Here is a 144,179-nt window from a genome sequence, read left to right on the forward strand (position 1 = left end):
TTATGTCAAAATCAGGTTGTGATCCCGGTCCCCCGGGAGCAACAAGGGGAAGGTTTTTATTCAAGCCTATTTGTAGTGCCAAAGCCGGATGGCTTGGTACGACCAATCCTCAACCTAAAATCTCTAAATTTTTTCCTGAAGAAATTCAAATTCAAGATGGAGTCTCTCCGAGCGGTGATCTCCAGCCTGGAGGAGGGGGAATTCATGGTGTCTTTGGACATAAAGGATGCCTACCTTCATGTTCCTATTTATACCCCTCATCAGAGTTATCTCAGGTTTGCAATCCAGGATACCCATTACCAATTTCAGACGTTGCCGTTTGGCCTGTCCACGGCTCCGAGGATTTTCACAAAAGTCATGGTAGAAATGATGGTTCTCCTCAGAAAAAGAGGAGTTACAATTATCCCGTACTTGGACGATCTCCTGATAAAGGCGAGGTCCAAGGAAAAACTGGTACAGGACATTACACTGTCTCTGTCGCTTCTACAACAGCACGGCTGGCTCTTAAACCTGCTGAAATCACAATTAGTTCCAACAACCCAGTTGGCATTTTTGGGTATGTTTCTGGACACGGTCCAGCTGAGAGTGTTCCTCCCTCCGGAGAAAGCACTGGAAATTCAGAGTTTGGTAAAACTCATTCTGAAACCACCAACAGTCTCCATTCATCAATGCATTCGGTTGCTAGGGAAAATGGTGGTGACATACGAGGCCCTCCAATTCGGGTGGTTCCATGCCAGAGTATTTCAGTGGGACCTGTTGGACAAATGGTCCAGATCCCACCTCCATATGCACCGGAGGATAGTTCTATCCCCCAACACCAGGATCTCACTCATGTGGTGGCTCCACAGCTCTCACCTCTTAGAAGGACGCAGATTTGCGATCCAAGACTGGATCCTAGTGACCACGGATGCAAGTCTCCGAGGTTGGGGAGCAGTCACGCAAGGGGTGACCTTCCAAGGAAGATGGTCAAGTCAGGAAACTCTTCTTCACATAAACGTGCTGGAGTTGAGGGCCATTTACAATGGCCTTCTACAAGCGGAACATCATCTTCAAAACCGGCCTGTCCTGATCCAATCGGACAATGTGACAGCAGTAGCGTACATAAACCGCCAAGGTGGCACAAAGAGCAGAACAGCAATGGCAGAAGCCACAAGGATTCTTCACTGGGCAGAGACTCGGGTAAGCGCTCTGTCAGCAATATTCCTTCCGGGAGTGGACAACTGGGAAGTAGACTTCCTCAGCAGACACGATCTACATCCAGGGGAATGGGGCCTCCATCAGGAGGTCTTCACTCTAATCACCAATCTTTGGGGGATTCCCCACATAGACATGATGGCGTCCCGCCACAACAAAAAACTACTAATGTATTGTTCCCGGTCCAGGGACCCTCAGGCAGCGGCAGTGGATGCACTGACGTCACCTTGGGTGTATCCGTCGGTGTACGTTTTCCCTCCGCTTCCTCTCATTCCAAAGGTTCTGAGAATCCTAAGAAAATCACAGATTCCAGCGCTCCTTGTAGTTCCAGACTGGCCAAGGAAGATTTGGTAATTGGATCTTCAGGAGTTGTTAGTCGAAGATCCATGGCCTCTTCCTCTTCGTGAGGATCTGCTGCGGCAGGGGCCGTTCGTCTATCAAGACTTACAGCGGCTACGTTTGACGGCATGGCGGTTGAATGCCAGATTTTAGCCCGTAAGGGTATTCCCGATGAAGTAATTCCCACTCTTATTCTTGCTAGGAAGGGTGTGACGTCGAAACACTATCACCGTATTTGGAGGAAATATATTTCCTGGTGCGAGTCCAAGAAAGCTCCAGTGGAGAAGTTTGACCTTGGACGTTTTCTCCATTTTCTACAAAATGGAGTGGAGGCGGGCCTTAAATTAGGCTCCATAAAAGTGCAGATTTCTGCTTTGTCAATTTTCTTTCAGAAACAATTGGCCTTACTTCCTGAGGTGCAGACCTTTGTAAAAGGGGTCCTGCACATCCAACCTCCTTTTGTGCCACCTGTGGCACCTTGGGATCTTAATGTGGTTTTAACATTCCTAAAATCACATTGGTTTGAACCTTTAAGGAAAGTGGAGTTGAAATTCCTCACTTGGAAGGTTGTCATTTTGTTAGCATTGGCATCCGCAAGGCGGGTGTCTGAATTGGCGGCCTTGTCTCACAAGAGCCCTTATTTGATCTTCCATGAGGATAGGGCAGAATTGAGAACTCAGCAACAATTTCTGCCAAAGGTGGTTTCCTCTTTTCATATTAACCAACCTATTGTGGTGCCAGTGGCTACTGGCACTTTGGCTGAGGAAAAGTCTCTGAGGAAAATTTACGTTGCCAGAACGGCTCCAGTTAGAAAAACAGAGTCTCTGTTTGTGCTATATGCTCCCCATAAACTTGGGTATCCTGCTTCCAAGCAGACCATTGCCCGCTGGATATGTCACACAATTCAGCAGGCTCATTCCACGGCACCTAAATTGGTAAAAGCCCATTCCACTAGAAAGGTGGGCTCGCCCTGGGCGGCTGCCCGGGGTGTCTCGGCATTACAACTTTGCTGAGCAGCTACTTGGTCGGGGTCAAACACGTTTGCTAAGTTTTACAAGTTTGATACCTTGGCCGATGAAGACCTAAAGTTTGGTCAATCGGTGCTGCAGAGTCGTCCGCACTCTCCCGCCCATTATAGAGCTTTGGTATGATCCCATGGTTCTTTTGGTATCCCCAACATCCTCAAGGACGTAATAGAAAACAGGATTTTAATACCTACTGGTAAATCCTTAGAGGATGCTGGGCGCCCGTCCCAGTGCGTACTGTATCTGCAGTTTTGTTCTGGTTACACACATATTGTGTTATGGTTTCTTCAGCTTGTTGTTGAATTTTGTTCATGTCCGTTGGCATGTGTTCAGTTGAATGCCATGTTATTCGGCATGTTTATGGCGTGAGCTGGTATGATGCTCACCTTGTTTGTTAAGTCCTTTCCTCAAAATGTCCATCTCTCCGGGCACAGTTCCAAACTGAGTCTGGGGAGGGATATAGAGTGAGGAGCCAGGTCACGCCCCTTTGAAAGTCTTAAAGTGCCCATGTCTCCTGCGGATTCGTCTATATCCCATGGTTCTTTTGTTGTCCCCAACATCCTCTACGGACTTATAGAAAAGGATTTACCGGTAGGTATTAAAATCCTGTTTTCCTCTTACCCTGCTCCTCATTCTGCCACCCATTTCTTCTTTCACTTGTCCCTTCTTCGCTCCTTACCTTTCTCCTTTTCTACTGAAGGTGATGGTCCTGCTGGCAAATGATAAGAAGTGATGAGGAGAAACCGGAGCACAGCAGGTAAGCACAATCTTCTCCTTTATATTTTATTCTTTATAATGCTGCTGTCACTGACGAAAACACTGGTGGCAGAAAAATATGCCAGTTTTTGCCAATGAAGCTTCCCCATATGAACAGCACAGGTATTATGGCAGTACTTGTATCGCACCAAAATCTGTTCTTTCAGCAGATTAAAATAATTTAAAATATCCTTAATTCCTTCCAGAATATTTTTAGTTTATGTAGAATTTTTATTTTTACCTTGTAGGGACGTGGGGGGTTCCCAAGACCAGTAACTTTCCTAGAGCCCCATGAAGTTTAAATCTAGCTCTGGTCATATTGCATCCTAGGACTCACTTCGGATTAGTAATGCATACAGAAGGCATGATGCCTCCATATTAGTGCAATCGCTGCTGCTTTTATGAAAGCATCAGTGATAGCTACTCCAACCACATCTGAATAGGGGCCTATATGGCAGTCACTGCGTCACTCTGCATTATTTGGTGGACACTGCATTATATGGCTGGCATTGTAACACTCTCCATTTTATGGTGGGCACTACAATGCTCAGCATTATATGGTGGGCACTGATTGTCTGTGTATTATATAGCGGTCACAAAAATGCTCTCCATATTGTCTGGCCATCACAAAAAAGCTTTAAGTGGTGGATGGCAGTCACTAAAATGCTATCATTGTTGTTTGGTGGGCATTAAAATTGCTCTAAGTATTGTCTGGTGGTCACACAATTGCTCTCAGTATTGTCTGGCACTCACAAAATAGCTGTCAATATTGTCTGGTGGCGACTGAATTGTTCTTTAATGGTCACTGAAATTCCCTCTATATTGTCTGGCGATCACAAAAATTGCAGATGGAATCAGTGATTGTTCCGCTACTGTGCATTTCGTGATTGGCTGAGACTTCACTCTGCGCATGTATCAAATTAGCAGTCCAAAGTCGTATGGATCTGCATCCATGGGCAAATGTGAGCCATAACAGGTTAGCATGGGGATCTATCTTGCCTCCGGTCAACTAGGATGAAGTTACACCACTGCAGAATAGTGCCCCCTGCCTCGTGGTGGCACATGTTGCACCAGCCTAGTTATGGCACTGTCTGGATTTCTTTAAAACTGATCAAAAAAAGCTAAAGGGGAAGATTAGAGATAGCTGCAGTAGCACAGCCATCCCATCAGATATATCTTATGGTACATGTGAATGCATTGCGATTTATCGCAATGCATTTCCATGTACCATAAGATATATTTGATGGGATGGATGATGGGCTGCATTAGGGTGCTAGGGGGGCTGGCCCAAATAGGCATATAAATAGCAGCAGCCATTTTAGCCATGTGCACACTGCTGCTCTGTGATTAGTGAGGCTGGTTTATACCTTCCGAGCGTTTCACATTGCTAGTGTGCTTTGCTTTGTTTGGTTTTTCTGAACAAAGTGCTCTTTATCCTGTTCTGTGATGGATTCCTACAGGTATCAACTTCTGTTAGCCTATGGCTATCTGAAGCTGAGACGTGACAGGGATCTGAAACGGAAGAGGCTGAGGTCTCCTTGGAGCAAGGAGTGGCTGATGAAGAGGGGGACTCTCTCTCACATGTAGCTCCTGACCGAGATTAGGGATAATAACCCTGAAGATTATCGCAACTACCTTCGAATGGATGACGATACCTGCCAGGAGTTGCTTGGTCTTGTGACTCCCTACACCGAGAGGCAGGACACCAAGATGCGGAGGGCCATCCCTGCTGAGGAGAGGCTGACTGCTACTCTGAGGTTCAGAGTACAGGGCGGTCGTTGGAGGACCTGAAGTTCGGGACCCTCATCTCCCCCCAGGCTTTGGGTCGGATCATCCCTGACACCTGCAAGGCCATTGTGAAGGTGCTGCAGAACCAGCATTTAAAGGTAAATAAAATACACACCACACCTGTTTAGTTACTTTTAAACTGTTTATAGAAAAAAAGTTTTTTCTTTTTTAATTTTCTTTTAAACAACTGTGCAAATTTATGAAATTATTTGCCAACATGGCACATAGAAATGTAAAAAACATCATATCACAATTTAGACATTTAGATAGATAGATAAATAGATAGATAGATAATGAAATAATTAAAAGGATTAAATAACAGTAATTCCCAATAAATATGGGGCGGTACTTTCCCTCCTAAAAGATGGAGGGCTATATGGCGTTTTGGGCACAGATTTGATTGGGAGAATACACACATGCTGTAAAGTGCAGAATGAATGGTCCCGGCCCCATTATTATGCACCTACAGCATGCGTGTGTCCTACCCCAAAACTCTGGCCCCAAAACACCATATAGCCTATACCGCACCATATTTATTGGGAATTACTAACTTTAAAACAAGGCCATTAACAATGTTCTAATTCCCAATAAATATGGTGCGGTACTTTAAGATGGAGGGCTATATGGTGTTTTGGGCACTGATTTGATTGGGAGAATACACACATGCTGTAAAGTGCAGAATGATTAGGGCCCGGACCCATTATTATGCACCTACAGCATCCTCCCCAAAAAATCTGCCCCCAAAACACCATATAGCCTATACCGCAAATATTTATTGGGAATTATAAGATGCCTACAAATTTTCAAACTGGGTCATGTCCTCCTCTGCCTCCAGCATAGCAGAGTATATGGCTGAGGAGCAGGTGGGTGAGGAGTAGGCTGTGGTTGGGTTGGTGGAATGAGATGGGGTTGGGTGGGGTGGAATAGGATGGGACTGGGTGAGAGGAAGAGTGAGAGGGCGGTGGTCGAATAGTATGACATCATCATGGAGTTTGGATTTTTGTGCTTTGTTCAGCATCTTTGAATTGAGACGCTGAATCTGCTCCACTTGACCCGGGGGTAGGTTACCCCTTGCAGAGGCTGTAAATTCCCCAAATTTTGAGTAGTGGGAGGGAAGGGGGGAAGGGGGGGGGGGGGCTGGGCAAGTCTTGCCTTGATCTCTTGAAATATAATGTCTTCACCCTCCTGGTCGGTGTGTTTTTTTTGTGTGTGTTCTCTTCCGGGGGTGCGCCGGAGGAACTGGTGATACAGAGGTATCAGAGGTAGCTGGTGTTTCAGAGGTAGGAACTTGGGGCTGGGATTCTTCCGTATCCTGGATGATGCTGAGGTCTGGGGTGGCGGGAATCTCCACACTTCCACTCTGTAGTAGATTCAAAAAAATACACTGTTTAAATACATATTTTAATTTTTTATTTCTATTTTTTTATAGCTCCCTGCAAGTACATCAGAATGGCAAGCTGTGGCAGAGGAGTTTGCCACCACCTGGCATTTCCCTAACTGTGGGGGAGCAATAGATGGCAAGCATGTCCTTATCAACCCTCCTGCAAACAGCGGATCCCTTTATTATAATTTTAAAGGGTATTTCAGCATCATGCTGATGGCAGTGGTGAATGCCAACTATGAATTCATCTTCATTGACGTTGGCAAAAATGGGCGTGCTTCAGACGGTGGGTCGCTGAAGAATACCACCTTCTAGGAGCGGCTCACCACAAAGACCCTGAACTTGCCATCTAGAGTGCAAACCAAGCATGGCCTCAAATTTGTTTTTGTGGCTGATGAGGCATTCGCACTCCATGAGAACATTATGAAGGCGTACCCCCAAAGGCACCTGACAAGGGAAAAGCGCATCTACAATTATAGGCTATCCCGGGCACGACGAATTGTAGAGAACACTTTTGGCATCCTGTCTAGCCGCTTCCGCATATTCCTAACGGCTATCAATTTGCAGGTGGAGAAGACAGATTGGATGGTGACTGAATGCTGTATCCTACATAACTATTTGCGCAGCAAAACCACCCAGCTTAGGATACTGCCCAGAGCAGCGCCAGGAGACCCAGACCCAGAACACCCAGAGGAGACTTAACCATTTCCCTCTGTGGAACCACCTCCCATTCTAGGGCGAATCTACGGGCAAAACAGGTCAGGGACGAGTACCTGGCCTATTTTAACGGGGTGGGTGCAGTTGATTGTGAGAAAGACAGCATTATGCTAGAATAGTCTTCAGCCATTTTGTATAACAGCAGCGATATGTTTGAATATAAAGAAACGCTTTTGCTTTAAGGTTATAAGTAATGCTGACATTTTTAGTTAGAAATAAGTTCCTCTGAGAATAGTGATGTTTTGGAGAACAGTAATTGTTTTGGGAACAGTGTCTATAGACAAACTCTCAAGGATTGTAATGTCTCATAATTTCTGTGTGTGTGAGAAATGACGCTTATGCTTATGTTTTGTGACGTGTAATAAATTCCTGTATATGCCTATAAGAACCCCAAGACAATAAACTGCTGCAGACTCATCTTGTGGAACATACTTCTTGTCATGTCTACTTGGTGAGCTCCCAATCGATTGGTCCAAGGTAATTTAAACAGACAACCGAAGGAACTTGATAAGGGAGAAAGTTTTTATTTCCAACAATTGGCAGGAGGCCCATATTTAAGTGTACTGTGTTGGACTGATGGTGGAACTTGCAAAAACGTAAAAAACGTATAAAAAAAAAATATACTTACAGATGCAAAGATAGGTCACCGTCTTCAGGCTCTGGTGTGGCAGTCCGAGGGAGGGAGGTGAAACCTTCCGGGTAGGCTCCTGGTCCAGGACAAACTCCAGCATGGGGTAGTACCAGAGCGAGGTCTTGTAAACCTGGGAAGAACCTGCTCCAGACCTTTTGGACTGTTGCATTTTCTTGTGTTCTTTCAGGAACACAGTATGCAGGTTCTGTATCTTTTTAATGACCCATTCATTGTTAGCACCGGACACAAAGGGCCTGCAGTACTCCACTAGCTCCTCCAAGGCCGCATTCCATTGCACTTTATCGAAATACCCCTTAACTTTGACCTTCCATAGACATGTCTAGTAAGCCGGTGATGAAGGCTATGTCTTGATCCAGAGACATATCTGTAATGAAAAAAAAGTGGTGCACAAACTGTTATATTTTGTGTTTTACAAACGGTTTTACTTAAGGTATATGGTTAAATAGTTATATGGTTAAATGGTTATATGGTTAGATGGTTAAATGTTTATATGGTTAAATGTTTTTTTGGTTAAATGGTGTTTAAATTTGTATAATATATGTTTTTAAAATAAAGTTTTTTTTGTAAATACTTTCCTCATTACACAAACATCAATGGTACAGCATGGGCGTACAGTGGCGGTGAAAAACATGGCCATTTTGGGGTTAAATTACTTTGGGTACACAGAAACACAAGGTGCAGCATGGGGGTACAGTGGCGGTGAAAACACATGGCCATTTGGGGGTTAAAATGACTTTGGGCACACAGAAACACAAGGTGTAGCATGGGGGTACAGTGGCGGTGAAACCAATGTTTTGGCGCCACACAAGCCCCTTTGTCAAGGGTTTACCTTGACAAAGGGGCTTGTGTGGCCCTGAAACGGTTTACAGGTTTATATGTCTGTTTGAATACCTTATCTGACATCACAAGTCCTGCTGAGTGCTGCTGGTTTTGTTCTGCTACATCTTCTTATATCTGGAGGGCACCGGAGGCAGTTGTTTTATTCAGTGGAGTGCTGAATCGTCTACATCTATCTATCTATCTATCTAGATATATATATATATATATATATATATATACACAGTATATATCGGAGTCTTAATCAAACACGTGTATTTACAGCAATTCCAACATTTCGGGGCTGAGCCTCCCCTTTGTCAAGGTGAATTAACGGTTAATTAACCTTGACAAAGGGACGGCTCAGCGCAGAAATGTTGGAATTTTGGGAGCACCCTTACAAATCTGATTAACATTCAGCCTTAGTGCAATATATATTTTTTAAAAAGGGTAGTCGTATATTCAAGAACACAGTGCTTTGCAACAACCTCTCACTCATGTATAACTGGTGGAGGTATAGTTGGTATGGGGGTTCCAATACTAACTGGGTGAAAATATGAGGAGAGTGGTTCTAAGAGTTAGTGGTCCTGAATACCAGTAACCACAGGCTAAATGATACATAAGTATTTTTTCTATAGTAAGAAAATTATTGAAAAAATATTCTAATACCATTCATAAGGGTTCCCTACCGCGGGTTAATTTTAGGAGAGAGATGACAGTATGTGTGTCCCAGAAACTTCTTTGGTTTATTTATTACTTTTAATTTGATAAAGTTCTTCTGTTACAGTAAGTATCTGCCAGTGATGGTAATTATATCATATTGGGCAAATTTAGCTGAAGGAATAGATAATGCAGGACAACAAAACTTTATCACATTAAAAATAATAAATAAACCAATTAAGTCTTTGGGACACACATACATCTCTCACCTAAAATCAACCTATCGCAGAGAACCCTCATAATAGATAGATAGATAGATAGATAGATAGATAGATAGATAGATAGATAGATAGATAGATAGATAGATAGATTTATATATATGTGTGTGTGTATATATGGAGAGAGAGAAAGAGAGAGAGAGACAGGTGTGATCCGGCTCTCCCAATAGTAATGCTGTGTGCGCTGGGTGCCTGCATATATTTGTGAAGATACAGGAGCCGGTGGTGCGGTACCTGCAGAATTTGAGGAGTAGGTGAGGGAGCAGCAGTTCTCACGCTCCTCTGTGCAGAGAGTAAGACTGAGCTCTGCCGATGAGAGGTCCCTGTAGCACAGCGGTTGCGATCGCGGTCATGGTTTGTATTGAGACAGAGACACAACTGTCTCTGAAAAAAATAATTTTGCTGATGTACTCGGAAACCCTGCCTACGTGTGCCACTGGCAGTGCTCCGTGGCCTCAGAGTCAGCATACCTGTAGATAAAAGTGATCACTGACACACTGATCACCGGCAGCAGGGTAGCACATTTATAGGCGCAGTGTATGGGGAGCCAAGAGCAGCAAGTACTTTATAGAGTGAGGGGGAGCCAGCAGCAGCCTGAGTGCACAAAAAATATTCTCTCTGCCTAAGGATGTACATACTTACTCAGAAAGGGGCTTGTATGGTGCTCTGGTGGCAGGGAGCAGGTTGTCCAGCTCTTTCTTCTCTTGTGTGCTCCTTTATCCGCTCCCGTTACCCACTCCTGCCTGCCCCTGAAGCACCTTCTCTTTCCGGAAGGTGGAAAAGGATCTGTCTCCTCCTAGAGGCAATTCGGGGTTTTTGAATACCTCAGTGTCCGGAACAGAGTCTACGCCAAACACATGTAGGCTGCTGAGGTAACCTGCTGCATGGCCACTGTCAAGTGATGCTGCTCGCAGAGCTGCAATAGAGTGACAGAGGAGGCATTTTGAATGCAGCACTAGCTGCGATTGGCTCACAGCTAGTACTGCATTCAAAATGCCGCCTCTGTCACTCTACTGCAGGTCCGCGAGCAGTACCGCTTAACACGAAGACAAATCCTCACCCCTGCTCCTCAGCACAATGCTGTGACCCACCACTACAGCCCAATCCTCCTCACTGTAGCTCTCTATTCAGCGCATACCCGGCTTAACGATTGAGCTGGCCCTGCTTTTGCTCTACAGCATCACTTCTCCAGGGCATTCTCAGCGGGTCACCCCTTCAGATCACCCGCCCATAGGCAGCTGCCTAAAGCTGCCTAATGGAAGCGCCGGTCCTGGTGGCGTGTCATGTTGACCCCCCCATTTTCAATGACCACGCCCTTTGTGGAATGTGGACAAACCCATTTTTTGGCAAGTGCCTTTGGCGCACACACACAGTACCACTAAGAAGTTTTTTCTACTTCCACCACTGAAGAGAAGAGAAAACTGAGTGAAAGGGTTGACTTCATAGCTGAAATGCTGGAAAAAGAAATTTTCATGCATAGGCGTGCGCAGCTAATTTTAATTAGGGGGTGCACTGCAGGAGGGGCATGTCTAGCACCTTTTGGGTGTGTCTAGCACCAGCTTTTGGGCGTGTCTAGCAATGCCCAGGATCATATCTAGCACTATTTTACATTCAGTAAAATCGCATGGCTTAATCTAATTTCTTCCTAGTTACTAATAATAAAGTAGATTTAATACACCCCAAAGAAATAAAATGAAACATAATGGTGCAACCACTGGCCGGTACTCACTGGCCCTCATTCCGAGTTGTTCGCTCGCTAGCTGCTTTTAGCAGCATTGCACACGCTAAGCCGCCGCCCTCTGGGAGTGTATCTTAGCTTAGCAAAATTGCGAACGAAAGATTCTCTATATTGCGAATAGAAATTTCTTTGCAGTTTCTGAGTAGCTCGATACTTACTCTGCCACTGCGATCAGTTCAGTCAGTTTCGTTCCTGGTTTGACGTCACAAACACACCCAGCGTTCGCCCAGACACTCCCCCGTTTCTCCAGCCACTCCCGCGTTTTTCCCAGAAATGGCAGCGTTTTTTCACACACACCCATAAAACGGCCAGTTTCCGCCCAGAAACACCCACTTCCTGTCAATCACACTCCGATCACCAGAACGAAGAAAAATCCTCGTAATGCCATGAGTAAAATACCAAACTTCTTAGCAAATTTACTTGGCGCAGTCGCAGTGCGAACATTGCGCATGCGCAATTAGCGGAAAATTGCTGCGATGCGAAGAAAATTACAGAGCGAACAACTCGGAATGAGGGCCACTGTCCGCTGCGGTATAACCCTGCATCCTAGCTGCCGCTGCACCCTACCGCTGCCTACACTGCCCCAACCTGTTCCGGCCCAGTGGCGGAACTGGAAAGTGATGGGCCTTGGTGCATATACATTCCCCTCCACCACCACCCCCACTACCCCAACACTTGCACCCCCCATCACCTACACCCTGATTTTGAGTGGGCCACTCTGCAAAGTATGGGAGATATAGGTAGCCGAACATTTCAATTTTAATATAACACAAGTAAAGTTTAAAATTTACACATGTGCCATCAGAGCCACATCTGCCTCTTTCTGTGCCATGAGACCCCTACTCCGCAGGTCACGAACATTTGTCACACGTGGCCTCATGCCCCTTATTCACATTACACCACACAGTATGAGCCAAAATTCACGTTACGCCACACGGTATGAGCCAAAATTCACGTTACGTCACACAGTATGAGCCACAATTCACGTTACGCCACACAGTATGAGCTGAAATTCACATTATGCCACACAGTATGAGCAAAATTCACATTTACACCACACAGTATGGGCCAAAATATACATTACGCCACACAGTATGAGCCAAAATCCACATTATGCCACACTATATCAGCCGAAATTGACATTATGCCACACGATATGACCAAATTCACACAATGCATTACGCCACACAGTATAAGCCAAAATTTACATTATGCCACATAGTATGAGCCAAAATTCACATTACGCCACACAGTGTGAGCCAAAATTTGCATTATGCCACACGGTATTAGACAAAATTTACATTATGCCACACGGTATGAGCCAAATTCATGTTACGCTACACAGTATGATCCAAATTCTCATTACGCCACACAGTATTCCCACAGCAGTGCCAGATACACATGAAACCTCTACTAAGGAAACTACTGAATGCTTGACTCAGCTAATATATTTATGTAAAACCTCATAGAGTAGCATGTCTTAGGGGGTCCCTTCTGCTTCCATGCAGGGCCTCACACAGTGTAAGCACAAGCAGCAGCGTTCCTTCCCTCCTCTCCTAGCAGAAACAAGGCCAAAGTTGTGCATCCATTCCTGGGTATATCGCACCAAACTCTTATGGTATACAGGGAGGGTGCTGAGCTATCGCTATTAGAAGAGGCCAGCAGCCAGGTACTGGAACCTCACTGTGAGACCGGCACTGGGAACAGCAGCCACAGGTGGGAGAAGCAATACAACCCGAGTTACTAAACTAAACTCCTCCTCCACTTCCTGCATACAGAGTGAGGAATGGACGCTGGGCAGCATAGAGACTGTGCTCTGCTGCTGCTCCCCGGAGCATAGAAGTGACTGCTCTCCCTGCTGCCACCTGTGCCAGACGATACTGAGCCATTATACCTTAGCATCCCGTGACTGCATGCACTCGTCGGCGCAGCGGCATGTACAGAGTGCACTGGTTGGGGCAATGTTTGAAGCAATGTAGGGGCCCACAATGTGTGGGGCCCCTGCACAACCACCCCTTTCGCCCCACCTATAATCCGGCCTTGAAGGTCACATATTAGATCATTTATTGTAGTATGGAGGACACTACAATAAATGATCTAACATGTGACTGAATATAAATGATATTACAGCCTCCATGCTCTAATATGTAGTATGGTCCTCATCCTCTAATAAATAGCACAGATTCAACACCAACCTCTCCACCCCTAACCTTTCTCTTGCTACTTACTGCTCTCTTCTTCTCCTGCTTTCACTCTGAGCTGCTTCTCACAGGCTGGCTGTGGGTGTCTTGCTTGCTGGCTCAGGCTGCTGTTCTTTCTGAGTGACACCTGCAGGAGGAGCAGTGGTGCAAGCGGGTGGGTACGGCGCACCCGTAAGAATTTAGCCGTGGGTACGCCGTACCCACACCGACGGGCCGCCGCTCCTCTTCCCTCCCTCTGCTGCTCCACGCCGTCCCCGCATCGCCGCACCGCCGCTGATGTGAGGGGAGGAGAGCGCGATGTGAGCGGAGGAGAGCGCAGCCTGCGCCTCTCCTTCCCCTCAGTCTCCGGCGGGTGTCATAGTTTAATTCAGCGCCGATCCGTGAGCCAATCAGAGCTCGCACTGCGAGCTCTGATTGGCTCACGGATCGGCGCTGAATTAAACTGTGAGACACCCGCCGGAGACTGAGGGGAAGGAGAGGCGCAGGCTGCGCTCTGCTTCCCTCACATGACAGACAGGACGGCAGCGACCAGCGGCAGCGGTGAGCAGGGAAGGGGGGGGGCATGTTATACCTGGCACTGGGGGATATCTGGCACTGGGGGGGGGGCATTTCTATCTGGCACTGGGGGATATCTGGCACTGGGGGCATATCTGGCACAGGGGGGCATATATACCTGGCACTGGGGGATATCTGGCACAGGGGGGGCATGTATACCGGGCACTGGGGGATATCTGGCACTGGGGGGGCATGTATACCTGGCACCGGGGGATATCTGGCACTGGGGGCATATCTGGCACAGGGGGGCATATATACCTGGCACTGGGGGATATCTGGCACAGGGGGGCATGTATACATGGCACTGGGGGGGCATGTATACCTGGCACTGGGGGATATCTGGCACAGGGGGGCATATATATACCTGGCACTGGGGGATATCTGGCACAGGGGGGCATGTATACCTGGCACTGGGGGATATCTGGCACTGGGGGGGCATGTATACCTGGCACTGGGGGATATCTGGCACTGGGGGCATATCTGGCACTGTAGGGGCATTTCTGTATCTGGCACGGGGGGCAATGTATATCTGACACAGTGGGGGCATTTGTGTATTTGGCACTGTGGGGCAATGTGTATCTGACACTGTGAGGCAATGTATATCTGGCACTCTGGGGGCATTTCTGTATCTGGCACTGTGGGGCAATGTGTATCTGGCACTGTGAGGCAATGTGTAGCTGGCACTGTGGGGCAATGTGTATCTGGCACTGTGGGGCAATGTATATCTGGCACTGTGGGGCAACGTGTATCTGGCACTATTGGGGTCATACGTGTATCTGCCCCTCCCCCCATATGTGTATCACGCCCCCATTTTCATTGGCCTTGGCCCATGTGGCATCTGGCCCCACCCATTTTTTTGCACGCGCGCCTTCGGCGCGCGCACACAGTACCCGTAAGACATTTTTTCTACTTGCACCACTGAGGAGGAGGGGACTCAGGCTGGGGAGTAATGGTAAAAGATGGTACATACGGCGAGATCCGTGCTTAAATTCTAAGCAATCTGACTAGATTGCTTAGAAGTTAAGCACGGATCTCTCCATGTGTATGCCCACAGCAATAGCGATGCGTGGCCCTGCGTGTCACTATCGCTGACTCTAGATTTGGCATGCAAGCAAGCATGTGAAGTGAGCGGTCCCCCGTCCCCACCCCACATCGCGCTGTGTGCTGAGCAGGGGGATAGATGTGTGCTGAGCGGTCTGTGCTAGATCGCTCAGCACACATCTCTCTCGTGTGTATGGGGCTTAAGCCTGTCATCTTCGGCTGTGGGGCACCCACACTTCTCCACACGATCGCAGCCCGCTAAGCTATGCCCCCTCACATAAAGGGGCGTGGCTTTAAAGCAGCAGTGCCCACCTTGGAATGAATTAGCTCCGGGCTAACCCCTTCCTGCTTAATACCTGCCACGGCTGTAAACTCTGGAAGGGAAAGAGTTGTTCTCTCAGTGGTGGCTGCAACTGCAAGCTCCAGACCCTACCTGCTTTAACTTGTAAGGGCGCAGCAGCACTTCCCAGCTCTGCAGTCTGAGGCTCTCAGTCTAACTTGGAGAGCAGATGTACGCGTTCATGTGCTGCTTGAGGACAGGGACCATCTTCAAAGCGCTTCCTGCGCTCACTCAGCAGGGATGGTGAGCGGGTAGCGTCGGCCCTGAGTAAAGTATATACAGCCAGTGCCAGCACATTGTCCTGACCGGGCGCAAGTGCATCTGGGGAAGGCACAGTGACAGGAATGAGCAGCAGGTGGCGACGTCCGATCACACACCCGCGGGCTGCAGCGATCATCACTGTGCGTGGCATTTGGGGGTGATGGACATTAGGGGGTGCCTGTGTGCACCAGGTACCCCCCATGCGAATGCTTATGTTTTTATGTTTACGTAACAGAACCTTTAGGGGGAATTAATTTGGCAATGACAACCTGTTTTCGAACGAAAAACAGGCTGTTATCACAACTTGTGAAAATAATATGTGAAAAATTACCAGCGAAAATATCTCCATAGGATTATCGCAAAGATAAAAATGTCGGGGCTTGGTTCAGAACCACTGGGGTACCCCCGTTGATGACTAATTAGGTACTTATAAGTTTTTAATTATTTTTCTTTGGCCAATAATGACCAAATTTTTTGGGTGAAAAAATGCAAAATGCACAAAATTGGGGTACAAGGTATGGGGCAGGTGTACGGGGGTGCTTTATGAGTGGGACAACTGTTTTTAGGCATTCAGGTGGGAATTATTGGGGGGGGGAGTCAACTTTTTTTTTAAAGGGCTCAAAAATGAGTCAAATATATACTATAGGTTCAAACTGCTGCTAATCGGGATTAGGGGGTCGGGAAGACGTGCGTGCTTTTCAGGTTCTCAGAGGATGCCTTCAACTCCACCTTCATATCCACTATAGTATTATCAAGTGACAAGGGGAAAGGAGTAAAAGGAAGCGGACAGTTAGAAAAGATACCTTTATGTGGAAGACGACTCACAAGATATAGTGAGTCGGGTATGCTGGATATCAGTTTATCTTCCTAAATTTTGGTGAACAGATACCTTTAGAAGATTTATACAGTTTTATTCATAGTAAGTAAGGTACGGTTTGATACCATACCTACACACCTCTCACTGTGGTGGACCTTTAAAAGAAGATATATACCCTTCTGAGAAATAAGGTGACGGACCCACCCTTTTTGACTTATTAAGGGGTTGGAGAAAGAAAGGGGGAAGGAAAATCTCCATCTTCAGACCTTACTATAATTCCTGTTCCCCTCTCTCTATTTTGCAATCCATTTGATATTCTGATATCCTCATTGATCGAGACTGGAATAACCACCAGGTGATAGAGGGGGAGAAGTTGAGCACAGAGAGGAAGAGGGTTGATATAAAGATACCTTTATGTGAAAGACTACTCCTGGAAAATAGTAAGTCGGGTACGCCTGATACTATCCCATCTCCCCAAATATTCAGTGAAAAGATACCTTTATAGGATTTATAGAGTTTCATTTGTAGTAAGTAAGGTACGGTCTTGTACCATACCTACTAATCCTTCACTGTGGTGGACCCCTAAAGGAGAGATACACCCTTTTTGAAGAAAGTTTAAGAACTATCAGAATACTCCAATCTCCTGCTCTAAGGAGAATAGGGTGACGGATCTACCCTGTTTGATTTACCACGGGGGCGGAGAAAGGGGGAAAGAAATTTTCATCTTTAGATCTCACTGCAATCTCGTTCCCCTCTGTCTGTTTTTGCCTTGAATTTGAGAAATCAAGTCACGTGGGACTGAGAAGAAATCGATCATATCCTGTCAGCCAGAACAGTGAGGAACATCTAAGGACTGTTTCCCAGTATATGAGCACTGACTCCTATGTATGGTCACATTTATGTTTTGTAAAATATCTGAAGTAAGCGCTGTTTAAGGTTGTTTCCAATTTTGATTGTAAAAGTTTCCATATACTAGTACCCATTTTTATGTAACCATAATTAAGGCAGAGCATTTATTTTGCAGAAAAACACTTGCTTTCTATCATTTTTACACAGTTTTAGAATAATGCATATAATAGCCATTTGACACATTTTAAGAACCCAAAATATTGTTTTATGGCCAATAATAGACTTCTGTACTGTTTTCCTATATTAGTTTCTCTTTTTTGGGGGGTACAGGCACATTTTCCCATTTTCACCTATACTTTGCTGCAGTGGCTCCTGCCTGGATGGAGGAGGGTGCTGCCGCTGGCCGTGCTGCCTGGTCCCTGCTGCCTTGTCCCAGGGCCATCTTAACAGCAGTGTAGGCCCCTGGGCAAAGCAATGCACTGGGGCCACTACTCATCCTCCAGCGGTAGAGGTGGGGGTACTATCAGCTGCAGCTTTGATGTCCCGTGGGCAGTAGGGGGTGTTCTATCTTCCGCTCAGCATGTAGGACATGGAGCAGTCATTTCTGCTAATTACTTCTTTACTGCACAGATGGTGAGAGATGAGGTGGGAGGGAGAACAATAAACTGTAGAAGGGGGCATTGGGCTGAATGAAGTGGCCCCAATACATGACTTACAGGGTGGTAGGGGGTGTTTAATACAGGGTGGCTAGGGGAGTGGGCTTAATATTCATCATTTTCCAATGGGAGGGAAACTTGCTTTACTGCAGATATCTCCAGTTATTGGAAATAGAGAGTCCCACCTTTCAGGAGGTACTGGGGACTTGGGGATCAGAGTTCAAGAACCAGAGCAATCCACCGACGAAAATATAAAACTGCATTCCAGGCGTGTGCAGCTGGAGCAGGGACCAGCTGCTGGAAGGCTGATATCTCTGGTTCTGGACATAGTAGAGACAAGCTGCCAGTGTCCACTGAAAGGGGAGAGTTCCGACTTTTGGAATATGCGATGACAAAAACTCTTTGTCAGACAGAACCCGAGATATCTGGCTGGGAAGAGCAATTAACAGGCTTGGATGGGGACCACTGCTTTGAAGTCAAATATCTCCAGTTCCCCAGGGCCGATTTTCAAAAATCTGGTACTCCTAAAAAAGTGGAACCCTCTGCTATCAGTGTAGGGCCCTTATACTCCCGGGGGCCCTTGGACAACTGCCCTTTGAGCCCATATGAAAAGACGGCCCTGCCTTGTCCCCGCCGCCTTCCCCCATCACTGGCCGGATCCAAGCACCTGTAAAATATAGCTGACAGGTGCCAGGACCGGTTCATGCGCAGTAGCCGCGGCGGTACTGCACATGATACTCACGGACTGCATCTGGCTCACTGAGCTGAGGTGGCAGATTTCACTGGGGGTGCTGCAGTCCTGTAGTCCATAGGTAAAGTTTGCCACTGCACATCAGTAAGAATTATCGGGCTAATACCTTTTTTGCAAAAGGCAAAAAAAGAACTGGAACCAGGCGCTAATATATCACCAACAAAACCTCGTGATTATATACAATTAGTTTAGGTAATTACAATAAGCTGCAGGAGAGTTCTTGACTTGGGGTCAACAAGTCAAAAACAAGCACTGGAATTCCCAAGTGCCAATATCCAAAAGACTCTAACAAATACCCTCTTGCGCTGTCACAAATATGATATGGCTGAAAGTCCAATAAACCAAACTTATTATCCTATAAATTTTATACATTTTATTACATAGAAGAAATATACTTCATGAATAGAAAACTAGACCGGTCTAAAATAACTAACAATAGATACTCATATGTAATATTATAAACATCCTAAGGAGGTGATTCCAAGCATACTCTGTGCACAGAAGAATGCAATAATATAAACAGATAAAACTCAGTCCATATATTCAAATCAATCAAAAATCAATAGCAGCTGTGGTTAGAACCCATAGAGCAAATATAACTCTTTGAAAGTTATTTTGTATCAAAGTTCCTCAATAGATTGCCGCTCAACAAATTAAAAAGTTGTTATATGAAACCGCTCCACGCTAGAGCCTTACGTGTGGCTTCCGCCAGTGATATCAGCACAGGAGAGACCCAGTAACAAGTGAGATGGTCTCGGGCTGCGGGATCCGGCACCTACATTGGTGCCTGCTGTTGGAAATAGTACCCGACCTCAAGGCTCTGTGAGTCCTCACCTCTATGTGCTGCATGCAGGCACCAATGTCGCGGTCTCTCTCCTCCCGATTTTTGTCTGGCTGATGACAGTGGCAGACGGCGGCAATAAATTATGGGTTCAATAATGATGCAGGGGTCCAATACTTCTACCTCTGATGCGTTCCACTCCTCTCACAGGGGCTTTATCAAAGAATGCCTTTTTTGCAGTTTTCTAATTGGGTTGCATGATAAATACAGACTCAAAGCAGACTTTTTGGGTGATACAGTAGGTGCAATAAGTTTTCCAGTGACAACGGTTTGTATTTTTGCAGGCAATTGAATTCTCCCCTTAATGTGCATATGGACATGTGCAAACCATTTTGATGCATGTATACAAAGTAGGGAAATGCTTTTTTAGCTGTAATAAAACATATGTGCGTGTAACTTTCCACCAGGCCTATAAAGAGAAACATTTTAACGAATGTGGGCATCTGAAATGTAAGCGCTTAAAATATATAGCAGAAATGCCAGGCTAAAGTACACATAATAATCTACAAATAAGATATAAATTCTCAACATCTTTAGCAAATCTACATATCTCACAAACTTGCTGCTTCTGAATCAGGTTACTGAAGCGAGATGATGACCGTGTTTTCATTTATCTTTTCTTTCTCTTTTATTAAATACGCCTGTTTATGGTGATAGTGTGACAGCAGTGCTGTCTTCCATATGTTCCACGTATACTGTGTGTAATCTAAATGTATTATGTTTGTGCAGTAAATAGGGTGTATACTGTACTGTATAAGGCAGGCTTTTCAGTGTTACTGATAATTATACATCATTGAACTTCGACTCTGTTAATGTTACATCCTAGAACCTGCTATTCCTCATGTAATACTATAATCTCCAAAAGCTTGCTGCAATTATCATGCATTCATGGTGAGCAGTGTATTATAAATCTATAGTAGGAAAGATGTAGATGAGTCAAATCACTAGTTTTCATATTTATGCCATTGCCAATAGGGATTTTTGTGTCTAAAACTGCTTAGTAACCAAGGGGTCTATTTACTAAGCCTTGGATGGAGATAAAGTGGATGGAAAGTACCAGCCAATCAGCTCCTAACTGTCATTTTTCAAACCCAGTCTGTGACATGGCAGTTAGGAGCTGATTGGCTGGTACTTTATCTCCGTCCACTTTATTTCCATCCAAGGCTTAGTAAATAGTCCGTTAAGTTTTGTAATTTCACAATAATTTGCATGGTGACATCACATCCGTTTGTGGAGAAATAGAACAAATTTAGACTTACTCATAATGTAAAAAACAATGCTAAAATGGCAGTAGTTTTCTATTTACTGTACATTGTAATCAGGGGCATAGTTGGAAACTAGTGTGCCCCATAGCAACATTTTTAAAGGGAACCCCCAGCTTCTAGAAAAACACCTCTCTCCGCAGCACTCCACCAAAATGGGCATGCCTAGTGATGCCCAGGTTGTGCTGGTACAAATGTATATGAGCCCCTTGTGATGTCGGTAATGTAATATATACTGGGAGACAGCTCCCTCTGATATTCCGTGTCAGTCTTTTTGAATATTATAAGTGTGCATTATATTAGGCAGGGTGCACTGTGGTCATGTTGCTACATGGTCAGTGACTGGCTTTGAGCTGTGAATTGTTATCACATGTGCAGTATCTATCAGAGGTCTGATTCAAGGGCAACTCTTTACCACTTCACTAGCCATGTTAACTTACTACACATTTTAGTGCTGAGTGTAAGAAAGAGCACTTATGTGTGTGTGTTCCCCCTACTACATGTATACATATTGATTTTCTGTCAATTTCTCCCCTCCACCAAACCTCTATTTTTATTCATATACTTTGTGACATTTTTTTCCACCCCGCCCCCCTAATAAATGTATATATAATACACATTTAATCCTACATAATAAATGGCTAACACTGCTCCTCACCTCTATGGTGTGCCGGCAGCCACTAGATGGCGCCCAATGCAGCAATTCAAGTGTTGCTCTGTTCAGGCGCGTGCACACACACCCCTACACTTACGCATACACACACTATAGGAACAAGGGTGCAGGTGCACCATACACCATTACAATTATAACAACCATAATATTTGAGGTTCTTGGCATATATTGGCCAGTATATGAGCCCGCCCACCTACTTCACAGTGACCTCATCGGACAGGTCCCTAACACTATAGGGGTTCGCCTCTGGGGCGCATAGTACCCCCAAACCACCCCAGCCCCACCACCCCAGGGCATCACACAGAAAAAGGATAGGAGTGAAAGATCAATTTAAGCAAATGAAAGAGGCTGCTGAGTGTTAAAGAAAAAAGTGGACAGCAGTAAGGTGTCAAAGTGTTAGAAAGTGAGGTTTAGCTGAGCAGTGTTACAAGTGTAAAAGATATGTGAAAAATTCTACATAAATATCAAATAAACACAAGGTGATATAAGTGTTAGAAATAAATGTAAGGTGGCGATGCCCCAAAGTGGCCCAGCCAGAGCAATCCAGCGAGCCCCATGCCCCAAAAGTTCACCCCCAAACTGACTTTGTTTATAATTGAAAGGATCTTACCTATGTCTTTTGTGCAGTCAGCATGTGCTGGTTGTTATTATTATTATTATAATTATCCTTTATTTATATGGCGCCACAAGGGTTCCGCAGCACCCAATTACAGAGTACATGTGCACATAATCAAAACAGGAAAACAGTGACTTACAGTTGAAGACAATAAAGGACAAGTACAGGGTAACTAAGCATAACTACACCAGTAAACGACGTAGAGATAAGTTCCACGGTGGCCAAAAAACTGCGGGATTTGGGCAGTTGAGGATTATTAAAGTAAGAAAAGTATAAGCACATGAGGGAAGAGGGCCCTACTCGTGAGAGCTTACATTCTAAGGGGAGGGGTAGACAGACAGGGGTGACACATATGGGGTACATAGAGAGCATGGAACAGAGGGTTAGGATGAGATTTGGCTGGGTTTGGTAAAGAAGTGGGTCTTAAGAGCCTGTTTGAAGTTTTGTACAGAGGTGGAGAGTCTGAGGGGGAGAGGTAAAGAATTCCAGAGAAAGGGAGCAGCACATGAAAAATCTTGGAGATAGGAGTGGGAGGAAGTAATCAGAAGACAGGAGAGTCGGCGTGCATTAGCAGAGCGAAGAGGACGGGTGGGAGAGTAAAGGGAGACAAGGTCAGAGATGTAAATGGGAGAGGAGTGGGTGAGTGCTTTGTAAGTGAGTGTGAGAAGTTTGAATTGGATTCTGAAAGGGAAGGGAAGCCAGCAAAGGGCTTGTAGGAGAGGGGAGGTGGACAAAGTGCATTTGGTGAGGAAGATGAGCTGGGCTGCAGCATTGAGGATAGATTGGAGTGGAGAGAGGTAATTGTCAGGGAGGCCAGTTAGGAGGAGATTACAGTAGTCCAGTCTGAAAATAATCAGTGAGTGAATAATGATCTTAGTGGCATCCTGGGTGAGAAAAGGTCTGATCCTGGAAATGTTTTTGAGATGAAAATGACAGGTTTGTGAGAGGTGCTGAATGTGTGGTTTGAAGGAGAGGGAGGAGTCAAGGATTGCGCCAAGACAGCGTACTTGGAGGCTAGAGGAGATAGTCGTGCCATCAATGGATAATGAGATTGTGGGAGGTGAGGCTCTGCGGGAGGGTGGGAAGATGATCAGCTCAGTCTTAGACATGTTGAGTTTAAGAAAGCGCTGGGACAACCAGGAAGAGATAGCAGAAAGACAGTTGGAGGTACGAGTGAGGAGAGCCGTGGAGAGATCAGGGGAGGAGAGGTAGATTTGAGTGTCATCAGCATAGAGGTGATACTGGAAATTAAAAGAACTAATGAGTTCACCTAAAGAGGACGTATAGAGAGAAAAGGAGAGGACCAAGAACAGAGCCTTTGGGGACACCAACAGTTAGTGGAAGCGGGGGGAAGGTAGAATCATGAGAGGAGACAGAGAAGGAACGATCAGAGAGGTAGGAGGACAGCCAGGAGAGGGCAGTATCATGCAGACCAAGGGAGTGAAGGATTTGCAGAAGGAGAGGGTGGTCCAAGGTGTCAAAAGCAGCAGAGAGGTCAAGAAGAATAAGCAGAGAGTAGTGGCCCTTAGATTTGGCTGCATGGAGGTCATTGCAGACTTTTGCGAGGGCAGTTTCAGTGGAGTGGAGAGAACGGAAACCAGACTGGAATGGGTCAAGCAGTGAGTGAGAGGAAAGAAAGGCAGTGAGGTGATTATAGACAATACGCTCAAGAAGTTTGGAGGTAAAAGGGAGGCGAGAGATGGGTCGATAGTTGGAGAGAGTGTTTGGATCAAGGGTAGGTTTTTTAAGAATAGGGGAGACAAGAGCATGCTTGAAGGCAGAGGGGACAGTGCCTTATGAGAGGGAGAGATTGAGAAGGTGGGCAAGATGGGAACAGGCAAAGGAGAGAGGTACTGTAGCGGAGGAGGTGGGAGGGGATAGGGTCAAGTGGGGAGGTTTGTATGGGGGGGGAAAGAACGGATGAGGGCCATGACTTCCTCACCAGATACATGGGAGAAAGATGTCAGAGTTGGTGAGATTGAAGGGGAGGGGTGGCAAGGGATGGGTGGTGGCTGGTCTGGTGGGATGTGATGTCCTGACGTATGGAGTCAATCTTGGATGTGAAATAAGTGGCAAAGTCAAGCACAGACAATGAGGAAGGGAGAGGAGGTGGGGGTTGGCAGAGGAGGGAGTTAACAGTGGCAAAGAGGCGCCAGGGGTTGGAAGACTGGGTAGAGATGATGATTCTGAAGTATGATTGTTTAGCGAGGTAAAGGGCAGTACTGAAGGATGAGCGCATAAATTTGAAATGGAGGAAGTCTGCTTTAGAGCGTGATTTCATCCACTGTCGCTCGGCAGTACGTGAGCATTTTTGAAGATATCTGGTGCATTTGGTGTGCCAGGGTTGAGGTGTTGATCTGCGAGGGGGAATAGTGGTTGGCAGAGCAACAGAGTCAAGGGCAGAAGTAAGAGATGCATTGTATAGGGATGTGGCTTGTTCAGGGCATGTGTGAGAGAGAAGAGGAGAGAGAAGTGAGTCAGGGAGGATAGGGATGAGGTGTCAATAGCCTCAATGTTATGCTTAGCGATGGAAGCCTTAGGAGGGAGAGATGGGGAAGCAGAGATAGATAAGTTGAAAGAAAGCAGGTGGTGGTCAGAGAGGGGAAAAAGGGAATTGGAGAAATCAGAAATATCACAGCGGTGAGTGAAAACCAGATCCAGTGAGCTCCCGTTTACATGGGAGGGTGAGGTGGTCCACTGGGAGAGATCAAGAGAAGAGGTGAGGATAAGGAGTTTAGACTTTAGAGGCAGGTGATTTTGTGGGGTTATCGATAGGGATGTTGAAATCACCTAGAATAATGGAGGGAATGTCAGAAGAGAGGAAGTGAGGTAGCCAGGAAGCAAAGTTGTCGAGGAATTTGGAGGAAATGCCAGGTAGACGGTAAATGACAGCAACTCGAAGATTAGTAGGTTCGTAGAGGCGTATTGCATGGACCTCAAATGTTGAGAATGTAAAGGATGGTTCTGGAGGTATAAGTTGGTATGCGTAGCTTGTGGGTAAAAGGATCCCAACACCACCCCCATGGCAACCCCCGGTTCGGGGTGTGTGTGAGAATGTGAGGCCCCCAGCAGAGAGAGCAGCAGGAGAAGTTCCCTGTTTAAAAGCCTGAGAGGCAGTGGGTGGGGTGCTAATCCAGAGATGAGGGCGTCCCAAGCCCTCAGGTATGTATATGTGGAGATGTGTCCGGTACTCCGGGACACATCCCATCAGCAGCACGCAGGGGATCTGTGTCCCCTGCGGGAGTGTGTGTGTGGCAGCGCTGGGGCAGCTTGTCTGCCCCCAGCGCTTGTCTGTGGGCAGGAGCGGCGGGTGTCTGGTGCAGGGATTACCCTTGTCCCTGCACCGGACCAGAGGCTGCGGAGGACTTTGAATGTTGGCGCCCTCCGGGAGCCAATCGCGGCTCCCGGAGCGGCAGCCAATCAGAGAGGGACGCGGCGAGCCAATCGGCGCTCGCCGCGTCATAGGCCCCGCCCCCGGCGTCTGACGTCAGACGCCGGGCGGGAGCCTGAAGAAAAGACCGCGCGCGGAGGCGCGAAGGCAGAAGAGGACGCCGGGCGGGAAGAGCAGAGAGAAGACGCCGGGAGAAGACGCCGCGCCGAAGAGCGGTGAAGAGGTCCTGAGGCCGCGGAAGAGGCCAGGAGACGCCAGGCCCCTTGAAGAAGATGTCCAGCGGCGGCTGGATGCGGAGAAGAGACGGAGGCGCCGCTGGCCAGGACGGGCCAGCGGCAGAAGAGGGTGCCGGAGACCCCTGGATCAGGTGAGGCCTCAGTGAGGCTAACTTCACCCCCTCCCCTTTTCCTCCCTCGACCACCAGGGACGGGCATTAGGCCCGAGGGCACAATTCAGGCACTAGGCCTGGGCGCAGATAGGAGATTGGGGGCCATTATTTGATTAGGTGGTTTGGGCATTAGGCCCAAGCCACCCTCTCCCTGTGGCACCAGTTAGGCGGGCACTAGGCCCGGGGGCATATCAGGCAATAGGCCTGTGGGCATTAGAGGGCATTAGGCCCTAGGGTATTTTGGCCAGCTAGGGATATCTAAAGGTGACGCTGGGTACTAGGCCCAGGTCACCCCGCGTGTGACAGGTTAGGCGGGCGCTAGGCCCGTGGGTGAAATCAGGCCTCCGGCCTGTGTGCAGCTAGGGGGCGCTAGGCCCAGTGAATAAGACCCCCGAGGTGAGTACAGGTGGCACTGGGCGCTAGGCCCAGGCCACCCTGAGGTATTTAGGTAGGCAGGCCTGGGGCCCACATAAGGGAAGGTACAGGAGGTGGGTAGGCCGTGCGGCGCCCACCCCCTTTCCAGCGGGAGATATTTAAAGGGACAGCACCGTGTGATCTTGTATTCCGATATTGTGATGTAGGTTGTTACCGTGCAGGGCAAAGTGTATGCGTTGTTTAAGTTGTGCTTAGTTGTGTTGCACCACCCACACGAGCTAGTTTGAGGGCTCTGTTTATGTAGCTAGTGTAGCGGACGCACACTAGGGTAGTTCTTGGCCCTGCACGGCTGTTTCTCTTTGCCTCCTTACAGGGACCTGTAAGTGGAGAAGATCGGAGTGCAAGACTTGTGACGGTGAGTAGCATCCGTGTACGTTTGTCCCTTGTCTGTCCCCGAGCGCCGGAGTCGGGATTGCTCACGGACGTGAGAATCCTTTTCATCACACTACGTGCGAGAGCGCGAGTGTGTGAAAGCTGGGTGGCTGAGGCTTTGTGCCAGTGATGACCTTTCACCCAACCGGTGAAGGTCGCGGTCACCCCTGGGGTATCCCCTTTTCCAGTGGAAGAAGGGTCGATACCCCCTTTAAGGTAAACTATTCTCTCCTCAGCTCGGTCGTCGGGCAGCTCCGAGAGGGAATTGCCGTGTCCGGATCCGATTGAAGATTGCCAGGTCCGTTGAAGGTTCCGGTACCTGAAGGTGAGAGAGAGCGGCGCCTGGTGAGTACCGAAAATACACCTGCACGGCAGCAGGCACCACCACACGCGCAGCCGCACCTCTCACACTTGGCGTAGTCGGCAGGATAAGAGAGACCGGATCACGGACACGATGTGGAACGCCACCAAGAAGACCTCCCTGCGGATGGCACCGGAACAGACTCACCCACGGACGCGTGCGGACCAGAGCGACTGGGTGACGGTGTCCGGGGCAGACCTCCTGAAGATGGTGCAGCGGTCGGTCCAGCGTGGAAAGGAAGAGCGCCGGGAGAAGGGGCGCAAGAAGGCCGCGGTGACGCCCTGCAAGAAATGTCGGCAAACAGGGCACTTTGCTGACAAGTGTACGTGGCGAGAGACGTCCCCAAAGAAGGTGGTCCAGGAAGCGGACCGAAGACGTCAGCAGGGCCAAGTGAAGAAGGAGTCCTGGTGTTTGCTCTGCGGAAACTACGGGCATGAGCATAACAGTTGTCCCTGGGACGAAGAGTTGAGCGAAGACGAGGTTGATTCCTGGTGTGAAAGCTGTGGAGATCCCCGACATCGGCTCCTGGAATGTCCATGGACTGAAGACAGGACGGACTACGAGGCCACGGTGAAGCAGCTGACGGAATCTCGTCAGCAGCTTTGGGACTGGGTGGCTGCAGAGCCTGTGTGTGCGCTCTGCGAGGCGAGAGGACATGCGCTTCCCGATTGTCCGTGGAATGAAGACCGGATGATTGCAGATGGTCGCGCCCAGAGATGGGAGGAGGAAACCAGGGAAATGGAGCGGAAGACCCTGCTTGAAGTTAGTTCGCAGGTGCCCATTTCCTCTGAGCCGGAACCAACGGGTGGAGATTCCTCAGCGAAGAAGGTGGACCAGGAACCCGTCTTGGAGAAGGTGGCAGTGGCCCTCCCTTGTTGGAAGTGTCGGCGACCAGGACATGCGGCCAGTGAGTGCCCCTGGGAAGATGCCGCGGACCTACTCTGTCCCAAGAAAGTGACCCCAGTAAGGCAGAATCCTTTCCCGCATAAGGCGGAGGTGGACGACTGGGAGGTGAAGAGACCACGCTGCGAAGAAAAGCGTGAAGACCCAGTGACGGAGACGTCCGGAATCTCCCCGCGATGGAACCGTCCACGACCAGGACGCGCGGAACAGATGTGTCCTGGGTACCGAGAGATGCCAGCGGAAGCGAAGGAGTACGCCGAGGGAGCAGACGTACCAGCGGAAGAGACTAAGTACGCTGAGGAGGAAAATGATACCCCAGTCCAGATATCGGAGGAGGACTCGGACTACGGTGAGCTGTCCGCCGACGAATCCCTCCAAGAACAGATGGAGGACGACTCTGGCATCGGAAGCGCCGACGAGAGTGACTGGCAGGATCGGGTGGAGTCATGCTCCCAGTTGAATGCCCTCCGGGAAGAGGAGGAGATAGTCCTGGAGCAAGAGTACCTGCCGGGAGTGCCAAAATGGACGGACGTACGGGGAGAGGATCGTGATGCCGTGGGAGGACCCGTTCCAGAGGAAGACATGGGACCTTTGGAGATGCCCCACGAGGAGATGCGACAGATGGTGGTTGTTGCCCGGGAGGAAACGGATGCCCCGGAGGATTCCGCTGTTGGGTGGTGGTCGGTACCACCCCCTGAAGACAGGGACGATGCCACTGACGATCTGAAAGGCCAGGAGTGGGTGACTGTTGTCCCCGTGGAGGAAGAGTCCCCTTGGTGGCCAACGTCGAGTGACCGTGAGGAGATGCCACTCCCCCAGAGGATCCGCCGATGGAGGTCGGGAGGTAAGAAGAGGAACCCGGAGCTGGAGGTGGAAGGAGGTGGGGTCACAGCCCGTCCGGGCTGGGCCCTCGAACACAACCTCGCCGGAGGGACCTCGGAATCCCCTGACCCGCGGACAAGGGACATCGTGAGGAACTTTGTAGGGACAACAAAGGAAAAAGGGGGGGGAAATGTGGAGATGTGTCCGGTACTCCGGGACACATCCCATCAGCAGCACGCAGGGGATCTGTGTCCCCTGCGGGAGTGTGTGTGTGGCAGCGCTGGGGCAGCTTGTCTGCCCCCAGCGCTTGTCTGTGGGCAGGAGCGGCGGGTGTCTGGTGCAGGGATTACCCTTGTCCCTGCACCGGACCAGAGGCTGCGGAGGACTTTGAATGTTGGCGCCCTCCGGGAGCCAATCGCGGCTCCCGGAGCGGCAGCCAATCAGAGAGGGACGCGGCGAGCCAATTGGCGCTCGCCGCGTCATAGGCCCCGCCCCCGGCGTCTGACGTCAGACGCCGGGCGGGAGCCTGAAGAAAAGACCGCGCGCGGGGGCGCGAAGGCAGAAGAGGACGCCGGGCGGGAAGAGCAGAGAGAAGACGCCGGGAGAAGACGCCGCGCCGAAGAGCGGTGAAGAGGTCCTGAGGCCGCGGAAGAGGCCAGGAGACGCCAGGCCCCTTGAAGAAGATGTCCAGCGGCGGCTGGATGCGGAGAAGAGACGGAGGCGCCGCTGGCCAGGACGGGCCAGCGGCAGAAGAGGGTGCCGGAGACCCCTGGATCAGGTGAGGCCTCAGTGAGGCTAACTTCACCCCCTCCCCTTTTCCTCCCTCGACCACCAGGGACGGGCATTAGGCCCGAGGGCACAATTCAGGCACTAGGCCTGGGCGCAGATAGGAGATTGGGGGCCATTATTTGATTAGGTGGTTTGGGCATTAGGCCCAAGCCACCCTCTCCCTGTGGCACCAGTTAGGCGGGCACTAGGCCCGGGGGCATATCAGGCAATAGGCCTGTGGGCATTAGAGGGCATTAGGCCCTAGGGTATTTTGGCCAGCTAGGGATATCTAAAGGTGACGCTGGGTACTAGGCCCAGGTCACCCCGCGTGTGACAGGTTAGGCGGGCGCTAGGCCCGTGGGTGAAATCAGGCCTCCGGCCTGTGTGCAGCTAGGGGTCGCTAGGCCCAGTGAATAAGACCCCCGAGGTGAGTACAGGTGGCACTGGGCGCTAGGCCCAGGCCACCCTGAGGTATTTAGGTAGGCAGGCCTGGGGCCCACATAAGGGAAGGTACAGGAGGTGGGTAGGCCGTGCGGCGCCCACCCCCTTTCCAGCGGGAGGGATTTAAAGGGACAGCACCGTGTGATCTTGTATTCCGATATTGTGATGTAGGTTGTTACCGTGCAGGGCAAAGTGTATGCGTTGTTTAAGTTGTGCTTAGTTGTGTTGCACCACCCACACGAGCTAGTTTGAGGGCTCTGTTTATGTAGCTAGTGTAGCGGACGCACACTAGGGTAGTTCTTGGCCCTGCACGGCTGTTTCTCTTTGCCTCCTTACAGGGACCTGTAAGTGGAGAAGATCGGAGTGCAAGACTTGTGACGGTGAGTAGCATCCGTGTACGTTTGTCCCTTGTCTGTCCCCGAGCGCCGGAGTCGGGATTGCTCACGGACGTGAGAATCCTTTTCATCACACTACGTGCGAGAGCGCGAGTGTGTGGAAGCTGGGTGGCTGAGGCTTTGTGCCAGTGATGACCTTTCACCCAACCGGTGAAGGTCGCGGTCACCCCTGGGGTATCCCCTTTTCCAGTGGAAGAAGGGTCGATACCCCCTTTAAGGTAAACTATTCTCTCCTCAGCTCGGTCGTCGGTCAGCTCCGAGAGGGAATAGCCGTGTCCGGATCCGATTGAAGATTGCCAGGTCTGTTGAAGGTTCCGGTACCTGAAGGTGAGAGAGAGCGGCGCCTGGTGAGTACCGAAAATACACCTGCACGGCAGCAGGCACCACCACACGCGCAGCCGCACCTCTCACATATACACACACAATATAGACTATATAGAGAGGGGGCCTGGACTGCACACCCTAGCTTCTTATAATGGGATGTGCTACCTTGCTGGTACTTAGTACTACAATATAGGAACAAGGGTGCCATACTTCATACACAATGCAGCAATTCAAGTGTTGCTCTGTTCATGCGCGTGCACACTAGAGATGTGCACTTGAAATTTTTCAGGTTTTGTGTTTTGGTTTTGGGTTCGGTTCCGCGGCCGTGTTTTGGGTTCGACCGCGTTTTGGCAAAACCTCACCGAATTTTTTTTGTCGGATTCGGGTGTTTTTTTCAAAAAACACTAAAAAACAGCTTAAATCATAGAATTTGGGGGTCATTTTGATCCCAAAGTATTATTAACCTCAAAAACCATAATTTCCACTCATTTTCAGTCTATTCTGAATACCTCACACCTCACAATATTATTTTTAGTCCTAAAATTTGCACCGAGGTCGCTGGATGACTAAGCTAAGCGACCCTAGTGGCCGACACAAACACCGGGCCCATCTAGGAGTGGCACTGCAGTGTCACGCAGGATGGCCCTTCCAAAAAACACTCCCCAAACAGCACATGACGCAAAGAAAAAAAGAGGCGCAATGAGGTAGCTGTGTGAGTAAGATAAGCAACCCTAGTGGCCGACACAAACACCGGGCCCATCTAGGAGTGGCACTGCAGTGTCACGCAGGATGGCCCTTCCAAAAAACACTCCCCAAACAGCACATGACGCAAAAAAAAAAAAGAGGCGCAATGAGGTAGCTGTGTGAGTAAGCTAAGCGACCCTAGTGGCCGACACAAACATTTGGCCCATCTAGGAGTGGCACTGCAGTGTCACGCAGGATGGCCCTTCCAAAAAACACTCCCCAAACAGCACATGACGCAAAGAAAAAAAGAGGCGCAATGAGGTAGCTGTGTGAGTAAGATAAGCGACCCTAGTGGCCGACACAAACACCGGGCCCATCTAGGAGTGGCACTGCAGTGTCACGCAGGATGGCCCCTCCAAAAAACACTCCCCAAACAGCACATGACGCAAAGAAAAAAAGAGGCGCAATGAGGTAGCTGTGTGAGTAAGATAAGCGACCCTAGTGGCCGACACAAACACCGGGCCCATCTAGGAGTGGCACTGCAGTGTCACGCAGGATGGCCCTTCCAAAAAACACTCCCCAAACAGCACATGACGCAAAGAAAAAAAGAGGCGCAATGAGGTAGCTGTGTGAGTAAGATAAGCGACCCTGTGGCCGACACAAACACCTGGCCCATCTAGGAGTGGCACTGCAGTGTCACGCAGGATGGCCCTTCCAAAAAACACTCCCCAAACAGCACATGACGCAAAGAAAAATTAAAGAAAAAAGAGGTGCAAGATGGAATTGTCCTTGGGCCCTCCCACCCACCCTTATGTTGTATAAACAGGACATGCACACTTTAACCAACCCATCATTTCAGTGACAGGGTCTGCCACACGACTGTGACTGAAATGACGGGTTGGTTTGGACCCCCACCAAAAAAGAAGCAATTAATCTCTCCTTGCACAAACTGGCTCTACAGAGGCAAGATGTCCACCTCATCATCATCCTCCGATATATCACCGTGTACATCCCCCTCCTCACAGATTATCAATTCGTCCCCACTGGAATCCACCATCTCAGCTCCCTGTGTACTTTGTGGAGGCAATTGCTGCTGGTCAATGTCTCCACGGAGGAATTGATTATAATTCATTTTAATGAACATCATCTTCTCCACATTTTCTGGAAGTAACCTCGTACGCCGATTGCTGACAAGGTGAGCGGCGGCACTAAACACTCTTTCGGAGTACACACTTGTGGGAGGGCAACTTAGGTAGAATAAAGCCAGTTTGTGCAAGGGCCTCCAAATTGCCTCTTTTTCCTGCCAGTATAAGTACGGACTGTGTGACGTGCCTACTTGGATGCGGTCACTCATATAATCCTCCACCATTCTTTCAATGGGGAGAGAATCATATGCAGTGACAGTAGACGACATGTCCGTAATCGTTGTCAGGTCCTTCAGTCCGGACCAGATGTCAGCATCAGCAGTCGCTCCAGACTGCCCTGCATCACCGCCAGCGGGTGGGCTCGGAATTCTGAGCCTTTTCCTCGCACCCCCAGTTGCGGGAGAATGTGAAGGAGGAGATGTTGACAGGTCGCGTTCCGCTTGACTTGACAATTTTCTCACCAGCAGGTCTTTGAACCCCAGCAGACTTGTGTCTGCCGGAAAGAGAGATCCAAGGTAGGTTTTAAATCTAGGATCGAGCACGGTGGCCAAAATGTAGTGCTCTGATTTCAACAGATTGACCACCCGTGAATCCTTGTTAAGCGAATTAAGGGCTCCATCCACAAGTCCCACATGCCTAGCGGAATCGCTCCGTGTTAGCTCCTCCTTCAATGTCTCCAGCTTCTTCTGCAAAAGCCTGATGAGGGGAATGACCTTACTCAGGCTGGCAGTGTCTGAACTGACTTCACGTGTGGCAAGTTCAAAGGGCAGCAGAACCTTGCACAACGTTGAAATCATTCTCCACTGCGCTTGAGACAGGTGCATTCCATCTCCTATATCGTGCTGAATTGTATAGGCTTGAATGGCCTTTTGCTGCTCCTCCAACCTCTGAAGCATATATAGGGTTGAATTCCACCTCGTTACCACTTCTTGCTTCAGATGATGGCAGGGCAGGTTCAGGCGTTTTTGGTGTTGCTCCAGTCTTCTGTACGTGGTGCCTGTACGCCGAAAGTGTCCCGCAATTCTTCTGGCCACCGACAGCATCTCTTGCACGCCCCTGTCGTTTTTTAAAAAATTCTGCACCACCAAATTCACGGTATGTGCAAAACATGGGACGTGCTGGAATTTGCCCAGATTTAATGCACACACAATATTGCTGGCGTTGTCCGATGCCACAAATCCACAGGAGAGTCCAATTGGGGTAAGCCATTCCGCGATGATCTTCCTCAGTTGCCGTAAGAGGTTTTCAGCTGTGTGCTTTTTCTGGAAACCGGTGATACAAAGCGTAGCCTGCCTAGGAAAGAGTTGGCGTTTGCGAGATGCTGCTACTGGTGCCGCCGCTGCTGTTCTTGCGGCGGGAGTCCATACATCTACCCAGTGGGCTGTCACAGTCATATAGTCCTGACCCTGCCCTGCTCCACTTGTCCACATGTCCGTGGTTAAGTGGACATTGGGTACAGCTGCATTTTTTAGGACACTGGTGACTCTTTTTCTGAGGTCTGTGTACATTTTCGGTATCGCCTGCCTAGAGAAATGGAACCTAGATGGTATTTGGTACCGGGGACACAGTACCTCCAACAAGTCTCTAGTTGGCTCTGCAGTAATGATGGATACCGGAACCACGTTTCTCACCACCCAGGATGCCAAGGCCTCAGTTATCCGCTTTGCAGCAGGATGACTGCTGTGATATTTCATCTTCCTCGCAAAGGACTGTTGGACAGTCAATTGCTTGGTGGAAGTAGTAAAAGTGGTCTTACGATTTACCCTCTGGGATGACCATCGACTCCCAGCAGCAACAACAGCAGCGCCAGCAGCAGTAGGCGTTACATGCAAGGATGCATCGGAGGAATCCCAGGCAGGAGAGGACTCGTCAGAATTGCCAGTGACATGGCCTGCAGGACTATTGGCATTCCTGGGGAAGGAGGAAATTGACACTGAGGGAGTTGGTGGGGTGGTTTGCGTGAGCTTGGTTACAAGAGGAAGGGATTTACTGGTCAGTGGACTGCTTCCGCTGTCGCCAAAAGTTTTTGAACTTGTCACTGACTTATTATGAATGCGCTGCAGGTTGACGTATAAGGGAGGATGTTCCGAGGTGGTTAACGTCCTTACCCCTACTTATTACAGCTTGACAAAGGCAACACACGGCTTGACAAATGTTGTCCGCATTTCTGTTGAAATACTTCCACACCGAAGAGCTGATTTTTTTGGTATTTTCACCAGGCATGTCAACGGCCATATTCCTCCCACGGACAACAGGTGTCTCCCCGGGTGCCTGACTTAAACAAACCACCTCACCATCAGAATCCTCCTTGTCAATTTCCTCCCCAGCGCCAGCAACACCCATATCCTCCTCATCCTGGTGTACTTCAACACTGACATCTTCAATCTGACTATCAGGAACTGGACTGCGGGTGCTCCTTCCAGCACTTGCAGGGGGCGTGCAAATGGTGGAAGGCGCATGCTCTTCACGTCCAGTGTTGGGAAGGTCAGGCATCGCAACCGACACAATTGGACTCTCCTTGTGGATTTGGGATTTCGAAGAACGCACAGTTCTTTGCGGTGCTTTTGCCAGCTTGAGTCTTTTCATTTTTCTAGCGAGAGGCTGAGTGCTTCCATCCTCATGTGAAGCTGAACCACTAGCCATGAACATAGGCCAGGGCCTCAGCCGTTCCTTGCCACTCCGTGTGGTAAATGGCATATTGGCAAGTTTACGCTTCTCCGACGACAATTTTATTTTAGATTTTGGAGTCCTTTTTTTACTGATATTTGGTGTTTTGGATTTTACATGCTCTGTACTATGACATTGGGCATCGGCCTTGGCAGACGACGTTGCTGGCATTTCATCGTCTCGGCCATGACTAGTGGCAGCAGCTTCAGCACGAGGTGGAAGTGGATCTTGATCTTTCCCTAATTTTGGAACCTCAACATTTTTGTTCTCCATATTTTAATAGGCACAACTAAAAGGCACCTCAGGTAAACAATGGAGATGGATGGATACTAGTATACTTATGGATGGACGAGCGACTGCCGACACAGAGGTAGCTACAGCCGTGGACTACCGTACTGTGTCTGCTGCTAATATAGACTGGATGATAATGAGATGAAATCAATATATATATATATATATATAATATCACTAGTACTGCAGCCGGACAGGTATATATATTTATTATGTAATGACTGATGACGGACCTGCTGGACACTGTCAGCTCAGCAGCACCACAGACTGCTACAGTAAGCTACTATAGTAGTATGTATAAAGAAGAAAAAAAAAACCACGGGTAGGTGGTATACAATTATGGATGGATGAGCGACTGCCGACACAGAGGTAGCTACAGCCGTGGACTACCGTACTGTGTCTGCTGCTAATATAGACTGGATGATAATGAGATGAAATCAATATATATATATATAATATCACACTAGTACTGCAGCCGGACAGGTAGATATATTTATTATGTAATGACTGATGACGGACCTGCTGGACACTGTCAGCTCAGCAGCACCGCAGACTGCTACAGTAAGCTACTATAGTAGTATGTATAAAGAAGAAAAAAAAAAACCACGGGTAGGTGGTATACAATTATGGATGGACGAGCGACTGCCGACACAGAGGTAGCTACAGCCGTGGACTACCGTACTGTGTCTGCTGCTAATATAGACTGGATGATAATGAGATGAAATCAATATATATATATATAATATCACACTAATACTGCAGCCGGACAGGTAGATATATTTATTATGTAATGACTGATGACGGACCTGCTGGACACTGTCAGCTCAGCAGCACCGCAGACTGCTACAGTAAGCTACTATAGTAGTATGTATAAAGAAGAAAGAAAAAAAAAAAAACCACGGGTAGGTGGTATACAATTATGGATGGACGAGCGACTGCCGACACAGAGGTAGCTACAGCCGTGGACTACCGTACTGTGTCTGCTGCTAATATAGACTGGATGATAATGAGATGAAATCAATATATATATATATAATATCACTAGTACTGCAGCCGGACAGGTATATATATTTATTATGTAATGACTGATGACGGACCTGCTGGACACTGTCAGCTCAGCAGCACCGCAGACTGCTACAGTAAGATACTATAGTAGTATGTATAAAGAAGAAGAAAGAAAAAAAAAACGGGTAGGTGGTATACAATATTATATATATATTATATACAATTATATATATATATATATATATATATATATATATATATATAAACTGGTGGTGATTATTAAACTGGTGGTCAGGTCACTGGTCACACTATCAGCAACTTGCAAGTAGTACTCCTAAGCAGACAATCACAATATATATTATACTGGTGGTCAGTGTGGTCACAATGGCAGTGTGGCACTCTGGCAGCAAAAGTGTGCACTGTACGTTATATGTACTCCTGAGTCCTGCTCTCAGACTCTAACTGCTCCCCACTGTCAGTGTCTCCCCCACAAGTCAGATATACATTATACAGTCACACTATCTATCTATCACTTCAGCAAGTAGTAGTACTCCTCCTAATGCTCCCCAAAATTACTACTGTGTCTCTCTCTACTCTAGTCTCACTCTCTTCTCTATAAACGGAGAGGACGCCAGCCACGTCCTCTCCCTATGAATCTCAATGCACGTGTGAAAATGGCGGCGACGTGCGACTCCTTATATAGAATCCGAGTCTCGCGATAGAATCCGAGCCTCGCGAGAATCCGACAGCGGGATGATGACGTTCGGGCGCGCTCGGGTTAACCGAGCAAGGCGGGAAGATCCGAGTCGCTCGGACCCGTGTAAAAAAACTGAAGTTCGGGTGGGTTCGGATTCCGAGGAACCGAACCCGCTCATCTCTAGTGCACACACACCCCTACACTTACACACACAGCAGGAGAAGAGACAGTTTGCCGGGTCCGGGCACATGCGCATCAGTGGCAGCACAACTGTGCATGCGCAATCTCCAGGCTTTTATGGACTGCATCGGTTGCAACCTATAGAAGCCGGATTGGGCTCATGAGAGCAGGGAGTGGCTTCCTACAGGAAGCAAGCTCTCTGCTAGTTGTAGTCTAGTTTTGCAGTCCCAGAGGGAGGAAACACCTCCCAATGGGACTGCCTGTAGTGTCGGTGACTGACAGGTAGGACTTCCAATAGGAAGCCACTGCCAATCATAGTGAAGTCAGTGCAGTCACGGACTGCATCTGGCAAACTGACACTGAGCTGGGTGGTGGATTTTACCAGAGAAGCTGCAGTCCTGCAGCCCATAGGTAAAATCCACCACTTGGAATGACTATCATGCATAAATAAGTGCATGACACAAAATGCATTTTGAGCTTGTAGGGTCATATTTTTGCAGGTTTGTGAATAACACAGTTGTCCAGTTCCAATAATTAACTCCTCAACGGAAGGAGCATCTCTCAGGGACATCTCTCACGCAGCACAAGTATGTCAACCAATTATAAATTGTACATGCACAAGTACATTGATGTAGAGAAAACGAAGGTTAGCAGATATGCTACATGGTATGCTACAAAATGTTTCTGTTGCCTTTTAACTAGTACATCCGACATATTAAAGTATTTGATCACCTTTGAACTGTTGGCTTTATTCCAGTGTGTACTCACTAGGTCACTCACCCGTTGTTCAAATAACATTTTACATAACATGTGAAAGTATGAGGACATTAGGTTGTACCTTTGCTTAATGACAATAACACACTACAGTCTCTAAAGGTGAATTGACCACAAAAGGCTAGAGACAACGCGAGACGGAGATATAAAAAATGCTAAAATAAAACTGAGACGTATGAGCAATGGTAGTAGACAAACTATATTGAAAGCAGGTGCAAACACACAGACATGGCTACTGAATTACTAAACCGAAAAATAAATTGGAGCTTGCTGTTTACAGAGATTCACCTTCTGACAGATCACAAGCTTACTTTTCAATATAGCAAAGGGCGTATATACATAAAATAGAGGGCTAAACCATTTTTTATAAACTTAAATGCTCTGTGCCCCACTAATATAACAATAATGAAACCTTTCTGGTTACAAATGGAACTATATCATGATGCAATAGAGCACCCACTACAACTAGAGACAGCATGGTTTTGGATTTCACTAGTAATTTTCCCATAGGTACTTACCCCAGGACACAGTTCTGACTAGTCACAGTCTTATCTGAGCCATGGGTCATCAGCAGTGCCAGGTTAAAAATACGCTCACTCGAAATAAAGTACCTTCTTTCCTCACTTAGAAGTCCATTCTAAAAACACAGCCCATGAATACAGATTTTTAATAGTAAGGATTTGATATACATGACAAATGGGTGTGGTTCATCAAATCGACAGTATCTAGGTCGACAATGTTTATGTCGACCACTATAGGTCGACAGTCACTAGGTCGACATGAATGGAAGGTCGACAGGGTTTCTAGGTCGACATGTGCTAGTTCGACAGGTCTAAAGGTCGACATGAGGGTTTTTTGTTTTGTTTTTTGTGTCGTTTTCTTCGTAGAGTGACCGGGATCCCAAATTAGTGCACCGCGTCCCCTCGCATGGCTCGCCATGCTTCGGGCATGGTGCCTTCACTCCGCTACCGCTTCGCTCGGCACAGATTACCGTTCCAATCGTAGTCCACGTGGATCGTTAAGTATGAAAAAATTAAAAAAAAAAAAAAATGTGAAAAACTCATGTCGACCTTTAGACCTGTGGACCTAGCACATGTCGACCTAGAAACCCTGTTGACCTTCCATCCATGTCGACCTAGTGACTGTCGACCTATAGTGGTCGACCTAAACATTGTCGACCTAGATACTGTCGATCTTCAGACCGGATCCCATGACAAATATTATGGCCAAGTTCAGCAATCTACTGCACCATTACTGCCAACTTCAGTCTCTTTATGTATTCCAACCTAGAATTTAAATGCAAGCTCATTAGAGAAGTGGCCTCTCCTATTGTCGGATTCTATTTTGTATTCTTGTTTTATTGCATACTTATTGTACTGCATACCTTGTATACTAACTATATACTTTTTGTATAATTTCATATGTTCTCTTGTAATTATTGTGTTAACAATGGCTCTATACAATAAGTCTATTCATGCATAACATATATAATTCAATCTGTTTGAAGTACTGAGGGGAAATTTACCAAAGACCGATTTTGATCAAATGTAAACAATACAAAATTAATGAAAATTGATTAAAATCAATCTCAATCGATATTGGGGTTCAGCGGTTGATACACATATTTGTTAACAGATGATTTTTTTATATTTTTTTTTAAATAAATTTTTATTGAGTAAAGAGTCAGCATATCTAAATACATGTAGGTGACACAAACAATACTGCAGTGAATCCACTGACAAGTCCATATTTAGAAATATGTGACCACCTCTATACAAATCAAAATTAGTTAAACAACTTACAATCAAGTAAGTAAAATGGGGGAAGAGACAAAAGGGTTAGACAAAGACATACAGGGGTAGACAAGTTAAGAACAATGCATCGTGTGTCATGCACAGCAACCATCGAACAAGCTTCCTGACTAGCCTAGAGAATACCAAGGGGTAGGTCACCACTTGGCAAGTGCAACACAGTTAAGTCAATACGATCATTATAGATAATGGACTGCCCATTATTCTTTCGGTATATATTCCACTAGACCACTTCACAAGTGCAGATTGGGTGGAGGAAGTGTATGAACATTCGGCCGTTTCAAACAGATAGTGTTTATGGACTTTATTCACAATGTGCCTAATATTTGGCACAGAAGCGGATTTCCATAACTGTGCTATGACGGCCTTAGTGGAGATCAGTATGTGACCCAGAAGGTATGCATCACTACGAGAGAGATTTTGTGTAGTGTAATGAAATAACGCCACTACTGGGTCAGCCGTTATTGGCACTGATAGCACATCTTCTATCAATGAGAATACCTCAGACCAGAGCGGGCGGAGCACAGGACATTCCCAAAAAACGTGATATATATTCCCAATGTAACCGCAATTTCTCCAATAGAATTGAGAAGTGGAGGGCCATATACTATATTGCCGCTCAGGTGTAAATTACGCCCTCTGACACAATTTGTAAAACATCTCTGAGTGGCTCAAGCATTTAGGCATCTTCAAACAATTAAAGGAAATTGCATCCCATTCGTCCTCCCATAAAGTTCTAGATAGGTCCCTTTCCCATTTAACTTGAGCTGGTAGTTTCCCCACTTTAAAATGAATTACTATAAACTGGTACCATTTTGTTATACCGCCTCGATGCAGATGGGAGGTCAGTCTGGAGAGCAGTACTTTAGGAAAGGGAGGTAAAACATACGGCCTTGGGAGGTGGGTTGTCAGCCAGTGGCGCAATTGAAGAAATTTATGGAAGTCTTGTTTGGGGATGTGGAACTGTGCCTGCAATTGGGAAAAAGATGCCATCTGACCCTCTGGGAAAATGTCTCTCAGAGTCAAGAGACCAGCCAGCTTCCATGAATCAAGCCTCAAATCCGGGATAAGCTGCGCTATCGTCAAGAGCGTTAAGTCAGGGGCGGGTAGCCTTATGCCGTCAGGTTTAGAGATAGTTCTATGCCACACGGAAAGGGTTGTTTTAATTGCAGCTATTGGGCCAGGTAGGGGAGTGGCAATGCGGGGAGGTAGCCATAGCAGGTCAGTAAGTATTTTCGGTGACACAAAGGAGCGTTCTATCAGTACCCAAGGCTTAGGAGCCTGAGAAGTTAACCAGTCCCGTATCTGACTAAGTATGCATGCTGCATGATATCCATCCAGATCGGGGTAGGCCACCCCACCAGAATGTTTAGGCAAAACAAGAGTCCGTCTAGCTATGCGCGGTTTAGAGCCCTTCCAAATGTATCGGGAAAGCACCCCATAAACCTTATTACTAAGTAGTTTAGGGAGAGGTCTGGGTATGGCCCGGAATAGGTACATTAGTTTGGGAAGTAAAATCATCTTAGCGGCTTCAATGCGTCCCAACCAGGATATATCTTGGTTCAGCCAGTCCTTAATCAGCTTCTCAAAGTTGTGAAGCAATGCCGTGTAGATACACTCATATAAGTCACTATCTCTAGCCAAGTGGACCCCAAGGTATTTAATAGATCTATGTTGCCATGCGTATCTGTATTTGTCCTTAAGTATCTTAACCTCCTCGATAGGGATGTTTATGGAGAAAGCCTCAGTCTTAAATGTATTAAGTAGAGATGAGCGGGTTCGGTTCCTCGAGATCCGAACCCCCTCGAACTTCACCTATTTTACACGGTTCCGAGGCAGCCTCGGATCTTCCCGCCTTGCTCGGTTAACCCGAACGCGCCCGAACGTCATCATCCCGCTGTCGGATTCTCACGAGATTCATATTCTATATAAAGAGCCGCGCGTCGCCGCCATTTTCACTCGTGCATTGGAGATTGAACGGAGAGGACGTGGCTGCGTTCTCTCCCTGAAAAGCTCCATAATCTGTGCTCAGTGTGCTGCAAATATCTGTGCTCAGTGTGCTGCAAATATCTGTGCTCAGTGTGCTGAAAATATCTACGTTCTCTGCCTGAAAAGCTACATATCTGTGCTCAGTGTGCTTCATTTTGGTGACCAACAGTATATAGTTGTACAGTACATGATTAGGCCATTGTTGTAGTATCTTGCAGCTCAGTGTCACTGCAAGTATCCATTCCATATCTGTGCTGCATTTTGTGAGCAGTATATATAGTATTATAATTATTACAGTGCAGCATTTTGGTGACCAACATTATATAGTTGTACAGTACATTAGGCCATTGCTGTAGTATCTTGCAGCTCTGTGTCACTGCAAGTATCCATTCCATATCTGTGCTGCATTTTTGTGAGCAGTATATATAGTATTACAGTGCAGCATTTTGGTGACCAACAGTATATAGTTCTACAGTACATTAGGCCATTGCTGTAGTATCTTGCAGCTCTGTGTCACTGCAAGTATCGATTCCATATCTGTGCTGCATTATTGTGAGCAGTATATAGTAGGACAGTGCAGCATTTTGGTGACCAGCAGTATACATATATAGTACAGTACAGTAGGCCATTGCTGTATCTTGCAGCTCTGTGTCACTTCTAATATCCTGATCAGTGCTCAGTATCTGCTGCATTGTTGTGACCAGTATGTATACTGTACTGTGCAACATGTGTTATACACCTGGTGATTATACATCCTGTAATCTGTACTGAGCGATGTGTGAGATACACCTGGGGATTATACACCCTATATACTGTACTGTGTGATGTGTGAGATACACCTGGGGATTATACACCCTATATTATTATTATTATTATTATCCTTTATTTAAATGGAGCCACAAGGGTTCTGCAGCGCCCAATTACAGAGTACATAAATAATCAAACAGGAAAACAGCAATTTACAGTTGATGACAGTATAGGACAAGTACAGGGTAAATACACATAGTTACATCAGCAGATGACACTGGAATAAGTATCAGATGGCAGAAGACTGCTGGATGTGGTACAGTTGAAGATTATTAAAGTAAGACAAAGGATAAGCACATGAGGGAAGAGGGCCCTGCTCGTGAGAGTTTACAATCTAAAGGGGAGGGGTAGACAGACATGGGTGACACAGATGGGGTACATAGAGAACGAGGAACAGAGGGTTAGGATGATATTTGGCTGGGTTTGGTGAAGAAGTGGACCCCCAGAAGGCACAAGTCAATACTTAACATTGCAAAATTTTACTGGGCTATGCAGGAGAAAATTAAAAATAGGGGAAAATAAAAATAAAAAAAAAGAATCGATAACTTCTACCACTTTCAAAAAGGTCAATGGAAGCTGAAATAATGGACAACTACCTCATGGAAGCCAGATACAGTATACCAAACAGTACTTAGCAGAGTTAGGAATGAGTGCTTATGAAATACAGTAACATTTTGTCATAATATTTTAGAAACTGCATGGCTGGTCTCTTGCACTCTTTTGCTCTAATACACCACCTGCTTTAGGATTTATATTCAAAAACATTATGGGGTATATGCAATTGCCGGCGAATCGCGGCAATTTTTCGCCCGTTTTTTAATTCGACACAATTCGACCGTCGAATTCCGGCAAGTGGGTGCCGGAATTCAACATATTCAATAAAAACGGATTCGACAGTCCCGCTGTCGAAAAACGGACGATTTGACAGATTTTGATTAGACTTGTAAAAATGTAAAAAAACCGGGAAAAACTGTAAAAACCACGAAAAAAAATTGCGTGGGGTCCCCCCTCCTAAGCATAACCAGCCTCGGGCTCTTCGAGCCGGTCCTGGTTCTAAAAATCCGGGGGGAAAATTGACAGGGGATCCCCCGTATTTTTAAAACCAGCACCGGGCTCTGCGCCTGGTGCAAAAAATACGGGGGACAAAAAGCGTAGGGGTCCCCCGTATTTTTTACACCAGCATCCGGCTCCATTAGCTGGACAGATAATGCCACAGCCGGGGGTCACTTTTATACAGCGCCCTGCGGCCGTGGCATAAAATATCCAACTAGTCACCCCTGGACGGGGTACCCTGGGGGAGTGGGGACCCCTTCAATCAAGGGGTCCCACCCAGCCACCCAAGGGCCAGGGGTGAAGCCAGAGGCTGTCCCCCCCATCCAAGGGCTGCGGATGGGGGGCTGATAGCCTTGAGTAAAATGATAGAATATTGTTTTTTTCAGAAGAACTACAAGTCCCAGCAAGCCTCCCCCGCAAGCTGGTACTTGGAGAACCACAAGTACCAGCATGCAGGTGGAAAAACGGGCCCGCTGGTACCTGTAGTTCTACTAGAAAATAAATACCCAAATAAAAACAGGAGACGCACACCGTGAAAGTAAAAGTTTATTTCATACATGCCGACACATACATACTTACCTATGTTGACCTGCCGACTGCCACGCCCCCCTCGTCATTGAAGAATCCGGGGTACCTGTGAATAAAATTATACTCACCTGATCCAGTGTCCGGATCTTTTAAAATAATCCTCGTACTTGGCAAAACAACAAAACGGCAACCCGGACCAAACGGACTGAAAGGGGTCCCATGTTTACACATGGGACCCCTTTCCACGAATGCCGGGACCCCACGTGACTCCTGTCACAGAGGGTCCCTTCAGCCAATCAGCGAGCGCAACGTCGTGGCACTCTGCTGATTGGCTATGAGCGTCTGAGCTGTCAGACAGCGCATCGCAAAGCCTTACCATTATATTCAATGGTGGGAACTTTGCGGTCAGCGGTGAGGTCACCCGCGGTCAGCTGCTGACCGCGGGTAACCCCACCGCTGACCGCAAAGTTCCCACCATTGAAACTAATGGAGGGAGCTGTGCAATGCGCTGTCTGCCAGCAGACGCGCATACAGCCAATCAGGAGAGTGCCACGAAGTGGTGCTTCCTGATTGGCTGAAGAGACCTTTCTGTGACAGCAGTCACGGGGGGTCTCTGCATTCGGGGAAAGGGGTCCCATGTGTAAACATGGGACCCCTTTCAGTCCGCCTGCTCCGGGTGTTCGTTTTTTGTTTTTTTTGCCAAGTATGTGGATTATAATAAAAGACCACAGGACACTGGATCAGGTGAGTATAATTTTATTTTCAGGTACACCGTGGATTCTACTTGGACAAGTGGACAGAGGTCGGCGTGTGAACATAGGTAAGTATGTGTGTGTCGACGTGTGAAATAAAGTTTTACTCTCACGGTGTGCGTGTCCTGTTTTTATTTGGGTATTTTTTTTGCCAGTAGAACTACAGGTACCAGCGGGCCCGTTTTTCTCCCGCATGCTGGTACTTGTGGTTCTCCAAGTACCAGCTTGCGGGGGAGGCTTGCTGGGACTTGTACTACTACTGGAAAAAACAATATTCTTTCAATTTTCACAAGGCTATCAGCCCCCCATCCGCAGCCCTTGGATGGGGGGGGGGCCAGCCTCGGGCTTCACCCCTGGCCCTTGGGTGGCTGGAGGGGGGGACCCCTTGATTGAAGGGGTCCCCACTCCTCCAGGGTACCCCGTCCAGGGGTGACAAGTTGCGTATTTAATGCCACGGCCGCAGGGCGCTGTATAAAAGTGACCCCCGGATGTGGCATTATCTACCCAGCTAGTGGAGCCCGATGCTGGTGTAAAAAATATGGGGGACCCCTACGCTTTTTGTCCCCCGTATTTTTTGCACCAGCACCAGGCACAGAGCCCGGTGCTGGTTTTAAAAATATGGGGGATCCCATGTCAGTTTTTCCCCCGGATTTTTAGAACCAGGACCGGCTCGAAGAGCCCGAGGCTGGTTATGCTTAGGAGGGGGGACCTCACGCATTTTTTTTTCTGATTTTTACCATTCCATTTAAAAAAAAAATAAAAAAAAATATTTTTAAAAATATATAAATAATACTTGTGCCTCCAAAATAGACAAACCAAGTACCTAATCCCTTCTAATATAAATAGATGTGCTATTACCAATAAAAAAAACACAAAAAAAACAACATTTTTTAAAAAATTTTTTATTAGATTCCGCCAGCAAAGTGTGGCGGATTGAAAATGACGAATTTACTGTCTAAAAGCACTGTTGTCGAATTTACAATCTTCAATTGAATATACTTTTGTCGAATTGCCGCATTTGTACCATTGCAGAAATGTCGAATTTGACAAATGTCGAATTTCAAAAAGTCGAATTTTGAAAGTCCGTTTTTTTGACGAAAAGTACTGAATTGCATTGTCGAATTTTTTTTTGGGGCGGAAATGTCCCATTTTTCGACATTTTCGGGAATTCGACCGCAATTGCATATACCCCTATGTCTCCATAATCCCAAAAACGTCAGTCTTCTTGGAAAGTGGTTTGTTCCTTTGTAAGGGAAAGAGAACAAACGTTCTCAAACAACAGTTTCTCAATTTCTTTTTCCTCTGGGAAGGGATTATGGATTCGGAGGAATATCTGAGCATTTCTGTAATCAGAAAGCAGCGACTTTCTACAAACGTTTACGAATAATTCCAGTGATTTTGTCATTTTCTTCCAGTGATTTGGACCAATAATACCACTGATTAGAACAAATAATTCCAGTGATTTTGTCATTTTCTTCCAGTGATTTGGACCAATAATACCATTGATTAGAACGAATAATTCCAGTGATTTTGTCATTTTCTTCCAGTGATTTGGACCAATAATACCATTGATTAGAACAAATAATTCCAGTGATTTTGTCATTTTCTTCCAGTGATTTGGATTAATAATACCATTGATTAGAACAAATAATTCCTGTGATATTGAGGTGTTTGTGTCGCTTAGCTTAGCCGTCCAGCGACTACAGTGCACCTCTTTTTCTCTTTTCTTTGCATCATGTGCTGGTTGGGGCCAATTTTTTTAAGTGCCATCCTGTCTGACACTTCCGTATATGTCCAGTGGTACTGCCATTTGATATAATTCCCGACATTACTGCCATTTAATTCCAGTGATTTTGTCATTTTCTTCCAGTGATTTGGACCAATAATACCATTGATTAGAATGAATAATTCCAGTAATTTTGTCATTTTCTTCCAGTGATTTGGACCAATAATACCACTGATTAGAACAAATAATTCCAGTGATTTTGTCATTTTCTTCCAGTGATTTGGACCAATAATGCCATTGATTAGAACGAATAATTCCAGTGATTTTGTCATTTTCTTCCAGTGATTTGGACCAATAATACCATTGATTAGAACAAATAATTCCAGTGATTTTGTCATTTTCTTCCATTGATTTGGACCAATAATACCATTGATTAGAACAAATAATTCCTGTGATATTGATGTGTTTGTGTCGCTTAGCTTAGCCATCCAGCGACCACAGTGCACCTCTTTTTCTCTTTTCTTTGCATCATGTGCTGTTTGGGGCCAATTTTTTTAAGTGCCATCCTGTCTGACACTTCCGTATATGTCCAGTGGTACTGCCATTTGATATAATTCCCGACATTACTGCCATTTAATTCCAGTGATTTTGTCATTTTCTTCGAGTGATTTGGACCAATAATACCATTGATTAGAACGAATAATTCCAGTGATTTTGTCATTTTCTTCGAGTGATTTGGACCAATAATACCATTGATTAGAACAAATAATTCCTGTGATATTGAGGTGTTTGTGTCGCTTAGCTTAGCCGTCCAGCGACCAGAGTGCACCTCTTATTCTCTTTTCTTTGCATCATGTGCTGTTTGGGGCCAATTTTTTGAAGTGCCATCCTGTCTGACACTGCATTGCCACTCCTAGATGGGCCAAATGTTTGTGCCGCCCTCTTGGGTCACTTTGCTTAGTCATCCAGCGACCTCAGTGCAAATTTTAGGACTAAAAATAGTATTGTGAGGTGTGAGGTGTTCAGAATAGACTGGAAATTAGTGGAAATTGTGGTTATTGAGGTTAATAATACTATAGGATCAAAATTACCCCCAAATTCTATGATTTAAGCTGTTTTTGAGGGGTTTTTGGAAAAAAAACACCCGAATCCAAAACACACCCGAATCCGACAAAAAAATTTCAGGGAGGTTTTGCCAAAACGCGTCCGAATCCAAAACACGGCCGCGGAACCGAATCCAAAACCAAAACACAAAACCCGAAAAATTTCCGGTGCACATCTCTAGTATTAAGTTTATAGTAGGAGATACGGGAGTATTCCTCCAGCACATGATGAAGTGACGGGAGCGAAGTTTTGGGATGCAGCAGGCAAAGTAGAATATCATCCGCAAATAAACTAATTTTATGGGTCAAACACCCTATTTCAGGACCCCTAACACCGTTAGTAGATCTGATCTTTTCAGCCAATGGCTCTATGGCCAAAGCAAATATAATGGGAGACAGTGGGCAACCCTGTCTAGTGCCGTTAGAGATGTCACATTTCGCGGACAAACAGCCATTTACAAATACACTCGCCGAAGGAGCAGAATACAATGCCAGTATAGAGTCTAATATCTGATCACAAAGGCCAAAGCGCTGTAATACTGATTTCAAATATCCCCAATGCAGTCTATCAAACGCCTTCTCGGCGTCCAAAGACAAAACTAACAGAGGTTCTTTGGTATGGTCACAGTATTCTATAACGTTGAGCACTCTGTAAGTATTATCCGGGGCCTGCCTGCCCGGGACAAACCCCACCTGGTCAGCCGTGATCAACGAGGGGAGAAGGGGACCCAGATGGGTTGCAATGACCTTAGCAAATAATTTAATATCTGTATTTTAGCAGGGCAATCGGACGGTAGTTATGAACCGAGGAAGGGGGCTTACCTGGTTTTGGGATCGCTACAAACTGCGCTTCCAGCATTTCTCCGGGAAGCCTCCCCGAGGCGGACGCCTCATTGAAGACTGCCAAGAGCAACGGGGCCAGACTGCTTTTATAAGATTTGTAAAAATTAGCTGGGTAACCATCAGGGCCCGGAGCCTTGTCTGCAGGCATAGCATCAATAGCTGCTTCCACCTCAGAAAGAGACCAGGGAGCGCAGAGGGATCGGCAGGCGGCCGGATCCAGGGCAGGCAGGTCCAAACCACCCAGGAACTCATCAACATCAGAACCAGATGGCTGGGGGGTATTGGGGTCTGTACGTAAATTATAAAGCTGGGAGTAATATTCCGCGAAGGTATTAGCAATGTCATAGGGGTCCGAAACCTTTCTACCAGTGGAGCTATACACATGATGCACCTGTGCTTTCGCGCGCCGGCCTCTTAGCTTCCTGGTGAGAAGGCGTCCAGCCCTGTCGCCGAAAACGTAGAAGCGCTGGACCTCTTGGAGAGCATACGTATTAACCCTTTCCCGTGCCTGCAAAAGAAGTTTATAAAGTGATTTATCAGAGGGGTTCGCCTTGTGTGCAGTCTCCAATCTGGCAGCCTCACTTTCAGCCTCAACAAATGCAGCCCTGTACGTCTTTTTAAGTCTGGCTGCCGTTTGTATGGCTGATCCACGCACTACCGCCTTAAGGGAACACCAGTGATTAAAAATGTTCGTCTCCTCGGGGGCAATTGGTTTGTAAATACAAGGAGATAGAATTCTGAATGGACTGCTTGGCCTCTGGCTGAGCTAAAATTAATCTACCAAGTCTCCAAGAGCCCAGGGCAGCTCTGTGCAATGCTAAGTCCCATTGGACAAATAGAGGGGAATGATTAGACCAAGTCATGGGTAATATATCAATACGGCTTATAGACGGGAGAGTCCATTTGTCTGCCAGCAATAAGTCAATTCTCGAGTAAGTACGATGGACATGTGAGTAGTAGGTGTAATCTCTGACCGTCGGGTGTTTTGAGCACCATGCGTCATACAGGTCAAATTTACCTAATAAGAAACGGAAACCCAAGGCAGATTCTGGGGGGCTTTAGTTTTCAACACCGTAGAATGAGATCTATCAACCCGGGGATCTAATACCAGGTTAAAATCGCCTAAAACAATAACAACCCCTTTAACATATTCCTGGAGAACCGTACAGAATTTCCTGCAAAAAGGGAGCTGTCTGGAATTAGGGCCATAATAGGAGGCTATAGTGATGTCAGTGTCCTCAAGTCGCCCATCTAATATCAGAAATCTCCCCTCAGGGTCAGCGTATTGAGAGGAAACTACAAATGGGCAATGTTGTGAGACCAGGATAGCAACTCCTGCTTTCTTGGTGGGACCATTGGCCATATAACAGTTAGGGAATCTATTGTCAAAGAAGCGGGGGGGGGGGGTCTACTTTGCGGAAATGCATCTCCTGAACCACTACTATCTACACTCTCATCTTATGGAAGGAAGACAAAGCTACTTTCCTCTTCTGAGGCGAGTTCAAACCTTTGGCATTGATTGAGATACAGTTAACCATAGTGTAGGGGCAGTAGTGGATCTTGCCACGGGCAAGCAGGACTTTTGCCCGGGGCGCCGCCTTCCAGAGGGCGCCGGCACCATCTGGAGGGCGCCGCACCATGGCAAGATCCGCTGCTGCGCCCCCCGCTGCCGCTGCCCCGCTGTGAAGTTCATGGGCTGCCCGCTGTGAAGGGAAACTAGATGCTACGCGTCTAGTTTCCCTTCTTGGAGAGGATCTTAACTGTAATGATGTGCAGTGCGCGATGACATCATCGCGCACCGCACATCATTACGGCGGCGCTACTACTGTACAGGGGGCGTAACTGACCACGCCCCCTTATGAAGCCACGCCCCCTATTGCCGCTTGGGGCGCAACAAGAGTCTGAACCGGCCCTGTGTAGGGGTAAAGAAGCTGCTAAAGCAAAGCCATTATTGTGTGTGCACTTCACCGACCGACACGTAATCCAGATGGGGGAAGGGAAGGACAAGACATCAGACACATCAGCGGAAACATATATAGAAACAAAACAAATATAGAAAGTAAAAGAACATACTCCAACGGGAGTCATAGCGAGGCGTCTAGTAGTAAACGCCTCACCCAGAAAGTGTAGGGGGGTATTGACCCACCTCCCCCACACTCATCCAATGAACCTCAATAACACATATTAGCCCATAACTGGGAACAGTAGAAACTTTGACGTACTCTCTACTGCCCCATCAGCAGGGGAAGGAGAAAAGAAGGGCGCTACAGAAAAACCAGAAAAAAAAGACCAACCAACAGTAAACAATGCTGAAAATATTACAAGAGTAACTCCCTGGAAGCATCAAAGAAAATGACAGACATTACTGAATAGAAACTAAAACAATCTCATTACACTGAGAAGATAGCATATACATAAAAACATTTTTTTTTAAATCTACGGGAGTATTCAGGTATGCTTCCCAGCCATCGCCCAGTCCTGCTGAAGGCGGCGGTAAGGTGGAGAAGTCCCCGAATTACTGGAGAGGCCCCATCTGGTAAGAAGCTTCATGCCATCATCCGCCGTAGCAACAGCCACGGTGGAGCCTTCCCGGGAGATTAGCAGCTTAGTCGGGAAGCCCCATCTATAAAGAATGCCTTCTTTCCTAAGAACAGATGTAACGTGCTGAAATGAGCGTAGCCTGGGAGAAGTCCCCAAAAAGTTGGTAGTGTCCCAATATGTCTTCCGAATGTGACGATGGTCTGGCAGCCTTGAGCAGAGCCTCCTTAATATGAAAAAAGTGTATCCTCATTAAGACATCACAAGGGACCCCGTCCGAGGCATTTCTCGCTTTGGGCAACCTGTGGATGCGATCAATAAGGAGATCTGATGCAGAGGCCGACGGCAGTAGTTTCCGAAATAGCTCAAGGGCGGCATCATGTAGACTACTGTTTGAGACGGTTTCCGGGACACCCCGCAACTTGAGGTTGCTTCGGCACGATCTGTCCTTGATATCAGCCATTTTGTCACGAAGAAGGGACACTTCACTTTCCAGCATCTCGTGAGAAACAATTAGATCGTTATGAGATCCCACCACTTCTCCCATTTTAGATTCTAAATGGTCGGTGCGTTCGCCTAGATCATCTATGGCATGCTGACAAGCTTGAAACGTCGCACGAAACTCTGCCGCTACTTCGTCCTTGAACTGCGCCAGTAGGAGTTTCATAGAGCCGACTGTTAAGGCATCACCCTCACTCAGCTGAGGAGATTCGGCGGCGCTGAGGGCAGGGGACAGTGACATAGCTGTAGCCGGGGGAGGGGTGGACACTGCACCAACTTTCGTTGCATTCTTCGTCGCAGCAGCATGTAGAGGTGAAGGTTTGAAAAATGCCACTTGAGACACAGATTTGGACACTTTATGTTTCTTCGGAGGCATAATGACCGAAGATAATGTTAGACACAAAAAAATATATAGAAAAAAATAGAAAAAATAAAGGTAGAAGCCGCAAATGGAAATCTTCTCCCAAGCAACACTGTTAAGGCATCAGTCAGAGCACACCAGAGCATGGATGAGTGCAAGGGAGGGAGAGAGGAGCCAATGATGGAGGTAATCACATTCGGAGCCGAGGTGGTTTCAATACCCCAGCCCACTCAGTTCCTCCAGGATCGGGCACAACAATTCCCCAGAAACCAGGTAGTAAATGGGCAGGAGCCGGGTTGACCGTCAGGCACAGAAAGAGGCAAGGGTGGGGCTTAGGCATGTACAAGCAGCAGGGACATCAGGGAATAGTGCCACTCTCCCCATGTGGAGCAACCCGACTGATTATTCAGTAAGCGTAGGCTCAGGACTCTGCAGCTGGTAGGTCAGGGGTCCCACTGGTGCAGGCACGTATTGGCCCTTAATTAGCACTATGGCCGGGTGCTCACAGGGCCAGCTCCCCCCCGCTATGCGCCGCAGGTCCCCCCGGTCCTGTCCTCCACTGACACCTCGCTCACCTTATATGCGGGCAGCGGAGGATCCGGAGCCCGCACCACAGCTCAGCAGTCTCCTCTGGCTACCGGCACTCCTCCGCTGTCAGGCGCGCTCACCCTGCTCCGCTCCGGCCGCCGCTATCCCGGCAGGTCTGCAGGCTATTGCGGCGGTTCCCACAGCAATGGCACTTCCGGTGCCATGGAGGTCAATTAATCGAGGTCCCGGCTTATTGCCGGTGAGGCGGCCACAACCCGAAGGAGCCAGTAAACTGACTCCTCGATTCTGCAGCCACAGCTCACCAGTATCAAAGGTCTCCCCGGCAGCAGGCAGTATAGTATGGGGCACAAAAAACGGGGCAGGGGTGGCCAAAAGGATGAACTTTGTGCCGGATCTCAGGAGCTCTCACAGAAAGCCTCCTGCTCGCTCAGCTGCCAGGCCACGCCCCTAACAAAAACATTTTTAATTACTAATAAATGTGTGTTTTGGCCCTGGAAGTACAAGATCGATTTTGTGTGATTTTCATTGATTTAAAACTGATCAAAATTGACCATTAATAAATTTCCCCACTGGTGAACACCAGTGGGGGCAACTACCTGGACTCAGATCTTCTTGCCCTGGACTGATGACCTACAAGCATACTTCAACCAGTGCTATCCGAAACTCTTGCTCAAGCATTGATACACAGCGTTAAACATACCTGCATGTTTCAAGGGTGATAACCAAGTGTTTCTGCTTCCAAGTCTTCTGTATTGTATTTATTTGTGTACTCTGCAAGGAATTATATATATAATCATACCATATTTGCAAATAAAAATCATCCAGAAATTTAAAAATAAATTTTTGGATGATTTTTATTTGCAAATATGGGGAATAGCAATGGGCACAATCATGGCACTTAACAATATTTATTTTTATGGGAGTGTGGGAGATAAATGTGATTTTTAATACTAATTCATGTTTAAATATTTTTGGAAATTCATAAATAATAGTATTGGAAAGCACTATGGATATTTTGGAAGAATTTATTAATTTTATGTAAGTTAACAATTACAGATATGAATCTAAATATCAGATATGAAAAGACAAAATAGGAAGGAGCTGATAGTGTTGTCATTTGAATCTTTCAAAGTTTGTACAAAGGTAAGTAATGTGCATACTTTGAAATTAATAAATAAGGCCTATCTATTGTCTATGTCACTTTGGGGGTATTCAATTTTTTCCCCCAGCTGCCACTAGATGGTGCCCAATGGAGCAATTCAATTGTCGCTTCGTTTGGGCATGCATGCCGTGGGGAAACACATTACAGCTCGCAGTATCCTGAGGTGGCAAGCTAAAATGTGCAAAACGTCCATGGTTTGGGTGCTCAAACGAAAGTCCCATCTATTTGGGTGGGTTTAAAGTGATGGGAACCCAATCGGAGTAACACTTGAATTGCTCCAACAGGTGCCCATTACTTTGGGCACCCATTGAAACATTTCACTCGCCCCCATTGAATGTTTTCCTTCACTGTCACTCAGAAGATGAGCCAAATGACTAATGGACCTTTTATGAATTTGGTAAATCTGAAATCAGATTACAGCAGAAAAAAACACCACAAAATACCATAGTGTAGTGTTTCTGGTTTAATATAAGAATAATAGAATTAAAAACTCATACATGAATAAAATATAAATACTCACATAATATAATCAAGCCATGTCATGTCCATGTCAAGAAGGGTTAAACTGTCCACAACCAGCAAAAAGGAAATCGAGGCCAGCGTGGAACTTCAGAATGATGATACCTCAGTGATACATCCAGGGACCATCATCGTTGCCAACTTCCTCTGGGATATATTATTATATTATTATATACCTGAGAAATTTGGCAACGAAGCATTGTAATCTATGTGTTATTAGTTTAAGAAGATTAAGTTTCCCTTTTCTTGTGACCTAAATTATCTAAGATTACATTTTATGACGATTTAAGCAGAAATCCAGAAAAATGTTGGCACTGTTTATGCATGCAATATGTTAAAAGTAAATTAAAATATATTTGTTCATCTATGGAAAAATATGTGATTTAACTTGCACAATTGTATGCAATCAATCTTTTAGTTACATTGGTGGTCATTCCGAGTTGTTCGCTCGCTAGCTACTTTTAGCAGAAATCCAAACACAAAGCCGCCACCCTCTGGGAGTGTATTTTAGCATAGCAGAATTGCTAACGAAAGATTAGCAATTCTGCTATTAAGTATTTCCTTGCAGTTTCTGAGTAGCTCCAGACCTACTCCTAGATTGCGATCACCTCAGTCTGTTTAGTTCCTGGTTTGACGTCACAAACATGCCCAGCGTCCGGCCAGCAATCTCCCGTTTCTCCAGCCACTCCTGCGTTTTCTGCTGGCATGCCTGCGTTTTTTAGCACACTCCCGGAAAACGCTCAGTTACCACCCAGAAACACCCACTTCCTGTCAATCATTCTCCGATCAACAGAGCGACTGAAAAGCTTTGTTCGCCCGTGAGTAAAAAAGCATAGTTTTGTGTAAAAGTGCTTAGCGCGTGCGCCCTGCTGTGCATACGCATGCGCAGAACTGCCGGATTTTAGCCTATTAGCAATTCTGCTAAAAATAGCAGCGAGCGAACAACTCGGAATGACCACCATTGTCTTTTCCTAGCAAATGATGACTTTGCAGTTTATAGGAAGTGTCAAAGAAGAAAACTAAGCTACAATGTATTGTATAAGCAGTGTGATGATGGGGACCCACTAACACCTAAAATATGTTCTACATGATTATTAATGTATAATATCTGCCTGGGAGTATGTCATCTGGATTGAGCAACCCTGCCCTTATACTGTAAGTACAAATTGTGTGTGTATAGTGTTTGAGATGCTGATCAAAGGATGGGGTGTTTGGACAGAAGTCTGTTTACTATACAGCAGGGAGGTCATGCATACAGGCCAGGGAAGGCACAATGTCTATGAAGGTGTCAAACGCTCTTCCTGACCTGTGCCCTAAATCTGCCCCCTTTTGACAACCCCCTTCCTCTAGTTACTATGTTACAATTACTTGGAAGTGAGTGACAGATTCATTGAATCTGGCAACCAGAAGGTTAAATCTCCCCCCCCCCCCCCCCCCCCCTCCTCCAAGACCTAGTTAAATCCCAAGAGTGGGGGCTTGGAGAAGCTGCTAGTTGGGATAAGTACCAGGGACACTCAGCACAAAGTGTTCATTTTTATGAGGAGACTAGGTGCTTCATCGCGCCCTACGGGCGCTCTTCACACCGTCGGAAGGGGCTACGCCCCTTTAACCCCTGCACGCCTTTCTGGGGTTCAATATATGGAGTATTCCCTGCATTCCTAGTTTTGTTAGTGTTTGAATATTGCACAATGAAAGGCCTTCCGATGGTGAAGGGGGCGTAGTCCCTTGCAACAGGAAGGGGTTTGGGGAGTGGGGACCGCGGATGGGGGAGGGGGTATGAAGGCGCTGTGGGTGGGGTAGGAGCAGGGGTGTCGCAGGTGGGGGATGGCAGCTGCAGGGCTGTTGCGGATGGAGGAGGGGTTCCGAAGGCGCTGCAGATGGGGAAGTGGTGGGTGCGGGTGTGCAGTGGATGGGGGAGGTGTCCAGGGGGCGCAGTGGGTGGGGGAGGGGTGGCTGCGGGGGTAACGTGGGTGGGGAAGTGGCGGGTGCGGTGCTGTTGCGAATGGTGTAGGCGATGCGGATTGGGAAGGGCCTGATGCGGGGTGTGGCGGATGGGGGAGGGGGTCCGGAGGTGATGTAGGTGGTGGAGGGGCGGGTGGCATAGGGGGTCTGGAGGCGCCGCGGGTGGGAACCGGGGGAGGGGGCCGGGGGTGCGTTGTGTGTGGGGGAGGGGCAGGTGGGGGAGGGGCAGATGCTGGGCTGGATGGGGGAGGGGTTCCAGAGGTACTGCGGGTGGGAAAGGGTGTGGCGGGTGGGTAGGAGGTGTGGAGGCGTTGCGGGTGGGAGAGGGGGGTGTGCAGTGAATGGGGTTAGGGGTCCGGAGGAGGGAGGGTCCGTGTGTGTTGAGGTGTGGGGTCCGTAGGCGCTGTGGGTGGGGATGCCACGGGTGGTGGAGGCACAGGTGTGTGGATTTGCGGTGGATGGGGGAGGGGGTCTGGAGGTGCTGCAGGTGGTGGAGGGGTGTGTGCGCGGGTGGGATAGGGGGTGGGTGCAGGGGTGCAGCGGATGGTGGAGGTGGTCCGGGAGTGTGGGAGAGGTGAGGTGCTGTGGGTGGGGGAGAGGCGGGTGAGGGGCTGTTGTGGATGAGGGAGGGGTTCCGGAGGCGCTGCAGGGTGGAAGGGTGCAGGTGTTGCGGGTGAGGTAGGGGGCCTGGAGGTGCTGCGGGTGGGGGTGCGGTGGATGGGGAGGGGCTGCAGGTGGTGGAGGAGCGGGTGGTGTAGGAGGTCTGGAGGTGCAGTGGGTGGTGGAGGGGTGGGTGCTGAGGGGGGGGTAGTGGGTCCGAAGGTGTTGCGGTTGCTGGAGAGGTGGGGGTGTAGGGGATGGGTCAGTGGGTGCAGCGGATGGGGGAGGGGTGAGTGCGGGGGTTCAGCGGATGGGGAGGGGGTCAGGGGATGCGGGAGGGGTGGGGGGTGCTGTGGGTGGGGGAGACGGGGGAGGGGCTGTTGCGGATGGGGGAGGGGTTCCGGAGGCGCTGCTGGTGAAGAAGGGTGCAGGTGTTGCGGGTGAGGTAGGGGGCCTGGAGGCGCTGCGGGTGGGGGAGGGAGGGAGGGGGGTGAGGGTGCGGTGGATCGGGAGGGGCTGTAGGTGGTGGAGGAGCAGGTGGTGTAGGGGGTCCGCAGGTGGAGTGGTTGGTGGTGGGGTGAGTGCTGCGGGTGGGGTAGTGGGACCGAAAGTGTTGCGGTTGCTGGAGGGGTGGGGGTGCAGGGGATGGGTCCGGGGGTGCAGCGGATGGGGGAGGGGCTGCTGCAGATGGGGGAGGGGTTTGGAAGACACTGCGGGTGGGGTAGGGGGTCCGAAGGCGCAGTGGGTGGGGGTGCCTCGGGTGGTGGAGGGGCAGGTGCAAGGGTTTGCGGGGGATGGGGAGGGGTCCAGGAGCGCTGCAGGTGGTGGAGGGGCAGATATCAGTGCACATAGTCTCTGTGGTAGTTAGTGAGGGTTGGTGATGGTGTAAGAGGGGTGAAGGCCAGTACACAGACAGGCAGTTAGAGAGCAGGATGAGGGTGACAGGGCATAGTGACGGGGAGTACTTAGCAGACATAGGGGTGGGCTACAGGTGTGATGTCACAGTGTGTGTACCTTTGCTGTCATGTGTGAGGTATGTGAGGTATATGTGAGGTATGTGTGAGGTATGTGTGAGGTAAGGATGTGCGGGTCGTGGTGGCCACTAACGTCCAGGCTGCTGCTGTGAGATGGTGACTGCAGAGGGAGGGAGCTCAGACCCAGCAGCAATGGGTTGTGGTCAGCATTCCTTCCTGGCCCCGTTCCGCCGCACACTGTCCGCCCCGTCTGACGGGCGTCATTCCTCCATCCTGCATGGCAGCGTCAGCTGCTGTGATCGCGGAGCATAGGTAAGCGTCCGGAGCCCTGTGGGCGGGCAGGCATGGTGTTTCCCTGGAGAGGTGCGGCGCGCGTCCTTAGGCTGCAGACGGAGGGAGCTCCGGCCCAGCAGCAATGTTGATTAGTGCGTGTCCCGTCCTGGCGCTGTCCCGCTGCACATGCTCCGCACCGCTTGCCGCTGAGCATGGCAGCCCTTGTGTGTATGCTGCAGATGCTGATCTAGCGGTGCCTGAGCTAGCGCCCTCTCCCTGGGGTGTGGGTGTCAGGCGGCAGGTATGGTGTGTAGGTGGGAGAGGAGCTGCGGGCGGCGACTCGCTGCCTGCAAGTACCCTCCATATCAGCGCTGTTCCCCTCCCTGCAGATAGTGTCAGTGGCCGTGGTGTACTTTTGCTACTGGTGGCCTGTGCCGGTGCTAGGGTGTTCGGCACCCCCCTGCAAACTATGAATTTTGCGCCCTCCCATATTCCTTTGTTGTGCATCGGGAAAAGTGGTGTGGTCTCACAATAGTACCCCCATTTAAAATTACGCCACAATGTAGCACAATCTTATTAATCTTATACGTAATGCCCCACCCGTAGTAGTAGCGTCCTTATATGTAATGCCCCACCCGTAGTAGTAGCGTCCATATACGTAATGCCCCCCCAATAGTAGTAGTGTCCTTATACATAATGCCCCCCCAGTAGTAGTAGCAGTTATATGTAATGCTCCCCAACAGTAATAGTAGCATCCTTATACGTAATGCCCCACCCATAGTAGTAGCGTCCTTATACGTAATGCCCCCCAGTAGTAGTAGCGTCCTTATACATAATGCCCCCCCAATAGTAGTAGTGTCCTTATACATAATGCCCCCCCAGTAGTAGTAGCAGTTATATGTAATGCCCCACAACAGTAATAGTAGCATCCTTATACGTAATGCCCCACCCGTAGTAGTAGCATCCTTATACGTAATGCCCCCCAGTAGTAGTAGCAGTTATATGTAATGCCTCCCAACAGTAATAGTAGCGTCCTTATACGTAATGCCACCCCTGTAGTAGTAGCATCCTTATACATAATGTGCCCCCAGTAGTAGTACCGTCCTTATACATAATGCCCCCCCCAGTAGTAGTAGCAGCCTTACATGTAATGCCCTCCCAGTAGTAGCGTCCTTATATGTAATGCCCCCCAGTATTAGTAGCCTCCTTATACGTAATGCCCCCCTATAGTAGTAGCGTCCTTATACGTAATGCCCCCCCATAGTAGTAGCGTCCTTATACGTAATGCCCCCCCTATAGTAGTAGCGTCCTTATACGTAATGCCCCCCCTATAGTAGTAGCGTCCTTATACGTAATGCCCCCCTATAGTAGTAGCGTCCTTATACGTAATGCCCCCCCTATATTAGTAGCGTCCTTATACGTAATGCCCCCCCTATAGTAGTAGCGTCCTTATACGTAATGCCCCCCCTATATTAGTAGCGTCCTTATACGTAATGCCCCCCCTATATTAGTAGCGTCCTTGCATGTAATGGCCCCCCCAGCAGTGGTGTCCATAAAGTGCGCACACACAGACATACCTCACACACACACAATTCACACATATATACAAACACACACACCAAACCATATATACACACACACACACACACACACACACTATATACACACACGCACACACATTTCTCTCTCACCCTCCACTTACCAAGTCTGGCTGGGCGTCACTGCAATGCTGATTCCACCACTGTTCAGCTGTCTGGTCCCGTGTAGCTCCGCCCCTCTAGTCCGTGTAGCTCCTCCCCTCGTGACGCCGTAGCTCCGCCCCCTTTTCGGGACCCGCACTGCACAGCACACAGCCCGCGGTCACAGGTGATTGGGGGGGGGGGAGGACAGGCACAGCAGCCGGCAGCTAGTGGCCATCCTCACCTCCTATACTGTAAGGTAGGGTCTTGCACCTGACTGCTGCTGGCGCTGGGTATGGGGTAGCTCCCTGCAGCAGATGCAGTTGACTCCGCCCAGCTCTGTGACTCCGCCCAGCGTTACGGGCACAGAGTCACAGATTAAGGCAAATATATAGGAGATTTATCGATCAGAATGCAACCTAGCTTCAGGAAGGGACCTCACCACCATTGTTCAAACCTTGTCCAGCTGATCTGAACTTTGTTTCTCCCCATTTATTTATTTTCCATGAAATGATCGTAACTTGTGGGAACTTTTAATACTTCTTATAATCTTCGTAACCTTTTATAACCATAAGCTTTGACGTGATTACTTCTAAGACCATAAGCTACTGATTCAAAGGTATATTTTTCTGGTAAAGCGGAACTGAAGAGCTGCAGTGGGTGTGGCATCGCTCAGTCCAACTCTTGGTGGTGGCAGGATAGGTGTTTTAATAATAAGGTAACTGGCAACCAGCACCTGTCAAAATCATCCGTCTTAAGTAACTAGTAATCTGAGTGCAGATGCAACAATGATAACTTGTAGAGATGTGTGGCGGACACTTTTCGTGCTTTGTGTTTTGGTTTTGGATCTGGATTCCCGCTCGTGTTTTGGATCTGGATTGGATTTGCCAAAAACACCCTTTCGGGTTTTGGTTTTTGATCTGGATGATTTTTGGAAAAAACATAAAAACAGTTAAAATCACAGAATTTGGGGGTAATTTTGCTCCTAAGGTATTATTAACCTCAATAACATTAATTTCCACTCATTTCCAGTCTATTCTGAACACGTCACACCTCACAATATTGTTTTTCGGAAAAAAGGTTGCACCGGGGTAGCTGGATGACTTTTCTAAGCGACACAAGTGTGCGGCGCAAACACCTGGCCCATCTAAGAGTGGCACCTTAGTGTCAGACAGGATGGCAGATTTAAAAAATAGGATTTTAAATACCTACCCGTAAATACTTTTCTCATAGTTCATAAGGGATATTGGGAACAGATTAGTACGATGGGGTATAGACGGGTCCAAAGGAGCCAGTCAGGGGTGTATCTACCTATTGGCCAGGATGGCACTCGCCAGAGGAGCCAGGCAAGGAGGGGGTGCCGCCTGGCTGTGCCACCCGCGGTCAAAGGATAGAAAAGTAGTACTGTCAGACTGTACCTGGTGAGAGTCTGTTACTGCCGGTGCGGTGCTGGTGTCCGTCAGCACCGCAATTGTAATCAGACTCAAAATAAACTACAGCTCCCAGCAGCCCTTGTTCCTGGGAGCTCCAGGCAGTAAGGGCTGCTGGGAACTGTAGTTTATTGTGAGTCTGATTACAAGTGCGGTGCTGCCGGACACTAGTCTGATCACTAGTGCAGTACGGTGCTGAAGGACACCGGCGCCGCGCCCGCAGTAACAGACTCTCACCAGGTACGCAGCAATTGTTATATAGCACAGTGCTATAGATCTATTTGTTGTTGAAGATAATAAAAAAGTGTCAGTGTTTGGGAGAAGGGACTGTAGTACCTGGAAAACTACACGATTTTCATGCATGTTAGATGTAAGTAAGTAGTAAGTAAGCGAAAACTTTAACTTGTTGAGTGTAATAAAGAAAATACATATCTTACCTATTTCAAGGCCATGTTCAAGGAAATGTATATCAGTTAATTGTATAATTGATCATTTTATCTTGGAACTGATGGCAACCTGATGATTTTTCTAACAGGAAGTACTTCTACCTGTTAGGCGCGGCGGTCCGTGGCGCCGCTCCGACTGTTGCCGAGCGACGGTCACGGCCGCCGCACCTCCCTCTTCGCCCGCCCGGCGCCTAGCAACGCCAGGACGCCGTGCGTGCTGTAGCCGCCAGGTCCCTGGCAACGCTAGGACGCCGGGCATCCACAGCCGCCGGGTCCATGGCAACGGGGACGCCACTGGCGGACCGCGTTCCCCGTTGCCAGATACTGATTGCACCTGATTAGTTGTTCGTGCAGCAGGGCAGCTGCACGACAACTATCAATTTGGGTCTGGGGGCTGGTCTTGCTGGCTCTCCTGTGATTGGTCAGCAGGGCCTTTTTCATTGGAACCAGCACATTGCAGCCTCGCCGGTGATAGCTTCCTGTATGCTGTTCCTGCCTTGCAGAGTTCATTGTCCAGCGTGCTGTTATCTGGTCGATTCTGCTCCCTGTGGTCCTGAGTCCAGGAGTTCAGAAGCCGGTCATGGGAATCATTCCAGTTCTCTAGTCAAGTGTACCTGTAACAGTCATCTTGGGGTTCTCGCTCGTTGGGGTTCTCTCCCAGTTTCGTGAGTAGCGGCTTCTGCCGCATCATGCGGCCTAGGTCGCTGAGTCCTTGTGTTTATTTGTTACTGGTGTTTTTGCGGAGGTTTCCGCGCTCACTGTCCTCCCCGGTACACGACGGTGCCGTGTGGGGTGTGGACAGTGGAACCTTTGTTGTTCTTTTTCTTTGGCGGCGTGCCGCACATATATTTAGTTTTAGGATTCTTAGTAGCCCCTGGCTCTCTGTTTTGTTTAGTTAGTGGTCCCCTTGTTATCATCCCGTCTCGGTTCACGCCTTGTCTCACATTAAGACCTGGGGGCATCGGAGTTGGGCAGACCTAATCCACCCTTCAAACGCGGCTGCCGTAGGCCCAAGAGACCACAGTCTCGCAGGCGTGAACTGACCACGCGGGTGAAGCAACGGAGGTAGGTTGCTAGGGGTTACCATCACACCTGGCCATTATTTCAGCGTCACGTTCTGGTGCTTTGGAGTTGCTACACTACGTCTCTTTGTTCAGAGCACCAAGAACGTAACACTACCATCCAACTATTGGTGTTTGGCTAATGGCTGGGTCTATTTGAGGCTCATCTCACAGCATCTCATTAGCATTTCATTCAGGATGCAGTCAAGATGCCGGCGTTTGGCATCCCGGCAGTCAGAAAGCTGACGCCAGCATCCCGAAACTGCTCGGAATGCTGATGCTGGCATCCCAACATAGATAGCGATGCAGAATGCCAAAACCCGGATCGAGCTGGTGCCAAAGTCTCCACTGGCAAACCACATGGGAGGGTTAGGTTTAGGCTGCGAGGGCGGGAGGGCTAGGGTTAGGCTGCAGGGAGGGAGATTAGGAAGGGTGGGTTACGGTTAGGCACCACTGAAGAGGCTTTTTTTTGGAGGGGGCAGGTTAAGGTTAGGCTGTGGGACAGGTGGGTTAGGGGGGAGGGATGGTGTAACGTGAATACGAGACACTACTGTGTGGTGTAATATGAATGAGGTACACTACTGTGTGGCATAATTTGAATTGGAAGTACTATTGTGTCCACGCCCTTCCCTCCACAAGACCATGCCCCGTTTCCAATACTCACACCTTATTCCAAATGTGTGTAGGGGGGGGGGGGGGTGGCGCCAGCCCCTTACTTTGCCAGGGGTGCTCGGACCCCTAGATACACCCCTGGAGCCAGTGCACTTTAAATTTCTTCAACTGGGTGTGCCGGCTCCTCCCCTCTATGCCTCCACCTACAGCTCAGTTATAGGTAAACAGTGTCCGTAGGAGAATGACATACTTGAGAGAAGGAACATAACAACAAAAAGTGTGGTGAATCTTCACACCAGCACACCAATATATAACTTAGCCAGCAACATCTGGCAACATTAACAGCAACAGCTGAACAGGAACACATAACAGAGAACCTGCAGAAAGTCACCGCACAGAGGCGGGCACCCAATATCCCTTATGGACTACGAGAAAAGGATTTACTGGTAGGTATTTAAAATCCTATTTTTTCTAGCATCCATAAGGAATATTGGGGACAGATTAGTATGATGGGGATGTCCCAAAGCTTCCAGAATGTGCGGGAATGTGCGGAGACATCTGCAGCACCGCCTGCCCAAACTGGGTATCCTCTTTGGTCAGGGTATCAAACTTGTAGAACTTCACAAAGGTGTTCTTCCCCGACCAGGTAGCAGCTTAGCATAGTTGCAGGGCTGAGACTCCACGGGCTGCTGCCCAGGAAGAGCCCACCGATCTTGTAGAGTGGGCCTTCAGAGACTGTGGAACTGGTAAGGCTGCCGGTACATAGGCCTGTTGGATAGTAAGCCTAATCCAATGAGCAACGGACTGCTTAAAAGCAGGGCAACCCTTTTTCTGTGCATCATAGAGCACGAACAAGGAATCCATCTTTCTGATCCGAGCCGTCCTTTTGATATAAATTTTCAAGGCTCGCACAGCATCCATTGCCTCCGGAGGAGCAGAAGTGTCAGAACTGGACGGAATCACGATAGGTTGATTCAAGTGAAACGTGGAGACCACCTTTGGCAGGAACTGCTGCCTAGTTCTGAGCTCCGCTTTGTTCTCGTAAAAGACCAAGTACGGACGTTTGCACAACAAGGCCCCCAATTCTGAGACACTCCTAGCAGAAACCAGGGCCAGTAACATTACCTTTTTCCACGTGAGGTACTTATCTTCTACTGTCGTCAGAGGTTCAAACCAGGAGGACTGTAGAAAACTTAACAGTACATCCAGATCCCAAGGTGCCGTAGGCGGCTCGAATGGAGGTTGTATGTGAAGCACCCCGTGCAAGAAGGTCTGAACTTCTGGCAAGAGAGCCAACTTCTTCTGGAAGAAGATGGAAAGAGCTGAAATCTGGACCTTAATGGATCCCAGATGTAAGCCTTTATCCACTACATCCTGTAGGAATCCTAGGAACCTTCTCAAGTTGAATTCTGCAGAGGGATATGTGCGTTCCTCGCACCAAGAGACATAGCTCCGCCAGATATGATGATAGTGTTTCGACATCACAGGTTTTCTGGCTTGCACCATAGCGGCAATGACCTTTTTGGAAAGCCGTTTGTGAGCTAGGATGTTCCGCTCAACTTCCATGCCATCAAACGAAGCCGCTGTAAGTCCGAGTAGGCGTACGGTACTTGTTGAAGATCCCTTCTTAGCAGTAGAGGCCAAGGGTCATCTATGGACATGTCCAGAAGAGCCACGTACCACGTTCTTCGGGGCCAATCCGGGGCAATCAAGATTGCTTCTACTCTTTGATGTCTGATCCGCTTGAGCACCATTGGGATCAGCCGAATCGGAGGACAAGGCGATTTCAGCGCATCCACTGCGCTCGCCTGCAGGTCCCTGGTTCGTGAGCAATAGCAGTGAAGCTTTTTGTTGAGATGAGAGGCCATCAACTCGATCTGTGGGCATCCCCACCTGTCGATGATCTGCTGAAACACCTGAGGGTGTAGTCCCCACTTCCCCGGATGGAGATCGTGGCGACTTAGGAAGTCCGCTTCCCAGTTGTCCACTCCCGGAATGAAGATCGCGGACAGTGCTCTTGCATTTATTTCAGCCCAAAGAAGTATTCTTGACACTTCTCACATGCAGTCCTTGCTTTTTGTCCCTCCTTGTCGATTGATGTACGCCACCGCCGTGGCATTGCCCGACTGCACCTGGATCGCCTGATCCCGGAGTAGAGGAGATACATGAATCAGAGCACTGTAGATAGCCCTATGTTCCAGAATGTTGATCGGAAGAAGGGTCTCTTGGGCAGACCAGCTGCCCTGGAACTGCGCCCCCTGGGTGACAGCTCCTCATCCTCTCAGACTCACATCCGTCGTGAGGAGGAACCAATCCTGAATCACAAAGCATCGACCTTCCAGCAGGTTGGAAGACTGTAGCCACCACAGGAGAGAGACTCTGGCCTGAGGTGACAGCCGAATCATCTGGTGCATCTGAAGATGGGAACCGGACCACTTGTTCCGGATGTCCAATTGGAATGGTCTGGCATGAAACATTCCGAATTGAATCACCTCGTACGAGGCCACCATCTTACCCAACAATTTTATGCAAAGATGAATGGAGACTCGAGCAGGTCGGAGCACCATGCAAACCATTTATTGAAGTGTTCTTACTTTGTCCTTTGGGAGGAACACTTTCTGTGCTACAGTATCCAGTAGCATCCCCAGAAACAGGAGCCGTTGAGATGGTTCCAGGTGGGACTTCTGCAGATTGAGGATCCACCCGCAGTGTGACAGAAGTTGGATAGTGCGATCTATATGTGTAACAATTCACCTGCCTCTAATGATAGGCAGGTGAATTACAAGGAGAGAATTACTACTGGAGGTGTAGGCAGATGCAGAGTGACATAGAAATGGTTGACCAGACTTGACTGTGGAATACTGTAATAACTTGAGTGAGTTGTACCAGAATTAAAGTTTAGCAGACTATGGACTCTCCCTTTAATACTGGAATGTGCAGCACCACACTTTACACTGATTATGGACTGCAGATGAGTAATAACAGCTATGAGTCAGGGCTTGAATACAGGACTAGAATGTATCACAATCACTGTTGCAGGTGATGAACGTCCACAGAAGTGCAGGAATACTAAGTACTTTATTATAGCTAGTGATGAGCGGGTTCGGTTTCTCGGAAACCGAACCCCCCTGAACTTCACCCTTTTTACACGGGTCCGAGCCATACTCGGATTCTCCCGTATGGCTTGGGTAACCCGAGCGCGCCCGAACGTCATCATCCCGCTGTCAGATTCTCGCGAGATTCGGATTCTATATAAGCAGCCGCGCGTCGCCGCCATTTTCACTCGTGCATTGGAAATGTTAGGGAGAGGACGTGGCTGGCGTCCTCTCCGTTATTGTTGAACTTGATTGTGCACTATTGCTTAATTGTGGGGAGGGCTGGGGAGCAGCTGTATAATATAGGAGGAGTACAGTGCAGAGTTTTGCTGATCAGTGACCACCAGTTATCCGTTCTCTGCCTGAAAAAAACGCTCCATATCTGTGCTCAGTGTGCTGCATATATCTGTGCTCACACTGCTTAATTGTGGGGACTGGGGAGCAGCTGTATTATATAGCAGGAGTACAGTGCAGAGTTTTGCTGACAGTGACCACCAGTATACGTTGTCTGCCTGAAAAATACTCCATATCTGTGCTCAGTGTGCTGCTTTATTGTGGGGACTGGGGACCACCAGTATAATATTATATAGGAGGAGTACAGTGCAGAGTTTTGCTGACCAGTGACCACCAGTATATAATATATAGCATTACGGTACAGTAGGCCACTGCTGTACCTACCTCTGTGTCGTCATTAAGTATACTATCCATCTACATTCTATACCTGTGGTGCATTTTAGTTTTGCAGTTTGCTGACACAGTGACCACCAGTATACTATATATAATAGCAGTACGGTACGGAAGGCCACTGCTGTACCTATCTCTGTGTCGTCATTAAGTATACTATCCATCTACATTCTATACCTGTGGTGCATTTTAGTTTTGCAGTTTGCTGACACAGTGACCACCAGTATACTATATATAGCAGTACGGAAGGCCACTGCTGTACCTACCTCTGTGTCGTCATTAAGTATACTATCCATCTACATTCTATACCTGTGGTGCATTTTAGTTTTGCAGTTTGCTGACACAGTGACCACCAGTATACTATATATAATAGCAGTACGGTACGGAAGGCCACTGCTGTACCTACCTCTGTGTCGTCATTAAGTATACTATCCATCTACATTCTATACCTGTGGTGCGCCTCTTTTTTTCTTTGCATCATGTGCTGTTTGGGGACAATTTTTTTGAAGTGCCATCCTGTCTGACACTGCAGTGCCACTCCTAGATGGGCCAGGTGTTTGTGTCGGCCACTTGTGTCGCTTAGCTTAGTCACACAGCGACCTTGGTGCGCCTCTTTTTTTCTTTGCATCTTGTGCTGTTTGGGGACAATTTTTTTGAAGTGCCATCCTGCCTGACACTGCAGTGCCACTCCTAGATGGGCCAGGTGTTTGTGTCGGCCACTTGTGTCGCTTAGCTTAGTCACACAGCGACCTTGGTGCGCCTCTTTTTTTCTTTGCATCATGTGCTGTTTGGGGACTATTTTTTTGAAGTGCCATCCTGCCTGACACTGCAGTGCCACTCCTAGATGGGCCAGGTGTTTGTGTCGGTCACTTGTGTCGCTTAGCTTAGCCATCCAGCGAATTGGTGCAAATTTTAGGACTAAAAATAATATTGTGAGGTGTGAGGTGTTCAGAATAGACTGGAAATGAGTGGAAATTATGGTTATTGAGGTTAATAAAACTATGGGATCAAAATGACCCCCAAATTCTATGATTTAAGCTGTTTTTTAGGGTTTTTTGTAAAAAACACCCGAATCCAAAACACACCCGAATCCGACAAAAAAATTTCGGTGAGGTTTTGCCAAAACGCGTCCGAATCCAAAACACGGCCGCGGAACCGAATCCAAAACCAAAACACAAAACCCGAAAAATGTCCGGTGCACATCACTAATTATAGCAGTGGTATAATAAGGGGTGGTAGTCATGTGACCGCCGGTCGGCTGACCGACAGTCACATGACCTCCTCCGTGAGCCCGACGGCTCACTATCCCGATGGTCGGCATGCCGACCAACAGGGACTATTTCCACTCGTGGGTGTCCACGACACCCATAGAGTGGGAATAGAACCCGTGGCGACCGCAGGTCGCCACCGAGCCCGCAGCGTGACAAGCGCAGCGTGGCGAGCGCAGCGAGCCCGCAAGGGGCTTGCTGCACTCACCCCTCCCCGCCGGGATCCCGGCGTCGGTATGCTGCCGGGATCCCAGCGTCGGTAAGGTGACCGGCGGTCAGGAGACCGCCGGTCACCCGTACTACACCCATAATAAGGTATGGCAGAGGAATCACAGTAACAATCCAGGGTACAATATGAGCAGAGAGTAAATGGTAATCCAGAATGAGACATGCAGCAGAGTAATGAGATAGCTGAACAAGGAACCAGAGTAATATAATCCATGGAACTCAGATTGCAGGACTTGCACAATAAAGCAGAACAGCATGCAGGCACAGAGGAAGTCCATAGTAATATGTAACACAAGTGTGAGAGTTGCGGCTGCGGTGTGGTGGTGCCTGCTGCCGTGCAGGTGTAGATTCGGTACTCACCAGGCGCCGCTCTCTCTCACCTTCAGGGAACGGAACCTTCAACGGACCTGGCAATCTTCAATCGGATCCGGACACGGCGATTCCCTCTCGGAGCTGACCGACGACTGAGCTGAGGAGAGAATAGTTTACCTTAAAGGGGGTATCGACCCTTCTTCCACTGGAAAAGGGGATACCCCATGGGTGACCGCGACCTTCACCGGTTGGGTGAAAGGTCATCACTGGCACAAAGCCTCAGCCACCCAGCTTTCACACACTCGCGCTCTCGCACGTAGTGTGATGAAAAGGATTCTCACGTCCGTGAGCAATCCCGACTCCGGCGCTCGGGGACAGACAAGGGACAAACGTACACGGATGCTACTCACCGTCACAAGTCTTGCACTCCGATCTTCTCCACTTACAGGTCCCTGTAAGGAGGCAAAGAGAAACAGCCGTGCAGGGCCAAGAACTACCCTAGTGTGCGTCCGCTACACTAGCTACATAACAGAGCCCTCAAACTAGCTCGTGTGGGTGGTGCGACACAACTATGCACAACTTAAACAACGCATACACTTTGCCCTGCACGGTAACAACATACATCACAATATCGGAATACAAGATCACACGGTGCTGTCCCTTTAAATCCCTCCCGCTGGAAAGGGGGTGGGCGCCGCACGGCCTACCCACCTCCTGTACCTTCCCTTATGTGGGCCCCAGGCCTGCCTACCTAAATACCTCAGGGTGGCCTGGGCCTAGCGCCCAGTGCCACCTTTATTCACCTCGGGGGTCTTATTCACTGGGCCTAGCGCCCCCTAGCTGCACACAGGCCGGAGGCCTGATTTCGCCCACGGGCCTAGCGCCCACCTAACTTGTTGCCCGTTGGGTGACCTGGGCCTTGTGCCCAAGGTCACCTTATCATATCCCTAATCGGCCAAAATACACTAGGGCCTAATGCCCCCTATTTGGCCCCCAGGCCTAGTGCCTGTTTCACCCCTCGGGCCTAATGCCCGCCTACGGCGCCGTTGAGGTGGCTTGGGCCTAACGCCCAAACCACCGACTATGGAGATGACCCCCCCAACCTCCTATCTGCGCAACAGGCCTAGTGCCCGAATTGTGCCCCCGGGCCTAATGCCCGTCCATGGTGGTCGAGGGAGGAAAAGGGGAGGGGGTGAAAGTTGTCTCACCGAGGCCTCACCTGCTCCAGGGATCTCCAACGTCCTCTTCTGCCGCTGACCCGTCCTGGCCAGCGGCGCCGCCTCCGCTCTTCTGCGTCCAGCCGCCGCTGGACATCTCCTTCCTGCAGGCCGACGTCTTCTGGCCTCTTCAGCGGCCACCGGAGCTCCTCTTTCCACGGCCGTCTTCTTCTTCTCCTCGCGGCGTCTCCTCCGCTCACCCGCGCGGGCTTCTTCCTCCGAGTCCCGGCCGCTTCTCTCCCGCTCTTCGGCGCGCTTCTGCACCTCTTCGTCTCCCGCCCGGCGTCTGACGTCAGACGCCGGGGGCGGGGCCTATGACGCGGCGAGCGCCGATTGGCTCGCCGCGTCCCTCTCTGACTGGCCGCCGCTCCGGGAGCCGCGATTGGCTCCCGGAGGGCGCCAACATTCAAAGCCCTCCGCAGCCTCTGGTCCGGTGCAGGGAAAAGGGTAATCCCTGCACCGGACACCCGCCGCCGCCACGCACTGACAGGCGCTGGGGGCAGACAGGCTGCCCCAGCGCTGTCCACAGTCAGCACCGCTGATGTGCCTACAGGGCACATCTCTACATTCCCCCCCCCTTTTTCCTTTGTAGTCCCTACAAAGGTCTCCACGACGTCCATTGTCCGCGGGTCAGGGAATTCCGAGGTCCCTCCGGCGAGGTTGTGTTCAAGGGTCCAGCCCGGACAGGCTGTGACCCCACATCCTTCCACCTCCAGCTCCGGGTTCCTCTTCTTCGTTCCTCCTGACCTCCATCGGTGGATCCTCTGGGGACGTGGCATCTCCCCACGGTCGCTCAACGTGGGCCACCAAGGGGAATCTTCCTCCACGGGGACAGCAGTCCCCCACTCTTGGCCTTCCAGATCGTCTGGGACATCGTCCCTGTCTTCAGGGCGTGGTACTGACCACCACCCAACAGCGGAATCCTCCGGGGCATCCATTTCCTCCCGGGCAACAGCCATCATATGTCGAATTTCCTCGTGGGGCATCTCCAAAGGTCCTATGTCTTCCTCTGGAACGGGTCCTCCCACGGCATCACGATCCTCTCCCTGTACGTCCGTCCATTTCAGCACTTCCGGCAGGTATTCTTGCTCCAGGACTATCTCCTCCTTTTCACGGAGGGCATTCAACTGGGAGCACGACTCCACCCGATCCTGCCAGTCACTCTCGTCGGCGCTTCCGATGCCAGAGTCGTCCTCCATCTGTTCAGGGAGGGATTCGTCGGCGGACAGCTCACCGTAGTCCGAGTCCTCCTCCGATATCTGGACTGGGGTATTATTTTCCTCCTCAGCGTACTGCTTCGCTTCCGCTGGCACCTCTGCCTCCTCAGCGTACTCCTTCGCTTCCGCTGGATTCTTTACTTCCTCAGCGTACTCCTTCGTTTCCGCTGGCATCTCTTGGTACCCAGGACACTCCTGTTCCGCACGTCCTGGTCGTGGACGGTTCCATCGCGGGGAGATTCTGGACGTCTCAGTCACTGGGTCTTCACGCTTTTCTTCGCAGCGTGGTCTCTTCACCTCCCAGTCGTCCACCTCCGCCTTATGCGGGAAAGGATTCTGCCTTACTGGGGTCACTTTCTTGGGACAGAGTAGGTCCGCGGCATCTTCCCAGGGGCACTCACTGGCCGCATGTCCTGGTCGCCGACACTTCCAACAAGGGAGGGCCACTGCCACCTTCTCCAAGACGGGTTCCTGGTCCACCTCCTTCACTGGGGAATCTTCACCCGTTGGTTCCGGCTCAGCGGAAATGAGCACCTGCGAACTAACTTCAAGCAGGGTCTTCCGCTCCATTTCCCTGGTTTCCTCCTCCCATCTCTGGGCACGACCATCCGCAATCATCCGGTCTTCATTCCACGGACAATCGGGAAGCGCATGTCCTCTCGCCTCGCAGAGCGCACACACAGGCTCTGCAGCCAACCGGTTCCAAAGTTGCTGACGAGACTCCGTCATCTGCTTCACCGTGGCCTCGTAGTCCGTCCTGTCTTCCGTCCATGGACATTCCAGGAGCCGATGTCGGGGATCTCCACAGCTTTCACACCAGGAATCAGCCTCGTCTTCGCTCAACTCTTCGTCCCAGGTACAACTGTTGTGCTCATGCCCGTAGTTTCCGCAGAGCAAACACCAGGACTCCTTCTTCGCTTGGCCCTTCTGACGTCTTCGATCCGCTTCCTGGACCACCTTCTTTGGGGACGTCTCTCGCCAAGTACACTTGTCGGCAAAGTGCCCTGTTTGCCGACATTTCTTGCAGGGCGTCACAGCGGCCTTCTTGCGCCCCTTCTCCCGGCGCTCTTCTTTTCCACGCTGGACCGACCGCTGCACTATCTTCAGGAGGTCTGCCCCAGACACTGTCATCCAGTCGCTCTGGTCCGCACGCGTCCGTGGGTGAGTCTGTTCCGGAGCCATCCGCAGGGAGGTCTTCTTGGTGGCGTTCTACATCGTGTCCGTAATCCGGTCTCTCTGATCCTGCCGACTACGCCAAGTGTGAGAGGTGCGGCTGCGGTGTGGTGGTGCCTGCTGCCGTGCAGGTGTAGATTCGGTACTCACCAGGCGCCGCTCTCTCTCACCTTCAGGTACCGGAACCTTCAACGGACCTGGCAATCTTCAATCGGATCCGGACACGGCGATTCCCTCTCGGAGCTGACCGACGACCGAGCTGAGGAGAGAATAGTTTACCTTAAAGGGGGTATCGACCCTTCTTCCACTGGAAAAGGGGATACCCCAGGGGTGACCGCGACCTTCACTGGTTGGGTAAAAGGTCATCACTGGCACAAAGCCTCAGCCACCCAGCTTTCACACACTCGCGCTCTCGCACGTAGTGTGATGAAAAGGATTCTCACGTCCGTGAGCAATCCCGACTCCGGCACTCGGGGACAGACAAGGGACAAACGTACACGGATGCTACTCACCGTCACAAGTCTTGCACTCCGATCTTCTCCACTTACAGGTCCCTGTAAGGAGGCAAAGAGAAACAGCCGTGCAGGGCCAAGAACTACCCTAGTGTGCGTCCGCTACACTAGCTACATAACAGAGCCCTCAAACTAGCTCGTGTGGGTGGTGCGACACAACTATGCACAACTTAAACAACGCATACACTTTGCCCTGCACGGTAACAACATACATCACAATATCGGAATACAAGATCACACGGTGCTGTCCCTTTAAATCCCTCCCGCTGGAAAGGGGGTGGGCGCCGCACGGCCTACCCACCTCCTGTACCTTCCCTTATGTGGGCCCCAGGCCTGCCTACCTAAATACCTCAGGGTGGCCTGGGCCTAGCGCCCAGTGCCACCTTTATTCACCTCGGGGGTCTTATTCACTGGGCCTAGCGCCCCCTAGCTGCACACAGGCCGGAGGCCTGATTTCGCCCACGGGCCTAGCGCCCACCTAACTTGTTGCCCGTTGGGTGACCTGGGCCTTGTGCCCAAGGTCACCTTATCATATCCCTAATCGGCCAAAATACACTAGGGCCTAATGCCCCCTATTTGGCCCCCAGGCCTAGTGCCTGTTTCACCCCTCGGGCCTAATGCCCGCCTACGGCGCCGTTGAGGTGGCTTGGGCCTAACGCCCAAACCACCGACTATGGAGATGACCCCCCCCAACCTCCTATCTGCGCAACAGGCCTAGTGCCCGAATTGTGCCCCCGGGCCTAATGCCCATCCATGGTGGTCGAGGGAGGAAAAGGGGAGGGGGTGAAAGTTGCCTCACCGAGGCCTCACCTGCTCCAGGGATCTCCAACGTCCTCTTCTGCCGCTGACCCGTCCTGGCCAGCGGCGCCGCCTCCGCTCTTCTGCGTCCAGCCGCCGCTGGACATCTCCTTCCTGCAGGCCGACGTCTTCTGGCCTCTTCAGCGGCCACCGGAGCTCCTCTTTCCACGGCCGTCTTCTTCTTCTCCTCGCGGCGTCTCCTCCGCTCACCCGCGCGGGCTTCTTCCTCCGAGTCCCGGCCGCTTCTCTCCCGCTCTTCGGCGCGCTTCTGCACCTCTTCGGCTCCCGCCCGGCGTCTGACATCAGATGCCGGGGGCGGGGCCTATGACGCGGCGAGCGCTGATTGGCTCGCCGCGTCCCTCTCTGACTGGCCGCCGCTCCGGGAGCCGCGATTGGCTCCCGGAGGGCGCCAACATTCAAAGCCCTCCGCAGCCTCTGGTCCGGTGCAGGGAAAAGGGTAATCCCTGCACCGGACACCCGCCGCCGCCACGCACTGACAGGCGCTGGGGGCAGACAAGCTGCCCCAGCGCTGTCCACAGTCAGCACCGCTGATGTGCCTACAGGGCACATCTCTACACAAGTAATAAATGCTAGAGAATCCATAGGCCACAGTAAAAGTCCATAATGCTTAGCTAGGTAGTCCCGGAACATGAACTGGCAAGAACGGTTGTTGCTGGATAACATGAACTGGCAGACCAGGCTTCTCAGCATGAACAGGAGCTAGGACTAAGACACCAGGCAATGCAGATCGTTCAGGCAGGAAAGTAGTATAATATCACCAGCGTGGGAGAACTCAGCTAGCTGGTTTTTAACAGCCACACTAACCAATGAACAAGGCCAGGCTGGGAGTGTTAACTCTAATTACAAACCCTGTGCACCTGCTGAGCTGCATGTACACAGAGCCAAAGTAACAGAACACACAGATGGATCAGCTGACACCAGATACATACTGAACAGAATCCTAACAATATGGAGCAATAGTAGCTGCCTGGAGCTCGCTTTTATCAGGAGATCATCCAAGTATGGAATAACATTGACCCCCTGGACCCTGAGTTGAAACATCATTTCCACCATTACCTTCGTGAACACCCTCTGAGCTGTAGACAGGCCAAATGGTAACACCTGAAACTGGTAGTGATCGTTCAGCAGGGCAAACCTCAGATAAGCCTGATGAGGAGGCCAAGTCGGGATATGTAGGTAAGCGTCCATGATATCCAGGGACACAAAGAATTCCTGTTGTTCCAGGCCTGCAATCACCGCTCTCAAAGATTCCATCTTGAATTTGAAAACCTTCAGGTAAGGATTCAAGGACTTCAGATTCAGAATGGGTCTCACAGACCCGTTTGGTTTTGGTACTACGAACAGACTGGAGTAGTAACCATGTCCTTGTTGTAGTAGGGGTACTGGAATAATGACCTGGGATTGGACCAACTTGTTGATGGCCAGCAGTAGCGTACCACGCATATTTTCTAAAGCTGGTAAGCTTGATTTGAAAAATCGTTGGAGAGGAGTACCGTTGAACTCCAGCTTGTAACCCTGAGAGATAAGGTCCTTTACCCAAGTATCTTGGCAGGAACTGCGCCAGATGTAGCTATAGTGATGTACCTGAGCTCCAACCATGAGATCCCCTTGGAGGGGGGGGGGGGGCACCGTCATGCTGAAGTCTTTGCGGAAGCAGAACTGGTGTTCTGGTCCTGAGATCTGACAATGGCTGGTTTCTTAGGTTTACCTCTGGAGCCTCTAGCTACGTTGGAGGCCCCTCTGGCCCTAGATTGAAATCTGGAGGACCGAAAGCACTGAGTAGATGGTTCCGGGTAGGTACATCTAGCAGACGGAGCTCCCGAAGGGAGAAATGTGGATTTTCCAGCAGTAGCTTTGGAAATCCATGCGTCCAATTCACCTCCAAAGAGCCATTCACCTGTGAAGGGAAGGATTCCACATTACGTTTGGAGTCAGCATCAGCAATCCACTGACGCAACCATATGGCTCTGCGCGCAGACACAGCCATAGCTGTGGTCCTAGCATTAATATTGCCAATCTCTTTAAGGGAGTCACAGAGGACTCTTGCCGTGTCCTGAATGTGATTAAGGAAAGTAACAGTATTACCTAAGGTTATATCACCCGACAGACCTTCCTTAATTTGATTAGCTCAGGAATGAATTGCATGTGTCATCCAGCAACGTGCAATGACCGGCCTTTGAGCAACATGTAATAGATTTCAGAGTGGTCTCAATTTTCCTATCTGCTGGGTCCTTTACCGTAAAGGAGCCCAGAGCAGGGAGTACTACCTATTTACAAAGACGAGAGACTGAGACTTCTACTGCTGGAGACTCCTCCCAGAATTTCCTGCCTTCAGGGGCAAAGGGGAACGTATGCAAAAACCGTTTTGACACCTGATATTTCTTATCTGAAGTCCTCCAAGCTATTTTAAGTCATCCAATTCCTTGGAATCAGGAAATGTGACTGTCAGTTTGTCTTGTGGGAGGACAAATGACTACTGACTGAGTAGTAGCATCCACCAGGGGGAGCTTTAACACATCCCTAATAGCCAATATGAGGGGTTCAATAACCTTGGTAGGGGTGGAATCCTCACTTATGAGGTCCACATCATCCCCATCATCCTGTATATCATCATCAGTATGTGTTAGGAGTGCAGGTAGATCACGTTTTTGTGCACCTGTAGTAGACAGAGGGGGATGTTGAGCAGCTAGACATACCACTGCTTGTTGCAGTTCCTGAATCTTATTTGCATTTGCAGTGAGCTGAGATGACATATCAGACATCATATTTTTGATATCCCCCAACCAGGAGGGCTCTGGACTCTCCCCCACATTGAAATTAGCATTCTGAGATTGCTGACTACACTGCCCGCATGATATTGAGCCAGATGAACTAGGAGAGAATCTAGCATTACATGCACTGCATGACTTCTGTTTTACCATTGTGAATAAGAAAAACAGGTATAATACACATACAACACAGCCTGATATTGATATATTGCAAGCCTGCCCTATTGCATGTGAGAAGAGATACAGGAGAGAGGACCCCAACGCATCCAGCGCTGCACAGCCCCAGTGAGGTTGTCAGCATTTTTATGTGTAAACACAGTGAGACTGTAATATGATAAAATCCCTCAGAGGGATGTTATAGTGCACTAGTATAGCAGCTCTCCCCCACTTCACCCGGTACCAGCGATCCAGGGACTGTTTGGAGGAGCTGTGGAGGCTGCTGCTGCTGCTATGCAGAGGAAGGCGCCAAAATGCTGCTGAGCCCGCTCTCGTGTAGCTCCGCCCCCCGCCATGGCACTGGTGCTGCTTCTGTATATTTATACTGACCATGTCTCCCAATATGTACAACCTCACATAAATGCTTGGTTTACTATATTTAGCCAGTCTCACGCAGGGGCTATAGCGAATCCCCCCCAGGAGGGACCCATACGCCACACCCGCGCTTTCAGTCGCAGTTAAACCGGGGGACCCCCTTGCGGGGCCCCCAGGTGGTACTCACCACCGATGATCACCTTCAGGCAGCATTAGGGGTGTGCGGCATGCTGTGGCTGCGACAGCCAAGGCGCCATGCCCAACTGAACAAACAGCCCCTCAGGACGGTGGTCCTGCAGCGGGGAAGCGGCTCTGCACCTCAAGAGGCCGGTAACCGTCCTCCCCCCCCTAACTCCCACGGTGCAGGTATGCTGTTGCCCAAACAGTAGAGATGTGCACCGGAAATTTTTCGGGTTTTGTGTTTTGGTTTTGGGTTCGGTTCCGCGGCCGTGTTTTGGGTTCGAACGCGTTTTGGCAAAACCTCACCGAATTTTTTTTATCGGATTCGGGTGTGTTTTGGATTCGGGTGTTTTTTTCAAAAAACCCTAAAAAACAGCTTAAATCATAGAATTTGGGGGTCATTTTGATCCCAAAGTATTATTAACCTCAATAACCATAATTTCCACTCATTTTCAGTCTATTCTGAACACCTCACACCTCACAATATTATTTTTAGTCCTAAAATTTGCACCGAGGTCGCTGGATGACTAAGCTCAGCGACCCAAGTGGCCGACACAAACACCTGGCCCATCTAGGAGTGGCACTGCAGTGTCACGCAGGATGGCCCTTCCAAAAAACACTCCCCAAACAGCACATGACGCAAAGAAAAAAAGAGGCGCAATGAGGTAGCTGTGTGACTAAGCTCAGCGACCCAAGTGGCCGACACAAACACCTGGCCCATCTAGGAGTGGCACTGCAGTGTCAGGCAGGATGGCCCTTCCAAAAAACACTCCCCAAACAGCACATGACGCAAAGAAAAAAAGAGGCGCAATGAGGTAGCTGTGTGAGTAAGCTCAGCGACCCTAGTGGCCGACACAAACACCTGGCCCATCTAGGAGTGGCACTGCAGTGTCACGCAGGATGGCCCTTCCAAAAAACACTCCCCAAACAGCACATGACGCAAAGAAAAAAAGAGGCGCAATGAGGTAGCTGTGTGACTAAGCTCAGCGACCCAAGTGGCCGACACAAACACCTGGCCCATCTAGGAGTGGCACTGCAGTGTCAGGCAGGATGGCCCTTCCAAAAAATACTCCCCAAACAGCACATGACGCAAAGAAGAAAAAAAAGAGGCGCAATGAGGTAGCTGTGTGACTAAGCTCAGCGACCCTAGTGGCCGACACAAACACCTGGCCCATCTAGGAGTGGCACTGCATTGTCAGGCAGGATGGCCCTTCCAAAAAACACTCCCCAAACAGCACATGACGCAAAGAAAAAAAGAGGCGCAATGAGGTAGCTGTGTGAGTAAGCTCAGCGACCCTAGTGGCCGACACAAACACCTGGCCCATCTAGGAGTGGCACTGCAGTGTCACGCAGGATGGCCCTTCAAAAAAACACTCCCCAAACAGCACATAACGCAAAGAAAAAAAGAGGTGCAATGAGGTAGCTGTGTGAGTAAGCTAAGCGACCCTAGTGGCCGACACAAACACCTGGCCCATCTAGGAGTGGCACTGCAGTGTCACGCAGGATGGCCCTTCAAAAAAACACTCCCCAAACAGCACATGACGCAAAGAAAAAAAGAGGCGCAATGAGGTAGCTGTGTGACTAAGCTCAGCGACCCAAGTGGCCGACACAAACACCTGGCCCATCTAGGAGTGGCACTGCAGTGTCAGGCAGGATGGCCCTTCCAAAAAATACTCCCCAAACAGCACATGACCCAAAGAAAAAAAGAGGCGCAATGAGGTAGCTGTGTGAGTAAGCTAAGCGACCCTAGTGGCCGACACAAACACCTGGCCCATCTAGGAGTGGCACTGCAGTGTCACGCAGGCTGGCCCTTCCAAAAAACACTCCCCAAACAGCACATGACACAAAGAAAAAAAGAGGCGCAATGAGGTAGCTGTGTGAGTAAGCTAAGCGACCCTAGTGGCCGACACAAACACCTGGCCCATCTAGGAGTGGCACTGCAGTGTCACGCAGGCTGGCCCTTCCAAAAAACACTCCCCAAACAGCACATGACGCAAAGAAAAATGAAAGAAAAAAGAGGTGCAAGATGGAATTGTCCTTGGGCCCTCCCACCCACCCTTATGTTGTATAAACAGGACATGCACACTTTAACCAACCCATCATTTCAGTGACAGGGTCTGCCACACGACTGTGACTGAAATGACGGGTTGGTTTGGACCCCCACCAAAAAAGAAGCAATTAATCTCTCCTTGCACAAACTGGCTCTACAGAGGCAAGATGTCCACCTCATCATCATCCTCCGATTCATCACCGTGTACATCCCCCTCCTCACAGATTATCAATTCGTCCCCACTGGAATCCACCATCACAGCTCCCTGTGTACTTTGTGGAGGCAATTGCTGCTGGTGAATGTCTCCATGGAGGAATTGATTATAATTCATTTTAATGAACATCATCTTCTCCACATTTTCTGGAAGTAACCTCGTACGCCGATTGCTGACAAGGTGAGCGGCGGCACTAAACACTCTTTCGGAGTACACACTTGTGGGAGGGCAACTTAGGTAGAATAAAGCCAGTTTCTGCAAGGGCCTCCAAATTGCCTCTTTTTCCTGCCAGTATACGTACGGACTGTCTGACGTGCCTACTTGGATGCGGTCACTCATATAATCCTCCACCATTCTTTCAATGGGGAGAGAATCATATGCAGTGACAGTAGACGACATGTCCGTAATCGTTGGCAGGTCCTTCAGTCCGGACCAGATGTCAGCATCAGCAGTCGCTCCAGACTGCCCTGCATCACCGCCAGCGGGTGGGCTCGGAATTCTGAGCCTTTTCCTCGCACCCCCAGTTGCGGGAGAATGTGAAGGAGGAGATGTTGACAGGTCGCGTTCCGCTTGACTTGACAATTTTCTCACCAGCAGTTCTTTGAACCCCTGCAGACTTGTGTCTGCCGGAAAGAGAGATACAACGTAGGTTTTAAATCTAGGATCGAGCACGGTGGCCAAAATGTAGTGCTCTGATTTCAACAGATTGACCACCCGTGAATCCTTGTTAAGCGAATTAAGGGCTCCATCCACAAGTCCCACATGCCTAGCGGAATCGCTCTGTGTTAGCTCCTCCTTCAATGTCTCCAGCTTCTTCTGCAAAAGCCTGATGAGGGGAATGACCTGACTCAGGCTGGCAGTGTCTGAACTGACTTCACGTGTGGCAAGTTCAAAAGGGCAGCAGAACCTTGCACAACGTTGAAATCATTCTCCACTGCGCTTGAGACAGGTGCATTCCACCTCCTATATCGTGCTCAGTTGTATAGGCTTGAATGGCCTTTTGCTGCTCCTCCAACCTCTGAAGCATATAGAGGGTTGAATTCCACCTCGTTACCACTTCTTGCTTCAGATGATGGCAGGGCAGGTTCAGGCGTTTTTGGTGTTGCTCCAGTCTTCTGTACGTGGTGCCTGTACGCCGAAAGTGTCCCGCAATTCTTCTGGCCACCGACAGCATCTCTTGCACGCCCCTCTCGTTTTTTAAATAATTCTGCACCACCAAATTCAAGGTATGTGCAAAACATGGGACGTGCTGGAATTTGCCCATATTTAATGCACACACAATATTGCTGGCGTTGTCCGATGCCACAAATCCACAGGAGAGTCCAATTGGGGTAAGCCATTCTGCGATGATCTTCCTCAGTTGCCGTAAGAGGTTTTTAGCTGTGTGCGTATTCTGGAAAGCGGTGATACAAAGCGTAGCCTGCCTAGGAAAGAGTTGGCGTTTGCGAGATGCTGCTACTGGTGCAGCCGCTGCTGTTCTTGCGGCGGGAGTCCATACATCTACCCAGTGGGCTGTCACAGTCATATAGTCCTCAGTCTGCCCTGCTCCACTTGTCCACATGTCCGTGGTTAAGTGGACATTGGGTACAACTGCATTTTTTAGGACACTGGTGAGTCTTTTTCTGAGGTCTGTGTACATTTTCGGTATCGCCTGCCTAGAGAAATGGAACCTAGATGGTATTTGGTACCGGGGACACAGTACCTCAAACAAGTCTATAGTTGGTTCTGCAGTAATGATGGATACCGGAACCACGTTTCTCACCGCCCAGGATGCCAAGGCCTCAGTTATCCGCTTTGCAGCAGGATGACTGCTGTGATATTTCATCTTCCTCGCAAAGGACTGTTGGACAGTCAATTGCTTGGTGGAAGTAGTAAAAGTGGTCTTACGACTTCCCCTCTGGGATGACCATCGACTCCCAGCAGCAACAACAGCAGCGCCAGCAGCAGTAGGCGTTACACGCAAGGATGCATCGGAGGAATCTCAGGCAGGAGAGGACTCGTCAGAATTGCCAGTGACATGGCCTGCAGGACTATTGGCATTCCTGGGGAAGGAGGAAATTGACACTGAGGGAGTTGGTGGGGTGGTTTGCGTGAGCTTGGTTACAAGAGGAAGGGATTTACTGGTCAGTGGACTGCTTCCGCTGTCGCCCAAAGTTTTTGAACTTGTCACTGACTTATTATGAATGCGCTGCAGGTGACGTATAAGGGAGGATGTTCCGAGGTGGTTAACGTCCTTACCCCTACTTATTACAGCTTGACAAAGGCAACACACGGCTTGACAAATGTTGTCCGCATTTCTGTTGAAATACTTCCACACCGAAGAGCTGATTTTTTTGGTATTTTCACCAGGCATGTCAATGGCCATATTCCTCCCACGGACAACAGGTGTCTCCCCGGGTGCCTGACTTAAACAAACCACCTCACCATCAGAATCCTCCTGGTCAATTTCCTCCCCAGCGCCAGCAACACCCATATCCTGATCCTGGTGTACTTCAACACTGACATCTTCAATCTGACTATCAGGAACTGGACTGCGGGTGCTCCTTCCAGCACTTGCAGGGGGCGTGCAAATGGTGGAAGGCGCATGCTCTTCACGTCCAGTGTTGGGAAGGTCAGGCATCGCAACTGACACAAATGGACTCTCCTTGTGGATTTGTGATTTCGAAGAACGCACAGTTCTTTGCTGTGCTTTTGCCAGCTTAAGTCTTTTCATTTTTCTAGCGAGAGGCTGAGTGCTTCCATCCTCATGTGAAGCTGAACCACTAGCCATGAACATAGGCCAGGGCCTCAGCCGTTCCTTGCCACTCCGTGTGGTAAATGGCATATTGGCAAGTTTACGCTTCTCCAACGATTTTATTTTAGATTTTTGAGTCCTTTTTTTACTGATATTTGGTGTTTTGGATTTTACATGCTCTGTACTTTGACATTGGGCATCGGCCTTGGCAGACGACGTTGATGGCATTTCATCGTCTCGGCCATGACTAGTGGCAGCAGCTTCAGCACGAGGTGGAAGTCGATCTTGATCTTTCCCTATTTTTGGAACCTCAACATTTTTGTTCTCCATATTTTAATAGGCACAACTAAAAGGCACCTCAGGTAAACAATGGAGATGGATGGATACTAGTATACTTATGGATGACGAGTGACTGCCGACACAGAGGTAGCTACAGCCTTGGACTACCGTACTGCGTCTGCTAGTATAGACTGGATGATAATGATATAAAAAATATATATATATATATATCACTACTGCAGGACAGGTATATATTATATAATGACGGACCTGCTGGACACTGTCAGCAGCAGACTCCTAAACTACTAGTATGAAGAAGATAGAAAAAAAAAAAACCCACCACAGGTAGGTATACAATTATGGACGAGCACTGCCGACACAGAGGTAGCTACAGCCGTGGACTACCGTACTGCGTCTGCTAGTATAGACTGGATGATAATGATATAAAAAATATATATATATCACTACTGAAGGACAGGTATATATTATATAATGACGGACCTGCTGGACACTGTCAGCAGCAGACTCCTAAACTACTAGTATGAAGAAGATAGAAAAAAAAAACCCACCACAGGTAGGTATACAATTATGGACGAGCACTGCCGACACAGAGGTAGCTACAGCCGTGGACTACCGTACTGCGTCTGCTAGTATAGACTGGATGATAATGATATAAAAAATATATATATATCACTACTGCAGGACAGGTATATATTATATAATGACGGACCTGCTGGACACTGTCAGCAGCAGACTCCTAAACTACTAGTATGAAGAAGATAGAAAAAAAAAACCCACCACATGTAGGTATACAATTATGGACGAGCACTGCCGACACAGAGGTAGCTACAGCCGTGGACTACCGTACTGCGTCTGCTAGTATAGACTGGATGATAATGATATAAAAAATATATATATATCACTACTGCAGGTATATATTATAATATAATGAATGACGGACCTGCTGGACACTGTCTGTCAGCAGAATGCGTTTATAGAATAAAAAAAAAAAACACCACACGAGTGTTTAACTTTTTCAGGCAGACAATATACTAGTGGTCACTGGTCAGTCACACTGGCAGCAAAAGTGTGCACTGTTATGTACTCCTGCTATAACTGCTCCCCAGTCTCCCCCACAATTAAGCTGTGTGAGCAGTGAGCACTCAGCACTGTCAGATATACATAGATGATATTATCATGCAGCACACTGAGGCTGAGCACAGATATGGTATGTGACTGTGTATCGTTTTTTTTCAGGCAGAGAATGGATTTTAAATAATAAATAAAACTGGTGGTCACTAGTATAACTATCAGCAAAACTCTGCACTCTCTGAGTACTCCTAATGCTCCCCAAAATTACTAAAATTAAATTACTAGTAAATCAAGTGTCTCACTCTCTATCTAAACGGAGAGGACGCCAGCCACGTCCTCTCCCTATCAATCTCAATGCACGTGTGAAAATGGCGGCGACGCGCGGCTCCTTATATAGAATCCGAGTCTCGCGATAGAATACGAGCTTCGCGAGAATCCGATAGCGGGATGATGACGTTCGGGCGCGCTCGGGTTAGCCGAGCAAGGCGGGAAGATCCGAGTCTGCCTCGGACCCGTGTAAAAAGGCTGAAGTTCAGGGGGGTTCGGATTCCGAGGAACCGAACCCGCTCATCTCTACCAAACAGCATACCAAAAGAAAAAAAGTTTTAAAAAGAAATTGAAGAAAAACTCTGGAGCTTGCAGAGTGTGCATCCTCTCCTGAGTGCACTTTTTTCTAAACTAAGCTGTAGGAGGAGGCATAGAGGGGAGGAGCCAACACACCCAGTTGAAGAAATTTAAAGTGCACTGGCTTCTTTGGACCCGTCTTTACCCATCATACCCATCTGTCCCCAATATCTCTAATAGAGATGAGCGGGTTCGGTTCCTCGGAATCCGAACCCGCCCGAACTTCAGGTTTTTTTACACGGGTCCGAGCGACTCGGATCTTCCCGCCTTGCTCGGTTAACCCGAGCGCGCCCGAACGTCATCATCCCGCTGTCGGATTCTCGCGAGGCTCGGATTCTATCGCGAGACTCGGATTCTATATAAGGAGCCGCGCGTCGCCGCCATTTTCACACGTGCATTGAGATTCATAGGGAGAGAACGTGGCTGGCGTCCTCTCCGTTTATAGAGAAGAGAGTGAGACTAGAGTAGAGAGAGACACAGTAGTAATTTTGGGGAGCATTAGGAGGAGTACTACTACTTGCTGAAGTGATAGATAGATAGTGTGACTGTATAATGTATATCTGACTTGTAGGGGAGACACTGACAGTGGGGAGCAGTTAGAGTCTGAGAGCAGGACTCAGGAGTACATATAACGTACAGTGCACACTTTTGCTGCCAGAGTGCCACACTGCCATTGTGACCACACTGACCACCAGTATAATATATATTGTGATTGTCTGCTTAGGAGTACTACTTGCAAGTTGCTGATAGTGTGACCAGTGACCTGACCACCAGTTTAATAATCACCACCAGTTTAATATATATATATATATATATATAATTGTATATAATATATATATAATATTGTATACCACCTACCCGTTTTTTTTTTTTTCTTTCTTCTTCTTTATACATACTACTATAGTAGCTTACTGTAGCAGTCTGCGGTGCTGCTGAGCTGACAGTGTCCAGCAGGTCCGTCATCAGTCATTACATAATAAATATATATACCTGTCCGGCTGCAGTACTAGTGATATTATATATATATATATATATATATATATTGATTTCATCTCATTATCATCCAGTCTATATTAGCAGCAGACACAGTACGGTAGTCCACGGCTGTAGCTACCTCTGTGTCGGCAGTCGCTCGTCCATCCATAATTGTATACCACCTACCCGTGTTTTTTTTTTTTTTCTTTCTTCTTTATACATACTACTATAGTAGCTTACTGTAGCAGTCTGCGGTGCTGCTGAGCTGACAGTGTCCAGCAGGTCCGTCATCAGTCATTACATAATAAATATATCTACCTGTCCGGCTGCAGTACTAGTGTGATATTATATATATATATATATTGATTTCATCTCATTATCATCCAGTCTATATAGCAGCAGACACAGTACGGTAGTCCACGGCTGTAGCTACCTCTGTGTCGGCAGTCGCTCGTCCATCCATAATTGTATACCACCTACCCGTGGTTTTTTTTTCTTTCTTCTTTATACATACTACTATAGTAGCTTACTGTAGCAGTCTGCGGTGTTGCTGAGCTGACAGTGTCCAGCAGGTCCGTCATCAGTCATTACATAATAAATATATCTACCTGTCCGGCTGCAGTACTAGTGTGATATTATATATATATATATATTGATTTCATCTCATTATCATCCAGTCTATATTAGCAGCAGACACAGTACAGTAGTCCACGGCTGTAGCTACCTCTGTGTCGGCAGTCGCTCGTCCATCCATAATTGTATACCACCTACCCGTGGTTTTTTTTTTTCTTTCTTCTTTATACATACTACTATAGTAGCTTACTGTAGCAGTCTGCGGTGCTGCTGAGCTGACAGTGTCCAGCAGGTCCGTCATCAGTCATTACATAATAAATATATCTACCTGTCCGGCTGCAGTACTAGTGTGATATTATATATATATATTGATTTCATCTCATTATCATCCAGTCTATATTAGCAGCAGACACAGTACGGTAGTCCACGGCTGTAGCTACCTCTGTGTCGGCAGTCGCTCGTCCATCCATAATTGTATACCACCTACCCGTGGTTTTTTTTTTTCTTTATACATACTACTATAGTAGCTTACTGTAGCAGTCTGCGGTGCTGCTGAGCTGACAGTGTCCAGCAGGTCCGTCATCAGTCATTGCATAATAAATATATCTACCTGTCCGGCTGCAGTACTAGTGTGATATTATATATATATATATTGATTTCATCTCATTATCATCCAGTCTATATTAGCAGCAGACACAGTACGGTAGTCCACGGCTGTAGCTACCTCTGTGTCGGCAGTCGCTCGTCCATCCATAATTGTATACCACCTACCCGTGGTTTTTTTTTTTTCTTCTTTATACATACTACTATAGTAGCTTACTGTAGCAGTCTGCGGTGCTGCTGAGCTGACAGTGTCCAGCAGGTCCGTCATCAGTCATTACATAATAAATATATATACCTGTCCGGCTGCAGTACTAGTGATATTATATATATATATATATATATATATATATATATATATTGATTTCATCTCATTATCATCCAGTCTATATTAGCAGCAGACACAGTACGGTAGTCCACGGCTGTAGCTACCTCTGTGTCGGCAGTCGCTCGTCCATCCATAAGTATACTAGTATCCATCCATCTCCATTGTTTACCTGAGGTGCCTTTTAGTTGTGCCTATTAAAATATGGAGAACAAAAATGTTGAGGTTCCAAAATTAGGGAAAGATCAAGATCCACTTCCACCTCGTGCTGAAGCTGCTGCCACTAGTCATGGCCGAGACGATGAAATGCCAGCAACGTCGTCTGCCAAGGCCGAGGCCCAATGTCATAGTACAGAGCATGTAAAATCCAAAACACCAAATATCAGTAAAAAAAGGACTCCAAAATCTAAAATAAAATTGTCGGAGGAGAAGCGTAAACTTGCCAATATGCCATTTACCATACGGAGTGGCAAGGAACGGCTGAGGCCCTGGCCTATGTTCATGGCTAGTGGTTCAGCTTCACATGAGGATGGAAGCACTCAGCCTCTCGCTAGAAAAATGAAAAGACTCAAGCTGGCAAAAGCACCGCAAAGAACTGTGCGTTCTTCGAAATCCCAAATCCACAAGGAGAGTCCAATTGTGTCGGTTGCGATGCCTGACCTTCCCAACACTGGACGTGAAGAGCATGCGCCTTCCACCATTTGCACGCCCCCTGCAAGTGCTGGAAGGAGCACCCGCAGTCCAGTTCCTGATAGTCAGATTGAAGATGTCAGTGTTGAAGTACACCAGGATGAGGAGGATATGGGTGTTGCTGGCGCTGGGGAGGAAATTGACAAGGAGGATTCTGATGGTGAGGTGGTTTGTTTAAGTCAGGCACCCGGGGAGACACCTGTTGTCCGTGGGAGGAATATGGCCGTTGACATGCCTGGTGAAAATACCAAAAAAATCAGCTCTTCGGTGTGGAAGTATTTCAACAGAAATGCGGACAACATTTGTCAAGCCGTGTGTTGCCTTTGTCAAGCTGTAATAAGTAGGGGTAAGGACGTTAACCACCTCGGAACATCCTCCCTTATACGTCACCTGCAGCGCATTCATAATAAGTCAGTGACAAGTTCAAAAACTTTGGGCGACAGCGGAAGCAGTCCACTGACCAGTAAATCCCTTCCTCTTGTAACCAAGCTCATGCAAACCACCCCAGCAACTCCCTCAGTGTCAATTTCCTCCTTCCCCAGGAATGCCAATAGTCCTGCAGGCCATGTCACTGGCAATTCTGACGATTCCTCTCCTGCCTGGGATTCCTCCGATGCATCCTTGCGTGTAACGCCTACTGCTGCTGGCGCTGCTGTTGTTGCTGCTGGGAGTCGATGGTCATCCCAGAGGGGAAATCGTAAGACCACTTTTACTACTTCCACCAAGCAATTGACTGTCCAACAGTCCTTTGCGAGGAAGATGAAATATCACAGCAGTCATCCTGCTTCAAAGCGGATAACTGAGGCCTTGGCATCCTGGGTGGTGAGAAACGTGGTTCCGGTATCCATCATTACTGCAGAGCCAACTAGAGACTTGTTGGAGGTACTGTGTCCCCGGTACCAAATACCATCTAGGTTCCATTTCTCTAGGCAGGCGATACCGAAAATGTACACAGACCTCAGAAAAAGAGTCACCAGTGTCCTAAAAAATGCAGCTGTACCCAATGTCCACTTAACCACGGACATGTGGACAAGTGGAGCAGGGCAGGGTCAGGACTATATGACTGTGACAGCCCACTGGGTAGATGTATGGACTCCTGCCGCAAGAACAGCAGCGACGGCACCAGTAGCAGCATCTCGCAAACGCCAACTCTTTCCTAGGCAGGCTACGCTTTGTATCACCGGTTTCCAGAATACGCACACAGCTGAAAACCTCTTACGGCAACTGAGGAAGATCATCGCGGAATGGCTTACCCCAATTGGACTCTCCTGTGGATTTGTGGCATCGGACAACGCCAGCAATATTGTGTGTGCATTAAATCTGGGCAAATTCCAGCACGTCCCATGTTTTGCACATACCTTGAATTTGGTGGTGCAGAATTTTTAAAAAAACGACAGGGGCGTGCAAGAGATGCTGTCGGTGGCCAGAAGAATTGCGGGACACTTTCGGCATACAGGCACCACGTACAGAAGACTGGAGCAACACCAAAAACGCCTGAACCTGCCCTGCCATCATCTGAAGCAAGAAGTGGTAACGAGGTGGAATTCAACCCTATATATGCTTCAGAGGTTGGAGGAGCAGCAAAAGGCCATTCAAGCCTATACAATTCAGCACGATATAGGAGGTGGAATGCACCTGTCTCAAGCGCAGTGGAGAATGATTTCAACGTTGTGCAAGGTTCTGCTGCCCTTTGAACTTGCCACACGTGAAGTCAGTTCAGACACTGCCAGCCTGAGTCAGGTCATTCCCCTCATCAGGCTTTTGCAGAAGAAGCTGGAGACATTGAAGGAGGAGCTAACACGGAGCGATTCCGCTAGGCATGTGGGACTTGTGGATGGAGCCCTTAATTCGCTTAACAAGGATTCACGGGTGGTCAATCTGTTGAAATCAGAGCACTACATTTTGGCCACCGTGCTCGATCCTAGATTTAAAACCTACCTTGGATCTCTCTTTCTGGCAGACACAAGTCTGCTGGGGTTCAAAGACCTGCTGGTGAGAAAATTGTCAAGTCAAGCGGAACGCGACCTGTCAACATCTCCTCCTTCACATTCTCCCGCAACTGGGGGTGCGAGGAAAAGGCTCAGAATTCCGAGCCCACCCGCTGGCGGTGATGCAGGGCAGTCTGGAGCGACTGCTGATGCTGACATCTGGTCCGGACTGAAGGACCTGTCAACGATTACGGACATGTCGTCTACTGTCACTGCATATGATTCTCTCCCCATTGAAAGAATGGTGGAGGATTATATGAGTGACCGCATCCAAGTAGGCACGTCACACAGTCCGTACTTATACTGGCAGGAAAAAGAGGCAATTTGGAGGCCCTTGCACAAACTGGCTTTATTCTACCTAAGTTGCCCTCCCACAAGTGTGTACTCCGAAAGAGTGTTTAGTGCCGCCGCTCACCTTGTCAGCAATCGGCGTACGAGGTTACTTCCAGAAAATGTGGAGAAGATGATGTTCATTAAAATGAATTATAATCAATTCCTCCGTGGAGACATTGACCAGCAGCAATTGCCTCCACAAAGTACACAGGGAGCTGAGATGGTGGATTCCAGTGGGGACGAATTGATAATCTGTGAGGAGGGGGATGTACACGGTGATATATCGGAGGATGATGATGAGGTGGACATCTTGCCTCTGTAGAGCCAGTTTGTGCAAGGAGAGATTAATTGCTTCTTTTTTGGTGGGGGTCCAAACCAACCCGTCATTTCAGTCACAGTCGTGTGGCAGACCCTGTCACTGAAATGATGGGTTGGTTAAAGTGTGCATGTCCTGTTTATACAACATAAGGGTGGGTGGGAGGGCCCAAGGACAATTCCATCTTGCACCTCTTTTTTCTTTAATTTTTCTTTGCGTCATGTGCTGTTTGGGGAGTGTTTTTTGGAAGGGCCATCCTGCGTGACACTGCAGTGCCACTCCTAGATGGGCCCGGTGTTTGTGTCGGCCACTAGGGTCGCTTATCTTACTCACACAGCTACCTCATTGCGCCTCTTTTTTTCTTTGCGTCATGTGCTGTTTGGGGAGTGTTTTTTGGAAGGGCCATCCTGCGTGACACTGCAGTGCCACTCCTAGATGGGCCCGGTGTTTGTGTCGGCCACTAGGGTCGCTTAGCTTAGTCATCCAGCGACCTCGGTGCAAATTTTAGGACTAAAAATAATATTGTGAGGTGTGAGGTATTCAGAATAGACTGAAAATGAGTGGAAATTATGGTTTTTGAGGTTAATAATACTTTGGGATCAAAATGACCCCCAAATTCTATGATTTTAGCTGTTTTTTAGTGTTTTTTGAAAAAAACACCCGAATCCAAAACACACCCGAATCCGACAAAAAAAATTCGGTGAGGTTTTGCCAAAACGCGGTCGAACCCAAAACACGTCCGCGGAACCGAACCCAAAACCAAAACCCAAAACCCGAAAAATTTCAAGTGCACATCTCTAATCTCTAATGGATGCTAGAGAAATAGGCCCCAAACAGCACATCATGCAAAGAAGAAAAAGAGATGCAATGAGGTAGCTGGATGGCTAAGCTAAGCGGCATAAACACCTGGCCCATCTAGGAGTGGCACGCAGTGGCTGAATGTCGAAAGTGGCCTGCAATTTTTCGGGCCACCAACAGCATCTCCTGCATGGCCCTGTCATTTTTCAAAAAATTTTGCACCACCAAATTAATTGTATGTGCAAAACATGGGACATGCTGGAATTTGCCCAGATGTAATGCACGCACAATATTGGTGGACGGCAGTACCCCTGAACTTATACGGCAGTATCCCTGGACTTATACTGCAGTACCCCTGAACTTATACCGCTCCACCACTGGACTGGACTTATACGGCAGTACCACTGGACTTATATGGCAGTACCCCTAGACTTTTATGGCAGTTCCCCATAACTTATACAGCAGTACCCCTGGACTTATACGGCAGTACCCCTGGACTGATACGGCAGTATCCCATAACTTATACGGCTGCACCACTGGACTGGACTTATACAGCAGTACCCCTGAACTTATACTGCAGTAACCCTAAACTTACACGACAGTACCCCATGACTTATATGGCAGTACACCATGACTGGACTTATACGGCAGTACCCCTGGACTTATACGGCAGTACCTCCGGACTTATACGGCAGTACCCTTGGACTTATACGGCAGTACCCCTGAACTTATATAGCTGTACCACTGGACTGGACTTATACGGCATTACCCCTGGACTTAAATGGCAGTACCCCATAACATATACGGCATTACTCTTGGACTTATACAGCATTACTCCTGGACTTATTCGGCAGTACCCCTTGACTTATACAGCAATTCCCCTGGACTTATACGGCTGCACCAGTGGACTGGACTTATACGGCAGTACCCCTGGACTTATACGGCAGTACCACTGGACTTATATGGCAGTACCCCTGGACTTATACGGCAGTACCCCTGAACTTATACGGCTGCACCACTGGACTGGACTTATACGGCAGTACCCCTGGATTTATACAGCAGCACCACTGGATTTATGGCAGCACAGTACACCACCACTGGACTTATGGCAGCACAGGACACCACCACTGGACTGATGCAGCACAACACTGGACTGGACTTATACAGCAGCAGCACTGGACTTTTGGCAACACAGGACACCACCACTGGACTTATGGCAGAACAGGATTCCACCACTGGACTGATGCAGCACAACACAGTACCACTGCACTGGACTTAAGCACAGGACACCACAACTGTGACTGGACCAATGCAGCATAAGACACCACCACTGGACTGATGCAGCACAAGACAGCACTGGAATGACACATAAGAGCAGGTCGCCACCCCACGTGCCACACCACTTTCCCGCACAGACACTGAGGAGACACGTCCTCTCGCTACACTCTCCAGGACTGGAGTGAAAATGGCGGCGACGCGCGGCTCCTTATATGGAATTCAAAACCCATGAGAATATGACAGCGGGATGATGACATTTTGCCTCGTTCTGGTTTCCGAGTCTGGCGGGAAAACCCAACCCGGACTCGGATCTGGGCTCTGGATGTGATCTGGGCTCGAACGTGATGTCCGGTAGGGTTCGGTTCTCCGAGAACCGAACCCGCTCATTTCTAGTGACAAGCAGTTATAACTAAAATTCCTACCATTGTATAATGATTGATGGGCACAAAGATTGAATATCTTATTTTACCACACACGTCTCATATATATTAATTCTTTATATTATTAGACCAAAGAATAAAGACGAATGATTAGTTAATATAATCATTATGGTTGATACAATTAATAAGTTATTTAGTTGAGTAGGATTAGCAACTAATGTTTGAATAGGGAAAATATTCTTATTCAATTAAATTACAAGGTCTGTCAAACTCTATAAGAATAAGGAACTGTTTCTATTAATTAAACTAATATATAAGTTGTTGTTTTTTAAAAAAAAGGATGTTCAAGAAGAAGCGCAGTGTTCTAATTTTGCTATCCTGAGTTTTCAGTGAAGAGAAGGAAAATCTATTTTTCTAAGTTGTCTTTTACTGCCATCTACTAATTGATATCGAGTTTGCTGTGCCTGTATGTTTCTTGGTGAAGAATAGTGAGCCGGAAGGTCTATGAAGAGTTAATGTTAAGAACTAAACCTATCCTGTGATCATTGTATCCTCATACTGACCCCATAGGCGTGCGCAGGACATTTTATTAGGGGGTGCACGATTAGAAGGGCGTGTTTAGCACCACCTAGTGGGCATGTCTAACACCACCTAATGGGCATGTCTAGCACCACCTATCAGGCGTGTCTACCACCACATATTGGCACTCAATGCAAACTAAATAATATAGAGAATTGATGCACTGATATATATATATATATATATATAAAATCTGTTTCATATATGTTCAATTTGTATATTTTATTACCATAGATTATATACTAATCTCTCGAAATATATATTGATATTGAATTTGAACTTGTCCTGCTCCAAGAGGAATGCTGTATTCTGTGGCGTTGGCACATGATGAGGAGAGAGAGAGCGTGGGTGGGAGCATGAGCGGGCATGCACGCGGCATGACATCATCACTACACATCCCACAGGTTAGAGGAACTGGGAGTAGGATTACGTCAGTGATGCTGCACCATAAAAATGATTGACAGCCAGACTGAGCGGAGGGGGTGGCGGGCGCAATGGGCGGGAGGACAGAAATGAGCACACTCGACGATCGCCGATACTGCAGCAGAAGCAGGTGTGTGAGGGGGTTTACAGACATTAGGGGGTGCCTGTGCGCACCAGGAACCCCCCTGCGCACGCCTATGACTGACCCATGTATTTGTGTATATAAGATTAGGATTGCCTAGTCTCACTAGAACTTTCATTATTGATGGCTTGGCTGGATTCAGTTTATTGCAGTCATTTTTGTATTAATAAATTATGTTTTGACGATAAATAAATAACAAGGAAATGTCATCATCCCCTAGTAGGGGGGAGTTGATCATAGCCACAAATCAGGTGAGAACATTTGGTTCTTTACTTTACCCCCGTTGTAGACTGTTACACTGTCTGACATCAGGATCACTGAAAGGTTTAAATATAATAATATAGATATTTGACAGATTCACTTATACCTAATTATATTATATATAATTGTATATACTGTATTTGACTTATTTACACAACTTACAGGAAAATGTCTTATGTTTTTATTATGTCTGCTTGCTGTTTTAAAATATATGAAATTGTCTGTGTCATTGAAAAGCGACATATGTTGTACCTCCCAGGGGACGCCTTGTTTGGCTTGGTTCATATTGGGTTAATAAAAGGTTTGGTATTCCACAAATCATTGAAAATTATAGGGTTATACGTTTCACAGAAAAAAAATCAAATTGTGCGAACTGATCAGCATTACAAGGAAATGATATGCTGCTCCCTACAGGTTGAGCCAGTAACAACATTTAGAGATTTGATAGCACTATTACAAACAGGTTGGGCAAATTATGGATGAAATAGACATACAGTGGCAAGGGGATTTTCTATTAGTTTTGTACAGTAATAGGACCACTCCCAGCCCTCACCTGAACCTTTCACCATTGAGACACTGGTTGGAGTAAAGCCAAATGTGATGATTGCACCCCATACACTTTAAAATTGGGCAATGAAGTGACTGTTACATATCTTTTAACATTATTAAACAACATATAGCACAACAGACAGAGATGAAGATGGTACAGATTCCAGTACCAAAAAGGGCCTGCCATAATATTGAGGCAGGGGATTGTGTCATGATAAGGACATTTTTCATGTTCTGGTTCTTTGACAGATTGATGGAAAGGGCTGAGCCAGGTTCTGTTAACATCTACCACCTCTTGGAAAGTTTAAAAAAAGATACTTGGATCCATGCATCCCACTGCAAAAAGGTAACGCCAGATCACTCAGAGAAGATATCTAATTCTTCCTGTATGGACAATACTGAGTCATTTAGCCTTAACCTCCTTACAAATTAATGGATTTGCCTCAAGTTTGTGAAGAAGCTGAGATGGTTGAAGAAGGAAGATGGCTTGGTACGGGCAAGAAGGATTCTGGAGAAGGCCCACAGAACAATGGCAATGAGTAATATGGACGGGAGACAAGAAGATACCCTTTTTGTTATTCACTCTCTGTTGTTGTTACTCTTTCTTTATACTTTTATTTTTATCTCAAACTGGTGCAGTATTCAAATAGTTCAAAGGAATGGACAGGTATTGGAAGTACTCCTACTGTGCTGGCTATTAACAAGGTAGCATGAATCAATCCAACTGAACTTTTGCCCAACTTGAAAGGTGTTGCTACTATTCAAGTGGTAAATGAAAGTCTATGGGATAAATTTACTAAGGTGGGAGTTCTTTTTAGAACTGGTGATGTTGCTCATAGCAACCAATCAGATTCTACTTAACAGTTACATAGCTGCTCCTAGAAGATAATAGATAGAATCTGATTGGTTGCTATGGGCAACTTCACCAGTTCTAAAAAAACCTCCCACTTTAGTAAATATACCTCTATATGTTAAGTTGTTTTTAAAACAAAATAAGATGGGAAGGTATGGGTCTATCTACTAAGCCTTGGATGGAGGAAAAGTGGACAGAGATAAAGTACCAACCAATCAGCTCCAAACTTACATTTTTCAAATCCAGCCTGTGACATGGCAGTTAGGAGCTGATTGTCTGGTACTTTATCTCCGTACACTTTATCTCCATCCAAGGCTTAGTAAATAGACCCCATTATTTGTAAATTAAAGGTTAGTGTGAAGAACAACTGATATTGGATTTAACGTTTATGGATCTGAGCTAATGTATTATAAAATAGACAGATTTTCTTAGATACAGTATGACAAGTATCTACATTTGGTTTTAAACAATCTTTTAGTTGTGACATAATAGTAAGTTATACCTGAGAGAATGAAAGTATTAAAATCAATTATTGCTCATCCTTTGCTATTACAGGACGCAGGAAAATTCAGTCAAAATAGAGAATTTTCCCCTGTTTGGGGAGCAATAAAAGCTCAAAGTAGAACTGATGAAGTAATCAGGCCAAGATTAAGTAGTGTCAATAAAATCTTGAAAGGAGATAGGGGCTGTTAAGGTTTATACCCTGAAATAACCTGTATATTCAATAATTGTGGACAATCACCTAACAGAATGTGCATACTACACAGAGGTGTGAAAATAATCCATCACATTTTCTTCAGCATCATTTTATTGATGGATCTTTATCATATATTGATTAGCAGAAAATGTAATTCTAGGTAAATGCTAGGTATGTACGCACATACCTCAGAGACAAGAGAATATCGGACCTATACCAGTTCCTAAAAAAAATAAATTAGCACTAATGAACTGGACATGTTTAAAAGAAATTACAAATTTATTACATATTCCACATAATTCCACCTTGAAAAAGCTGTGGCATACAGTGAAACGCTGGATCCGTCTATTGCATCTGGAGATAAGCCTAGAAGCCTAGAAGTCCAAGTAAGGAATTTATTGTGACGAAGTGGACATTTGTGGTGGACCGGAACTTTAACTAGGAATATGAGGAGTCCATAACCAAGCTACAAGAGGTCTCGCATCTTTCAACACAGTTGGTAATAACATCTTCGCACTATCTGCATATCCTAGGACTGTGGCTACACTCATAAGATGAACTACAAGTCCCAGCTCATGTGTTAATAATTGAGATAATCCTAAATATAAGCAGTGCTCTGATATGCCCATATCATAATTTTTTGGATGATTTTTAAATATGTTGCAACATCCAGTTATGTGGAATATGTAATAAATTTGTAATTTCTTTTAACCTTATCCAGTTCATTAGCGCTAATTTCTTTGTTTTGGTATTGTTTCGTATTGGGACTAACTATTCCTAATTTATTGGCTGCTTACAGCAAAACTTGCCCATAATCAGCGCCAGACCAATTACTTGGTAATTTATTTTCTATACCAGTTCCTATTGATATGATACTTATGTAATTCTTTATGTTTTGAATGTGAGGAGAAAACCTTGAATATAATACTACATTGTCACCATATTTAGGGGCAGATGTATTAACCTGGAGAAGGCATAAGGAAGTGATAAACCAGTGATATGTGCAAGGTGATAAACACACCAGCCAATCAGATCCTAACTGTTAATTTACATATTGGAGCTGATTGGCTGATGCCCTTATCACCTTGCACATATCACTGGTTTATCACTTCCTTATGCCTTCTCCAGCTTAATACATCTGCCCCTTAGTTCTTTGAGAATATTACCTCCATAACACTACTGTGTGCTTTAGTAAAACTATAGTTTCCTTTGCTACTAACCAACACAAAGGTAATCAAGTGGTTTATGATGATAGTAAACTCTATTACTTTGGATTCAGAAGGTAATGTATGTATATATGTTATATAGCAAAACTCTACTACCATAATAGCATAATTAATTAACATAATATTACAGTTAGGGAGACCTATCCCGGGATCGGTATCGGTGGGATCCCGGGATTTAGGGCTAAAAATGGACGGGATTCAATCCCAGGATTGGAAGCTCCAATCCCGGGTATTGAGGGATCAGTGTAGGTTTAAAACGAGCGCTAAATTATGCGTGTAGAAAGTGAGTGTGGCACCTGTAAAAAAGAATAATGATTAATACTTAAAAACTTCTGTTTACAGCTCTTTTGAGAAATGGTTAGGTTGGTGGTATCCAGATATAGATGTAAAAGTCCGGAATCTAACTGTCCCTAACTTACCCACGGGGATTCCTCAGCCGTTGGTATCGCTGTGAGGGCTGGTCCGTGGCCAAGGTGGACAAGTGGTATCACAGACAAGAACATCTACGCCGCTTTGCGGACTCGAACTGACGTCGCTATTTCCGGCTTTTCTACAACATCCTTCTCCCGCTGGACGCAGCGGTGAGAGCCGCGACTCACAAAGCCGGCCACGGACAGCCCTCACAGCGATAGGAATCCCCGTGGGTAAGCCGCTGGGAGAGAGCAGATGAAGTGTCCCACCTACCCGTTGGTTTATCGGTAGGGAATTGCAAGATTCTTGGACTGAACTTATACAGCACCAGGTTATGATAGACCATTTAACTGCACAATCTAGTGACTATTGTTTGACATTAGAAAATAGATTTAGTAATCATTGTTGCACATATATCATAAAAGATTTGAATAAGCCTGAGAAGATTGTTAATGATAAATTACATGAAATACGGAAATTAAAAACAAACTGTAGTGTTGCCCACAGGAATATGGTAATGGAAGAGCCAGATACTGATTGGTGGTCATGGTTGAACCCCCTGACTTGGTTTTCTGGTATGGGAACTGGTTTACTAAACTTGCTTACTCGATTTTAAAGTGTATCTTTGCTGCAGTTTCTATAATATTACTTATTTACCTCATATTTAAATGCATGCCTAAGTGTTGTACATATTGTTTTAAAGGGATTAACTATACAATTAAACATACTACGACAAGAATTGTTACATTACAGAGGAAAATGTACTCTCAGGATGAGAGCATAGATGAAGAGACTGAAGAAATCGCAATGAAAAAATATGTGATTTAACCACTTGCCTAGCATGGTTGCCGTGTTGCCGATCACTGCTGATCGGTCAGCATGGCACGACTCCCCACCCAGCGGCTGCAGACATTAGCAGCCGCTGGGGAAATGTAAATTAGCCCCCCACCCAAAGCCCTTCCCCCAGTGTGTACCTGTTGTCTGCCGCTGGAAAAATTAGAGTAACGATGGTCGCGATGTTATTGCTGTTCCAGATGTTTCAATGTACGAAGGTGACAATCCAATGTTTCGGGGCAAAAACTATTTTTTTCAACATTAAAATAAACTTTTTTTTTTATAAAATCATTTTGGCTAAGTTTAAATACATGTTCTTCACCTAATCCACTCACACAAAAAAATTACAATTTCTGAGCTTTTTCTGAAAAAAATAAATAAATTGTCAGTTCAGTGGATAACTTTAACAATTGTATGGAATCAACCTCTCAAGTTACCTTGTCTTTTCTTAACAAATGATGCTCTGACTTAGCTTATAGGAAGCACTACAGAAGGAAAATAAGCTAAAATGTATTGTTGTATAAGCAGAAATAAATGAATTTCCTACTATTGTATAATGATTGATGGGCACAAAGTTCCTTATATATATATATAAACATATATATATATATATATATATATATATATATATATATGCATACATACACACATATACATATATATATATATATATATACTGTATATTCTGTCAAAACAGCAGGCACTCCAAAACTCTAGCAGGTACAGATGCCGCAGTGCACAGCTCACAAACGATAATAGAAGCAACAAACAGCAGCACTCATATTGGGCTTGTAAAACTCACACGGACTCCAAGTCTTATAGCCATGTTTCGGATTTTACTCCGTCATCAGGCTACAGGTAAAGCAACATACAAATATAGAAAGCATACCTTTATACCTTACAGAAACCAAAGTGTGTCCCTGCATTCCGTACTGCCATCAGAGCGAGGGCCGCCCACACTTCCGGTATCCCGTCAATTCCGGGTGCCAATGACACAATCACGCTGCGCCCATCGTCCAGGAGGCGATGGCATGGCAACCCGCTACAACAGCTGCAGCAGGTGCTAGGGAGGAAATAATCAAAAACATAATACAGTGTTTAAAACATCACAAGCATGAGACAACACCTTCATGTAATGCAAAACCTATTACAGTACATCATATATATACAAACACTATATATCACCTTTACATTAAATGAATAATGATGCACTAAACAAGCATTAGCAGCCACTTGATAGCTGTGCATAATGTCATAAAGAGTATCAGATACTAAAATTACAGACACCTGTGCTATCATTAAATATAAATGGCTCTCTATGGGGGTAATTCCAAGTTGATCGCAGCAGGAATCCTGTTAGCAATTGGGCAAAACCATGTGCACTGCAGGGGAGGCAGATATAACATGTGCAGAGAGAGTTAGATTTGGGTGTGGTGTGTTTAATCTGCAATCTAATTTGCAGTGTAAAAATAAAGCAGCTAGTATTTACCCTGCACAGAAATAAAATAACCCACCCAAATCTAACTCTCTCTGCAAATGTTATATCTGCCCCCCCTGCAGTGCACATGGTTTTGCCCAACTGCTAAAAAATTTCCTGCTACGATCAACTTGGAATTACCCCCTATATTCCAATCCATGAATAAATACGGGAGACTATAAATTTATAGGAAAAGATTTAAAGAGAGCTGATCATTAAGACCACGGGGTCTAACAGTATCAAGTTTCAAAATCCTAAATGCTTCTCTCTGAGGAAGATGTTTCCCTCGGTCTCCACCCCTACTGCATAAGCATGCGCAGTCAATCGATAATCGGCCGCTGTGCAACAGCGCACAGCAGCAATCAGGTCTGAATCGGGCCCAAGGTTTTGCCCAACTGCTAACAATTTGCTGTTGCGATCAACTCTGAATTACCCCCTCAGTCAATTAGCCGTGGGGCTTGTGCGGTGGGCTGGTTGCATTACCCAGAGCTATTTAATTGCAGCCCATGGCAAGCCCACGTGCTGCACTTACCGTGGGTTTCTACTCACAGGGGTATATTTACTAATGTGACCGATTTGGTGTTTTTTCGTCAAAGTGTAATCTCGGGAATTTACTAAACTAAAATGTCGGCAGTGATGAGGGCATTCGTATTTTTTTGGAAGTCAAAGAAAAAAAATACGAATGAATACACCATCGGTCAAATACGCCTGTTATTTGATACAACTCGGTAATTTACTAAAAATTCTAATTCACAAACACTGCCGGCAATAGCCAAACACTGCCGTGAAAAAATACAAATCGTAAAAAAAAACAGTTTTAAAATAGACCTGCTTTTTTTACCGTGTTCTGATAGGCATGCACGGATCCGTGAGATCCGTGCATGTTTATCAGTGGGAAGGGGTGTGAAAGGGTTAAAAAAACAGAAAAAAAATTGCGTGGGCTCCCCCCTACTAAGCATAACCAGCCTCTGGCTCTTTGAGCCGGTCCTGGTTGTAAAAATATGGGGGGGGAAATTACTGGTCCTGGTGCCAAAAATACGGGGGACAAAAGACGTAGGGGTCCCCCGTATTTCTAACACCAGCACCGGGCTCCACTAGTCAGAGAGATAATGCCACAGCCGGGGGACACTTTTATATAGGTCCCTGCGGCCCTGGCATTAAATCACTAACTAGTCACCCCTGGCTGGTACCCTGGAGGAGTGGGGACCCCTTAAATCAAGGGGTCCCCGCTCCAGCCACCCAGGGGCCAGGGGTAAAGCCCGAGGCTGTCCCCCCCCCATCCAAGGGCGGCGGATGGGGGGCTGATAGCCAAGTGTAAAAATAAGAATATTGTTTTTTGTAGCAGTACTACAAGTCCCAGCAAGCCTCCCCCGCAAGCTGGTACTTGGAGAACCACAAGTACCAGCATGCAGTGGAAAAACGGTCTCGCTGGTACCTGTAGTACTACTACAAAAAAAATACCCAACAAAAAAACAGAACACACACACCGTGACAGTAAAACTTTATTACATACATGCACACCTACATACACATACTTACCTATGGTCACACGAGGCTCGGTCCACTTCTCCATGTAGAATCCACGGGGTACCTGTGAATAAAATTATACTCACACAACCCAGTGTAGCTTCTGTCCCCTTTATAAGCCACGTACTCGGCAAAAAAACAAACCGGAAAACCTGAACCACGCACTGAAAGGGTTCTCATGGGACCCCTTTCCCCGACTGGCGGGACCCCCCGTGACTCGTGTCAAAGAGGGTCCCTTCAGCCAATCAGGGAGCGCCACGTCGTGGCACTCTCCTGATTGGCTGTGCGCTCCTGAGCTGTCAGTCAGGCTGCGCACTGAAGATACAATGTAGCGCATAGGCGCTCCATTGTATCCAATGGTGGGAACTTTGCGGACAGCGTTTGACCGCGTACACAATGAAGCCCTGCACGGATCTCATAGATCCCGCCGGGATTCATTGTGTTAAGTTCGGCAGTGTTTTACTAATCACTCACGTAAAACACTGGCCGAAATTACGAATGACATCGACATCGGAAAAAATGAAAATGCAGAATACGACAGAATAGTAAATGAGGCGTACAAAATTCAAAAAGTTGCAAATTCACACATTTGATGTCATTCGTGTTTGAACTTTAACCTCATTCAGTACAATACGAATTTTAGTACATATACCCCACGGTCTCCTAAAATGCAAACAGAAATCCACGTTAAGTAGGGCTTTTTGCCCATAACTCCAAGTGCTTAACCAAGAACCAATGGGTTAACAGTACACCCGCTTGCAGTGTGTTTACTGCTTGTGGAAATAGGCTTAAAATTCAAGAGCTCCGAACATTAAAGCTCGAAGCTATCATACCGCGGTAAGCCCGGAGGCTAATTGAATATACCGCTAAGTCTTTATCCATTAGATTGTTCAAATATCTGGCTCTTCCACATGTGTACTGGAAATTAAAAAAGGGTATATACAGTATGCAGTCACATTCAATTAGCCGCGGCTAATAGCCACAGCTGGATCATTTCAATTAGCAGGGAATACCCCTCACATGAATCCCTGATGGTAGACTGAAGCTCGTAGAAAAATCTGCAAGTAAATGGCACAACTAAGGGTTCATCTGTGGGGAAAACCATTTGATTCTGCCGTTTAAGTGGAATCAGTGGGTTTCTGCGTGGTAATTACTGGTTTTAAACCCCCCAAAACAGGCAATTTAATCGAATAGCCTTTCACACCTCTTCAGGGATTTTAGCTGGCAATTAACTGAATAATAACTAATGGAAAATGCCCGATACCAGACAAATACTGTGCAATTACTTTGGAATCACACTCACCTATTGGCGGTATTACTGTATATTCTGTACGCATTGGACACTCTTACATCCATGTCTGTAGTTGGTTGTATCTACAACATTGAGGTAAGGTATCCATACCTCCCAACTTCTGTATTAGTGGATACGGGACTGTGCCTGAAAAGGGTCGTGGGTTTAACAAAAGGGTCCAAGCCTTCACGGGAATGCCGCAATCGTGAGCCACGCCTCCCATTTTTGTCATTGTGGGGGACATGCCCAGTGCTCTATGAGCAGCTGGCATGCCACCAGTCCCCCCGTCTCCCGTGAATAGACGCTGTGCACATGTGCACAACATCTATTCACAGCTGCTCTGCTAACAGAGCAGCAAGTGAGAGGGAGCCTCCCAACTGCCACCCCACTGCGGGACACTACTGTCCATGGGTGGGAGAGCGGGACAGTCCCAAAAAAATGGGACTGTCCCGGGACAGTTTGGAGGTATGGGTATCTAGGGTTGTTACACTGCAAGGTCCAAAATATAAAAGTGAGATGTAACAAAATAATGTAATCTATTTCAACGTTGGTGGGTATATCGTTTCCACGCACTCAGATATGTTACTATGACAATTCATAATCAATAAGATAGAAATCAATAATAAAAAAAAGACGACTAAAAATAACTAAAAGCTATTTTTAAAATGTAATTGAAGTAAGAGAAGATTAGAGCTGCCTGAGGAAGAGGACAGCTAGTCCTTGAAATGGGATTAATTTTAGGTCTACATAGTGCATATTTAACCTCCAGAAAAATGGCTGCCACCTGTAAAACTCAATCTGTGATAGAGACAATGGGGCTCATTCCGAGTTGATCGCACGCTGCCGATTTTCACAGCGCAGCGATCAGGTTACTACTGCGTATGCACCACAATGCGCACGTGCGTCATACGGGTACAAACAGCATCGTTGCTGGGCAATACTTCTAGCGACGAATCCATTCCCACAGGTGATCGCAAGGATACTGACAGAAAGAGGGCGTTTATGGGTGTCAACTGACCGTTTTCTGGGAGTGGTAGGGAAAACGCAGGCGTGTCCAGGCATTTGCAGGGCGGGCTTCTGACGTCAATTCCGGGACCGGACAGGCTGAAGTGATCGCAAGGGCTGAGTAATTTCAAACCTACTCTGAAACTGCAAAAAACTTTTTCATCCCGCTCGGCTGCACATGCAATCGCACGCTTGCAAAGCGAAAATACACTCCCCCGTGGGCGGCGACTATGCGTTTGCATGGTTGCAAAAAGTAGCTAGCGAGCGATCAGCTCGGAATGAGGGCCAATGTTGTGCTCAAGGGGCTGTTTCAGAGATGTCTGCTATTAACACAGCCGCTGCGTCTTTGCACACAGTGGCTGTGCTAAAATAGGATTTTAATTACCCACCGGTAAATCATTTTCTCGTAGTCCGTAGAGGATACTGGGGTTCCATTTAGTACCATGGGGTATAGACGGGTCCACTAGGAGCCATGGGCACTTTAAGAATTTGATAGTGTGGGCGGCTGCTCCCTCTATGCCCCTCCTACCAGACTCAGTGTAGGAAACTGCCCGAGAAGACGGACATATTTTGAGAGAAGGATAGATAAGGATACTGGTGAGATTCCGAACCAGCACACACAAACAAGAGGAAAGCCATGCTAACCAAACTTGAAACAGAAAACACAAAAAGCTGAACCAAATAACAATACTTAACCAAGTAACATTACAGGAAGAATGAAGCCCCGGGCGGGCGCCCAGTATCCTCTACAGACTACGAGAAAAGGATCCTATTTTCTCTTACGTCCTAGAGGATACTGGGGTTCCATTTAGTACCATGGGGAAGTACCAAAGCTCCCAAAGCGGGTGGGATAGTGCGGAGGTTCCTGCAGAACAGATTGACCAAACTGAAGGTCCTCAGAGGCCAAAGTATCGAACTCGTAAAACTTTGCAAACGTGTTCGAACCTGACCAAGTAGCTGCTCGGCAGAGGTGTAAAGCCGAGACACCCCGGGCAGCCGCCCAAGAAGAACCCACCAACCTAGTCGAGTTGGCCTGAGCAGATTTTGAAACCGGCAAGCATGCTGGATAGAGAGCCTGATCCAGCGTGCAATGGACTGCTTTGAAGCAGGACACCCAATATTATTGGGATCATAGAGAATGAACAGCGAGTCAGATTTCCTGTAACGAGCTGTCCTCTTTTATAGTTTGAAATAGAGAAGAGTCGTGGCGCCAACCGATGCAAGCTGCAAATCGACTGGTCAAGGAGGTATCCCCAATACCCAAATGGAAGCGTATACAATAGAGTTAAACCAGAAGATGTGCGCTAATCGGGAAAATAAAATATGAAATGGTACTTCCCTTACACAACTTCTGTCGTGGGATTTACCGTATTATTCCAATAACATGGATCCATATGTGAAAAAGAAAATTAAAATATATAGTGTAGTATGTTCAAAATAACAATTTTTAATACAATACACTAACAATCAACTATAAAATCATTGTACATCAGTTTGCTGCAAGCAAAGGTGGTAGATGGGAAATTACCAGAGGATGGAAATATTTGAGGCTTTAAATAGTGCCTTTAAGTTCTGGTTGGCTAAAAAACATCCGATATCTTGAAATCAAGTGAAGGTGGGGGTTTACCAGATTTATATGAAGTGATTGCGTTTGAGATGTTACCCAAGGGAGATATCGGCTCCGGAACCTAATTCTCCACAATCCTCCGTTCGTCTGGTAAATCTTCCTTCAGCAGTGGTTAGTCTGTCATACAGTGCCGACGCGTTTCGGGATCTCTCCCTTCATCAAGGCTGCATGACAGACTGTGAACAGAATGAGCTATTTATGCTCTGCATGAGAAACACATCCGGGTCAAAGATCACGTCATAATAAAAATGATTTACATCGTATAATCTATAAATAATATCCATATCACATAGCTATAACTGGGTGATAAATCTCCAGGGACTGATATATAAAATCTATCTTTGGAAACAGTTAAAAGAAAAACATAATAATAAAATACCCGGAAGTAGTATTATTTTAACTTCCGGTCCGGCGGTGTCGTTATTTTTTAAGTTCATGTTCATCAATATAAAGTTCTTTATTGGTTCTTTAGGGTGTTCCTGGATGCCGACACCTTCAAAGCCCTCACAACATCCAAAGACTTTGGAGTAGCAGAGGTGTCCATAACAGCCGGAACCACAATAGGTTGGTTGATGTAAAACGTGGACACCACCTTAGGAAGGAATTGCTGACGAGTGCTAAATTCAGCTCTGTCCTCATGGAAATTTAAGTAGGGGCTCTTGTGAGACAACGCCCCTAGCTCCGACACACGTCTCGCTGAAGCCAAGGCCAACGGTGTGACTGTCTTCCAAGTAAGATATTTAACCTCTACCTCCTGTAACGGTTCAAACCAGTCCAATTGGAGGAACCGCAGCACCAAGTTGAGATGCCAAGGTGCCGTAGGAGGCACAAAGGGAGGATAGATGTGCAGAACTCCTTTTAAGAACATCTGGATCTCAGGAAGAGAAGCCAATTTTTTCTGAAAAAAAATGGACAAGGCCGAAATCTGGACTTTTATTGAGCCCAGACGAAGGCCCACATCCACAACCGACTGCAGAAAAAGCAAGAAACGTCCCAGATGAAATTCTACCGCAGAATATTTTCTGCTCTCACACTAAGAGATGTATTTCTTCCAAATATAGTGGTAATGTTTAGACGTCACCCCCTTCCTGGCTTGAATCATAGTCAGGATGACTTTGTCAGGGATGCCTCTCCCGGCAAGAATCAGCCGTTCAACTTCCATGCTGTCAAACGTAGCCATGGTAAGTCATGATAGACGAATGGGCCCTGTTGCATAAGATCCTCGCGAAGAGGTAGAGGTCACGGTTTTTCGAGAAGTGTCTCCAGGAGGTCCGCGTACCAGACCCTACTTGGCCAGTCTGGAGCAATGAGAATTGCTTGAACCTTTTCCTTTTATATTCTTTTCAGAATTCTTGGGATCAGAGGAAGTGGAGGAAACACGTACATCATCTGATATACCCATGGAGTCGTCAGAGCGTCCACTGCCACTGCCTGTGGGTCTCTCGACCTGGAACAATACCGATTGAGCTTCTTGTTGAGACGAGAGGCCATCATGTCGATCTGTGGTTATCCCCATCGACTTGTCAAGCACCTGAACACCTCCGGATGAAGGCCCCACTCCCCTGGGTGCAGGTCGTGTCTGCTGAGGAAGTCTGCTTCCCAGTTGTCTGCTCCTGGAATGAAGAGCGCCAACAACGCGCAAGCGTGTTTTTCAGCCTAGCGGAGAATTCTTGACACCTCTGACATTGCTGCTCTGATTTTCGTTCCACACCGTCGGTTTATGTACGTTATTGCTGTCACATTGTTCGACTGGACCTGAATGGCCCGATCTTGAAGAAGATATGAAGCCTGCAGAAGGGCGTTGTATATAGCCCTGAGTTCCAGAATGTTGATTGGAAGGATGACTACCTGACTTGACCATCTTCCTTGAAACTGCACCCCCTGGGTGACTGCTCCCCAACCTCTGAGGCTTGCATCCGTGGTTGGCAGAATCCAATTTTGAATCCTGACCCGTCGGCCCATGATCAGGTGAGAAGTCTGTAGCCACGACAGAAGGGAAATCCTGGCCTTTGGTGACAGACGGATCCTCTGGTGCATGTGAAGATGTGATCCAGACCATTTGTCCAACATATCGAGCTGGAAGGGTCATGCATGAAACTTTCCATACGGAAGAGCCTCGTAAGAGGCCACCATTTTTCCCAGAAGGCGAATGCATAGGTGCACCGATATCCGGGTTGGTTTCAGGACATCCCGAACCATCAACTGGATTACCAATGCCTTTTCCAACGGAAGAAAAAATTTCTGCGACTGTGTGTCCAGAATCATTCCCAGAAATGGGAGCCTCCAAGTTTGCTCGAACTGAGATTTCGGAAGATTCAGAATCCAGCCGTGATCCAGGAGTAGTTGGGTTGTGAGGCCAATACTGTTCAACAACTTCTCCCTGGATGGACCTTTATCAGAAAATCGTCCAGGTACAGAATTATGGGGGTAAGTCAGAGTTGGTCGCAGCAGCAAATTGTTAGCAGCTGGGCAAAACCATGTGCACTGCAGGAGGGGGCAGATATAACATGTGCAGGGAGAGTTAGATTTAGGTGTGGTGTATTCAAACTGAAATCTAAATTGCAGTGTAAAAATAAAGCAACCAGTATTTACCCTGCACAGAAACAATATAACCCACCCAAATCTAACTCTCTCTGCAAATGTTATATCTGGCCCCCTGCAGTGCACATGGTTTTGCCCAACTGCTAACAGATTTGCTGCTGTTATCAACTCTGACTTACCCCCAGAGTCCACGTTGCTGCACTGTGTCCCTCCCCCTGTTCCCAGGCATGAGAGAGGGCTGTGTGCTCAGGGTTGCAGTCTCCATGAAAGCTCCCCTGTCACAAGAGCCTGCAGAATCCAGTGTGGAAAGCTGCAGCGTGAGTGACAGTGACTCATTCACTGTCACTGACTGCAGGCCACCAGTGTGCCCTCATCAGTCCCGCGCTCTATGCACAAGTGTTCAATCCCGCCGGCCAGACTCCTGTCTCCGTCCTCTCTCCCTCTCCTCCCTCAACGTGGCAGCCAGCATTGCGCGCAGTGCCCTCAGATCATTTTGACTGCGGAAACAGCCTCCCTAGCGCCCCCTCATTCCAGCACCCGGTGCATGTGACTCCCTAGCCCCCCCCCCCCCTATTTACAGCCATGACATGGGTCATCTGAGTAGCCCTTAGATTACTCAGGGCGCCAGGAAATTTATGCTGCTGATGCTGTGTCCTTCGACTGGCTTCAGCATGCTCAGAAAATGGGGCCAACAACCCCCTTTTTCTGCAGCTTTAGCTGCTGCTGCCCCCAAATGGCAGCAACAAGTCAGTCATGCTGCGGTGTTTGGGGCACTGCGAATGACATTGCAACCCCGGATCTGCACATGCACAGATCCAAAAACATTGTAGATGTATGTAAATGGGGGGGTCATTCCGACCCATTCGCACGCTGCAGTTTTTTTGCAGAGGTGCAAATGGGTCAGAACTGCGCATGCACAGCGGCCGCAATGCGCAGGCACATCCCTGCCAGACGACGGGGAATGCCAGGCAGCGACTGATCTAACGAGGATTTCGATTGCAGTGGCGATCGCAAGGTGACTGACAGCAGGTAGGCGTTACTGGGTGGCAACTAACCGTTTTCTGGGAGTGGAGAGGAAAAAGCAGGCATGTCCAGGCGTTTGCAGGGCGCGTGTCTGACGTCAATTCTGGGACCTGACAGGCTGAAGTGATCGCAGTGACTGAGTAAGTTTAGAGCTACTCAGAAACTGTACAAAATGTGTTTGTACAGCTACCCTGCACAAGCGTTAGCACACTTGCACAGCTAAAATACACTCCCCCATAGGCGGCGACTATCTGATCGCACGGGCTGCAAAAAGTTCCAGCGCGCGATCAACTCAGAATTACCCCCTATGTCCATCTCTGAATTAGGCCCCACTATTTCTAATGGCAGTTCAGAGTATTAGGATAATATTAGTGATGTGCACCGGAAATTTTTCGGGTTTTGTGTTTTGGTTTTGGGTTCAGTTCCGCGGCCGTGTTTTGGGTTCGAACGCGTTTTGGCAAAACCTCACCGAATTTTTTTTGTCGGATTCGGGTGTGTTTTGGATTCGGGTGTTTTTTTCAAAAAAAACTAAAAAACAGCTTAAATCATAGAATTTGGGGGTCATTTTGATCCAATAGTATTACTAACCTCAATAACCATAATTTCCACTCATTTCCAGTCTATTCTGAACACCTCACACCTCACAATATTATTTTTAGTCCTAAAATTTGCACCGAGGTCGCTGGATGGCTAAGCTAAGCGACACAAGTGGCCGACACAAACACCTGGCCCATCTAGGAGTGGCACTGCAGTGTCAGGCAGGATGGCCCTTCAAAAAAATACTCCCCAAACAGCACATGACGCAAAGAAAAAAAGAGGCGCAATGAGGTAGCTGTGTGACTAAGCTCAGCGACCCAAGTGGCCGACACAAACACCTGGCCCATCTAGGAGTGGCACTGCAGTGTGAGACAGGATGGCCCTTCAAAAAAATACTCCCCAAACAGCACATGACGAAAAGAAAAAAAGAGGCGCAATGAGGTAGCTGTGTGACTAAGCTAAGCGACCCTAGTGGCCGACACAAACACCTGGCCCATCTAGGAGTGGCACTGCAGTGTCACGCAGGATGGCCCTTCAAAAAAATACTCCCCAAACAGCACATGACGCAAAGAAAAAAAGAGGCGCAATGAGGTAGCTGTGTGACTAAGCTAAGCGACCCTAGTGGCCGACACAAACACCTGGCCCATCTAGAAGTGTCACTGCAGTGTCACGCAGGATGGCCCTTCAAAAAAATACTCCCCAAACAGCACATGACGCAAAGAAAAAAAGAGGCACAATGAGGTAGCTGTGTGACTAAGCTCAGCGACCCAAGTGGCCGACACAAACACCTGGCCCATCTAGGAGTGGCACTGCAGTGTCAGACAGGATGGCCCTTCAAAAAAATACTCCCCAAACAGCACATGACGCAAAGAAAAAAAGAGGCGCAATGAGGTAGCTGTGTGACTAAGCTCAGCGACCCAAGTGGCCAACACAAACACCTGGCCCACCTAGGAGTGGCACTGCAGTGTCAGACAGGATGGCCCTTCAAAAAAATACTCCCCAAACAGCACATGACGCAAAGAAAAAAAGAGGCGCAATGAGGTAGCTGTGTGACTAAGCTCAGCGACCCAAGTGGCCGACACAAACACCTGGCCCATCTAGGAGTGGCACTGCAGTGTCAGACAGGATGGCCCTTCAAAAAAATACTCCCCAAACAGCACATGACGCAAAGAAAAAAAGAGGCGCAATGAGGTAGCTGTGTAACTAAGCTAAGCGACCCTAGTGGCCGACGCAAACACCTGGCCCATCTAGGAGTGGCACTGCAGTGTCAGGCAGGATGGCCCTTCAAAAAAATACTCCCCAAACAGCACATGACGCAAAGAAAAAAAGAGGCGCAATGAGGTAGCTGTGTGACTAAGCTCAGCGACCCAAGTGGCCGACACAAACACCTGGCCCATCTAGGAGTGGCACTGCGGTGTCAGACAGGATGGCCCTTCAAAAAAATACTCCCCAAACAGCACATGACGCAAAGAAAAAAAGAGGCGCAATGAGGTAGCTGTGTGACTAAGCTCAGCGACCCAAGTGGCCGACACAAACACCTGACCCATCTAGGAGTGGCACTGCAGTGTCAGACAGGATGGCCCTTCAAAACAATACTCCCCAAACAGCACATGACGCAAAGAAAAAAAGAGGCGCAATGAGGTAGCTGTGTGACTAAGCTAAGCGACCCTAGTGGCCGACACAAATATCTGGCCCATCTAGGAGTGGCACTGCAGTGTCAGGCAGGATGGCCCTTCAAAAAAATACTCCCCAAACAGCACATGACGCAAAGAAAAAAAGAGGCGCAATGAGGTAGCTGTGTGACTAAGCTCAGCGACCCAAGTGGCCGACACAAACACCTGGCCCATCTAGGAGTGGCACTGCAGTGTCAGACAGGATGGCCCTTCAAAAAAATACTCCACAAACAGCACATGACCCTTCAAAAAAATACTCCCCAAACAGCACATGACGCAAAGAAAAATGAAAGAAAAAAGAGGTGCAAGATGGAATTGTCCTTGGGCCCTCCCACCCACCCTTATGTTGTATAAACAGGACATGCACACTTTAACAAACCCATCATTTCAGCGACAGGGTCTGCCACACGACTGTAACTGAAATGACTGGTTGGTTTGGGCCCCCACCAAAAAAGAAGCAATCAATCTCTCCTTGCACAAACTGGCTCTACAGAGGCAAGATGTCCACCTCATCATCATCATCTGATTCATCACCCCTTTCACTGTGTACATCCCCCTCCTCACAGATTATTAATTCGTCCCCACTGGAATCCACCATCTCAGGTCCCCGTGTACTTTCTGGAGGCAATTGCTGCTGGTGAATGTCTCCATGGAGGAATTGATTATAATTCATTTTAATGAACATCATCTTCTCCACATTTTCTGGAAGTAACCTCGTACGCCGATTGCTGACAAGGTGAGCGGCGGCACTAAACACTCTTTCGGAGTACACACTGGAGGGAGGGCAACTGGCAACTTAGGTAGAATAAAGCCAGTTTGTGCAAGGGCCTCCAAATTGCCTCTTTTTCCTGCCAGTATACGTACGGACTGTCTGACGTGCCTACTTGGATGCGGTCACTCATATAATCCTCCACCATTCTTTCAATGGTGAGAGAATAATATGCAGTGACAGTAGACGACATGTCAGTAATCGTTGGCAGGTCCTTCAGTCCGGACCAGATGTCAGCATTAGCAGTCGCTCCAGACTGCCCTGCATCACCGCCAGCGGGTGGGCTCGGAATTCGTAGCCTTTTCCTCGCATCCCCAGTTGCGGGAGAATGTGAAGGAGGAGATGTTGACGGGTCGCGTTCCGCTTGACTTGACAATTTTCTCACCAGCAGGTCTTTGAACCTCTGCAGACTTGTGTCTGCCGGAAAGAGAGATCCAATGTAGGTTTTAAACCTAGGATCGAGCACGGTGGCCAAAATGTAGTGCTCTGATTTCAACAGATTGACCACCCGTGAATCCTGGTTAAGCGAATGAAGGGCTCCATCCACAAGTCCCACATGCCTAGCGGAATCGCTCTGTTTTAGCTCCTCCTTCAATGCCTCCAGCTTCTTCTGCAAAAGCCTGATGAGGGGAATGACCTGACTCAGGCTGGCAGTGTCTGAACTGACTTCACGTGTGGCAAGTTCAAAAGGTTGCAGAACCTTGCACAACGTTGAAATCATTCTCCACTGCGCTTGAGACAGGTGCATTCCACCTCCTTTGCCTATATCGTGGGCAGATGTATAGGCTTGAATGGCCTTTTGCTGCTCCTCCATCCTCTGAAGCATATAGAGGGTTGAATTCCACCTCGTTACCACCTCTTGCTTCAGATGATGGCAGGGCAGGTTCAGGTGTTTTTGGTGGTGCTCCAGTCTTCTGTACGCGGTGCCTGTACGCCGAAAGTGGCCCACAATTCTTCTGGCCACCGACAGCATCTCTTGCATGACCCTGTCAGTTTTTTAAATAATTCTGCACCACCAAATTCAAGGTATGTGCAAAACATGGGACGTGCTGGAATTTGCCCAGATGTAATGCACACACAATATTGCTGGCGTTGTCCGATGCCACAAATCCCCAGGAGAGTCCAATTGTGGTAAGCCATTCTGCGATGATCTTCCTCAGTTGCCGTAAGAGGTTTTCAGCTGTGTGTGTATTCTGGAAAGCGGTGATACTAAGCGTAGCCTGCCTAGGAACGAGTTGGCGTTTGCGAGATGCTGCTACTGGTGCCGCCGCTGCTGTTCTTGCAGCGGGAGGCAATACATCTACCCAGTGGGCTGTCACAGTCATATAGTCCTGAGTCTGCCCTGCTCCACTTGTCCACATGTCCGTGGTTAAGTGGACATTGGGTACAACTGCATTTTTTAGGACACTGGTGACTCATTTTCTGACGTCCGTGTACATTCTCGGTATCGCCTGCCTAGAGAAGTGGAACCTAGATGGTATTTGGTAACGGGGGCACACTACCTCAAGCAATTCTCTAGTTCCCCGTGAACTAACGGCGGATACTGGACGCACGTCTAACACCAACATAGTTGTCAAGGCCTGAGTTATCCGCTTTGCAACAGGATGACTGCTGTGATATTTCATCTTCCTCGCAAAGGACTGTTGGACAGTCAATTGCTTACTGGAAGTAGTACAAGTGGTCTTCCGACTTCCCCTCTGGGATGACGATCGACTCCCAGCAGCAACAACAGCAGCGCCAGCAGCAGTAGGCGTTACACTCAAGGATGCATCGGAGGAATCCCAGGCAGGAGAGGACTCGTCAGACTTGCCAGTGACATGGCCTGCAGGACTATAGGCTTTCCTGGGTAAGGAGGAAATTGACACTGAGGGAGTTGGTGGTGTGTTTTGCGGGAGCTTGGTTACAAGAGGAAGGGATTTACTGGTCAGTGGACTGCTTCCGCTGTCGCCCAAAGTTTTTGAACTTGTCACTGACTTATTATGAATGCGCTGCAAGTGACGTATAAGGGAGGATGTTCCGAGGTGGTTAACGTCCTTACCCCTACTTATTACAGCTTGACAAAGGCAACACACGGCTTGACACCAGTTGTCCGCATTTCTGTTGAAATAATTCCACACTGAAGAGCTGATTTTTTTTGTATTTTGACCAGGCATGTCAATGGCCATATTCGTCCCATGGACAACAGGTGTCTCCCCGGGTGCCTAACTTAAACAAACCACCTCACCATCAGAATCCTCCTTGTCAATTTCCTCCCCAGCACCAGCAACACCCATATCCTCATCCTGGTGTACTTCAACACTGACATCTTCAATTTGACTATCAGGAACTGGACTGCGGGTGCTCCTTCCAGCACTTGCAGGGGGGCGTGCAAATGGTGGAAGGCGCAAGCTCTTCCCGTCCAGTGTTGGGAAGGTCAGGCATCGCAACCGACACAATTGGACTCTCCTTGGGGATTTGTGATTTCGAAGAATGCACAGTTCTTTGCTGTGCTTTTGCCAGCTTAAGTCTTTTCTTTTTTATAGCGAGAGGATGAGTGCTTCCATCCTCATGTGAAGCTGAACCACTAGCCATGAACATAGGCCAGGGCCTCAGCCGCTCCTTGCCACTCCGTGTCGTAAATGGCATATTGGCAAGTTTACGCTTCTCCTCAGACGCTTTTAATTTTGATTTTTGGGTCATTTTACTGATCTTTTGTGTTATGGATTTTACATGCTCTGTACTATGACATTGGGCATCGGCCTTGGCAGACGACGTTGATGGCATTTCATCGTCTCGGCCATGACTAGTGGCAGCAGCTTCAGCACGAGGTGAAAGTGGATATTGATCTTTCCCTATTTTTTTAACCTCCACATTTTTGTTCTCCATATTTTAATGCGCACAACTAAAAGCCACCACAGGTATACAATGTAGATGGATGGATAGTATAGTATTATATTACTTATGGACGACGAGTGCACTGACGACACAGAGGTAGGTACAGCCGTGTCCTACAGTACTGCTATATATATATAATATACTGTATAATAATAATAATAATAATAACGGACCTGGTGGACACTGTCAGCAGACTGCTAAACTAGTATGAAGAAAAAAAAAGCCACCACAGGTATACAATGTAGATGGATGGATACTATAGTATAGTATTATATTACTTATGGACGACGAGTGCACTGACGACACAGAGGTAGGTACAGCCGTGGCCTACCGTACTGCTATATATATATATATATATATATATAATATACTGTATAATAATAATAACGGACCTGGTGGACACTGTCAGCAGACTGCTAAACTAGTATGAAGAAAAAAAAAACCACCACAGGTATACAATGTAGATGGATGGATAGTATAATATTATATTACTTATGGACGACGAGTGCACTGACGACACAGAGGTAGGTACAGCCGTGGCCTACCGTACTGCTATATATATATATATATAATATACTGTATAATAATAATAACGGACCTGGTGGACACTGTCAGCAGACTGCTAAACTAGTATGAAGAAAAAAAAACCCACCACAGGTATACAATGTAGATGGATGGATAGTATAGTATTATATTACTTATGGACGACGAGTGCACTGACGACACAGAGGTAGGTACAGCCGTGGCCTACCGTACTGCTATATATATATATATATATATATATATATATATATATAATATACTGTATAAAAATAATAACGGACCTGGTGGACACTGTCAGCAGACTGCTAAACTAGTATGAAGAAAAAAAAACCACCACAGGTATACAATGTAGATGGATGGATAGTATAGTATTATATTACTTATGGACGATGAGTGCACTGACGACACAGAGGTAGGTACAGCCGTGGCCTACCGTACTGCTATATATATATATATATAATATACTGTATAATAATAATAACGGACCTGGTGGACACTGTCAGCAGACTGCTAAACTAGTATGAAGAAAAAAAAAAAACACCACAGGTATACAATGTAGATGGATGGATACTATAGTATAGTATTATATTACTTATGGACGACGAGTGCACTGACGACACAGAGGTAGGTACAGCCGTGGCCTACCGTACTGCTATATATATATATATATATATATATATATATAATATACTGTATAATAATAATAACGGACCTGGTGGACACTGTCAGCAGACTGCTAAACTAGTATGAAGAAAAAAAAAACCACCACAGGTATCCAATGTAGATGGATGGATAGTATAGTATTATATTACTTATGGACGACGAGTGCACTGACGACACAGAGGTAGGTACAGCCGTGGCCTACCGTACTGCTATATATATATATATATAATATACTGTATAATAATAATAACGGACCTGGTGGACACTGTCAGCAGACTGCTAAACTAGTATGAAGGAAAAAAAAAAAACACCACAGGTATACAATGTAGATGGATGGATAGTATAGTATTATATTACTTATGGACGACGAGTGCACTGACGACACAGAGGTAGGTACAGCCGTGGCCTACCGTACTGCTATATATATATATATATATATATATATATATATATATATATAATATACTGTATAATAATAATAACGGACCTGGTGGACACTGTCAGCAGACTGCTAAACTAGTATAAAGAAAAAAAAGCCACCACAGGTATACAATGTAGATGGATGGATACTATAGTATAGTATTATATTACTTATGGACGACGAGTGCACTGACGACACAGAGGTAGGTACAGCCGTGGCCTACCGTACTGCTATATATATATATATATATATATATATATATATATATATATATATAATATACTGTATAATAATAATAACGGACCTGGTGGACACTGTCAGCAGACTGCTAAACTAGTATGAAGAAAAAAAAACCCACCACAGGAGTGTTTTTCAGGCAGACAAACGTATACTGGACTGGTGGTCACTGTCAGCAAAACTGTGCACTGTACTCCTGCTATAACTGCTCTCCAGTCCCCACAATTAGGCAGTGTGAGCAGTGCACTCAGCACAGATATATGCAGCAGTGCAGCACACTGAGTGAGCACAGATATGGTGGAGCGTTTTTTTTCAGGCAGAGAAACAACGGATTAAACTCACTGGTGGTATAATCAAAACCCTGCACTGTACTCCCTAACAGCTGCTCCCCGTCCCCAATCCTCCCCACAATTATAAGTCACTCAGTCTTTTCTACTATAACGGAGAGGACGCCAGCCACGTCCTCTCCCTATCAATCTCAATGCACGTGTAAAAATGGCGGCGACGCGTGGCTCCTTATATAGAATTCGAATCTCGCGAGAATCCGACAGTGGGATGATGACGTTCGGGCGCGCTCGGGTTAACTGAGCAAGGCGGGAGGATCCGAGTCGCTCGGACCCGTGAAAAAAAAGGTGAAGTTTGGGCGGGTTCGGATCCCGAGGATCCGAACCCGCTCATCACTAGATAATATAACGTGAATAACATTAACTTCTACAAAAGGAGTAAGTAGAATAATATAGCTTTCTATAATTCAATTACCAAGAAAAATTACATATAAAAATATCGTTTCTAAACAAAGTTTTGACAAAGCCAGTCTTGCCTATTTTTAATAGTAAATGGTTTATGATTTTGGTTTGTTTTCTGGTACAATCAAGAGATAACTGCTGGTTAATTGCTGTACAGATACAATACATGTAGAATTAATTAGGAAAGACAAGAAAGCTCTTTGAATAAAGTCACCTAATTCTTGTAAAATATACTTCAAAGGGACACACATCTGGATCTGTATTTTGCGGATGAAAATGGGTACAAGTGCAAGTTTGACCTCTAGTGGCAAGATTAGTCTACTGCATATTATGGCAGTTGCAGAATGTCATTGTATATTGTAGCTACTAAACAGTTCCACATGAAGTGTGAGGATTTTATTAAAGTTTGTAGTGTCCTGCAATATAGTTTAAATGAATAGAGAAGCATAGAAAATAAGTACTATTAAAATTTCAGTGTAATATATCTAAAATAAAAATAGATAGAATATATAAAAAAGACACACTTCTGTGGTCCACGGTTGAGGAACTGGTTACTTATAGTCAGTGCTGTTTCTAGCGGCGGACAAGCTGTGCAATCGCACGCTGTACCTGCCGCGACACTTACTAGCATTCCTGTTTGCCCTCCCGTAGTACTCCACTCGGGGGGGTGGAGTTTCACGAAATTATGCGATTGCGTCATGACGTCACAACCCAACCGTGTCATTTGCAATACTCCACCCCCCGAGCGGAGTACTATCGGTGGGAGGAGGGGTAGTAGAATAGCAGTGCTGGTGGCCTGGCGCCAGTGACTGTATGCACCCCTGGTAACGAGCATTACCCCTGGCAGCGAGCATTACACCCACAGCAGTAAAACCCCCTGGCAATGAGCATTACACACCCCTGGGAACGAGCATGAAACCCAGAGCCAGAGCATAAATCCCCTGACAACATGCATGGAACCCATGGCAATGAGCATGACACCCAGAGCATGACACCCCTGGCAACAAGCATGGATCACAGAGCATGAAACCCCTGGTAACAAGCATGGAACCCAGAGCATGAAACCCTTGGCAATTAACAGGTAATTTAAAAGTAATTAGAAGCCTTACTGTAGGGCATAATGTATCATGGGTATTGCGGTGTGTGGCATAATATGATGCAAGGGGCATTACTGTGTGTGGGGCTTAATATGGTGGAATTTTTTTCTTTCCTGTGGTGGCCGAGGTCTGTTGGTGCAGGGTCAAAAGCTGGGGTGTAAGGTAGTCTTTTCCTGTTTTTTTATGTATAGGATTTGGATTGTCCATTGGGGGGGGGGGGGGGGGGGCACATTTTTTAGTGTTCACACTGGGAGCCAAATTGTCTAGAAACAGCCCTGCTTGTAGTGGTCAGTGGTTCCTTTTTCCCCCTTAGAGCTGGATGTGTGTAGCCCAGAGGTTCTCAAACACGGCCCTGGCACCCCAACGGACCAGGTTTTACGTATATACATGCTTGGCCACAGGTGCCTTAATTAGCACCTCAGTCAATTTAATTTACCATCTGTGCTGAGCCATGGATATACCTAAAACCTGAACTGTTGGGATGCCTTGAGGACCGCGTTTAAGAACCTCTGGTGTAGCCTATTCCTGTTAACAGCCTGCAGTCATTCACCAATAATAAGAACAGTCCAGTAATTACTAATTAGTCCGGGAATAGCACCAAGTTACTTTGTATTGAGTCCAACTGCAGCTGTCTGCTGCCCCTTTACAGAGGGTCTCCTCACTGATGTCTCTGTCGCTTCCTCTACCTACAGGGACAGTCTTGACCACCGACATTGGGTGGGGGAACACTTTTGACTTCAGATGTCCTATTTTAGCCTCACTTTTGCTTCTACACGCTTCCAGATTGTTATGCTCGCAATCCCTCACTCCAGGTTTACAGTATCCTGTGCCTTTTATTTATATCTTCCTGTGTATAATCCTTAAGGCCCATACACACTGGGCGATTTTTAGCTGAAAGCAGCTCACTTTTGGTGTTTTGAGCTGCTTTCAGCTGAAAACCGCCCAGTGTGTATGCCCTGGCGATGAGCGCTGATGCGCACTCCCGCTTCATCGCCGGCAGCCGCGATTCATCTGCTGGTATTACCAGTTGATGAACGGCAGGGTGAACGGCTTTCCATAGTGTCCTGCTATGGAAAGCCGTTCACCCAGGGGCGTTTCTACAGAGGACGGGGCCCGTGTGCACCTCCGGGTGGGCTCCCCACTCTGAAAGGCGCTGTAGACTCCAGCAATGTGCCGGAGTCTACTACGCATGCGCAGGTCTCCGGAAACATGGCGCCCGCCATGATCCGGAGACCAATTTGGCTACCGCGCATGCGTGGCGCCCATTTTGGTGGCGATTTCCATCGTGGACGCTGCGCCCGCCGCTGGACTCTGGTAAGGTAAGTATTTAAATGGGTACAATATGTGCAGTGTGGGCCCCCTCTGGACCCAGGGGCCCATGTGCACCACACACATTGCACCCATTATAGAAACGCCAATGCGTTCACCCCCGCTGACATCGCTGGGCAGGGGGGAAAAGCGCTCAGTGTATATGCACTGAGCGATTTTCAGCCCAGTGATGACAGCCATCATCGCTGTGCATACACGCTGGGCAAAAATGCCCAGTGTGTATGCACCTTTAGATTGTTTATGACAGATCTCTTCATTGACCACTTTGGCAAATTCATGGCCTCTCTGTGTATGACATCTGCTTTAAGCGTGACTCCAACTCAGAGCCGGCCCTAACCAATATGATGCCCTAGGCAAGATTTTGGCTGGTGCCCCCTAGCACCACCGCTAGTTCCGCCTCTGACCTCGCATCCCTTTCCCATCACCATCACCCCCCCCCCCACCCATAGCAGTCCTTTTTTTGTTTTCCTACCCCCTGTAATTTAAATAAGAACAGTGTGCACATAAGGCGTACAGCCCAAAAAGGTATGTGTTTTTGCTGGCAAGGGGTATGGCCACACAATAGTACCCCCAATTCAAAGTATGCCTCACAGTAGTGCAACTTTATTCCCAATTTATCATACGATAGTGTCCCTTATTCACATTACATCACACAGTAGTACCAATTTACCTTATATACGTTACTTCTCACAGTAGTGCCCCTTATTCACATTACATCATACTAAATTGCTCCTTATTCACATTACACCATACTATATTGCTCTTTATTCTCGTTACACCACACCATATTGCTCCTTATTCACATTACACTACACCATATTGCTATTTATTCACATTAGACCACACAGTAGTGCCCTTTTTATATGTTACGCCACACAGTAGAGTACCTTAAACACATAATGCCACACATTGGAAATGCATTTATACACATAATACCACACAGTAATGCCCCTTACACATATGACACACATTATTAATGTCCTTATAAACATAATGCGCCTTACACATTATGCCAACCCTTACTGATGCCCTTATACACTTAATTTCCCTTACACATATGCTGCACATTGTTAATGCCCATAATGACACACATAATGTCCCTTACATATATGCCGCACATTAATCTTGCCCTTATACACATAATGACACACATAGTACCCCTTACACATATGTTACACATTATGAATGCCCTTATACAAATAATGACACATATAGTTCCTGGCGTGAGTCAACTGGAAGCTCTGCTAATGTCGGGTGCCTATTTTTTTTATGAAAATGCATCTTATTTATATTGCTATGTGGCTAGGATGCACAAGAAGCTTCTGCTGATTAAAATGATATACAGCATGCCTATATACTGTGTGCGACTGTGGCTGTATCTGCATATGAAATGCTACACACAGACTATAGGCATGCCGCATATAATTTTAATCAGCAGAAGCTGCTTGTGCCCCTAGGCATACCAGATGCCCTAGGCAATTACCTAGTTTGCCTATGCCTAAGGCCAGCTCTGCTCCAACTGGTGCAATCCCTGTGCCATATACGTGACTCTAGTGTACCAGACAGGGGTGTATCTTCCTATTGGCCAGGATGACACTTGCCAGGGGCACTGGCCAAGAAGGGGCGCCGCCCAGCAGTGCCACCCATGCCAGGGGGTAGAATGACATAGTTCTCACTGAGTACATCCTTTAGCAGTGCTCATCCACTGCCGGACTCTCAGAAGCGTATTGCACTCTGACACCCTCTGTGACTACAGTCACAATGATGGTGAATACAGCCGGGGAGCAGGGTACTTCCAGGTATGGGGAGGGGCGAGGCACCTCATCTTCCTCATCTGCTCCCCTTCTCATTGGTTCCACGTGGTCTGTCACCAAACACCAGCCACTACAATCAGCACCAGTCAGCAGTGCAGCATGACCATACCTGTACATTTTCTGCGGTACCATAGCTGCACTGCATGGTCTATCCTGGCAGTCTGGATCACAGCTTACAAAGAGCTCTGTATGGAGAGGTATCTAGACCAGTGACTGCCTGTCCAGCTGTGTTGAGACTACAAGTCCCAACACACCTTGTCAACTGGATTTGCTGGGACATGTAGTGCCATCACACCTAGAGAGGGGTTTTTAACTGTATGTATGTATGTATGTGTGCATATATCCCCTCTGTGTCCCTGCTTACACCCTCCTTGTAATTCCCCCTCAGTGTCCCTGCCCGCACTATCCCTGTAACTGCCTCCTCAGTGACCCTGCCCATACACTCCAGTAATTCCCTCTCAGTGTCCCTGCCTGCACCTTCCCCATAATTCCCTCTCAGTGTCCCTACCCGCACCCTAACCATAATTCCCTCTCAGTGTCCCTGCCTTCACACTCCTCGTAATTCTCCCTCAGTGATCCTGACCTCAGCCTCCTTGTGACTCCCCCCTCAGTGTCCCTGCCCATACCCTACCCGTAATTCCCCCTCAATGTCCCTGCCCGCACACTCCTGTAATTCCCCCTCAGTGTTCCTGCCTACACCCTCCCTGTAATTGCCCCTCAGTGTCCCTGACCACACCCTCCCTGTAATTGCCCCTCAGTGTCCCTGACCTTAGCCTCCCTGTAAGCCCTCAACCTCATTGTCCCTATCCGCACCCTCCCTGTAATTCTCCCTCAGTGTCCCTGACCTCAGCCTATCTGTAACTCCCCCCTCTGTGTCCCTGAGTGGGGGAGGTGGGGGGCGCAAGTTCCTTACTTTGCCAGGGGCGCTCAGACCCCTAGATACACCCCTGGTACCAGACCCCGACTTGCTGACTTCTTTAAGAGTTAATCAACAGCCTATTACACTAGCACAGTGGTGGCCATCCCACGCCTCTCGAGCTACATCCGGCTCTTTCTCTATGCTGATGCGGCTCCTGTCTCTCCTGACAGTCTTGAATAAGGCCACAGAGCAGAAATGCACATATCGTCTGAGGAGCGCGTTCCTAGTGTTCCCCTTAGATGGCATTACACACAGGCAGCCAGACCCACCGCCTATCCACACTGACGGTTGTGTCTATGTTCCCTTCGTGATCAGGACCAGGAAGTGACAGCACGAGAGGGAAGTAGATAACAACCGCCCTTACAGCACCTAAATGTTTTATCCATTCTCCTTTCGTTTGAGGTTATTTAGTTTTATCTAAGCACCACTGTACCCTTGCGTGCTCGGTGTCTCGCTTCGCTCGCCACAGGTTACTATTCCAAATAGTTTGTGACATGGACCCATGGGCTTATGGTAAAGGTCCTCTCCACGAAGGGTAACTATACGCTACCCCACGCTGACCGCTGCAAGACCCCAACTCTCACTGAGGCAACATGTGACCATGAACCCGGAAGCAAGAGAGCGCATACCCGAAGACATGCACACATCACCATCCCTGCAGCCGCAGCAATCCTCCACACTACCGAGTGATGGGATACTGACAGATGGTAATAGCAAATGGAAAATTGTTCAGCACATTCCACCAGCAACTTCTTTCCATAGGGACAAGGCTTGATCCGGAATGTACTGCTGACACACTTACCAGTAAGTGGAAAGTGACACATGAAAGGCTGCTGCAGGGGAGGGGGCTGGAGTGACACATGGAGGGGCTGCAGTGTATTATGTGAATCTGGCTTTTAAAGTGTAATTATGTGGATCTGGCTTTGTTTCTATTTATTTTATTTTATGTTGATGTGGCTTTTTTTTATATTTTATTTTCTGTGGATGTGGCTTTTTTCTAGAGATGAGCGGGTTCGGTTCCTCGGAATCCGAACCCCCCCGAACTTCAGCCTTTTTACACGGCTCCGAGGCAGACTCGGATCTTCCCGCCTTGCTCGGTTAACCCGAGCGCGCCCGAACGTCATCATCCCGCTGTCGGATTCTCGCGAGGCTCGGATTCTATCGCGAGACTCGGATTCTATATAAGGAGCCGCGCGTCGCCGCCATTTTCACACGTGCATTGAGATTGATAGGGAGAGGACGTGGCTGGTGTCCTCTCCGTTAGAATAGATAGAGACACTTGAGTTGATTACTTAGTAATTTTGGGGAGCATTAGGAGTACTCAGAGTGCAGAGTTTTGCTGATAGTTACTAGTGACCACCACCAGTTTTATTTATTATTTAATATAATCCGTTCTCTGCCTGAAAAAAAACGATACACAGTCACATACCATATCTGTGCTCAGCCTCAGTGTGCTGCATGATAATATCATCTATATGTATATCTGACTGTGCTGAGTGCTCACTGCTCACACAGCTGAATTGTGGGGGAGACTGGGGTGCAGTTATAGCAGGAGTACAGTGCACACTTTTGCTGCCAGTGTGACTGACCAGTGACCACCAGTATATTGTCTGCCTGAAAAAGTTAAACACTCCTGTGGTGTTTTTTTTTTTTATTCTATAAACGCATTCTGCTGACAGTGTCCAGCAGGTCCGTCATTCATTATATTATATAAATATTTACCTGCAGTAGTGTTATATTTTTTTTGTTCATCTCTATCATCTTTATCATCTCTATATTAGCAGACGCAGTACGGTAGTCCACGGCTGTGGCTACCTCTGTGTCGTCAGTGCTCGTCCATAATTGTATACCTACCTGTGGTGGGTTTTTTTTTTCTATCTTCTTCATACTAGTAGTTTAGGAGTCTGCTGACAGTGTCCAGCAGGTCCGTCATTATATTATATATACCTGCAGTAGTGATATATATATATTTTTTATATTATTATCATCTCTATACTAGCAGACGCAGTACGGTAGTCCACGGCTGTAGCTACCTCTGTGTCGTCAGTGCTCGTCCATAATTGTATACCTACCTGTGGTGGGGGTTTTTTTTCTATCTTCTTCATACTAGTAGTAGGAGTCTGCTGACAGTGTCCAGCAGGTCCGTCATTATATTATATATACCTGCAGTAGTGATATATATATATTTTTTATGTAATTATCATCTCTATACTAGCAGACGCAGTACGGTAGTCCACGGCTGTAGCTACCTCTGTGTCGTCAGTGCTCGTCCATAATTGTATACCTACCTGTGGTGGGGTTTTTTTTTCTATCTTCTTCATACTAGTAGTTTAGGAGTCTGCTGACAGTGTCCAGCAGGTCCGTCATTATATTATATATACCTGCAGTAGTGATATATATATATATTTTTTATATCATTATCATCTCTATACTAGCAGACGCAGTACGGTAGTCCACGGCTGTAGCTACCTCTGTGTCGTCAGTCACTCGTCATCCATAAGTATACTAGTATCCATCCATCTCCATTGTTTACCTGAGGTGCCTTTTAGTTGTGCCTATTAAAATATGGAGAACAAAAATGTTGAGGTTCCAAAAATAGGGAAAGATCAAGATCCACTTCCACCTCGTGCTGAAGCTGCTGCCACTAGTCATGGCCGAGACGATGAAATTCCATCAACGTCGTCTGCCAAGGCCGATGCCCAATGTCATAGTACAGAGCATGTAAAATCCAAAACACAAAATATCAGTAAAAAAAGGACTCAAAAATCTAAAATAAAATCGTCGGAGGAGAAGCGTAAACTTGCCAATATGCCATTTACCACACGGAGTGGCAAGGAACGGCTGAGGCCCTGGCCTATGTTCATGGCTAGTGGTTCAGCTTCACATGAGGATGGAAGCACTCAGCCTCTCGCTAGAAAAATGAAAAGACTTAAGCTGGCAAAAGCACAGCAAAGAACTGTGCGTTCTTCGAAATCACAAATCCACAAGGAGAGTCCAATTGTGTCGGTTGCGATGCCTGACCTTCCCAACACTGGACGTGAAGAGCATGCGCCTTCCACCATTTGCACACCCCCTGCAAGTGCTGGAAGGAGCACCCGCAGTCCAGTTCCTGATAGTCAGATTGAAGATGTCAGTGTTGAAGTACACCAGGATGAGGAGGATATGGGTGTTGCTGGCGCTGGGGAGGAAATTGACAAGGAGGATTCTGATGGTGAGGTGGTTTGTTTAAGTCAGGCACCCGGGGAGACACCTGTTGTCCGTGGGAGGAATATGGCCATTGTCATGCCTGGTGAAAATACCAAAAAAATCAGCTCTTCGGTGTGGAAGTATTTCAACAGAAATGCGGACAACAGGTGTCAAGCCGTGTGTTGCCTTTGTCAAGCTGTAATAAGTAGGGGTAAGGACGTTAACCACCTCGGAACATCCTCCCTTATACGTCACCTGCAGCGCATTCATCATAAGTCAGTGACAAGTTCAAAAACTTTGGGCGACAGCGGAAGCAGTCCACTGACCAGTAAATCCCTTCCTCTTGTAACCAAGCTCACGCAAACCACCCCACCAACTCCCTCAGTGTCAATTTCCTCCTTCCCCAGGAATGCCAATAGTCCTGCAGGCCATGTCACTGGCAATTCTGACGAGTCCTCTCCTGCCTGGGATTCCTCCGATGCATCCTTGAGTGTAACGCCTACTGCTGCTGGCGCTGCTGTTGTTGCTGCTGGGAGTCGATGGTCATCCCAGAGGGGAAGTCGTAAGACCACTTTTACTACTTCCACCAAGCAATTGACTGTCCAACAGTCCTTTGCGAGGAAGATGAAATATCACAGCAGTCATCCTGCTGCAAAGCGGATAACTGAGGCCTTGGCATCCTGGGCGGTGAGAAACGTGGTTGCGGTATCCATCATTACTGCAGACCCAACTATAGACTTGTTTGAGGTACTGTGTCCCCGGTACCAAATACCATCTAGGTTCCATTTCTCTAGGCAGGCGATACCGAAAATGTACACAGACCTCAGAAAAAGACTCACCAGTGTCCTAAAAAATGCAGTTGTACCCAATGTCCACTTAACCACGGACATGTGGACAAGTGGAGCAGGGCAGACTCAGGACTATATGACTGTGACAGCCCACTGGGTAGATGTATTGACTCCCGCCGCAAGAACAGCAGCGGCGGCACCAGTAGCAGCATCTCGCAAACGCCAACTCTTTCCTAGGCAGGCTACGCTTTGTATCACCGCTTTCCAGAATACGCACACAGCTGAAAACCTCTTACGGCAACTGAGGAAGATCATCGCAGAATGATTTACCCCAATTGGACTCTCCTGTGGATTTGTGGCATCGGACAACGCCAGCAATATTGTGTGTGCATTAAATCTGGCCAAATTCCAGCACGTCCCATGTTTTGCACATACCTTGAATTTGGTGGTGCAGAATTATTTAAAAAACGACAGGGGCGTGCAAGAGATGCTGTCGGTGGCCAGAAGAATTGCGGGACACTTTCGGCGTACAGGCACCACGTACAGAAGACTGGAGCAACACCAAAAACGCCTGAACCTGCCCTGCCATCATCTGAAGCAAGAAGTGGTAACGAGGTGGAATTCAACCCTCTATATGCTTCAGAGGTTGGAGGAGCAGCAAAAGGCCATTCAAGCCTATACAACTGACCACGATATAGGAGGTGGAATGCACCTGTCTCAAGCGCAGTGGAGAATGATTTCAACGTTGTGCAAGGTTCTGCAACCTTTTGAACTTGCCACACGTGAAGTCAGTTCAGACACTGCCAGCCTGAGTCAGGTCATTCCCCTCATCAGGCTTTTGCAGAAGAAGCTGGAGACATTGACGGAGGAGCTAACACAGAGCGATTCCGCTAGGCATGTGGGACTTGTGGATGGAGCCCTTAATTCGCTTAACAAGGATTCACGGGTGGTCAATCTGTTGAAATCAGAGCACTACATTTTGGCCACCGTGCTCGATCCTAGATTTAAAACCTACGTTGTATCTCTCTTTCCGGCAGACACAAGTCTGCAGGGGTTCAAAGAACTGCTGGTGAGAAAATTGTCAAGTCAAGCGGAACGCGACCTGTCAACATCTCCTCCTTCACATTCTCCCGCAACTGGGGGTGCGAGGAAAAGGCTACGAATTCCGAGCCCACCCGCTGGCGGTGATGCAGGGCAGTCTGGAGCGACTGCTGATGCTGACATCTGGTCCGGACTGAAGGACCTGCCAACGATTACGGACATGTCGTCTACTGTCACTGCATATGATTCTCTCACCATTGAAAGAATGGTGGAGGATTATATGAGTGACCGCATCCAAGTAGGCACGTCAGACAGTCCGTACGTATACTGGCAGGAAAAAGAGGCAATTTGGAGGCCCTTGCACAAACTGGCTTTATTCTACCTAAGTTGCCCTCCCACAAGTGTGTACTCCGAAAGAGTGTTTAGTGCCGCCGCTCACCTTGTCAGCAATCGGCGTACGAGGTTACTTCCAGAAAATGTGGAGAAGATGATGTTCATTAAAATGAATTATAATCAATTCCTCCGTGGAGACATTCACCAGCAGCAATTGCCTCCACAAAGTACACAGGGAGCTGTGATGGTGGATTCCAGTGGGGACGAATTGATAATCTGTGAGGAGGGGGATGTACACGGTGATGAATCGGAGGATGATGATGAGGTGGACATCTTGCCTCTGTAGAGCCAGTTTGTGCAAGGAGAGATTAATTGCTTCTTTTTTGGTGGGGTCCAAACCAACCCGTCATTTCAGTCACAGTCGTGTGGCAGACCCTGTCACTGAAATGATGGGTTGGTTAAAGTGTGCATGTCCTGTTTATACAACATAAGGGTGGGTGGGAGGGCCCAAGGACAATTCCATCTTGCACCTCTTTTTTCTTTCATTTTTCTTTGCGTCATGTGCTGTTTGGGGAGTGTTTTTTGGAAGGGCCATCCTGCGTGACACTGCAGTGCCACTCCTAGATGGGCCAGGTGTTTGTGTCGGCCACTTGGGACGCTGACCTTAGTCATCCAGCGACCTCGGTGCAAATTTTAGGACTAAAAATAATATTGTGAGGTGTGAGGTGTTCAGAATAGACTGAAAATGAGTGGAAATTATAGTTATTGAGGTTAATAATACTTTGGGATCAAAATGACCCCCAAATTCTATGATTTAAGCTGTTTTTTAGGGTTTTTTGAAAAAAACACCCGAATCCAAAACACACCCGAATCCGACAAAAAAAATTCGGTGAGGTTTTGCCAAAACGCGTTCGAACCCAAAACACGGCCACGGAACCGAACCCAAAACCAAAACACAAAACCCGAAAAATTTCCGGTGCACATCTCTACTTTTTTCTATTTATTTTATGTGCAAGTGGCTTTTTTCAATGTATATTATACCAGGGGCATGGTTTAGCGAGCACAAGGCAACACCCATTTTTGGCTATGGCGCGCGCATGCATCTGACACTGGTAGTGCTAGTACCAGCTAATAGAAACAATGATCCTGAATACCCAGTGAATCATGATGTGAAAAACTGAGTCTCTTTGGCCAGTGAGATTACTGACTGTGGTAGAGACCCCTTTCCTTTACAGCTGACCAGGGCCACTGGTACTGTTTTACCCATGTCTTATGCACTTACAGTAGTAGTAGGTGCTTATTCTTTCAAGAAAACTCTGGAACAGGAACAAATGGGATACACTGGGGCAATAGCAAAAAATTGGCAAAGAATATAAATAAACTGAAGACTTTATATTCATACCTCCCACTGCAGTAGAGGTGGCTACTGAGTAAATGTCTCAACACATTGGGGTAATATATTTACAAAGATTCGTGTTTTTGCCGTTTTGAAGGGTATTTGATCTCGAATGGTATCGGGTGCATTTTACTGCAACTTTTTGCATCCTGATACGGTCATTCACTAAGCTGCCGACTTTTCCCAATTCGTATTTTCCGATGTCGATGTGATTCGTAATGTCGGGCAGTGTTTTACGGGAGTGATGAGTAAAACACTGCCTGACAAAACACAAGGAATCCCGGCCGAATCTGTGAGATCCGTGCAGGGCTTCATTGTGTACCTTAAAAAGGTGTTTAAAGTGTTTTAAAATCTGAAAAAAATTGCGTGGTGTCCCCCCTCCTAAGCATAACCAGCCTCGGGCTCTTTGAGCCGGTCCTGGTTGAAAAAATATGGGGAAAAAAATGACAGGGGTTCCCCCATATTTGATCAACCAGCACCGGGCTCTGTGACTGGTCCTGGTTCCAAAAATACGGGGGACAAAAAGCGTAGGGGTCCCCCGTATTTTTAAAACCAGCACCGGGCTCCACTAGCCAGGTACATAATGCCACAGCCGGGGGACACTTTTATAGTGGTCCCTGCGGCCCTGGCATTACATACCCAACTAGTCATCCCTGGCCGGGGTACCCTGGAGGAGTGGGAACCCCTTAAATCAAGGGCCCCCCCCCCTCCAGCCACCCAAGGACCAGGGGTGAAGCCCGAGGCTGTCCCCCCCATCCAAGGGTGGCAGATGGGGGGCTGATAGCCAAGTGTAAAAAATGTGAATATTGTTTTTAGTAGCAGTACTACAAGTCCCAGCAAGCCTTCCCCGCAAGTTGGTACTTGGAGAACCACAAGTACCAGCATGCGGTGGAAAACCTGGGCCGCTGGTACCTGTAGTACTACTACTAAAAAAATACCCAACAAAAAACAGGACACACACACCGTGAAAGTATAAGTTTATTACATACATGCAAACCTCCATACATACATACTTACCTATGTTCCCACGAGGCTCGGTCCTCTTCTCCATGTAGAATCCTTGGGGGACCTGTGAAAAAAATTATACTCACATAATCCAGTGTAGATTCTGTCCTTTGTATAATCCACGTACTTGTCAAAACAAAAAAACGGAAACCCGACCAAGCACTGAAAGGGGTCCCATGTTTACACATGGGACCCCTTTCCCCGACTGCCAGGACCCCACCCCCCCCCTGACTCCTGTCAAAGAGGGTCCCTTCAGCCAATCAGGGAATCCGTTTTTTTTCATGGTGTGTGTGTCCTGTTTATTTGTGGGTATTTTTTTAGTAGTAGTACTACAGGTACCAGCGGCCCCGGTTTTCCACCGCAAATGGTACTTGTGGTTCTCCAAGTACCAGCTTGCAGGGGAGGCTTGCAGGGGAGGCTTGCTGGGACTTGTAGTACTGCTACTAAAAACAATGGGGGTCATTCCGAGTTGTTCGCTCTGTATTTTTTTTCGCATCGCAGCGATTTTCCGCTTAGTGCGCATGCGCAATGTCCGCAGTGCGACTGCGCCAAGTAAATTTGCTATGCAGTTTGGAATTTTACTCACGGCTTTTTCATCGTTCTGGTGATCGTAGTGTGATTGACAGGAAGTGGGTGTTACTGGGCGGAAACTGGCCGTTTTATGGGTGTGTGCGGAAAAACGCTACCGTTTCTGGGAAATACGCGGGAGTGGCTGGAGAAACGGAGGAGTGTCTGGGCGAACACTGGGTGTGTTTGTGACGTCAAAACCAGGAACGACAAGCACTGAACTGATCGCAGATGCCGAGTAAGTCTGGAGCTACTCAGAAACTGCTAAGAGAGGTGTAATCGCAATATTGCGAATACGTCGTTCGCAATTTTAAGAAGCTAAGATTCACTCCCAGTAGGCGGCGGCTTAGCGTGAGTAAATCTGCTAAAAGCAGCTTGCGAGCGAACAACTCGGAATGAGGGCCTATATTCACATTTTTTACACTTGGCTATCAGCCCCCCATCCACCACCCTTGGATGGGGGGACAGCCTCGGGCTTCACCCCTGGCCCTTGGGTGGCTGGAGGGGGGGACCCCTTGATTTAAGGGGTTCCCACTCCTCCAGGGTACCCCGGCCAGTGGTGACTAGTTGGGTATGTAATGCCAGGGCCGCAGGGACCACTATAAAAGTGTCCCCCGGCTGTGGCATTATGTACCTGGCTAGTGGAGCCCGGTGCTGGTTTTAAAAATACGGGGGACCCCTACGCTTTTTGTCCCCCGTATTTTTGGAACCAGGACAAGGCGCAGAGCCCGGTGCTGGTTGATGAAATATGGGGGAACCCCTGTCATTTTTTTCCCCATATTTTGTCAACCAGGACCGGCTCAAAGAGCCTGAGGCTGGTAGTGCTTAGGAGGGGGGAACCCACGCAATTTTTTTTTCACTTTTGACACTAAACACACCCTTTCCCATATATAACCATGCACAGATCTCATTGATCCGTGCATGGTTATCCAAACTCGACTGGAAAAATCAGGTCTATTTTTTTGCTGCTTTTTTTAACGAATCGAAAAAAAATAGACCCGCACTTGAGCACTCAGAGACTAACACCCAAATACGAATAAATAGTGAATACCCATATTGTATGAAATAACAGCCGCGTTTGACCGATGGTCTATTCATTCGTATTTCAGAACTTTGCCAATCAAACCATTACAAATAGACCAGACACTGCCGAGTTTTCTGCTTAGTGAATTCCCGGATTGGGACTTAGAAAACAAAACACAAATCGTCAAAACTCGGATTTTTAGTAAATACTGGCCACTGACTCGATTCTTGTAGGTGTAACTTTGATGGACAGGGACTCAGCTGACAGGGACTCGGATTGATGTGCTGTCACTGTGCTGCACTGTGCCGAGATCCTGTGACTGAGTTGAACTGACGCTGTGAACTGGAGGGAGATTGAGAGAGGCTGCCTCCACTTAAGGGTCTCACAGTGACAGTTCAACAACTCAATCCTGATCTCAACACAGTCACAATCAATACACAGTACACCTTGCAGTCAGTGGCAGACGGGATTCAGGGACTGAGTGACTGACTAGTGACTACTACTGTACTCGCGATGCATTCAGAAATGTTTGCTTTCATAGCAAACGTGCATGAATGGATTGAGAGCCGCGTCCCCCACAACACACACACACCACACAGTAGTCATTCCCGAGTCAGCATGCACTGCAGTCCCCCAAACTCTCATTAGCTAGTTCACAGGAGTCTGAGGGCGGGCTTAGGAGAGGGAAGCCTAATGACAAGTTCTGGGTTCTGCACGGTGGCTATGATATACCGCGCTGCTGCCGATCCCTGACACACGCCAGCACATATATTACATACATCTACACATGAATGTTTATATGTGTTTAGCAATCCTCCCCTTCACAAGGCAGTCAGTGCTGCAGCCCAGGGGCTGCCCTGCAATACTTCAAATTGAGACATACAGTTAAGAGAAAGTGGCAACCTTCACAGTGGGGGCATGGTCACACTACTACAGCCGTGAATTCTGAAGTACTAGGTCACCCATTAACCCCTCCCCTCAAAACAGTAATTTATTGCCACGTTCAAGAGTAACAGTTGCAAGTGACACAGAGAATGGGTCACAGGCATGCACCAGAAGACCATACCACTTGAGAATAATATTCTTGCTTATTCCAAGATGTCCTGATAGTTTGCTGTGTTTAACATATTGACTAGGAACAATAAAAATATGGGAGGAAGTGGCTTCAGGAGCCTACCCCTGAACTTGAAGACTCTGACCGGTAAGACCGCAATAATATGTGTTTTTCAGATAATTTAACATATTCCTATAAAAATATCTAATGACCGCCATTTGCTAGGTAATTGTAATATCCATTAGTATCCCTTAGAGCCTAGTGTGTAAATAATGCAGGAAAAAGAGCTCCACATGACTTAGATTTGTTGACATGCTGTTTCTTAACTAAGCGTTATTGTGCATGACTCATCAGCCACAATAGTATCACACACCACACTTAAAAGTCAGGCTGATTTTAGAGTGCAGGTGCATGTTGGTTATTTGACTCTATAAAAGGGTCTGCATGTGCCCAAGCCTGTCACTGTGTTTGCCCAGGAGAGATTAATACCTTATAATTTTGACTGGCATTCATCTTCTACCACCTGTATACTGTTATCTCTAATAAAACCTACTTTGGTTTGGAGTCAACATGTGAACTAACTTCCTTGCTCACATCCGCAAGTTGCTGGTACTGACATGATTGTGGCGCGATAGCTGCTAGGCTTACAACGGCAATTAGTTTAGCTAATTGGCGCTTTAAATCAAGAGGCTATCTTTCCAGAATCATACCAGTACCAGTAACTTGAGGGCTATTACATATGGGCAAGGTTGTAGACAAAACACCATTCACATTTTAGTCTGCCGTGTGGCACAATTTGCAGCAAAACTACAGTGCCTTGCTAAAGTATTCACCCCCTTTACATTTTTCATGTTTTGTTGCCTCACAACCTGGAATTCAAATGGATTGTTTGAAGGTTTGCATCATTTCATTCACAGAACATGCCTACAACTTTGAAAAAAATTTTTTATTTTATTGTGAAGCAAACAACAAATAGGACAAAATAACAGAAAACTTCAGCGTGCATAACTATTCACCCCCCTAAAGTCAGTACTTTGTAGAGCCACCTTTTGCAGCAATTACAGCTGCAAGTCGCTTTGGATAAGTCTCTATGAGCTTGCCACATCTTGCCACTGGGATTTTTGCCCATTCCTCAAGGCAAAATTGTTCCAGCTCCTTAATGTTGGATGGTTTCTGTTTGTGAACAGCAATCTTCAAGTCTGACCACAGATTCTCATTTGTATTGAGATCTGTGCTTTGACTAGACTATTCCAACACATTTAAATGTTTCCCCTTAAACCACTCGAGTATTGCTTTAGCAGTATGCTTCGTGTTATTGTCCTACTGGAAGGTGAACCTCTGTCCCAGTTTCAAATCACAGGCAGACTGAAAAAGGTTTGCTCAAGAATATCCCTGTATTTAGCACCATCCATCTTTCCCTCAACTCGAAACAGTTTACCAGTCCTTGCTGCTGAAAAACATCCCCACAGATTGATGCTGCCACCACCATGTTTCACTGTGGGGATGGTGTTCGTGGGGTGATGGGATGTGTTGGGTTAGTGCCAGAGATAGCGTTTTACTTGGTGACCGAAAAGTTAAATTTTAGTCTCATCTGACCAGAGCAAGTTCCTCCATACATTTGGGGAGTCATCCACATGCCTTTTGGCAAACTCAAAACGTGCCTTCTTATTTTTAACACTAAGTAATGGCTTTTTTTCTGGCCACTCTTCCATAAAGCCCAGCACTATGGAGTGTACGGCTTATTGTGGTCACATGCGCAGATTAGTGATGTGCACCGGAAATTTTTCGGGTTTTGTGTTTTGGTTTTGGATTCGGTTCCGCGGCCGTGTTTTGGATTCGGACGCGTTTTGGCAAAACCTCCCTGAAATTTTTTTGTCGGATTCGGGTGTGTTTTGGATTCGGGTGTTTTTTTACAAAAAACCCCCCAAAAACCGCTTAAATCATAGAATTTGGGGGTCATTTTGATCCCATAGTATCACTGGACATCAAGGATGCTTACCTACATGTCCCCATTTACCATCCTCACCAGGAGTACCTCAGATTTGTGGTACAAGATTGTCATTACCAATTCCAGACGTTGCCGTTCGGTCTATCCACGGCTCCGAGGGTCTTTACCAAGGTAATGGCCGCAATGATGATACTCCTTCGAAAGAAGGGAGTTTTAATTATCCCATACTTGGATGATCTCCTGATAAAGGCGAGGTCCAGAGAGCAGTTGTTGGTAGGGCTAGCACTATCTCGGGAAGTGCTACAACAGCACGGCTGGATTCTAAACATTCCAAAGTCACAGCTGGTCCCTACGACACGTCTGCTGTTCCTAGGGATGGTTCTGGACACAGAACAGAGAAAAGTGTTTCTCCCGGAGGAGAAGGCCAAGGAGCTGTCATCTCTAGTCAGAGGCCTCCTAAAGCCAAAACAGGTGTCAGTGCATCACTGCACGCGGATCCTGGGAAAAATGGTAGCTTCCTACGAAGCGATTCCATTCGGCAGGTTTCATGCAAGAACCTTTCAGTGGGACCTGTTGGACAAGTGGTCCGGATCGCATCTTCAGATCCATCGTCTGATAACCCTGTCTCCGAGGACAAGGGTGTCTCTGCTGTGGTGGCTGCAGAGTGCTCATCTTCAAGAAGGCCGCAGATTCGGCATACAGGACTGGGTCCTGGTGACCACGGATGCCAGCCTTCGAGGCTGGGGAGCAGTCACGCAGGGAAGAAACTTCCAAGGACTATGGTCAAGTCAGGAGACTTCCCTGCACATAAATATTCTGGAACTGAGGGCCATTTACAATGCCCTAAGTCAGGCAAAACCCCTGCTTCAAAACCAGCCGGTACTGATCCAGTCAGACAACATCACGGCGGTCGCCCATGTAAATCGACAGGGCGGCACGAGAAGCAGGACAGCGATGGCAGAAGCCACAAGGATTCTCCAATGGGCGGAAAATCACGTGTTAGCACTGTCAGCAGTGTTCATTCCGGGAGTGGACAACTGGGAAGCAGACTTCCTCAGCAGGCACGACCTCCACCCGGGAGAGTGGGGACTTCATCCAGAAGTCTTTCAAATGATTGTAAACCGGTGGGAAAAGCCACAGGTGGACATGATGGCGTCCCGCCTAAACAAAAAGCTAGAAAAATATTGCGCCAGGTCGAGAGACCCGCAGGCGATAGCTGTGGACGCTCTAGTAACACCGTGGGTGTACCGATCGGTTTATGTGTTCCCTCCTCTTCCTCTCATACCAAAGGTACTGAGGATAATAAGGAGAAGAGGAGTAAGAACTATACTCATTGTTCCGGATTGGCCAAGAAGAGCGTGGTACCCGGAACTTCAAGAAATTATGTCAGAGGACCCATGGCCTCTACCGCTCAGACAAGACCTGCTGCAGCAGGGGCCCTGTCTGTTCCAAGACTTACCGCGGCTGCGTTTGACGGCATGGCGGTTGAATACCGGATCCTGAAGGAAAAGGGCATTCCGGAGGAAGTCATTCCTACGCTGATTAAAGCTAGGAAAGAAGTAATAGCAAACCATTATCACCGCATATGGCGAAAATATGTTGTGTGGTGTGAGGCCAGGAAGGCCCCAACGGAAGAATTTCAGCTGGGCCGTTTCCTGCACTTCCTACAGTCAGGGGTGACTATGGGCCTTAAATTGGGTTCCATTAAGGTCCAGATTTCGGCTATATCGATTTTCTTCCAGAGAGAACTGGCTTCACTACCTGAAGTTCAGTCTTTTGTTAAGGGAGTGCTGCATATTCAGCCCCCTTTTGTGCCTCCAGTGGCACCTTGGGATCTCAACATGGTGTTGGATTTCCTAAAATCACATTGGTTTGAGCCACTGAAAACCGTGGATTTGAAATATCTCACGTGGAAAGTGCTCATGTTGTTAGCCTTGGCTTCGGTCAGGCGTGTATCAGAATTGGCGGCTTTGTCATGTAAAAGCCCTTATCTGATTTTCCATATGGATAGGGCAGAATTGAGGACTCATCCCCAGTTTCTCCCCAAAGTGGTATCAGCTTTTCATCTGAACCAACCTATCGTGGTGCCTGCGGCTACAAATGACTTGGAGGCTTCCAAGTTGTTGGATGTAGTAAGGGCCCTAAAAATCATAGTTTCCAGGACAGCTGGAGTCAGAAAGACTGACTCGCTCTTTATCCTGTATGCGCCCAACAAGTTGGGTGCACCTGCTTCAAAGCAGATTATTGCTCGCTGGATCTGTAGTACGATTCAGCTTGCACATTCTGCGGCTGGACTGCCGCATCCTAAATCAGTAAAAGCCCATTCCATGAGGAAGGTGGGCTCTTCTTGGGCGGCTGCCCGAGGGGTCTCAGCTCTTCAACTTTGCCGAGCAGCTACTTGGTCGGGGTCAAACACGTTTGCTAAATTCTATAAGTTTGACACCCTGGCTGAGGAGGACCTTGAGTTTGCTCATTCGGTGCTGCAGAGTCATCCGCACTCTCCCGCCCGTTTGGGAGCTTTGGTATAATCCCCATGGTCCTTACGGAGTCCCCAGCATCCACTTAGGACGTTAGAGAAAATAAGAATTTACTCACCGGTAATTCTATTTCTCATAGTCCGTAGTGGATGCTGGGCGCCCATCCCAAGTGCAGATTGTCTGCAATACTTGTATATAGTTATTGCTTAACTAAAGGGTTATTGTTGAGCCATCTGTTGAGAGGCTCAGTTGTTATCATGCTGTTAACTGGGTATTGTATCACGAGTTATACGGTGTGATTGGTGTGGCTGGTATGAGTCTTACCCGGGATTCAAAATCCTTCCTTATTGTGTCAGCTCTTCCGGGCACAGTATCCTAACTGAAGTCTGGAGGAGGGTCTTAGTGGGAGGAGCCAGTGCACACCAGTAGTCTAAAAGCTTTCTTTATAGTTGTGCCCAGTCTCCTGCGGAGCCGCTAATCCCCATGGTCCTTACGGAGTCCCCAGCTTCCACTACGGACTATGAGAAATAGAATTACCGGTGAGTAAATTCTTATTTTTATGTCACTAAGTATGCAAGAGGTAATCTTTTGGGATTGGATACTGCATCAGAGTTGGGTCTTATACAAATTGTGGCACACACTCATGATTCCGCTCATGTCTGACATGACCCTCCCAATCTTACTCCTGTCCTACATGACCCAAAACCACTACGAAGTGATGTGGATGTTTTACTACGGGAGTATGATCATCTTTTTCATGGCATTGGAAAACTTAAAGACTATCAAGTTCATCTTCACATTGATCACTCAGTTATCCCAATTGATCAAGAACATCGGCGTATTCCTATCAACATAAGGAAGCAAGTGGAAGAAGAAATTCAGGCCCTTGAAGACTTAGATATAATTGAAAAGGTATCTGGTCCGACACCAAGGGTATCCCCTATTGTGGTAGTGCCCAAACCAGGTCAACCAAATGCAGTGAGAATGTGTTGATATGCGTCATCCTAATGTTGCCATTAAAAGAGAGCACCATATTACTCCTACTATGGATGATATCATACATCGACTCACAGGTGCAAGTTCGTTTCGAAATTGGATTTAAATAAAGGTTATCATCAACTGGAACTTGATGAAGAGTCACGGCAAATAACAACATTCTCAACTCATGTTGGGTTACGACGATACAAACGGCTATCATTTGGAATCGTATCTGCAGCAGAGGTGTTTCAAAATGCTATCCGTCAGGTTATACAGTCAGTTCCAAATGCCATCAATTACAGTGATGATATCCTGGTTTTTGGAGCAACACGCTGGGAACATGATGTAGCTCTGCGTTAAGTGTTGCAGTGTCTTCAAGCCAAAAACTTAACACTGAATAAAGATAAATGCGTCTTTCTTCAACAGAAGCTCAAATTTTTGGGGCATATCTTTTCTCAAGATGGAGTTGGTCCTGATCCACAAAAAGTCTAGGCTATCACAAATATGTTCAAACCTGCTAATGCTGGTGAGGTCAAGTTGTTTCTTGGGATGACTAACTATTGCTCCCAATTCATTCCAAATTACGCTACTCTGACTGCCCCACTTAGGGAACTCACAAAGAAAAATGCTAAATTCATATGGACTTCCTCTCAATCAAAAGCATTTGATGACATAAAACGATGTCTGCAGGATAGTGTCACAATGTCATATTACAACACTGACTGGAAAACAGAACTTATTGTGGATGCCAGTCCTGTGGGGCTCGGAGCTATCTTGACTCAGATGAATACACATGGGGATCATCATATTGTAGCATGTGCAAGTCGCAGTTTGACAGAGGTGGAAAAACGTTACTCTCAACCAGAAAGGGAAGCTCTTGCAGTAGTCTGGGGTTGTGAACGCTTTCATCTCTATCTATACGGCATTGACTTTACCATCCAGACTGATCATCAAGCCCTAGTGACACTTTTTGGAAATCCAAAATCCAAACAACCAGCTAGGATACAGCGATGGGGCTTACGTTTGCAGGCATACAATTTCTCCATCATTCATAGAGCTGGTGCTGACAATCCCTCAGATTACATGTCCAGACATCCTCTGCCTTCTGACCTATCGCAGTCTACTTCAGTGGAGGAATATGTGAACTTTATTATTAACAATTCAATTCCTGATTCACTTACTAGTGCCAACATCAAAGAGTCTTCTTCCTCAGATAAAGTTTTGTCAGCAGTAAAACACTGCATTATTTCCAATGATTGGCGACTGGGACAGTTTTTATTTTCAACTGATGAGGAACAAGAATTCCGAACACTTCATAAACATTGTCAAGAACTTACTGTACATGATGATTTAATCATTCTCAGAGGTGACAAAATTGTTATTCCAGCTGTTTGAGAAAGAGGGTAATTGACATTGCCCATGCCAGTCATTTAGGAATCGTAAAGACCAAACAACTTTTACGTGAAAAGGTATGATTTCCCTCCATGGAGCAACTTGTTGAATCAGAAATCCGTAACTGTATGACATGCACCCTTCTTTCTACGCAAACTAGCAGTGAACCATTGCAGATGACTAATCTACCTGACAATGTCTGGGAAAATGTCGATGTTGATTTCTATGGACCATTATACAATGGTAAATACATACTAGTGGCTGTGGATGAATATTCAAGATATCCTGTTCTTGAAATAATATCTTCAACATCTACCACATCTGTCTTACCAGCATTGGATAGAATATTTACTACTTATGAAATTCCAGGAACAATAAAGACTGATAATGGTCCGCCATTTTAAGGTGATGATTTCAGCAAATTCATGAAACATTTTGGAATTCGACATCAAAAAATCACTCCCCTGTGGCCACAGGCTAATGGTCTTGTTGAACGTTTCATGCGTAATCTGGGAAAGCAAATAAAGATTTGTAAAGTATCCCGAATTCCAATTCAACAATCTCTAAATCAATTTCTCAGACAATATCGCTCAGTGCCTCATTCCACAACAAATGTCCCTCCTCAGACATTAATGTTTCAAAGAAAAGTAATCAGATGCACTCTTCCAGAAATTCATTTGACTCCTTCATCTAGAGATCATCAGGTTAGACAGAAGGACTCTGCCAATAAACAAAAGGCTAAACAATATGCAGACCGGAAAAGGAGAGCTATTGTTTTGGACTTACAAGAAGGGGATCGTGTTCTGGTGAAACAAAAAGTAGTACGTAAGGACATGACTGCTTTTCACTCAAGTCCACTGACTGTAGTGAAAAGGAAAGGAACAATGGTTGTTGCAGGAAATAACCATCACACTGTGATAAGGAATCTGTCCCATTTCAAGAAGATATTCCCATCCTTATCTTCTGATGCACCAAGTCAAGATGATGTCAACATACCACCTATAACATCCTCAGCACCAAGTGATTCTATTGTGTCTGTTCCTTTGAGTGAAGGATCATATACTCAGACGAAAGCAGGCAGAGTCATTAAACCTCCTACAAGGCTTATTGAGCAGATATGACTTTCATCTTAAAGCTCATAATTTGTTGTTCAAAAATATTTTCCAGTTTAATGTGTATTGTATATTGTGGGTTAATGTTCATGCTCAAATTCAATCAGCATATTGTTGTATGTTTAATTGGGTGAACGTAAAATCAATTTTATGTGTTTTAAAGAAATTTATTTACATATATGAAAGGAAGGGGTAGATGTAGTATCTATGAAGATAGTTTATGTGCATTAGCTAGATGAGGTAGTGTACCTTTAAGAATCTGGGTGCACAGATGAACATGTGATCAGGAAGTAGAAGGAAGTAGAAGGAGAGTAAGTAGAAGGAGAGCAGCATGTGGAGATGATGTCTATCTGTAACCATGCAAGTACTACTTACCAATAAGAAATAAAATACATAATCTTCATACTGCATGATTCATTGAAATAAAGAGATGTACATTGTCAAAGTCGAAAAATATTGCAGTACACACATCACGTACAAACAACACACAGATGGCCTCCGCGCGTGTATTTGTTCTGCTGTGCGTGCACATATTCGCAATTTGCGTATGGTCGCTCCCGCGGTCGTGCGCATCAGTGCATGGTATGAGTATTTATGGTAAAGTTTGTGAGCGCATGGAGAGCTATCAAAACACATTACATATTTTATCCAAATAGTGCACAATGTACACATAGTCCCCCTGCACCACACCAGGAAATTACATCAGTTTAAATGGTAACAGAACAAAGGGATTCACCTTTACAGGATAGGAGGGGACATAACAAGGTCATAAGGTGGTGTTTGGTATCCAGCTGTAGGGTATTTTAAGGGTAACATTCCGGTGTTGGTTTGAGGAAGATCGCATGTTCCTGCGGATAGTTATGTGCAGAAGCAGAATATAGATATAAACTGTATTTACTGTACATTATGTATGCAGCGGGAATCCAGAGGAGACCACCCACAAGAGCAGTTGGGAAAGACATCGCCTACCTATTCAAACCGACCTATGACCTCTCCTGTACTGTAAAAGTGCATTCCTGTGTCCAATGGACAAAGGGATTACAGTATCTATTGTATTGCTTATGTAAGAAGTCTATAAAGAGAGCCTGCTTCTAGACTGGTCAGACACAAGGCTCACAACGTTATCTAGCAGATGGCGGAGGACCGGACCGGGTAGCGCAAGCGAATTCCACTCACGTATGTAACATTGACTGTAGCCATTTACTCTGTTAGATTGTATTGTATTATTTGTATTGTAACCCCCTTTCAGCAATAATCCACTGTGGTGTCGGAACCCAGCGGTTAAATCACAATTGGTGTCGTGTCTTCATTGCATTGCATTACTGTGAAGGTTTAAAGTGTGATAGCATCACACTGCATTGCTGCATAAGGTTTAAAGTGTAATAGCATCACACTGCATTGCTGCATAAGGTTTAAAGTGTAATAGCATCACACTGCATTGCTGCATAAGGTTTAAAGTGTAATAGCATTGCATTGCATTACTGTAAAGGTTTAAAGTGTATCTCTGGGTGTGTGCGCACTGTGTGTACTTTGTACCCCCAGCGCGGCGTTTGTACGCTAAGTCCGTACAGTGATACGGGACTCCGTATGCAAACAGTGTATAAAGTACGTAGCGTGTGTACTAGGTTTAGCGGCCGCAGCGGCTCCATGGTAAAGTGTATTCTAAGTGTGTATAAGGTATAGCTTTCATTCCTGATTAATAATCAGCATTATCAACATCAGGACATAACAGAGATGAAAGGGCTGCAGAAGGGCGTTGTAGATAGCTCCGAGTTCCAGGATGTTTATTGGAAGGACGACTTCCTGACTTGACCATCTTCCCTGAAACTGTACCACCTGGGTGACTTCACCAAAAGCCCTGAGTCTTGCGTCTGAGGTTAAAACAATCCAATTCTGAATCCCGACCCTTCGACCCTTCACTAGGTGAGAAATTTGTAGCCACCACAGGAAGGGGATCCTGGCTTTTAGCGACAGACGAATCCTCTGGTGCATGTGAAAATGCGATCCGGACCATTTGTTCAATAGATCCAACTGAAAGGGCCTCGCATGAAACCTTCCGTACTGAATTGCTTCGTAAGAAGCCACCATTTTCCCCAGAAGGTGGATGCATAGATGTACTGAGATTCGGGTCGGCTTCAAGACAGCCCGAACCATCGACTGGATTGGGTGTGGTATGCAAGGTCGACCACACTTAGGTTAACAGTGTCTAGATAGACCACTATTGGTCGACATGGTTTCTAGGTCGACAGGGACTCTAGATCGACATGTACTAGGTCGACTTGACAAAAGGCCAAAAGGACACTTTTTGGGGTGTCATTTTCTCCGTACAGTGACCGGGAACCCCAATTAGTGCATTGGCTCACTTACCTCACCATGCTTCGGGCAAGATGCCTTGATCCACTACTGCTGAGCTCGGCACAGGTTACCATTCCCAATTGTAGTCCACGTGGATCGTAAAAACATGTAACAGTTCAAAAAATGCAAAAAAAGTTAAAAACTCATGTCGACCTTTTGTCATGTTGACCTAGAACATGTCGACCTAGAGTCCCTGTTGACCTACTTACTGTCGACCAATAGTGGTCGACCTAGACATTGTCGACCTACACTGTAAGTGTGGTCGACATAGAGACTGGATACCAACTGGATTACCATTGCCTTTTCCAAGGGAAGGAACACTCTCTGAGACTCTGTGTCCAGTATCATTCCCAGGAAATTAAGCCTCTACGTTGGTTCTAGGTGAGATTTCGGCAGGTTCAGAATCCACCCATGATCCAGGAGTACTCTGGTTGTGAGACCAATGTTCTCCAACAACTGCTCCCTGAATGCAGCTTTTATCAGAAGAGCCTTCAGGTAAGGAATGACGCTTACTCCCTATTTGTAGAGTAGCATCATCATCTCTGCCATCACCTTGGTGAATACCCTCGGTGCCATGGAAAGACCAAATGGCAGGGCCTGAAACTGGTAGTGACAGTACTGCAGTGCAAACTGTTGATACTGTAAGCCTGATG

General features: G+C 47.3%; 1 long non-coding RNA gene across 1 annotated transcript; it reads right to left on the minus strand.

The window, feature by feature from the left end:
- Positions 1–5,296: 5,296 nt before the first annotated feature.
- Positions 5,297–99,817, minus strand: LOC134965444 (uncharacterized). Its single transcript, XR_010188363.1, has 3 exons — positions 99,647–99,817; positions 7,829–8,216; positions 5,297–6,462 (listed from the first exon to the last, which is right to left on the minus strand). It is a non-coding gene; the product is annotated as an uncharacterized LOC134965444 (long non-coding RNA).
- Positions 99,818–144,179: the final 44,362 nt, after the last annotated feature.

Source organism: Pseudophryne corroboree, chromosome 10, assembly GCF_028390025.1.
Source record: "Pseudophryne corroboree isolate aPseCor3 chromosome 10, aPseCor3.hap2, whole genome shotgun sequence".
In the NCBI taxonomy this organism is placed as follows: domain Eukaryota; kingdom Metazoa; phylum Chordata; class Amphibia; order Anura; family Myobatrachidae; genus Pseudophryne; species Pseudophryne corroboree.